General features: G+C 45.1%; 3 protein-coding genes across 3 annotated transcripts; 2 read left to right on the top strand and 1 right to left on the bottom strand.

Moving 5' to 3' along the window:
- Nucleotides 1-14,048: 14,048 nt before the first annotated feature.
- Nucleotides 14,049-27,968, bottom strand: ERH (ERH mRNA splicing and mitosis factor). Its single transcript, XM_082840175.1, has 4 exons — nucleotides 27,881-27,968; nucleotides 24,168-24,255; nucleotides 20,235-20,355; nucleotides 14,049-14,835 (listed from the first exon to the last, which is right to left on the bottom strand). Exons 1-4 carry the CDS (start codon nucleotides 27,881-27,883, stop codon nucleotides 14,733-14,735), a joined length of 315 nt encoding a protein of 104 aa, XP_082696301.1. The 5' UTR covers nucleotides 27,884-27,968; the 3' UTR covers nucleotides 14,049-14,732.
- Nucleotides 27,969-28,362: 394 nt separating this feature from the next.
- Nucleotides 28,363-76,442, top strand: SLC39A9 (solute carrier family 39 member 9). Its single transcript, XM_082854241.1, has 7 exons — nucleotides 28,363-29,146; nucleotides 48,587-48,695; nucleotides 62,476-62,670; nucleotides 68,603-68,671; nucleotides 69,772-69,857; nucleotides 70,366-70,500; nucleotides 72,438-76,442. Exons 1-7 carry the CDS (start codon nucleotides 29,051-29,053, stop codon nucleotides 72,666-72,668), a joined length of 921 nt encoding a protein of 306 aa, XP_082710367.1. The 5' UTR covers nucleotides 28,363-29,050; the 3' UTR covers nucleotides 72,669-76,442.
- An 11,494-nt stretch (nucleotides 76,443-87,936) lies between these two features.
- On the top strand, nucleotides 87,937-115,766 carry PLEKHD1 (pleckstrin homology and coiled-coil domain containing D1; the record flags this gene model as incomplete). Its single annotated transcript, XM_082833243.1, has 13 exons — nucleotides 87,937-88,085; nucleotides 100,965-101,058; nucleotides 101,357-101,446; nucleotides 101,677-101,753; nucleotides 102,608-102,699; nucleotides 103,685-103,737; nucleotides 108,880-108,974; nucleotides 111,610-111,703; nucleotides 113,424-113,602; nucleotides 114,131-114,263; nucleotides 114,664-114,808; nucleotides 115,135-115,284; nucleotides 115,597-115,766. The coding sequence occupies 13 exons, from the start codon at nucleotides 87,937-87,939 to the stop codon at nucleotides 115,764-115,766; spliced, it is 1,521 nt and encodes a 506-aa protein (XP_082689369.1).
- Nucleotides 115,767-128,306: the final 12,540 nt, after the last annotated feature.

Here is a 128,306-nt window from a genome sequence, read left to right as displayed (position 1 = left end):
CAAGGCTTTGAAAAGCTTCAGCCTGGTGGGGAGGGCCAGGATGGGAGCCGGGAGGGAGGGTTACGAGGCAGAAGCGTGGTTCCATCTGGGGTCCTCTCTCATTTGCGTCCCTAGCCTGACACGGATCAGGGCTCATGGGCCCACCCCCTGGAGCAGAGGGGCTGCGATGACTGTCCTGGGCCAGCGGCCTCTGTCTTTGGAGGCTACACACGCACGACCTTGTCACTCTCAGCAGGCCTGAGGGGGCATGACAAAGCCACACTTTGAGAAGGCCCCACAGATATTAATCAATGGCACAGAGAAAGCCCCTGTGTCATTGTCGGGAGGCCCCTTCCCAGCCCGGGGTTCGCTCTGCCTGGTGGGGCAGAAAAAGCAGCGGCTGGGGAGCCACACTGAAAGCTGCGGCCCGGCTGTTTCTCTGACTAGCTGGATAACCTACAGCGAGTCACCTCACCTTTCTGAACCTCAGTCCCCTCCCTGGTAAAACAGGGAAAACACTACCTGCTTCTTAGCGATGTAGTAAGAGCTGAACGAGGTGACATTTGTGAATGGACAGGAATAAACAAACAAAAGGGGGCATGGTGCCTAGAGGGGTGCCCAAACTCTGTGAGGGGGGAAGTATTTGTCTCGTTTGCAACTGGACCCCCAGAGCGTGACGCAGAGGATGTGCTCAATAAATGTGGATGAATGAACGAATGAATGAGTGTAGCTCAGTGGGAAGCAAACGAGTCTCCTTGGGAAGGCCTTGACTCCAACTTTAGCCCCAGCCCTGGTCCAGGGTCCCCAGGACTCCAAAAGGGGGCATGTATTCAAGATAGGTACATGTCAGGCTTGTTAACTTTGCAGACAGAGGAGTCCTGGCAGGCCCGGATCTGAGAGATGGACAAATGGATGTAATTCATGGGCAAGAATGCTGGGAGCTTCCCTGAGATTCTCCACCTCCATCCCTACCCACTGGGGGAGGGGTCTTCCTAAAGGTTCCCTGAGCGTCCATATTTCCCCCTTTTACCTTGAATCGGGGTTGTATTCTACATTCCCACTAGAATGCAAACTGCAGGAAGATAAAGACATATCCACAGCACCTGGTAAACACCTAGCACATGGTAGGTGTTCAATAAATGTTTGTTGAATGACTGAATGAGTGCAATAAAGCTTCTGTTCTCTCAGTTCTGAGAGTCTTTAGCCTTAGAAAGCAGGGTTTGGTGTGCAGGTCAATTTTTTTCTCAGCTTTCTCTTCTAAACTGGCTGTTGATTTGGGTTTTCAAGGAATCAGGTGAGGTTTGACCAGTGAAAATACTTTTTCATCAGGCACGGGAGACACCGTATTTGCAAGTTAATGCCAAATCAGTGCCTGATTAAACAGACAATGAATGTGAGAACAAGGATAATACAGCAGAGATGATGCAGCAAATACAGACGGGGATGCACCTACCTTGTTAGAAAACTGCCTTACATACTAATGAATACATTAAAGGCCAAGGCAGTGAAAATGGCAGCTTTGGGATTATCTAAGGTTTTAGTTTAAACTGGCAGCAGAGAGAAACTGATGAAGGCTTCTCTGTGGTCCAAGCCGTGGTCTTCTTGAAGTTTCTGCCCAGGGCCATGTCCCGGCTCAGGGTGTTGGAGTCTTCAGTATTTGCATACAAATTGCAAACATCTACAAAGTCTTCCCTCAAGCAATTTTTAAGTAAAATATTATTGCTTCCCTGAAGGCTATAATTCCTTGGGTTTTCTCCTCAGTATTCTTCTCACTTAGCAGTCACTCACACTGACCCAGATTTTCCACCTGAGACTGTACAGGAGAGTGGGAGGAGCCAAAGGGAGGGGAGCAAAGAAGGGAGTGGGCAGCTGGGCCACTGGGCCTGCTTTTCAGGACATGCAGAACCGGACCTAAGGGTTTTAAGTATTATTTCATTTAATTCTCAAGCCAGCTCTGTGGGGGTAGACATTATCATTATCTCCATCTGTAACGAGGAAATCAAGGTTAGCAGATGTTATGAGTCGCTCAAAGTCACACAGCTAGGAAATGGCAGGACCAGGGCTCCAAGGATGTCTGGCTTCCAGAATTGTATTCTTGAACCACACTAGCTCTGTAAATCACTTACCCTTTCCAGAGCTTTAAATATACAAAGCAGTCTGGTCAAAATTATTAACAGTGATGTGCAGAATCTACTGATTTGTCCCTAAACTGTTTTCAAATCTGAATGTGCTGAGGAGATGTCTGGAGTTATCTTTAGGGTACGGCTGGCTACATAATTTGCAGGATTTGGTGCAAAATGAAAATATGGGTCACCTAATGCATAAACTATTAAGAATTTCAAAACAATCACAGCAGCATGGGGCCCTTCTAAGCACAACACCCTGAACAAACTGCACACATTGCACACCTGAGAAGCCGGCCCTGAGTCAGGGTTCTTGGTGGAAACATGTCTGTTTTGTCTTGGAACAAGGCATTAGGTCTGGCACATGACAGACATTTAAAAACTGTTGGCTAGGGCTTCCCTGGTGGCACAGTGACTGAGAATCTGCCTGCCAATGCAGGGGACACAGGTTCGAGCCCTGGTCTGGGGAGATCCCACATGCCGCGGAGCAACTAGGCCCGTGAGCCACAACTACTGAGCCTGCGCATCTGGAGCCTGTGCTCCGTAACAAGAGAGGCCGCGACAGTGAGAGGCCCGCGCACCGTGACGAAGAGTGGACCCCGCTCGCCGCAACTAGAGAAAGCCCTCGCATAGAAACGAAGACCCAACACACCCAAAAATAAATAAATAAAATTTAAAAAAAAACAAAAAACTGTTGGCTAACTGAATGAACAATAAATACTCACCTACTACTACACACCAAGCAGTGCTCTAGGCATGGGGGATATAGCAGTGAGCAATACCTACAAGGTCCTGATATGGAGCATATATTCTAGAGGGAGAGAAAAAAAAGTAACCCACAAGATGTACCAGATTATTCTGAGATACTAATAGGTGTTATGCAGAAAGTAAATGGTGCCTATGTGACTCAGTTACTAGGAAGGTAAGGGCTAACTTCAGATGGGGCAGGAATTGGAACTGATGCAAGACCTGAGTGCTAGGAGAGGACTGTCTGGGGAAGAGCATTTGGGCAGAGGGAGTAGCGAGTGCAAGGCCTCGCGGGAGACGCCCTTGGCCAGAATGAAAGAACCGCACAGCTGGGCGGGTGCCTCCGTACTGGGGTTTCCTGTGTGGTGAGCTAGAGTCCTGAGCTCTGCTCCCCGCCTACCTGTCCATCCTCATTTTGTTCTGCTCCCCCTTGCCGTCACTGTGCCAGTCTTCTCTGAATTCCTCAAATGTATCAACCTCTTCCCCCTTAGGGCCTTTGCACAGCAGATCCTCTGCCTGTAACATGCTTCTCCCCCACTCTGGCTGGCTGGCTCCTTCTCATTTTTCAAATCTCAGCTTAATGTCAAGGCTTATTGGGGCCTCTGCCTCTGCAAGCTCCAATAACTCAAAATATTATTCTCTCTCAAAAAAAACCTAATGGTTTCCTTCATAATAGTAACCACATTAGTTGTGTGTGTGTGTGTGTGTGTGTGTGTGTTTTGCTTTCTTTTTTTTTTGCCGTGCCAAGCGGCACGCAGGATGTTAGTTCCCTGACCAGGGATCAAGCCTGTGCCCTGAAGGGGAATGGTGGAATCTTAACCACTGGACCTCCAGGGAGATCGTCATAACCACACTAGTTTTACTTTTGACTGTAAGCATCATGAAGGTATCATGGATTGGGATTATGTCTATTTCATTCATTTATGAACCCTAGTTGAGGTAATAAAATGAAGTTGACCCCCGAGGCCTACACTCTTTTATAATGGAACCAGATTAATAGGCAAGTGCAGGTGAGAGTAACTCCTTGATACCATAACTCAATTAATTAGCTAATGGATTAATTAATCAACATCTTGAGAACCTACTGATATTATTTAGAAGGAACTAGGGATTCCAATATGAAAGATTTGGTTCCTCCTTCAAAGAGCAGAGAATATCGAGGGAGGTGGACAATCACACCAACAATTCCACACAGTGGGATTAAGAACAATGACAGGGCTTCCCTGGTGTGCAGTGGTTGAGAGTCCGCCTGCCGATGCAGGGGATACGGGTTCTTGCCCCGGTCTGGGAAGATCCCACATGCCGCGGAGTGGCTGGGCCCGTGAGCCATGGCCGCTGAGCCTGCGCGTCCGCAGCCTGTGCTCCGCAACGGGAGAGGCCACAACAGTGAGAGGCCCGCGTACTGCAAAAAAAAAAAAAAAAAAAAAAAAAAAAAGAACCATGACAGAGGATGCTACTAGAGCTCAGAAGATAGAAGACTGGAGGGATCATGTGATCAGGGAAGGCTTCCTGGAGGTGGTGATAATGAGTCAAGCCTTAACCTGTGATTAGGGGTTAGAGTGTGTAGGCCTTGTGGACATGATCATAAGAGAAAGGGCTTGTGCAAAGGCAAGGCAGAGGTGACGTGGTGTACTCAAGGGACCGTAAGAAGTGTGGTGGGAGCAGGAGGAGGGTGGTGGGAGCTAAGTTTGACAGGTGGCAAGGTGCTCATCATAAAAAGCCTTGGGCATCAGGCTAAAAACTTGGACTTTAAGAGTCATAGACAGCTTTAAGAATCTTAAGCAGGAAAATGACTTTCATTATAGAAAAATCTCTCTTCCACAGCAAGAAAGAGGATAGACTAGGAGAGAGTAGTGGTAGAAGCTGTTCTTTTATCAGCAGAACGGCCCCCTCCTTTTCCTGGGAAATGCGCCTTCTCTTGTGGCTTGAATAGAGGCTTCCATTTTGTTAGAGACTGCATTAGTTATCTATCACTGTGTACCAAATTACCTCACAATTTAGTGACTGAAAACAACTCATATTTATTATCTCACAGTTTCTGTAGATCTGGGATCCAGGAACGGATTAGCTGACGGTTCTGGCTCAGGGACATCATGAGGTTGCAGTCAGGGTGTCAGCCAGGGCTGCAAGCGTCTCAAAGCTCAACCAGGCCTAGAGAATTCACTTCCAAGCTCACTCACATGGCTGCTGGCAGGCCTCTGATGATCTGCTTCCAAGCCCACTCATGAGGGCTTCTCCACAGGGCTGTCTCACAACATGGCAGCTGGCTGCCCCCCAAGTGAACAGCCCGAGAGAGAGAGAGAGAGAGAGAGAGAGAGAGAGAGAGAGAGAGAGAGAGTGCCTAAGATGGCAGCCACAGCGTTTTCATAATGTAAGTGAGAGTCCATCACTTCAGCTGTATCCTTTTTATTAGAAGAGCATCATTAATAAGTCCAGCCCTCACTTAAGAGTAGGGGTTTACTCAAGGGCACGACTCCACGAGGTGGGGCTCATGGGGGGCCATCTAAGGGGCTGTCTACCACACAGACCCCGCCTCTTCCTTAGGCTACGTGACCCAAACTGGGGCAACCTGAACATTCCCTTGCGATTTGTGCACTCAACCAGAAGAAGAAATCTTTCTAAAGTGGTGAAGCTTGAAGACTGTGGACAGCCATGGTCCCCACCAAGTAGAAGCTGGTCTGTGGGAAGAATGAAGCTGACACTGAAAGGGAAGCAGAGACTGGAAATAGGAGGCTTTCCTGATTGTCCGTGTTTCTGGTTGAATCTGACCCTGAGATTCACTTGTGCTCCGGCCATTCCCCTAGTTAGGTTATACAAGTCAATAAACGACACCTCCTCTAGTTTTGCCTAAGGTAATTCAGGTGGGTTTTTGTCATTTGTAACAAGAAAGAAGACAACTGACTAACAGATGCAGAGTCACACTGAGGCAGGCAAGTTAGGAAACTTGGAGTGAGACAGCTGAGAGCTGACTTAGGGCAGACCTAGGGCACTGGGAATGGTGATTAGGGCCCAAATAGGAGAACATATAAGAACTGAAAGCAGGGGTCACATAGGACTATCTTATTCATCATTCTATCCCCAGACGTTAACACTGTGTCTGGCACATAGTAGTGGAAATGAATGAATGAAGGCAGGGAGACGAAGGAAAAGCAAGACTTGCTGACTGATAGGATATAGAAAATGAGAAAGAGGAGAAATAAATCGTACTCTGGTCTCAGGCTTGAATGGCTGGCTTGCAGTCCTATTCAAGACAGGAAATGCTGCTTTGGATGGGGTCAAGGGGAAGGGTGATGAGTTTGGTTTTGAATTACTGGCATGTGTTTTCAAGGAGTGGCTAGTCTTAGGGAACAGAGATGTTAACCTGTCTACATGAGTTCATCTCTGTCATTGGCCTCCTTAGCTCTGACCATGTAACTGAGGGACGCAGCTACACGTACTCAAAGTCTATTTACTCGGCTAGAGAAAGACCTAATTTGGCAAATAGGCAATGACCACAACTGCCTTGGGACCTGGTGGTCCTTGATTAGGAATGGCCTAAAATTAGCATGACAAAAATCAGCTGTCCAGTGTCAGCCTAATGAGCCCTTCTGACTCCCAGCATGATTCTCCAGCGTCCCCGGTATGACAGCTTACACCCAGCCAGACTGGGGAAGATTATGCAGGCAGTCGAGAAAAGTTTGAAACTGGGTATTCAGAAAACACATTTGCCTTCCTCTAACAGGAACAATGTGTCAAATGCAAATACCCACACTCAGGCTGGGTGTAGCTGGCAGCTTTTTAAAAACTGGTGTTGGAAAGCTGTCAGAGGTGGGAAATGCCCCCTTTTAGATTGACACTCTGTGTCCACCCAGAAGCAGTCTAGGGAGATGGTTAAGCAAAGGTTGTTAAATTCCACCAGAATTTAGTTTGAAGGGCTGACTCTGTTTACATTCCTGAGCAAAGTCATTAACACGTGTCAGAAATGCAGCTTCAGTGGCTCCAAACATCCCAAGCTGCTCCTGGGCCTGCGGGAACGCCAGCCTGACACAGCATAGCTAGCTAGGCTTCCTTGTAAGCTCTTCCTGCCACGGTGGCCAAAATGTGCAGGGCAAAGCCTTCTTTTGTGACCCACATATGTCCTGCTTTAAGAATTCAGCATGCCCTCTTCTGAGCTCAGGTTTCGAGGAGGGAGCTGGGCAGGTGGAATGGAGTAGTGAACATGAGGTGCTGTAAATGGCCAAGCACTACACAGGGGTAAGGGACCAGTGCTCACTGCCAGCCTCACAAACGATCAGCATTACAGCTACCTATAGCCCACTAGCACAGTAGTGGCAAGATTGTAACTGTGCTATCAATTTTCTTTCAAGCATTTCATTATGAGAAATTTCAGGCATATAAAAAGGCAAAGAGATTAATGCCCATCTCCCAGTTTCAACAATTATTAAATTATGACTAACCTTATTTCTTCTACATCATTCCACTGGATTATTTTGAAAAAAATCATAGATATTACATCATTTTATCTGTAAATATTTCAGTACATGCTCCAAAAGATAACAATTAAAAAAAAAAAGCACAATACCATTATCAAACCTAAGGAACTTCACAACAATTCCTTAACACTGATGGAATCGTATACTAGTGAGCAAAGGGGGCTCCCACACTCCCATCTCCTTTACCCTTCATCCCTCAAGGAATAATGTGTCAAATGCAAAGGAACAAAAAAGGAAAAAGATCAAAGCAAAGCAAGATTGTGCCCACACTAGGATCATCACCAACATCTTAGCAACTCCAGTATGTTTAAAACATTTCTTGAAATAAGCTAAAAGAGAAGTTAAACAGCAGCCCTCACATTTTTATCAGACCTTTTGGCATTTCCCAGTGCTGCAAGGACAGCCCATTAGAGAACCAAGAAGTGCTGGGAGGTGAACCAGATTCTTTGGCTGGTCGGCTGCCATAGGGTCTCAGGCCTCTACTAAGGTACAGGGATAACTTCACGGTAACGTGAATTTTTTAGACTTCTTTCTGGAAGTATTGTTTTAATAACAGCATAAATATTTCTGGGGAATACATTTTGTTAAACTACACCATATATAGAGAGAGAAAAGTGCACAAAACTCTAGAAGTTTGTTTTGTAGTAACAGTTATTACTTACTGAGCTTTACATTTATCTTGAGGATTAAGTTAAACAGTAAAAATGGCACTAAAAATGGGACGTAAACAGCATGACAGCCATTAGGGCAGCTGGTCATGTAAGTGTTTACCATGTGAAATCATCTTTGTGGAAGAGCAGAGTGAGAGGGGCCTCTCCATGAGTGGCCTAGGTGGGAATCAGAACTAAGTGGGGAGATGTCTGTGCAGAGGGTAGCCAGGTGGTGGCTGTCAGAGCCCAGTGGGGCGAAGAATCTGTCCACGTGGGGAGCCTGAGTGACCGTCCTAGCCATGGGCTCTCAGGACAGCATGCTCCATGCTGATACCAACACCGGCTCAATGTTGGGTGGTCCCTTGAAGCACTGCTACAGAATCTTTTATACAAACTGCAGAATCCCCTATCTAAGATGGTCAGTTGCTGGAATTACTGGGCAATATTACAGAGATGGTCGCTGTTCATGTACAGGTCACATAGGCCTCAAATGCTCTGCTGTTTTAAGTAGTGACCATCAGCCTTTTACATGAAGGAAAGATGTAATTTCTCAAACCAAGTACTTGAATAGACCCAGAGGGCCTGGCTCAGAGAAGCCCCCAAATACTGGGGTATCAAGGCTTTCCATCTTAAATCCCTTAGCGTTGCATCAGGACCTCATGCTAAAGAGCATTTGCCTCATTAGTACCTGTACCTTCAAATCCTTTAGTAACACCCCGCTGAAGGGAGAATGAGGCTAACTCCCCTTCTGTCAGTACAACTGCCACTTCCCATTGGGATTTTTAAACTTTTTATCTATCTATCTATCTATCTAAATTTAGGCTGCGTCAGGCCTTAGTTGTGGCACACGGGATCTTTTGTTGCGGCATGCAAATGCTTAGTTGCGGCATGCGTGTGGGATCTAGTTTCCCAACCTGGGATTGAACCTGGACCCCCTGCATGGGGAGTGTAGAGTCTTACCCACTGGACCACCAGGGAAGTCCCTCCCACTGGGATTTGCTTAATCATTGGGAAGATCATTATGGTAATCCTTTCTGGAATTGCTTTGTAGGTGAAAGGAAGCGGGTGACCATGCTTCTAACAGGCTTCCGTGTTCACGGACAGTGTCAAGGACAAAGCAATCTCTGCAATCAATGGCCAGGACTTTGGAGAGAAGGGGCCCAGCATTGTCTGGTGCTCTTCAAACTGTTCATCCTGAAGCAGTACTAAAAGACTCAAAACATATTCTTTCCCTCAAAGACTAGGGGGCAATATAGTTGACCAAGCCTGGGTGGGTCTTGGAACAGAGTAGATACTCCACCACAAATGCTAGTAAGTGAAGGTAGGAGTTAGCATCACCATGGCAACCCCTCCAACCTCAGGCTTCCGAGGAAGAAACCATGATCTACCCCATATCTCTTAAATTACAATCCAGAGACCTTAAATTCAAACATCTGTTGACAAGGACACAGGGCCCATCTCAGTTACGTGATGTAATCAGTTCTCATTAGCCTTCTCTCTACTCTCCTGAAAAGCATAAAGTTACCTCTGGCACAGAAGAGGCTTTTAAACCAAGCTCTTCACAATATGCCTTAAGTTGAACATCCTGTAGAAGCGCTGAATTACAGAACAGAAAGGAGTGTGCTAGGTAAACTGACACAGGACCTCCAAATGTAGCTGAAGGGATTACTACTTTCTCCAAAGGTAAAATATCTTTCTTAGCTCAGGCTTACAAGTCAAACTATGTAGTGGAGGAGACAGGAAAGTGAATCACTAAGAAATTATCATCCTCTACGGTTTCTTTCACTGAAATTCCCCAGACCATCAACTAGCTTCTTCCAATCTCTCCATCTCCCAATTGTCCTCTTGATTTCAGTCTCTCAGCCCCTCCTTATCTCTTAGCCCATCTTTCACTTGCCTTTGTGTCTAGTCCAGAGCTCAGTTAGCCTTTTGATAGTATGCTTGTTACCTGTGATCCCTTGTCACCTTAACTCTCCCCTCCCCCACCCTAGAATTCCCTCCCATAACAATTTTATATTGTTTATTGTACTAAATTTATGCTCTTACCTACCCTCTACTAGATGGTGAGATTAATACTAAGATCATTCTTTGTTCACTTTTGTAGCTAATTATGTACTTCACAATGTTTAGTCAGATTCACTATTTACTATACATCTAATACACACCAGGCACTTTGCTATGTTATCTCCTGGAAAGCAGTGTGGTGTAGGTTATCTTGCCTCTCAACGTGTGGGCACCTGGAAGTTTGTTAAAAATGCAGAATGTCAAAGTCCACTGACCTAAATCTGCATTTTAGGTGCAGATTTAGGTGCAAGAGGTATGCAACATTCAGAATGAGAGGTAGTGCTAGCACATCAGAACCTCCCGAAAAGTTTTTCACTTCATATATTTTGAGTTCCATTATTGAGTGGCATATTTAAGATTATGTCTCTTGGTAAATTTACCCTTTTATGATTATACAACATCCCTCTTTATCCCTGGTAACATTCCTCATTATGAAGTCTGCTTTTGTCTGATACTGACATATAGGTCAGTTTCTTAAGCTTAGTGTTTGCATGGCATATTTTCCCCCCACCTTTTTACTTTTTTTTTTTTTTTTTTTGTGGTACGCGGGCCTCTCACTGTTGTGGCCTCTCCCGCTGCGAAGCACAGGCTCCGGACGCGCAGGCTCAGCGGCCATGGCACAAGGGCCCAGCCGCTCCGTGGCATGTGGGATCTTCCCGGAACGGGGCACGAACCCGCGTCCCCTGCATCGGCAGGCGGACTCTCAACCACTGCGCCACCAGGGAAGCCCCCCCCATCTTTTTACTTTTAACCTGTTTTTATACTTTTATATTTAAAGTGGGTTTAGCATATAGTTGTAGATCTAGCCTGACATTCCCAATCTTTAAATTTAAGGGTTAAGACTGTGGGACTCGAGGGACATTGTTCCAGCTAATGATTAAGAACTCTCCAGACAATAGGGGCTTCTTAGACAATGGGTGAATTTCCAGGATGTCCGGCCCCCTTCCGAGAAGGAGGGAGATAACAAAATGTAAAAAAGGTGTCTGTCAAAGACCAATCAGGCAGCTGGGGACAAGTTCCCTCTCTGGTCTGAGCCTAAGCCGGGACCAATCAGCAGGAGAACACAACCAAATCTATAATTTACATACGGGGAAGTGGGAACCTATAAAACTGACATATTCGCGCCCAGAAGGGTTCCTTCTTCGATCTCCTACGTGAGAACCAAGGAACCCCGGTGCACCGGCCTTCAATAAACCTCTTGCGTTTTGCATCGGCTTCCGACTCTTGTTGTTTCCTGGGCGAGTCGAAACTCCTAGGAGACCGCGCAGGTCTAACAAGACCATTTACATTTAATGTAATTACCAGTATGATGGGGTCTAAATCTACCATTTTGCTATTTGTTATCTATTTGACCACCTGTTGTTTCTTCTGGGGGTCCTGGAACAGAGTAGATACTCCACAACAAATGCATGTGGGTGAGAGGGAGTTAGCTTTACCATGGCAATCCCTCCAACCCCAGGCTTCCACATTATCCTGCCTTCTTTTGAACTGAGGGTTTCTTTTTTTTAAGTGATTGCAGTCAGGTTTACAGTATCTTTCACTTTTCACAGTACATCTTCAAATATTATACCACTTCATGTTGGTGTTAAAAATCTCTCAAGCATGTATTTCCATTTCGCCCTACTGTCCTTTACACAATTGTTGTTTAATTCTAGATGTTACAAACACACAGTACATCTTTAAACAGTAAATTATCTACTAGAAAACTTAAAAACGAGAAAAGTGTCTATTGTATTTGCCCACATATTTACCATTTCTGGTGCTTCTCATGTTGTTGTGTAGATCCAAGTTTGTTTTTATCTTCCTTCTGCCTGAGGAACTTCCTCTAACATTTCTTGTAGTACAAGTTTGCTAGCAACCAATTATCTCAGATTCTGTTTGTCTGAAGAATCTTTTATTTTGCCCTTTTTTTTGTATATGTCCAATGAATACAGAATTTTAGGTTGACAGTTTTTTCTCTTAGCATCAAAAAAATGTCATTCCATTCTTCTGGCTTGTATAGTTCCGGATGAGAATTCTACTGTCATTCTTACGTTTGTTCCTCTGTATGCAATCTGCGTTTTTCCTCTGGCTGCTAAGATTTTCTTTCTTTTTTTTTAACATCTTTATTGGAGTATAATTGCTTTACACTGTTGTTAGTTTGTTGTATAACAAAGTGAATCAGCTATATGTATACATATATCCCCATATCCCCTCCCTCTTGCGTCTCCCTCCCACCCTCCCTGTCCCACCCCTCTAGGTGGTCACAAAGCACCAAGCTGATCTCCCTGTGCTATGCGGCTGCTTCCCACTAGCTATCTATTTTACATTTGGTAGTGTGTATGTGTCAATGCTACTCTCTCACTTCATCCCAGCTTACCCTTCCCTCTCCCCGTGTCCTCAAGTCCATTCTCTACATCTGCATCTTTATTCTTGTCCTGTCCCTAGGTTCTTCATAACCATTTTTTTTTTAGATTCCATATTTATGTGTTAGCATACAGTATTTGTTTTTCTCTTTCTGACTTCCTTCACTCTGTATGACAGACTCTAGGTCCATCCATCCACCTCACTACAAATAACTCAATTTCGTTTCTTTTTATGGCTGAGTAATATTCCATTGTATAAATGTGCCACGTCTTCTTTATCCATTCATCTGTTGAGGGACACTTAGGTTGCTTCCATGTCCTGGTTATTGTAAATAGTGCTGCAATGAACAATGTGGTACATGACTTCTTGAATTATAGTTTTCTCAGGGTATATGCCCAGTAGTGGGATCACTGGGTCATATGGTAGTTCTATTTTTACTTTTTAAGGAACCTCCATACTGTTCTCCATAGTGGTTGTATCAATTTATATTCCGACCAACAGTGTTAGAGGGTTCCCTTTTCTCCACACCCTCTCCAGCATTTATTGTTTAGATTTTCTTTCTTTATCACTAGTTTTTAGTTATTTAATTATGATATGTGTGTGTTTTATTTATCATACTTAGGGTTAGTTGAGCTTTGTGAATCTGAGTTTAGAGTTGTCATCAAATTTGAAAATTTCTGGCATTATTTCTTCAACATTTTGTTCTCTCCACATCCTCCTTTTTCCTGAGACTCTCAATTATACATTTTAGACAATTTGTTATTATCTTACAGGTCACTGAAGCTTTTTTCCCCCGATTTCTTTCTATGCTTCAGTGTTTAAGTTTCTATTGCTCTAACTTCAAGTTCATCGCACTTTTATTCTGCAGTGTCTAATCTGTTGGGCTTTAAAAAAAATTCTTATTTATTTTTGGCTGTGTTGGGTCTTGGTTGCTGCGCGTGGGCTTTAACTAGTTGCAGCGAGCAGGGACTACTCTTTGCTGAGGTGCGCGGGCCTCTCATCGCGGTGGCTTCTCTTGTTGCAGAGCATGGGCTCTAGGTGCAAGGGCTTCAGAGTTGTGGTGCATGGGCTTAGCTGCTATGCAGCATGTGGGATCTTCCTGGACCAGGGCTCAAACCCATGTCCCCCACACTGGCAGGTGGATTCTTAACCACTGTGCCACCAGGGAAGCCCAATCTGACTTCCTTTTGGATCTATATTTTTTCCTGAGAACATTTTAGCTTTAAAAATTAGCTGATTCACAGTGAAATATTAACTAAAGCTACACATATAATTTCATTCTGCATAAAACAAGACAAAACAGTTAAAGCTCTAATGTGGAAGTGAGGGCGGGGACAAGGGAGATATGAGGCCAGTCATGAAGCCTCCGAAAAAACTGCCAATCTTATAGTGTGTAAAGATATTATTTGCTATTGGTGAAGTGTGATAATAGTAGAATCAGGGAATGTTCTCATATATGACTGGAGGTACAATATAGTGTATGTTCAAGTCACAATGTGACCACAATCTTTACAATAAAACCAAGATTATCTTGTACTTCTCTGTGGTCTTTCCCTCACCCTCATAGCTTCTATACAGGGGTGGTAATCAGCATTCAACTGCTGAAGGCTATGAGAAGGCACAAGGACCTTCCAGAAGAAGTACATCACCAAAGCTAAGGAATTAACCTGGCTGCTGCTGTAGATAAGCTATGTCCCCAGAAAGAGCTTCATAATGTTTGCATCAACAGTCCTTGGAGATACAACTGAGATTCACTTACAAGGATGGAAAATGAGGTAAATGAGGTATAGCTTCATATAAGCCACAGCAAAACAAATTCAGCACATATATAGGTTTTCTTCAAATTCACTGTGTAGCAGGCTACTGGTTTAGAAACTGATAATGCTTTGGCAAGAAAATCCAATTCAGTTGAGAGACAAAAAAAAAAAAAATCACTCAGGGGGAAAATATAACTAAAGGACATTTATTTGTTTCTCACTAAGACTTTGTCTTGAGGACATAACTAAGCCGCGTAACCACCCCCCACCCTAATTTGAAGAAGGGTTAGTACAGTGAATGTTATAAAGCAGATACGAACAGTCTGAAGGACTGGAACCAACATTAACTGACAAAAAACAACTTCCACCTAAATCATCATAAAAATGTTTAAGTAAAAAAAAAAAGGAGTGGAGAGAAGGGGGCAAAGGGGGTTTCAGATTGAACAAGATCCTATTTTATCTAATACATTCAATCCTGGCTAGAGTGTACCAAAATGGAAACAGGATTACTATAATACAAAACTTCTACTACAGCACACTGTACACACCTGTGTTCCAAGCCCACCCCCATCCCCCTAACGCTTCCAAACTCAACTATTTCCCGGCCTGTTGGGCCTGTCGACGAAGGAGCACGTAGATCTTCTCTTTAATCCAGTCTTTGTTATAAGGCTGGTATGTCTGGGTATCAGCTCGGTAACTGAGGAACAGAAAGGTAATAAGCAAAGTTACAATGGTCAATTACTGTCACGTTTTTAAAACCTGAAATCGTAACTGCCCAATGATGGCACAGATGTGCACATGTTCATACATGAACTTAATGAAAATGTAAAAGAGCGATTACATAACTGTTGAATTTTAAGCGATACGAAGTTTAGATCACCTAGTACTATCTTACAGCAGAAAAAGAAACCAAGGCCTAGAGATCTTAAGTTAAATGTGTAATGTTACACATCTACTTCTTGACAAAGTATGACCAGAAACCATGTGTTCTTTCTCCTACATAGTTACTATTTTTATCGTTCTTTTAGTGATTAAAAAACAAACATTGAACACTAATTCAAATTTGCTAAATTTACTTTGAATCAACTTAAAAAAAAAAACCTTTAACATGTTACTGCCACAAAGATTTCTTCCCTGAAAAGTATTAACAGGAGGAAATACTTTTATATACATCCAATATTTTAGGATTTGCTTTTTAATATAAACAATGCTAGAGGCTGGGAAGGGTCTGGAGTACAAGGAGTAGCATTAGCAATGAAGCTCCACTAGGATTCCAGGGTTTTGGGAGTACAAGGCATCGACTTAATAGCCAAATCACTCAAGGTATCTTTAGAGGACCCAAAAAACAGAAACATTCCAGCTGACCTACAACTGAAATCTAGCTGGTTAAGCAATAAATTCATTTTTTTGGAGTTAAAAAAAACTAAAGCTATAGTATAAAAAAAGCAGACAATAAGTAAGCAGAGATTGCACAAATACAAGGCACATCACAGTGTTTCAAAGTCATGTGCACCATCTGGTGGAAATATCGCATGGCATTCAAGAGAGGCGAAGGATACAACTTGCCTTAAAAAAAAAACAACAAAAAACCCTTAGGGATGCCCTAAAAAAATGAAATATCTAATTTATCAATTATTATTTCATTTACCCAGAAGCCTCATTTTTTAGCTTCTCAGCAAAAAATTATATACATAAATACAAATGATAGGAAATACCTATTAAGAAGTTGCCAACTGCTAGGTATTGCTTTAGGCACTCATCTGAATCAACTCACTTCATCCTGTTTACAACAGGATTGAGTGCCTAAAGCAATACCTAGCAGTTGAGTAGATAAAATTATTATCCTTTTTTTATAAAGGAGGAAACCAAGGCTCAAACAGTTCAGTAACTTATTAGCTAAGTGACTTCAGGCAAGGAGTGAAAGCTTAAACACTCCTGACCAGAGTCCTTACCGTGAACCACTAAGCTAGAAACCTATGACCCAATTTTTGAAGAAAAACAAACTCCAAAGTAGGAATGCCTTACACCATTATCATATTCTTTCCCTGAATGGCAAGGTCAGAATCTGGTTTATTAAAAATGCATAAGCTTTCTACTTTTACAAAACATTTGGCTTTTTACTAATGTCCTTTTGTTACAATGAGGAATACCCTAAAAAGTAAACCAATGTTCTTTGACTATCCTCTGTTCATACGTCCTAATTAAATAAGTGCTAATCTAGTCTACTCCAAGGTAGGGCAGAATAGACTACAATATTTATATTAACACTGGAACAGAAATAAAAAAGGAAAAGAATTTTTCAGAACTATAATATCTGGGTGGGACAGCCTTATTTAGATCATTCACCCCACCAAGATCACTTCAGAATCCATCAACTTGCATGCTATTTTCCAACGTAAGAAATAGTTAATAATGCCTTCTTTATGGAAAGCTGTATGTTGATGGCTGTTAACTGACACTTGAAAATGAGACAATTAAATGTTAAGTACATTAATAAAATCCTTAGCTGTTGGTACAGATAAATCATTTAGCCTAGTATTATGGTCAGTAAGTGCAGGTTTAGGGACTTCCCTGGCAGTCCAGTGGTTAAGACTCCACGCTCCCAATGCAGGGGGTGTGGGTTTGATCCCTGGTCAGGGAACTAAGATCCCACATGCCCTACAGCGTGGCCAAAAAAGAATAAAACTAAGTGCAGGTTTATGCAAGAACAGAAGCTGTGAATCTGAGCAGGGAAATCAGCTGAGGTCTTCACTGATATCAAGCTGTCTTCCTGATTAGGAAGGAGTACCTTCCTTATTACAATAACTAAGGATAAAAATGCCCCTCTGTCTCTAAGCAAACAAGAAAAGCCCTCATCTTCCGAAAGGCCAACAGGCTGTTATCTTAATCTTAAAAAAAGCCTATTTAAAAAAGAAAAAAAAATGAAAAAACAAAAAAACCCACCTTACAGATCATAGAACTGTGAAGAAATCTGTACTCTGATTTCAAATATATGAAATACAAATCCTTCATGAATAAATTTTACTATTAATGCATGGTCAGTTTGTTTTGGGTTTAATTATGTCAACAAAGTATCTTATTTATTCCATTCTTCCTCTACCGGTTTAAGAATAAATAATTAAAAATGTCTTGCCATTTAAACTTAATACAAGCAACGAGTACACAACAATTACAAACCAAAAATGAACTTAATTCTTGGTCTGAGGCCAATTCTTGGCCAAGTCACAATCCCTGATTAAGGAGAGGGGCAGGATGTGCTGTCATAGGAAATGCCATGGCAATAGGTGACCTCTTTGGAAGCAATTTTGGAAATCTTATTTCTCTGGAACATTCAAATAACAAAGTCATATGAGCAAAATGGTTCTAAATCCAAATTTGATTCTGAAAGTTTTCAAAGGCCAAAAGTTCAACATTAGAGATAGAAACATAAATAGCTACAGTTTACAGTTTTACAGTCAATTAAAAACTATAGATTACCATTAATCTCTCTTTTATACTATCTGAACTACTACAGCTTAGAAAGAATTATCTACAATAATTAAATAATTATTGTAATATATATAATTGTATATAATATATATAATTAAAGATGTATTTCCTCTGTTTTGCTTTAATAATGCAAGTATTAGAAATCGTATTATATATTGACGACATGTATTTTAACAACCAATATTTACTCAATACCAACTATGTGCCAAATACTATTCCAGGCACTGGGGATACAGCAGTGAACAAAAACAAAGCTCCCTGTTCTCAAATTCTAGAAAGTAAATAAACACATTACTGGTGATTTCATATCCACTAGATGATCCTGCCAACATCTGGGCCTCTCAGTTCCTTGAACTCCTCTCCTCCAATGATCTCATCCCCTGCCCTTCCTTGGCCAGATCCCTATACCTTCTCATTACCAGCAACTTCAATCTCCCAATTTCAAGCACCTCGTTCTCTGATCACTACTTCCCAATACGCCACCTTCAACAATCCTTTGACCCCACTGTGACCTGTAATTAATTGATCCTACCTGTCCCCACGCCATCCCAACCCCTACATGGTCATTCAGTCCTTTGCATTAATACTCCCTTGCATACATCCTCAACTGTTAGCAAAATCTCTGCTGATTCTCTACCTGTAGAGACTCACCTGTAACCATTCAGGTTAAGAGTGACTAGGAAAAACCTATTTATCACATGATTAATTTAACTTTAACTTCATTATCAAGTACCCTTAAACCACACATTCCCTAATCCCTTCACCCTCCTAGATAATTCCTTACCTCTTTTCACAAGCCTCCGACACCTCCTCCCTCACCCTTAATTTCAAATGGTGTCCTTCTTCCTATTTTCCTGAGGTAACTAAAACAATTAGAAAACAACTTCCCCAAGCTTCCACCATATCTGCCCATCCTTCCTACTTTACTATTAACGTACTGTCCAAGATCCTACCTAAAGCCATCAATTTTCCCCTCTCTACTATATCATCCCAACAGCCTGCAAACTTACCATTATTTCTCTCAGCTTAAAAACAAAATTAAAGGGAAAGAAAAAGTATTCCTTTCTCTAGCTATAACCCCATTTCTCTGCTCTGCTTCTGAGCTAAATTCTTCAAAAAAGTTGTCTGTGTTGGCTGCCTACAATTTCTCTCTTCTCATTAACTTAAACTCACTGGACTATATAAAGATTTTACTCCTGTCCCACTACCAAAACTGCTCTGGAAGTCACCAAAAACTTCCACACAGCTAAACCAAGAGTCAGTTCTCAGTCCTCATTAATTTGATCTACCAATAATGTGAAGTACTTTTGAGTTGGCTTCTAGGATATCACCCTCTCTGCCCCACCAAATTCATCTCCCTCCACTCTCCCCCTCACTTATTCTTCTGCAGCTTCACAGGGTTCCTTTTAACCTGATTTATTCACTGCTCAATCCCCAGTGCCTAGAACACACATGGTACATAGTTGGCACTTCATAAATATTTGTTAAATGAATATGTATGTGTCTCTTTCTGTGTGCGTCAGGCAATAAACAGATCAACTATAGTCATTACAAACCAACATAGCGTAATATATATAGCTCTATTGGCCTCAACAGTTTTCTGAGTTTTTATATTAAAATAATAAACACATTTCATTAAAGACCAGAACTGGATCACCTGAATGTTCTGAATGAGCAAAATGAAATGGCTATAAGTGAAACACAATGAAGAGATGCAGAAAACAAAACTCAAAAATTGCAAGGAAATGCTTATTTTCACCAGCAATCTTTGGTGAGACGGCAAGTCCAGGCTTGGCTCCAGTGGTGATCCAGGAAATGGCTCAGAGTAGGACCTATATGTTTTTCACCACTGAAAAATATTTTTTTCTTCTAGCAGTGTCTGGCATGTAATAAACCTTAAGGCATCTGGTGACTGAAGATCTCATTATAAGGTACTTCCATTTTCCCTTTTAAAATTAGCTGTACTTATACTCAGGCTCTTGTCCAAAAATGTTGAGGAGACTGAGTAAGTATTACAGACTCACTTGCTCCTTAGTTATAGTGGTGATAAGTAATTATCGAAATAAATTATAACAAGCATAATATGTTAGAAAAAAATTTTAATTTGACAAACCTCTGAGAATAGAAAACATAAGGGTCTATAAAAAAAAATCTCATTCTAACATGCCAAAATATACTTGATTAACACTGGGTGGAATTAAAATTAAATTCCATTTCAGTCCTATATATATTTACATTCTAAAAATAATGTCATGAAAACAGAATAATCTTAATTTTAATTCAAAGCCAACTGCTTTAGGATAAAGACTATAATGGGGGAAAAAAAACTAAGAAAAAGATTATTAAGTTTAAGGAACAAAGTTCTCAAAGTTGATGCATACTAACTGCACCAATTAGCAAAGTTCTTAAGACTTTCCTGTGCCTTTAGCTTTATGTTGACAACTTAATTTATGAGCCACATGCAGAAGAAATATTAATTAATACATAGTAAGCAAAACACAACGATCAGTGTCAGGCAGAGTGAGTTCCCAACACCATAAATCGCCTCAAACAAACAAACAAACAATAGAAAAGTACAATTTAAGAGATATGGTGGCTAATACTTACACAAGGCAGCTGAGGTCTGCCAGGTCATCAATGAAGTCAAATAACTGACTGATATCATAAGTGATAGAGGGGCTGTTGGGATTCATTCTCTTCAGATGTTCTTCATACATTTTACAAACACCTAAGAGGGAGGGGAAAACCAAGATCTTACAATTATATGAACTTTAGATATGAGTAGTGTCATATGCTAATATCATAATATTTATTTTTATCAAGTTGGGCTGGGAAAAGAACAGTAAGTTGATCACTTTTGTTTTCACTGTTGCCACTAGCAAATTTTTAAAAATTTTATAAATTCACCAGAATGTTGGTATTTTGTGCCTTAATAATAAAACTTTTTTTTTTTGGCTGCACCGCACACAGCTTGTGGCACTTAGTTCCCTGACCAGGGATCGAACCTGGGCCCCCTGCCGTGGAAGCGCAGTGTCCTAACCACTGGACCGCCGGGGAATTCCGACAGTGTGTGTCTTAGCAGGTTTTTCAACAAATAAATATGTTCTATCCTGTACATACAGGTCTTCATGTACCTCTAAATTGACTTCATAAATTTCCTAAGAAAAAGTAATATTCAACCACAGAGCTGTCAAAAGCTATCTTAGTAAGGGTTTTGTTTTTTTTTTAAGTTTTAGTTATTTTATTTATTTATTTATTTTTTGGTTGAGCCAGGTCTTAGTTGTGGCTTGCCAGCTCCTTGGTTGTGGCATGCGAACTCTTAGTTGTGGCATGCATGTGGGATCTAGTTCCCTAACCAGGGATCAAACCTGGGCCCCCTGCATTGGGAACATGGAGTCTTATCCACTGCGCCAACAGGGAAGTCCCTTAGTAAGGGTTTTTGATTGGTACTGGTACACACACTGTGATCAGAAACATCGCTCATAAGTTCCTGAATAGAAAGGGTGAAATGGAAAGGAAGTAAAAGGCTTTCACAATGAAGGAAATTTCATTGTAGCACTGACCCACAGTTACCATCATACTCAGCGATTAAAGACTGAATGCTTTCCCACTCAGATAAGAAGAACACTAGAATATCCGCTCTTGCCACTCTTATTCAACATTGTATTGGAGGTTCTAGTCAGGTTGATTTGGCAAGGAGAAGAAATAACAAGCATTCAGATTGGAAAGGAAGAAGTGTACCTATCTCTATTCACAAGTGACACGATCTTATATACAGAACATCTTAAGGAAACTACAAAGCACAAACTATTAGAACTAATAAATGAGTGCAGCAAGACTGCATGATATAAGATCAATATACAAAAATCAATATTTCTATATCCCAACAATCTGAAAATGAAATAAATAGCATCAAAAAAGAATTCTTATGAATAAATTTAATAAAAAAGATGCAAGACACACACTGAAAACTATAAAATGTCACTGAAAGTAAAGATTTAAATAAATGGAATGCTATCTCATGTTCATGGAACGGGTGACTCAGTATCAAGATGGTCATACTCCCCCAAATGATCTATAAATTTAATGCAATCCATATCAAAATCCGAGGTACCTTTGCAGAAACTGAGAAGCTGATCCTAAATTTGATACAGAAATACAGGGGTCCAGGATAGTCAACAATATTGAAAAAGAACAAAGTTGGAAGACTCACACTTCCTGATTCCAAAACTTACTACAAAACTACAGTAATCAAGACAGTGTGGTACTGCTTATGCATAAAGACAGGCACACAGATTAATGGAATAGAAGCAAGAGTCCACAAATAAACCCTCACATCTATGGTCAACTGCTTTTCGACAAGGAGACCAAGACAGTCCAATGGACAAAGAGTAGTTTTATTAACAAACGGTGCTAGGACAACTGTACATTCACATGCAGAAGAAAGAACCCGGACCATCTCACGCCGTGTATGAGATGGATGAGTGGGTGGAGCACAGGGGATATTTAGGGTAGTAAATGGTCATTACACATGTCAAAATCCACAGAATGTTCAAAGCAAACATTAACGTAAACTATAGACTTTAGTTATTAATGTATCAGTATTGATTCTACAATTGTAACAAACGTATCAAACTAATACAGGATATAAATAATAGGGAAAACGGGGAGGGGGTGGGAAGGAAGCAGGGGTATGATAGAACTGTACTTTCTAACCAATTTTCCTGTAAACCTGAAACTACTCTAAAAAAAATTAAATCTATTAATTTTAAAAAAGGGATGCGGGGAGGGAAAGCTCTGTATTCCAGAGGAATATTAACTACTATAACGAAGAAAAATAAGAAAGAAAATTATAATTTGGCAACCACCATGTGAGAACTGATTCCAGTATTTCCATTTTAACTTTTAAAATGGAAAATAAACCACCATTTCTAATTTTAAAAGAAAAGAAAAAAAAAAGAGCTATCAAGCCACAAAAAGACATGGAAGAACCTTAAATACATACTGCTAAGTGAAAAAAGCTAGTCTGAAAGGGGTACATATGGCAATGATTCCAATTCTACGACAAGGCAAAAACAATGGAGGCAGCAAGGAGACCAGTGGTTGCCAGGCAGCAGGGATGGGGTGAAGAGGGATGAACAGGTGGGGCACAGGGGATTTTTAGGACCGTGAGCCTATTTTATATGATACTCTAATGGTAGATACATGACATTCTGCATTTGGCAAAACCCACGGAACTGCATACCACAAAGAATGAACTCTAATGTAAACTATGGACTTTAATAATAATGTATCAATACTGGTTCATCAACTGTAACAAATGTAGCATACCAATGCAAGATTTATTAATAGGGGAAACTGGGGTTAGGGAGAAGTATATGGGAACTCTCTGTACTTCCTGTTCAATTTTTCTTTAAACCTAAAACTGCTCTAGAAATAAAGTGTATTCATTAAAAAGACAGTGTAGGTACAAAGTCTACCTTAATGGCAAGTAAGGATATCAGCAGAGGAAGGGACCTAAGAAAAGAACAAGAGCCTTGCTCTTCTAGAGCAGAATCTGATGGCAGGATCAGGAAAGCGTAGAAGCTGTCTCTAATTACTAGAAGTAACTTTTTTCCCCCCACAGGTCTACCCATTGTTGGTTTTAAATGAAGAGATCTTAAGTCTAACCCTGTTAGCTTCAGATAATCAACAAATTCAGGGACATGCCAGCAGCAAAAACACCGACTATAAAATCTTTATATGAAGTGAAGAATGTGCAGTTTGCTAGACAGGGCACAGGGTGGTTTACTTGATATAACGATTAAAGGTAAACATGAATCCAATTTGTGATGATCCAATCTATGTGCTCTCATCTAATGGTTTACTGAGGGCTGATACTTCCCTTCAGGGTGGTGCCAGCTAATCAAATGTACATGAAAGTATACTGATTTGGTTCCATTTGCCTTTATTCACCGAGCTAATTTTTTACTTTTTAACATTCTGATGGACCAGCTTTTAACATTTATTTGTTTAATAAGCAGACCATTAGGTTCTGTAGGCACTATTAGGTTCCTCGGGCCTGCCTTAACAACTCTATAGTGCTTGAGTTTAACCACAATATATAAGGAATACCTGTAAAATATTTACATAACACAGTAACAAAATAACATAACAAATAACAGAACATTTACATAACAATCAGAGGCTTGGGAAAGTCATTATATAATGAGCTTGATTAAAAAATGTAAAGTAATATCTGCAACAGAAAAAGACAGTATATATAATTTATATTTCAAATATTCAACAAATACAGTCCTAAGTATCTACTTTCCTTGCTCAAATTAACAATGCAAGAAATCTGGAGGAAAACACAAACTCAAGACACCTGAGAGCTGCAGCACCTACCACTCTCACCCTGGGCCAGCGTCAACAAGCTGGTGTGGACGCTAGCGTAGGAATGGGGAGTCTCTACAGCCCAGCCCCCCCGACCCCCCAACACCTCCCCACCCCCGAAAAAAACGCAAAGATTTCTACCCCTCGACTAGTGTTTAAACTTACCTTCCATGCATTCATTCACAGATTCGTAGTCAGCGTAAGTTCTGCCTTCTGGCCTCTTGGTAGGCTGTACCAGCAAAATGGTGTGAGACTGTGGAAAGAAAAGTGATTTCAATGTAAGTTTCCAACTCATATTTGAGAAATTCATAGTATGAGACAGAATCTCCATTCATGACAAATGATCACTGGTTATTAAAACACTATTAATCAGGGTGCTCCTTCTACAATACTTGTGCCTTTGCCCAAGTGTAGCACCAGAAGCTGGATTACCTTCTGTAGGGTCTCTCTTAGCCTCCCAGTCCTTAATGAGTGCTTTCTCAAACTTTTATTGCACTTACTGGCTGCAAGTACTCAGCATAAGCTACCCTGTACTGTTTTTTCTCTTTTGCACCTAACTTCCTAGCCAGATTATAAACCTGCTTAGGTGTTCTATCTCCATTGGTCACTTTCTAGCTCTAGCCCTATTAAGTCCCTAATAAAAACAGATATGGGCTGATGAAAGGAGAGAAAAAGGAAAACACTATAATGACTGCAAGCACTGCATCAATCTATGTTCTTTTTCTAACTTCAGCACAACAGTGAAGTCACATCTTATCCAGGGATTAGACTCAAACATTAAGGCGTAAGATAAATTGGCAATATAAAATTAGTATATATAGTTAACATTACCCTAGAAAATCCATTAAATTATTCACCTAGTAGATGACTCACCTTAAGGGGCTATGTATTTTTAAACTCTGGAATCACACAAAATAGCTAGAGGATCACATTGTAAGAGATGTGAATAGGCCTAAAGAACAGCAGATAGACTTTTATCTTCCATCTAACCCTCAATGGGGAGCATGTTTTTGTTAGTGGGTCTCTTTTAGGGTTTCTCAACCTTGGCACTACTACATTTGGGGCTGGAAGATTCCTTGTTGCAGAGGCTGTCCTGTGCATTGCATGATGTTCAGCAGTATCCCTGGTCTATTCCCACTAAATACCAGTAGTACCTGCACTCCCACCCTCTCCTGGCCAAGCTGTGACCACCAAAAATGCCCCCAGACACTGGTCTGTTGAGGGTACAACCCCTTCCAATTTTTTGCCAAGTGTGTAAGACTTATTAAATAAATTCAAGTATGATGTAACCTCACTGTAAACCCAATCCTAAATCAAACTATTCATATTTTTCTCTTCTCTTCTGCTGTACTATTATTTTTGGGTAAAAAACAAACAAACAAAATCTCCTAATTACAGGAACCAAACTGTTTTGAAATGATCAGAATTTTTAACCACCAACAATCTGCAACTGAAATAGCTGATGCCTAGACTTTCTGAATAATTACCCCAAAAATAGTACTTTGAACACAATATGAAAAACAAAAGAATTTATCGTACTCCTCCCTCCCCATCAAAAATGGAGTCATTCTGATTAAAAGTTTGAGGATTTGAAATAAAACAAAACTTGATGACAAGAGATGAAAACTAATTCTCACCTATAATGACCTGAACACAATCAAGGCCTTTCTTAAATAGTGAGTAAAAGCTAAATAAAGAAAGCAGCATATTAGATTACGTGTTATTTATAAGTTTTTGTAAGTCACCAGTAGTTTCAATAGGTCATATGTTGAGAAGAAAATTAATTTATAAACTACATTAGCATTCCTGCAAAAGGGCCTGCCCCATACACTAGCCATACCAGTTGCTACTATATTTTGTTCTTATTCTAATGCAAAATAAAGGATTAAGTCACTTAAAAGAGTAAAGATATGGGAATGGCTATACAGTATGCTTTTTATATCTACCCTTAAAGTGAACCTGAGCGAAGTTTACTGTTTTCAGTACTTACTGCCCAAAGACAAGGCTTAAAAATTAAGAACAAGAAATGACTAAATTTACAGAGCTGTAGTCAAAATGGTTATTATTCTTAAGTGACAGTGCCTTTCTGTCACCAGTTTAAGATCATAATACCTCTCAAACCAATTTTGGTCACTTTCTTCTTATTGGAGCCATTTTTGGAACCCTTTCGTTTTACTAAAAATCCAAATATATTTGCCCTATCAATTTTTTCCTTCTTCTGGACAGATTTGGTCCTGGCCTTCCTTACGGTACTCTTTCTCAGGGGAATGACCAGTTCCATATATATATATATATATATATATATATATATATATATATGCACACAGACACAGACACACACATACAAAACATAAGTACATATAGGCAAACATATATATATTTATATTTGCCACAATAGGGAGATAACACTGTGAAATCTAAATCAGAAAAATAAAATTTATGCAGGATTACCTTAATAAAATCCTTATTCTCTGATTACCAAGTGGCTTTGATTCACTCTAATGAATAGTTAATCTGGCTTTGTTAACTTTTTTAAAGTCTCACAAACATGAACCCTAAGAATAGTCATTCTACTGTTGCAGAAATACTACAGTACGTAACACTGGCTCTTTAGCTTCAAATGCTTCTCCCCAACTACCAAAAAAAAAAAAAAAAAAAGAAATCGAAGCTGGTATCTTCAGTAAAGCAAATGTACTTAAGACTTTTGAACCAATAATTGTTCCCTTTAAATACAAATTCCAATTTTTAATTCTACTTGACATAAGGAATTATCACTGATATTTGTTCAACGAGAATGGGTTGTTGATATTAACCGCTGTCATTTTCCCAGATTTTAATCTAAGCATTTTAATACAATACCAAATAGTGACATAAAAGGCACAGAAAGAAGGAAACTCAGAGATGAAATGACTTGCCCAAGGTCACATTGCCAGTTATAACAAAATAGGAACTGGAAACCCAGTCTTCTAATTCCTAGTCCTCTTTGGGAGATTATGTTGGGTCAAACATTGAAATTCAGAAAAGGACAACCTGAAAAAGTTCCTTGTTAACATTAGCTGCATAATCTGTTAATAACTGCAGCAACCAGAAAACGAAAATTGCAGTGTGGAAGTAACCATGACTCCTCAGAATCCCTATAAGCGTCTCCTTTTTGCGGATTACAAAATACACACACACAAGCAAAAAACAAAAAACCACAAACAACCCTTCCCACCCACTCCACTACCAACCCGGTCAGATTCTAAAGAACCTGGACCTTCAGCTGAACCCATCTTTCCTGCCTCCAGCCCCAAGAGAATATAAATAACGATAAGCACAGGATTAAGGGCTGAAAAAACAAAAAAAACCCCACACCAAACCAGGCCTCTGGAGGTCTTAGAGAAGAGTAAAAATATTACATATTTTCCCAAAAAAGCAGAGCACAGAAAAACAAAAGGGAATAGCCGAGAGAGCACGCTACAAAGCAAAGACGACCCCTCCTGGCCCACACGCTGGGTGCAGTAGACTCAATCTGTCAGCTTTGGGACAGGATTGTCAGACATCCCTCGGCCATTGTTCCCACAGGAAGCTAGAGAGTTTGGAGGGAAAGGGCACCCTCCCCATGCCTGCCTCTACCAAGCAGCAATCGGGAGAAAGCGCATCCTCCGCACCGCACGCCTTGCCCGAGCCAGCCGGCGGGCGCGCAACCGCAGGGCGGACCCTGGCTCCGGGGCCTACCGCCAGGCCCAGCGTCTCCGCGGCGGGAAGGGGAAGGGTCGACCCACACGCCGGAGGGCCGAGCAGCTGCATACTCGCGCTGGACTGGGTGGGGAGAAGAGGTAGGGGCTGGGGTCACCCTGGAGGCTGGGGGCTCGGGGAGCCGGTTAGGCCTTTCTCACCATCGCGCCAAACTCTCGCTGCCGCCGCTGCCGACTCCGCCGCCGACTCCGCTGCCGCACACGAGTTTAGCCGCAATGTATCCAACAGCCAATCCCCGCGAGAGGAGCCGCCGGAAGTCGTCAGAAGGACACCGCGAGAGAACCTTTCGGACCATAGAGACTAACATATTTCCGGCAGCTAGAGCAGATACTGACTCTGTTTCAGCCATCTTGGAAAAGGGCGACGAGACCCACGGGGAATGTATCGGAACTTGAAAAAATCATTTTTTTTTCCAAGATGCTGTCTTCCGTACTCTCGTTACTATGCATGAGGCTAAATTGATCACTGGTATAGAGAGTGATACAAGTCATCTTTCAATCGCCCCACTCAAAAATGGCGGCAGTATAAGAATCCCGGGGCATAGGTCAGTTGTAACCCGGAAGTACCCTTCTAAAGGAGGGGGTGGTAGGGCAATCCGGAAGTGGAGTAATGAAGAGGTGCCACTTGGCGGCCATGGCAGCTGTAGTATCGGTGGCTCCGGGTCAAGGCCCCGCGGAGTGGAGTAACATGGGCAGCACTGGGTATAGGGCAGAGACAGCTTTGTATCAGCTTCGCTACTGAACCCCTAAGGCCCATCGTTAGAAATCTGCAGGACTCCTTTCCTCATTCTAGACTTGGAAGAGAGTTTGCCGGGATTGGTGGGCTGGTCCCAGACCAGCCTAAGGATCACAGGCGGGGCGGCCCCGGGGAGATAGGGCCGCTGGAAGAACGAACGAGTTCGCTTGGGCTTTCGTGCTTTTCTGCTGCCGTCTGGAACGCTGTTCGTGGAGGAAGTAGGCCCATTGTGCTACCCTTATTCCGACGACTGAAGAAATCGCTCACTCTTATATTTCCCATTGACTTTTCTCATCTGTTAACCCACGGGAATCCAGTGACTGGTATCGGAAAATTTACGGGCAGGGGCCTAAAATTGCTGAAAGTTCTCTCTGGTGCTAGTATTAGCAAAAAGGGGCTGTTTCCAGGTACGTTCAAGAGAAAAGTGCCTCGTGAACACATCTGCCTGTGGGGAGGACCAAAGAACTGAAAGTCCACTTGTTATCTTTGAACAACCACACGCGTTTAAGAACCTAAGCACCCTTCGAAGCCTCGAGAATTTGTAGGCTGGTGGTGGGTGAATAAAGGAGGGCAGAATGGATGATTTCATCTCCATTAGTCTGCTGTCTCTGGCTATGTTGGTGGGATGTTACGTGGCTGGAATCATTCCTTTGGCTGTTAATTTCTCGGAGGTAAGAAGTTCTCAATTTTCTGTTAGCTGTCAGGATGGCAGCTAGGAAGTAGTGACAGTTGTAAAGGGAAGCTGCTTCCCCAGTTAATATCAAAGTTAAAGGTCTTATTAAGGAAGACTATCTTTTCGAAAGATGCATAACATGTAATAATAGAAACAAACCTTCTCTTCATCACTACAGTTCATAACGGGGGTGGGTGGATCCACTGAAGATTCTGGAATACTCTGAACTCGCTGAAATTGCATACCAAAATTTGGGACTCTGTGCATTTTACGGGAGAGAGGCACCATAATGTTCTTTTCATACCCAGAAGTTCCAAAGAATCAAGATTCCAGATTGCAATCAAAATATAAATGGAGAATGTTGTTTGTCCATATGAGTTGAAATCAATATAACTTCTCTTTTTGAGAAAATCAAGCATAGCTTTTTGGGGAAAGGTATTTTTTTGGATACCTGTAATAAGAATGAAGTAAGAAAAACACTAAATTAGATTGTTCTTAAGTCACATTTCCTTTTAAAGAAGGAGACCATTGAATGGGTTTTTGAAGTTGTTTTCAAATGTTTGTTTAGAAATGAATTTTTTGTTAATATGGTTTGACATATTGTTTATTTGATTCTTTATCATTACTTGAACAAACATTAACAGGGAAGAATGATGAAAGCATTTTTCAATGAAAGTGCAGATAGGTTCTTCAGGTTGTCATAAGGAGTTCACAACATGCATAGCGCTCAAAGATTGAGGGAGAAAAACTACTACATTCAGGATTTCTTGAGTATACCTTGGGGTTCAGCAGTAAGATAGTTTCACTGCCAGTCCTGAAAGTGCTTTCAAAGAAAAGGGGAGTGGAGAATGGCCTGAAGTATTGATATAAAGGAAAGGTATAGGTGAGGTGTGAGGTGGGCCTTGAGGAAACCTGAGGAAAGAGGAGGCATTTATTGCTGGTAAAGAAAATAACCTGTGGGTGAGAAAGAAGGCGAAACTAGGCATTATGAGTTTGAGAAATAAAGCCCACAGCCAGATAGAAGGGGGACTTGAATTGCTGCTGCTCCTTTTCCGTTTCCTTTTTTTATCCGTTCCTTTCAGCGTCTAATGATAACATTGAGCTACAATGTTTGAACGTATACATTACTTAATTTCATTGAAAAAACCCAGTGAAGTGCAGATGAGGAGACTGACACTTAGATCATGTAACTTGGACGAGTTCATCAAGTGTGTTAGAGTCACAGCTGAGTTTTCAGTCTCAGTTTTTCTGACTCAGAGCAGTTCTTAGCCACTCTGTCCCTTGTGGCAGAGGTAGCAAACTGGTAGCCCCAAATCTAGCCTACAGACTTACTTTATTAGATTAGCAGAATGTTAATTTTATTATTATTGGTTTTTGTCTTTATTCCTCAAGGTAACAGTTGGCTAGAGCTGAGTAGTGGTAGATTGTCACGGTCCTTCTTGGCTGTGAAGCCTACTTCACTCATTTGGGCTACCTGCCTGCCCAGTCCTTTGTGAACCTGCTATCTCTCCTCTGGCATAAATCATATTTTCTTATAACTACAGTAGAATTGAGTTGATATTATTAGAGCTGACATTTGTGAAGTTTAAGTTGGTTTGCATATTTAAAAACGTATTGAGATAACATTTATCAAGAATTATAATTAATTCAAATGAAGAACTGATAGAACTTTTTATTTCTATAAAATTCTTAGACCTTTTCCAGTTTCAGTATTTTCTCAAACTGTCTTGAGTGATTTTTGCAATATGCAGGTATACGCTATCTTCTTTTCTCACTGAAGGAAATATGTACATGAGTGGTGTAATTAACTAGGCTATTAATAAGGATAATTAGTATGATATGTCACTTATGGCTTTCTAAATGGATGATCGAATGGTCTTTTTCCAGATGCAGGTCTTGAAATGCTGTAAGTCATCATTCATAATATCTGTTCATTGTTACAGCAGTAACTGCATTTTGAGCTGTTAGGACAAAAATAAAAGTTATGTGTAACTTAGTTAAAGACATTTTAGAATTCAATTGGTGATTTTTATCTCCTAGGAATTAGCATTTTTTTCCTAGACAAATTATACTATTATTATAGATCAATGTATTGCGAAACTAGTGAGATGATAAACGCGTAAAAAATAAACTTCAGGGCTTCCCTGGTGGCGCAGTGGTTGAGAGTCCGCCTGCCGATGCAGGGGACACGGGTTCGTGCCGCAGTCCGGGAAGATCCCACATGCCACGGAGCGGCTAGGCCTGTGAGCCATGGCCGCTGAGCCTGCGCGTCCGGAGCCTGTGCTCCGCAACGGGAGAGGCCACAACAGTGAGAGGCCCGCGTACTGCAAAAATAAAATAAAATAAAATAAACTTCATTCATGGAGACTAGGAAGCACAGTTTATACCCTTAGAGAATAGCTCCCCTAACTCCTACATTGGCTAAACAACTTTTCTTTTTCAGGAAGTCTAGCTTTTCTTGGGGACTGGAGTTATTATAAATAAAAGGACCAATAAACCTAATTTATTTTGCGGTTCACTTTCATTTATATGAAAAGATACGCTTTTTATTCATGTTCTTAATCTGTCTGCTGCTTTGTCATTCCAAACTTTTTTCTTCAGAATTTCTCAGAGCAGGAATAAAAGATCAATAAAGCCATTAATTATGGCAGGATTAGTATTTAGAAATGAGTTGAAATCAAGTAGTCTGAAATTGCCGTAGCAGTGGTGTCTAGCTGCCATATCTGACCGTCAAGAGGTTTGTGTGGCATTGATTTTTTTGGTCACTTTCTCCACTGCCTTGCCCCCCAACCAACTTTCTTGATGCTTTTGTAACTTCCTTATGCCTAAATGACTTCTAAAACAAAGGAACAAAATCTCTGATTCTCAAATGCGTTTATAAGTGACTGATAATCACGATGCTTTCTTCTTCAGCATATGGGCAGGAGAAAAATTAAACTTGTAAAGGCAGCCCGAACATGCTTTACACAAATGAGGTTTTGTCGGATGAGAGAGTTGGACACACTAGTGTAGTACTATATTGTGTTTTAAGATTCAGTTGTTAATGAGCAGTTTTCTTTGATTCTAAATGAAAATGCTACATAAGTAGGTTGAGAGCCTGCAACTTAACATTACCTAGGATCAACCCAGCTTAGCAGGTGCTCTGATTGAGGAATGAAGTTCAGATATAAATGATGGCCAGAGTGAGATTTTATACTGATGGTCTGGGGATTGTCATTTACCTGAGCATGTCTCCTTTTTGTCACAGAGCTGGGAAAGCAAAGTATTTGCACCAGAGGTCTAGGGCAGCACTCCTCAAATTCTCTGGTGCATGCCAGTTTTTGTTTAACTTCCATTCCATTGCAGAGCAATATACTTGTGGAAATGAAATACTAAGAAAATGAAGTGGAAAAAAGGCATACAGGGCTTGCCTGGTGGCGCAGTGGTTAAGAATCTGCCTGCCAATGCAGGGGACACGGGTTCGAGCCCTGGTCCAGGAAGATCCCACACTCCCAGAGCAGCTAAGCCTGTGCACCACTACTGAGCCCACGTGCCACAACTACTAAAGTCCACACGCCTAGAGCCAGTGCTCCGTAGCAAGAGAAGCCACTGCAATGAGAAGCCCACGCATCACAGCAAAGAGTAGCCCCTGCTCGCCGCAACTAGAGAAAGCCCGCGCACAGCAACGAAGACCTAACATAGCCAAAAATAAAACAAATAATTAAAAAAAAAAAAGCATACAAGCCCAAATGCAGTATCATTAACAGACATACAATTACTCCTATAACTGTAAATATAGTGCTATAAAACTTTTTGAAGGCTTTCTCTCATTTCGTACTTTTCTTGTTACAGGCCAGTTGGGATTATAATGCCACATTTTTCATGTGTTGAAGCAGTATAGATCCATAGGTATGCAGATGAAAGTAGTGCTATTCTTACTTCAATAAAGTTTTTAAGGTAATTAGTAATGCACTAATTTCAAAAGGAACTGTCTGAGATGGGTAGTGTAGGTCAAAATCAGTGTCTGCTTGCGCAAGCTGTTCAACACCCAACTCTTCTCTTAAATGACTTTACAGAATTGTTGTGAGGATGTAAGGAAATAACATAAGCACAGGGATTAACACTGTATCTAGAACTTAATAAGAACTTTAAAAAACACTGAGGATTATCCTCAGTACTAATCGTAAAAACGTTTTTAAGATTTTCATTTTTATAACTTTGTTCTAAATTATAATTTTTAAACCTTTATTTTGGAACAGACTTCTATTAAGGGGTAAACTCCCCCCCACCCCCAAATCATGAAACTTCTCGGCAATTTGGAATCCAAAACGTCTTGCTTAGGGGTTGGCATTCCTGTTCACCATGAATGTTTCATTTGGAGAGGCCAGGGCATTTCCTTTGGTCTCCCTGCTTTATAGTATTTTTCTTCGTAGTTAACTTTCTCTTCTTCATGATACTTATTCTCATTTTAAGCTTTGTTTTGTTTTTCGTGTGTTAAAGTTTTTATTTTGTGTCTAATGATAATAACTGACTCATTCATAATAAATCTCTTTGGCTCTTGAGTTACCACCAAATCAAAGGTTTGTGTCTAAAGAACGAATTTGTTCAGTATGTTTTTTCTCTGACAATTGATTATTTTTAAAATAGATTTGACAAAGTTTCATTTTTAAGGAATTTGCATTTTCAGGTGTATTAACCTTTTATTCTTTTATGGTAATACAATAGATTTTACAGTTGTTTGGAATTTCATTTCTCAATTTTAGACTTTGAAACTTTGAATTCTCTGTAGTTTATCCATATCTGGAAAGCAATCAGTAACTTTGTCTTCCCTCAGATTATTGTCTTATATTGTTATTATCTCATAAGTATCTTTGCTTGATAAAGCTAAGTTTGAATCAAAGTCTAGATGCAATCTGATCAATATTATTTTCCTGAAAAAGTTATATGGATAAACATCATTGACATTTATCTGCATAATAATATTAATAATAGTTAATGCGTATTGAGCTCCCTCTATGTACCAGGCAATGATGTGCATTATCTTGTTTAATCCTCAGGATGAGACTATGAGATAGATACTCAGGCTTGAAGACATCACATACCTGGTAGAGGTGGGATTTGAACTAAGTCAGTTTGATTACCGGTCCAAAGCACTTGACCATTAGATGATATTTTCTTTCCTAATGAACATTGTAAAGAAGGAATGAAAATATTATGGATCTAAATCAGCACCTTTAGCTCCCCCAACTAGGAATATCTTGCATCACTAACATTTTACCTTCCAGAGTATATCTCATGCCTTGTGCTTACTCAGTGTAGCAGAATTAGAACTACTGAGGTAAACAATCTCTGAATACCATTGAAACCTATAAGAAAGACTGAATATGTCTTAGATGCCCTTTAAATTAGCACCTGCCAAATTGGAATCTGAAGCAGTTCTCATTTTAAACTATTCAAGATTAACTTCACCTCGATATCTCGATATCTTCATAGTTTAGTCATTCTAAATTGTGCTCTTCAAGAATTGACATCCTTTTTGAGGGAAGAAGACCTGAACTGGATTCAGAATGCTTCTGTATGACAGTCTTAACCTCTCCTCTCATTGAAGAATTTAGATGTGAGACTTTGTTGAATGACAGTGAAGTTTAAGAGCCTCTGTAGCTCAGTTTGGAATTCCAAGTAATAAGTAGTAATGCTAACCATGAGTACAGGTATTTCTTAAAACTTATGATGGAATTATAAAAATCTCAATTCTCCTTTAATACTAATATTCAGTGTCTAACTTCATTGCAATAGAAGCAGGTATTAGTTGGTCTGCAAATTCCTCTGCCCTGATTGTATGGATTTTTAAGGGACAGGGTCTTGGGGTTAACTACTAGATAATTACATTAAACAGTCGATTGTGAACCCTGTATTTATCTGGAGGTCAATTTTCTATTAACCAAAAAATTATACCCTAGCTTCTGCACCTTGTTGTATATGTTCCTTTCATTAATTCTTTATGCATTTGACAAAGGCAAGTTGGGGAAAGAAGGCAGGTGCTAAAAGCAAAAGATGAAACAATGAAATAGGTTTTATAGAGAAGCAGTTTAGCATGGTGCTTAAGAGTATAGATTCTGGAGCTAGACTGGTTCAGATCATGGTTCAGATCATGGCTCTGCCATTTGCTGGCTTTGTGAGCCTGGACAAATTACTTGAACTTTCGCTGCCTCTGTTGTACAAAGTGGGGATAATAGAAGTATCTACCTTTTGGGTTATTGTGAGGATTAAATGAGTTAATATATGTAAGGTGATTATAATTGAACGTGCCTGGCTTAGTAAGTACTTAGTGAATATTATTATTAATAGAGGTGAAGGAAGAGAATATTGATAGCACCTCTGTTATGCAGAACTTGTCCATCCAGAAGCCTCAGCAATCTAAAGGACCAGAAAAGTCTCTGATTAGCTAAATAGATAGCCTTAGGAGCAAGCACTTTACTTGCTGTCTACTGTTCTTGGCTCTCACTTGGCTCCTGTGTAACTTTTTGTGTAATTTTAGTAAGCTGGTGTGCCAGTTATCAATTTATTGCCTCTCAGCTCCAAATTCACTCTTCATTAGCTACGCGGCAAAAATGGATGTGGGCCCTTTAAATATTTTTCCTTTGCCAGCTGGCACAATGTTAAGCTTTGTCAGTAGAGGATACTGGAGAGAAGTTGTAGGGAGAAGGGGTTTTCCCTCTTGGTTCTGGCATGCTTGCTCAGCAGGCCTCCTAGGTGGCTTGATTCCTGTAGCACAGCCAGCCTCACCAGTGTCCAGCTTCTGCACTGCAGGTGGCTTTCAAAGCCCCAGACTCCTGCTGAACACACAGCTTCTCCAGCACCCAGCAGTCAGGAGTTCCCACTGGCAACCCCGTCTTGGGTGGCTTTACAGGAGAGTCTCTCTGGTGAGACACTTTCCCATGAACAGTTTTCCCAACACCCTAGAGTACAGATTTCCAGTGAGTTAACACCAGTGTGGCACCACAGAAACTTCTCTGCTTGTGATATTGTGATTTATAATAAGAAGTATGTATTTGCTTTTCCTGGCACAGAGTTCCTAAAACCCTTGGAATTTCCTAAATGATAAGAGCCATAAAGGTGTCTTATTATGTGAATGAGGTGACTTTTGGAAAGCCACTAGGTAACCTAAGGATGGGGGCTTGTCACCTGGAGAACCAACCACATGATTCCAAGGGTTGGAACTTAACAGTCCCACCAGGGAGGGGAAAGGGGATGGAGGTTGAATGAATCGTCAGTGGCCAGTGATTTAATCAATCATGCCTATGTAATGAAGCCTCCATAAAACCCCAAAGGATAGGGTTTGGAGATCTGGTTCGGTGAACACATGGAGGTGCTAGGAGAGTTGCATGCCCAGAGAGCATGGAAGCTCCGTGACCTTTCCCCATACCTTGCTTATGAATCTCTTATATCTGGCTGTTCTTGAGTTATATTCTTTTATAATAAACAGGTAATCTAGTAGGTAAAATGTTTTTCTGAGTTCTGTGAGCTACTCTAGCCAATTAATTGAACCCAAGGAACCTCTGACCTATAGCTAGTTGGTCAGAAGCACTGATAACAACCTGGACTTGGAACTGGCATCTGAAATGGCAGGGGGCCAGTCTTGTAGGACCTGATGCTATTTCCGGATAGTGTTAGAATTGAACTGAATTGTGGGACACCCTACTGGTGTCCAAGCATTGCTTGGTCTAGGGAAACCCCACCACCACACATATACCTTGGAATTGGTCCCAGACCTTTTACTGCTGTTCATTGAGCCCCAGCCATGCCCTCTCCAGCAGAGTTTGGATCTCAACCCCTATGAGACCTCTTCTTTGAGCAAATCTTATTTTGGTCCTGGGTAGTCACTGCTCCTTTTAGCTGCAGTTCTTATGTTCTTCAGAGTTCTTTCTTACTGGTTAATTTCTCATTATTCCAGTTCCCCCCCTTTTTTTTTTTTTTTTTGCGGTACACGGGCCTCTCACTGTTGTGGCCTCTCCCGTTGCGGAGCACAGGCTCCGGGCGCGCAGGCTCAGCGGCCATGGCTCACGGGCCTAGCCGCTCCGCGGCATGTGGGATCTTCCCAGACCGGGGCTCGAACCCGTGTCCCCTGCATCGGCAGGTGGACTCTCAACCACTGTGCCACCAGGGAAGCCCTCCAGTCCCCTTTTATAGTTACTCGTTGTATTAAATTTTTCTGGTTCAGATTACTTTATGACTTCCATTTCTTGATTGAACCCTGACTAATACAGCTAGGTAACGGGTCATAAAATCATATAAGTATTGAGGCTGAACAGTGAATCAGGCCTGGAGGAAGATAAAATGGTTCAAGTGTCATGATGTGTGGCAGCTAACCTCCACTGTCAGTGCCTGGGAGTCTAAGGGAGTCGTGAGAACCGTGGTCAACTGTGGCACAGAAGAGCATGTGCCATTTGATGACACCAGCCCTGCTGTTGTCAAATCTTCCTACTTTTCAGAAGTTGGAAATCTGGATTCTTATATGAACCTTCTAAATTTTATACTTTGGCTACTAATTCAAATATTATTGCGTCGCTGTGTGGGTCAAAAAACCTGTGTTTTGGACTTCCCTGGTGGCGCAGTGGTTAAGAATCCGCCTGCCAATGCAGGAGACATGGGTTCGAACCCTGGTCCCGGAAGATCCCACGTGCCACGGAGCAACTAAGCCCGTGTGCCACAACTACTGAGCCTGTGCTCTATGGCGCACGTGCCGCAACTACTGAGCCCATTGCTGCAACTACTGAAGCCCGTGTGCCTAGAGGCCGTGCTCTGCAAGAAGAGAAGCCACCGCAATGAGAAGCCTGCGCACTGCCATGAAGAGTAGCCCCCGCTCGCTGCAATTAGAGAAAGCCCGCATGCAGTAACAAAAACCCAACACAGCCAAAAACGAAACGAAACAAAACCAAAAAAACCCCTATGTTTTGAACTGCCAGTCTCAATCCTCTGGGCTGGACTGTCTGATTTCTAAGCTCTCTGTAAAGTAGAAAGAGCAAACTAGAACGGGTGGGGCAACAAGTAGAGGAAATAAGTCGCAGCACGACAACAAGGGGGGAGACTGAAAAACATTTCAAATTACTACAAAACCTAAGTGTTTTGTAGTAATTTGAAGTGTTACTACGTGTTTAGAACCACTTGGTAAAGGGGAAAACATCTCTACGTGCATATTAAGGGCACTGTGCTCTCTAAGCCCACCACAGTACAGTAGCTACAGTATCAACTCATGTGTCAAGTTCTGCACTGATTTTACAGTAACCTTGAAAGGGAAGAATTCTTACCCTGTTTATAGATGAGGAAACTGAGCCTCAGAGTTTACTAAGTTCAAAACCACTGTTTATATAGCCTCTAATTAAATGAACAAAAAAAAATTTTTTAAGCCTGGCTATATAATAGGGATTCTTTGTGGCAAATTTAAAAAATATGATAATGTGTAAAAAGAAAATAAAATCATCCATTATCCCACTGTCCAGTGAGAATCACCAGTAACATTTTTGTTTCTTTTCATTCTTTTTTTTCTATTTGTTTGCATTTTTAATATGGTTGATTATGTGGTATATGTATAAATTTACATTTCCCCTTCTTTTACCTGGTAATTATAAACATTTTCCTTTATTATTAAAATCATGTTCTATGCACTTTTTGGGGGCGGGGGGCATGCTGCGCGGCTTGTGGGATCCAGGGATTGAACCTGGGCCCTTGGCAGTGAAAGTGCCAAGTCCTAACCACTGGACCACCAGGGAATTCCCTATAGGCACTTTTTTTATTTGGGTGTATTGGGTCTTCGTTGCTGCGTGCAGGCTTTCTCTAGTTGCCGCAAGTGGGGGCTACTCTTAGTTGCGGTGCGCAGGCTTCTCATTGCAGTGGCTTCTCTGTTGTGGAACTCAGGATCTAGGCGCGGCGGGCTTCAGTAGTTGTGGCACGTGGGCTCAGTAGTTGTGGCTCGCGGGCTGTAGAGCACAGGCTCCATAGTTGTGGCGCATGGGCTTCGTTGCTCCACGGCATGTGGGATCTTCCCGGACCAGGGCTCGAACCCGTGTCCCCTGCCTTGGCAGGCAGATTCTTAACCACTGCGCCACCAGGGAAGTCCCCTATAGGCACTTTTTAATGTCTTCATTACGTTCAGTTATTTTACATACAAAAATTCTTATTATGCATTTAATTTGTTTTCAAGTTTTTGCTATGATAATAGTGTTGAATGAATATTTTTGTGTCTAAAGCTATGACCATATTTCAGATTATTTCCTCAGGGGTAGAATGACAGGATTAAAGAGCATAAACATCTTCAAGAAGGTTCTCAATCTATATTACCAGTTTTTTAAATGCATTTTTTCAACAAATGCAAATGACACTGTGTTCTCACAAACACTGAGTACTATCATTTTTAATTTTTAAAACTTTGCTAATTCGATAGAGAAAATGTAGTTTATTATTTTAATTTTCTTAGTTCAGTCAAACTTCTTATGTATTAATAATATAATATTTCATTGCCAGTGTTTTCCCAGGTCTTTCCCATGCATCAACGGGTTTTTGTTTGTTTTTGTAGTCACATCGAACAATCTTACGGGATTTCCTTTTATTTTTAGAAAGGACTCATACAAAAAGACAAGTTAGTCTTGTTTTCCAAGATTGAAGGAAGTGGCATCAATAAAGTATTGCTTGTTCTTACCTCTATGTCAAATGAATTAGGAAAGGGGAAGCCTATATGCCACTGGCATAATGGCAACTGTGGTAGCATTGTTCACTTGAACTTCTGTCCAAGTATCTGGGTTTTGTTTTGTGATTCTTGTGGAGGAGGGGCTTAGAAGCATTTACTGCATGCTACTGATGAGGCTGAAGATAAGTAATAATGACAACTACTCTGTGCTAAATGTGCTAACATCATACTCCTACATGATCGCGGTAGTAGTGGCAGCCCTGAAGGATATTGAACTTGCTCAGTATCACAGAGCCACTACTTAGAGGCAGGAAGCTTTTTGGCATCTTGCCTCAGTTGTAAGGACTTGAAGAATCGAGTTCATATTTGAGTTTTCTTCGTTATCTGTTACTGACACTTAGCAGCAGATAATGTAGTAGTTAAATTGACATTAGGAAGTATCTCCTTGAAGCAGGCTTATTTGTAAGAATATGGAGAAAGAAAGCCTTTGTTGCTTGAACAAGAGTTACTTTGTGCCCTATGATATTTCATCTCTTCAGTGCCTGGAGCTTTGAAGGAATCAGTCTCATAACATGAGATGCATCTTTGATTTTTTAGGAAACTATAGTTGATGCTTTCAGAACTAACATGAACATGGTATAAGGGAGATTGAAATAAACAATCTTCGGTATTAAAAGCTTTTAAAATTATCAGCATGCGTTTAGTTGAACCAAATAATTTATTGACTGTTTCTATGAGCAAGGAAAGAAAAACCATTTAACTACCTTGGTGTCTGCCAAGAAAACTAAACTGACTTCAAAGCTTTGCACTGCACTGATAGCTAATGGCATTGAATACAAACTGTTGTTTTAATTAATACTTTTGGTCAATCGTTTGGCTTAGTCAGGCTACAGATGTGAAATTGTAAAATGAGATATCATAAAATGAATGACATTGCACAGTTCATGCCTCTCTTGAGCAAATATTTCATTTCTCCACCAGAAACTATTGCTTCGGGAACTCTTTTCATCTTGGACCAACACTTGGAATTTGTAGTTCTTCATTTAAATACACCCTTTTAGTGATTTACCATAAGCAAAGGAGGGAACCATAAGCAAAATGTCAGCATTTTAACTTTGACATGTACATAGTTTTGAGATTAAATAACAAGTTGTGAAGTTGTGTGAAAGAATACAGCTGTACAAATAACATGGAGCCACATCTCAAGTGCTTGAAATAAGTAAGATTGAGTCTAAAATGATTTAGGTAGTTAACAAAATTTTTTAAGAAAAATTGAAACTATATGCCTTGACAATTATGCCTATTTTTTGACTATTGATTTTTTTTTCATCACAAGTGTTGCCTCTATAATTAGGTTGCCGTAAGAAAGTTAGTACACATTTATCAAGCTGATGAAAGTTATGTAGAATAAATAATCTTTATATCGCTTTGCTGAAGATTGAAACAGTGACTGAACAGTGATTGAAACAGTGCTGAAGATTGAAACAAGGTTTTGAGCTCCTTGGAAATAAAACAGTTGTCATTTAAGGTATTTGCATGAATGAGACAGATGACAGCATTGCCTCACATTTACTATGATGGAATTCTATTATGGTTCTTCATTATATGTACTTTAATACCCCTTGAGCCAAAGGAAAAATTCTGAATCAAATAACCACTGAAAATTCTAGATATGGTTATGCTTTTAAGGGACTTTTTCCCTTAAAAGGCCTATTTCCTAGCACAAGTATTCTAAAGAGGTTCCAGTGCATTCATATATTTGTTGATATTAAAGGCCAGTGGAGTGGCAGATACCAAGTCCCCAGTGCCTTGCATGATGCTGGGCATTTCATTCATTCTCTTAGTATATGTTTAGGGGAGAATCTGTTATGTGCCAGATACTGTTCTATAAACTGAGTATTCAGCAGGAAATTAAAAACAAAAGTTTCTGCCTTGGGCTTCCCTGGTGGTGCAGTGGTTGAGAGTCCGCCTGCCGATGCAGGGGACACGGGTTCATGCCCCGGTCCGGGAAGATCCCACATGCCGCGGAGCGGCTGGGCCCGTGAGCCATGGCCGCTGAGCCTGCGCGTCCGGAGCCTGTTGCTCCGCAATGGGAGAGGCCACAACAGTGAGAGGCCCACGTACCGCAAAAAAAAAAAAAAAAAAAAAAAAAGTTTCTGCCTTCATAGAACTTAAAGTTTTGGGGTAAGGAGTTCCAGGAACAAACATAAGTTTGTTCAATTTAGTTAACTTAGTTAAACATAGGAAGTTTAACTTCATTTGGTAAATTAAATGTGCTTTAATTTCAAAATAGACTGAAAACATAATACAGTAATTTTAGCTCACAATGCCTTTCCTCAGAGGAAATATTACAAAGCTAGATGATTTACTCAAGTTTACCTCAATGATCTCTTTTTTACAGATTCTCAAATTCTTTTTTTTCTGACTTTTTTTAATGGTATTGTAATACAGATCTCATGCTTACACTGTTGTAGGCCAGGGTTTTCCAGGCTTTTGGATTTCACAGGTCAGTAATATATTTGAAATTCAGGAGAATTGGTAAAGGATTGCCTGCTTTAATTTTGCAAGTAAGGACAATAAAATACAAAAACTATTGTCACCATCATTTCTTAAAAGAAAGGACATTTTAACATAAAAGAGTATGTAGGACATAATCTTAGAGTAAAGAATAGTCCTCTACATTGAAGAAATAAAATGTTATGAAAAGCTCATTACATTGTCCTTATTTCTCATTTTGCCACAGACCTTTAGAAAATGTCAACAGAGAACAGTTATAACTAATTGTAATTTTGGTTTTCCTCTCGATGTTGCTAAGGGATTTTTCTGACACACTATTTAAAGAGGTTGTGTGATTGGATTTTGTCTTTTTTTTTAGAGGTAAATTTTATGTAATGGATTTATGTCTCGTGCCATATGAAGGACATTGTCTTGGAATGCACAGGGCAGCAGAGTACGATGTCAAATCTAATCATGCCTCTACACTAACTAGCCTAGCTGTGTGATCTTGGACAAATCATCCCTCATTTTTGGCTTTTGATTCTCCATTTTCATAGAGCGAGGATCATGTCTTAAATTTCTTCCAGTTCTTAAACTTGGATTCCATGTTGATAACTTTGGTAGCTAGTATCACACTTTCAAAAGTATGTGTCTAAAGATTAATAAAAATTTTTACTGTCTTTCTAAAAATTTGGACCAGGCTCCCGTTCACATTCCTTCAGCTGAGAGCATTTAATTGTTCATACATGATTAACAAAGAAGTGTAATTTCATGACTATGTACTTTAAAGATTTACCATAATTTTTTTGTAATGATATTAGCTACACATGGAGATTTGACTGTTTTCTAGCTTGGGCCTTTGGGAAATTCTTATAAAATCTGTTGTGATAGATAATGTTCAGAAATCTGGTCCATGTAAATACGTGAATGGAATTATAAGTAATTTCATCTTAGAAACAATGTCTAAAAATATTAGATTATTTTAAATTACTTAAAATTTAAAAGACAGCATTTTAGGAGAATTGTTTTTTACTTTCTTTACAGATTTGAAGCTTTTGTGTTTTTTGTAGTGTCCATAGTTATCCTGGATGGCATGTATCCCTCAGTTCTCTTAAATGGTACTATTTCAGCACCTTAATTTTGTGGTATGTAAGCCTCAAAAACCTTCTGCTCCTGCTTGTAAAACTTGTCTCAATCTAGTGCTTCATGTGACTCCAGTGTAGAATATAATGAAGCACCTGGTAAGTGCCTTGTGAGTTTGTGGATTGATCCACAATTGTAAGCACCGCTGGTTTCTGCATGCAGTTATTTACATAAAATTCTGGTGAATGATTTTTAAGGACTATCTGAATGACAAATTAGATTAAGAAAAAAAGAATTTTTTTTTCGGCCGCAGCACGTAGCTTGCAGGATCTCAGTTCCCCAACCAGGGATTGAACCCAGGCCATGGCAGTGAAAGCCCAGAATCCTAACCACTAGGCCACCAGGGAATTCCCCAAGAAAACATTTTGAAAGTGGTTTTTGGTATTCTCCATAGACCTCTGACCTTGGTTTCAAAAAACTGCCATGAAGACGCCTTGTTAAAATTGAATAGTTCTGAAATGAATCCTTTCAGAGGTCCTGGCTGAGTAAATTACTCTCCAGATAATTTTATAGAGTAAAAGGTACAAATCTTAATACAGTTTGCTGAAATGTGACAAATGTATATAAATGTAACTCACATCCCAATCAAGATTTAGAACACTTCCATCATCCTAAAAAAATAACCTGGTGCCATTTTCCAGTTAGTCTTTTCTGCCACTGTGTAACCCTCCTGCCAGAAGCAGCCGCTGTTCTGATTTCTGTTGCCATAGATAGTTTGGCCTGCTTTTAAACTTCATGTAAATGGACTCAGTACATGCTCTCTTTGTGTAAGGCTTTTCAGACATTGGGGTGATGTTTTTGAGATTCACGTTGCTGTATGAAGCAGTCATTTTTTCCTTTTTGTTACTGATTAGTATTCCATTGTGTAAGTGTACCACAGTTTGTTTATCCATTCTGCTATTGCTGTACATCTGATTCAGATTCTGGCTATTATGGATAAAGCTTCTATGAGCATTCTGATACAAATTTTGGTGGGGACATATGCTTTCATTTCTCTTGGTAAATACCCCAAAGTGGAATTGCTGGTTTAACCTTATAGGAGATGACCAGTTTTCCAAAGTGGTTGTACTATTTTATGCTCTCACCAACAATGTATGAGAGTTCCAGTTGCTCTATATCCTTGCCATCATTTAGTGTTCTCAGTCTTTTTAATTTTAGCCGTTCTAGTGGGTGTGAAGAGGTATCTTACTGTAGTTTAAACTTGCACTTTCATGATGCTTAAATGATGCTGAGCACCTTTTCATGGGCTTTCTGGCCATTCATATATCTTTTGTGAAGTACCTGTTCAGTGTTTTACCCGTTTTTATTTTTTAACTTTAATTTTGTCTCTTATTGAGTTGTATTCATTCTTTATATTTCAAATACAAGTGCTTTGTCAGTGTCTTAGGTTGGGTTCCCCAGAAAACAGACTCTGAGAAGATTTGCATGCAGGAAGTTTATTGGGGAGTGCTCTTGGGAGTAACACCTGTAACTGGGTTACAGGTGTAACTTGGGTTACTGGTAACCCAAGTAATTCTTGAGGGCAGTTAGCTCTTTCTCTTTTCGGTACATACATCCCTTTCCTCTCTTCTCATCTTCCCTTAATTTGCAAATCTGGGGTATCTTTCATTTCCATTTCCCAGAGAAGAGCATAGTCAAAATGCTGACAGGACAATTTTCTTTCCTAGTAATTTATTCATCAGTTTGCATTGTGGAGTTCTGAAACCAAGGCCTTCAGATGAAATGGTATGCTCAGTCTAGTTCAGTTTTACCCTCATTTTTGTCCTTCCTTAGCAGTAAAACTTGACATTCATGATTTTTTTTAAACAAAGGTGACTTTTATGAATTGTTTAGAGAGAATGATGAAAAGACTAATTACCATGTCACCTTCTACACAGAATAGAGCTGTTTTTCCATCTTGTGTTCTCCATGCTCTGACAGTTTGTCTCAAATGAATGCTGTGATTAGCAGTACTTCAGTGAGTTTAGTAACTTGGAAAAGACAAAGACTCTTACAATAGCTCAGTATTGAGCATTAAAATAGTAACACCAGTTGTCTGGTGTCATTTTTCCAAAACGCTTTGGCCACTTTCTCCTATTGACTCCTCTATCTTCACAAGACATGTAGAAATATTATTTTACAGAAGAAAAGTTGAGGGACTTCCCCGGTGGCACAGTGGTTAGGAATCCGCCTGTCAATGCAGAGGACACGGGTTCAAGCCCTGGTCCAGGGAGATCCCACATGCTACGGAGTAGCTAAGCCTGTGCGCCACAACTACTAAGCCTGCGCTCTAGAGCCAGTGAGCCACAACTACTGAGCCCACGTGCCACAACTACTGAAGCCTGCACTCCTAGAGCCCGTGATCCCCAACAGGAGAAGCCACCGCAATGAGAAGCCCGCGCACCGCAACAAAGAGTAGTTCCTGCTCACTGCAACTAGAGAAAGCCTGCGCACAGCAACGAAGACCCAATGCAGCTGAAAAATTAATTGATTAATTAATTAATTAAAAAATAAGAAGAGTTGAGGTGCTAACTTGTTAACTAATTTGAACATGGAGTCAGTTCTGCCTCCCAAGCCAGTGCCCCAACCACTGGATGCATTCAGAACACTCTCAGTTTATAAGTAGTTAATGGCTATCCTGAATGTATGAAGGGGTGACCTGGCCTAGGTGCTAAGGGGATTTCCCTCTTGCTATAGGGCAAGTATTAGCTGGTGCTGACACTGCAAATGTAGTTCTGCCATTTTCAATAGATACACAATAGGTATAGATCCCTTCTTTGTTCCCAAACAAGTAGTGGGTAATGTTTCAACCAGCCTTTCAGCTAAAAACTCATTTTCCTATAGAGGCAGTACTTGTACATATATATTCCCACAGCTTCACAGTTGCAAGTTCAGTAGTATATCAGAACTAATACAACCATTGTTATTTTTGCTAACCTCATAAAAGAAACTAAAACAGAAAAGTTAAGTACATGATATACTATTAAATTGTTAAAACTTTGTCCTAAGCAACATAAATGCCCTCTTGTAGGTTTTTTTATTTTTATTTTATTTTTGGCTGCGTTGGGTCTTCGTTGCTGTGCACGGGCTTTCTCTAGTTGTGGCGAGCAGGGAGTATTCTTCCTTGTGGTGTGCGGACTTCTCATTGCGTGTCTTCTCTTGTTGTGGAGCACAGGCTCTAGGTGCGCGGGCCTCAGTAGCTGTGGCTCACGGGCTTAGTTGCTCCATGGCATGTGAGATCTTCCCGGACCAGGGCTAAAACCTGTGTCCCCTGCATTGGCAGGCGGATTCCCAACCACTGCGCCACCAGGGAAGTCCACCTTCCTGTAGTTTTAAGATCATTTTTCATACCGCTAAGACTTCAGGAAGCCATATAGGGTACATCACTGCTTCAAGAAATTTTGAAACTTAATCTTTTATATCTTGTATGTCGGGATACTGTCTCTTAAAGAAACCTGAGTGAAAAGAAAATACTGGGATTAAGTGGATTAAAACCATAGATCATTTATGGCATTGATTGTGATGATGGTTTCACAGATGTATACTTATTTCCAAACACATAAAGTTGTATGCAGTAAATATCTATAGCTCTAGTATGTCAATCTTAGTCAAGCGTTTTTTAAAAAGCTATAGGACATTTAAGCATCAAACTGAATACGGGGACTTCACTGGTGGTGCAGTGGTTAACAATCCGCCTGCCAATGCAGGGGACACGGGTTCGATCCCTCGTCTGGGAAGATCCCACATGCCGCGGAGCAGCTAAGCCCATGCACCACAACTACTGAGCCTGTGCTCTAGAGCCCGCGAGCCACAACTACTGAGCCTGTGTGCCACAACTACTGAAGCCCGTGCACCTAGAGCCCATGCTCTGCAGCAAGAGAAGCCACTGCAATGAGAAGCATGCGCACCACAACGAAGAGTAGCCCTCACTCGCTGCAAATAGAGAAAGCCCGTGTGCAGCAACGAAGACCCAATGCAGCCAAAAATAAATAAATTTAAACTGAATACGTTTTTTCATTGTATGAGTAATAGATGTTCATTGCAGATAAATTAAAAATGTGTTGTAGGGACTTTCCTGGTGGCACAGTGGTTAAGAATCTGCCTGCCAATGCAGGGGACATGGGTTCGATCCCTGGTCCGGGAAGATCCCACATGCCACGGAGCAACTAAGCCCATGTGCCACAACTACTGAGCTTGCGCTCTAGAGCCCGTGAGCCACAACTACTGAGCCCGCATGCTGCAACTACTGAAGCCCACATGCCTAGAGCCCATGCTCTGCAACAAGAGAAGCCACCGCAATGAGAAGCCCGCACACTGCAACAAAGAGTAGCCCCCACTTGCTGGAACTAGAGAAAGCCTGCATGCAGCAACCAAGACCCAACACAGCAAAAAAATAATAATAATAAATAAATTTAAAAACAAAATTTAAAAAATGTGTTGTAAATTATATATTACACATTATGTTTATAATCTATAAAGTAAAAAATTTGTTAATGTGTAATTTATACTTGTTCTACTTGTATGTATACCTTTTCAAAAGAATTACGAGATTATCAATGCATATTGTTGGCCACCAGCTTTTTCCTCATAACAGTACATCATGACTTTCTATATCCATGAATAGACCTGTATCATAATTTTTAATTACTGAGTCTTGTGCTACTGTGATGAAGTATTAAAGTTTATTAGCTAGTCTCCTTTCGTGGACATTTAGGTTATTTTCAGGTTTGCATTCTTAATATGTGCAGTGGTCATCTTTGCATAGTTCTTTCTTTCTTAGGATAAATTTCTAGAAGTGAAATCGCTGGATCAAAGAATTCACATTTTTGAGGCTTTAAATCTAAATTGCCAAATTGGGGTCCAGGTAGGTTGCAGCAATTCACGTTTCTTCCAGTGTTAGACAAGTATGCTCATTTCTCCCTATTGTGGGTAGTAGACAAGTTTTCCCACATCATTGCCAATCTGGTAAACTTAAAAATGGCATCTCCTTGTTTTAATTGGCATTATTATTCATGAAGCTGACGCTTTTTCATGTTCAGTGACCATTGTAGATTTTGGCCTCACAGATAAGCAACTCACAGTCTTCATTGCAGGTACTTCAGAAACTTTACCCCGTTCATTCATCAGTCTTTTCAACAGCTTATGTTTTCTTTCCAGGAGCGACTAAAGTTGGTGACTGTTTTGGGTGCTGGCCTTCTCTGTGGAACTGCCCTTGCTGTCATCGTGCCTGAAGGAGTACATGCACTTTATGAAGATTTTCTTGAGGGTGAGAAAGAGAGACAGGCCTTTGAGATACGTTATTGATGTGGAGGGCTGAAAGGAGAAGCTTAGTGGTATTTTTTTCTGAACACGGTTCATGTTCGGCATAGAATATATGCCAAAACGTATCTTTTGACGTCTTTGACAATAAACACATCAATAGCAGTTTGTGATTGAATGCCTCAATCCATGAATACCACTTAAGACTTATTTGCAATAATGCATGAATTCTGGGTTTTATAAGTATGACAGTCATTTTTTAATGTCCGTGCAAAAACTTCCAAGATCCTACATGATAATGATTGTATTTTTAGTGTTGTTTTTTTTTTTTTTTTTTGCGGTACGCGGGCCTCTCACTGCTGTGGCCTCTCCCGTTGCGGAGCACAGGCTCCAGACGCGCAGGCTCAGCGGCCATAGCTCACGGGCCCAAGCTGCTCCGCGGCATGTGGGATCTTCCCGGACCGGGGCATGAACCCGTGTCCCCTGCATCGGCAGGCGGACTCTCAACCACTGCGCCACCAGGGAAGCCCCTTTTAGTGTTTTTTAATTGAAAAAAATATATAGATAAACACATTTGGATTAAAGGACCCTTTATAGTAAGCTTTGTAGTGAGGACCTCTGTAGTAAAGGATAACTAAAAAATTAAAGAGACTTTTCCTGACAAGCAGAGAACAGTATAGCTGTATAAGAGAAAATGCTGAGCAGTGTCAGCTTGGTTCACTCATCTGTTAAATGATTTGGTCCTTCACACCAGCTAGAAGGCATACTTGATTCAAATTTGTGATTCAGCAAAATCAGATTCCTACTTGTCATGAAACTTCACAGATACCTGTGAAGGACTGAAACCACAAATGTTAAATTGGTGAACTGAATCTTCAAATGCCAAGAGTCTGTTGGACTTTAAGAATAGTATAAAGAGGTAAACACCTTCCAAATTTCTTACTAGTTATAGTATAATAAATAGTCTTTCAGGTCTCAGGAGAGGAAAAGAACAGTGTCTTTTATCCAGATTGATGATGCTCTTATGCCTAGGGTATGAATATGGGCATAATGGTAAAGAGTGGAGGACTGTGGAGATTTTATTGCAAAATAGGACAGAAGCTGAGGATTGGTCAGCCTTAGGGGGAAAAAATAATAAATCAGGAGCCTTAGAGCAGTGGTTTTCACCCTTTTCTGATCATATATTCTATTGGGAAAAAAGATACACACGTGCTATTGTACTGATTTACTCTGTACATTATAAAACTCACTCCTTAAATAGAAAATTTTGGAATATGAGGTTTAAAGTCCTTTCATATTCTAGTGGATCATCTTGAATTTTTCTGCATGTGATCATTACTATCCTGATATCCTAGGAAACATTCACACTATGATTAAATAGACAATTAAAATTTGTTTTGCTCGTCTTTGTGCTAAGAATTGTGGGTGGCAGTTATTTCCTAAACTTGTCTGATAATAAAAGTTCCTTGAGGGAGGGGTGCATTTTAAAAATGTAGTTTCCTGGCCCCCAACCTAGGCTACTGAATCAGAATTTCCAGGGAAGGGACCTGGGAATGTCTAATTTTAACAAGTTGTCAAATGATTTTTTTTTTTTTTTTTTTTTTTTTTTGCGGTACGCGGGCCTCTCACTCTTGTGGCCTCTCCCGTTGCGGAGCACAGGCTCCGGACGCGCAGGCTCAGCGGCCATGGCTCACGGGCCCAGCCACTCCACGGCACGTGGGATCCTCCCGGACCGTGGCAGGAACCCATGTCCCCTGCATCGGCAGGCGGACTCTCAACCACTGCGCCACCAGGGAAGCCCCAAATGATTCTTAATAGACAAGTTTGGGAAACACTGGGGTAGAGGAAAGAACTGCTTCAGGTTTAGTTTTTGTTTGTTTGTTTTTTAATAACAGTTTATGAGATAATTTACATACCATATTTCAGGTATATTTTTAAAGTTAAATGTAGCTACTATGTGTTGGGTTGCTTTCCTTTATTTTAATAGTTTTCCTGGTTTTGTTCTAAAATAATTTTGTGGATTCATTTGAAAATGTATGTGCTGTATAAACCTGTTTTTTCAAAAATAAGCGTTCTGGTCTCTTTAACCTTTTCACCATAGATTATTCTCCTGCCCTAAGCCATCATTAAAAAATCTTTTAAGGCACTTCCCTGGCGGTCCAGTGGTTAAGACTCCGTGCTTTCACTGAAGGGCGTGTGGGTTCTATCCCTGGTCGGGGAACTAAGATCCCACAAGCCACCGAGCCTTGCCAAAAACAAGAAAAAAAAACTTTAAAAATTATTTTCCCTGGTGGCGCAGTGGTTGAGAGTCCTCCTGCTGATGCAGGGGACACGGGTTCATGCCCTGGTCTGGGAAGATCCCACATGCCGCGGAGTGGCTGGGCCCATGAGCCGTGGCCGCTGAGCCTGCACGTCTGGAGCCTGTGCTCCGCAACGGGAGAGGCCACGACAGTGAGAGGCCTGCGTACCGCAAAAAAAAAAATTATTTTCATTTATATATTTTACATTCACTCTTTTTGGCATGAATGACTGCATTTTGCCAAATGCATAAAGTCAAAATGCAGAACAGTCCCATCACCTTCATCCCCTTTTGTAGTCAAACCTTTCCCCCAACCTTGGGCAACCTCTGATCTCTTCTCTCTCTCTATAGTTTTGCCTTTTCTGAATGTCATATACATGTAATCTTGTAGCCTTTGGGTCTGACTTTTTTCAGTTAGCATAATGAGGTTGAGAGTCATCATGCTGTTCTGTGTATCAGTGGTTTGTACCTTTTCATTTCTGAGTAGTATGCCATTGTTTGGATGAACCATAGTTTGTTTATTCCTTCACCAGTTGAAAGACATGGGTTTTTTCCAGTGTTGGTGATTATCAGTAAAGTCACTATACGCATTTGTGTACAGGTCTTTGTGCGGACATGAATTTTTATTTCTTTTGACAGGTGGAATTGCTGGGTTATATGGTAAGTGTGTGTTTACCTTCATAAGAAATTGCCAACCTTGTTTCCAAAGTGCCTGTACCATTTTGTGTTCCCCTCAGTAATGTGTGAGAGTTCCAGTTGATTCCCTTCCCAACACTTGATGTTGTCTATTTTGTTTTAGTTTTTTATTTTAGTCACTCTAATAGGTGGGTAGTGGTATCTCAATGTGGTTTTGATTTGCAATTTCCTAATGGCAAATGACGTTGAACATCTTTTCATGTGCTTGATTGCCATTGCTGTATCTTCTTTGATGGTATCCAATCATTTGTCCATATTTTAAATTGAGTTTTCTTATTATTGAGTTTGGAGAGTTCTTCATGTATTCTGGATACAAGTCCTTTACTGAGATATGTGATTTGCAAATATTTTCTCCTAGTCTGTGGCTTCATTCTCTTAACAGTATCTTTCACAGAGTAGTTTTTAATTTTGATGAAGTGAATTTATCAGTTCTTTCTTTCATGAATTGTGCTTTTGGTGTCATATTTTAAAACCTTTTGCTAAACCCAAGTTCACAAAGATTTTCTCTTTTGTTTTCCTCTAGAAGTTTTATAATTTTAGGTTTTATACTTAGGTCTATGATCCATTTTGAGTTAATTTTGAACACAATGTAAAGGTTCATTTTTTTAAAAGTAAATTTATTTATATTTTTTATTTTTGGCTGCATTGGGTCTTTGTTGCTGCACGCGGGCTTTCTCTAGTTGCGTGAGCGGGGGCTAGCTACTCTGTTGCGGTGCACGGGCTTCTCATTGCGGTGGCTTCTCTTATTGAGGAGCATGGGCTCTAGGTGCACGGGCTTCAGCAGTTGTGGCTCATGAGCTCTAGAGCGCACAGGCTCAGTAGTTGTGGCACACAGGCTTAGTTGCTCTGCAGCATGTGGGATCTTCCTGGGCCAGGGCTCGAACCCGTGTCCCCTGCATTGGCAGGCAGATTCTTAACTACTGCACCACCAGGGAAGTCCTTCATTTTTTGCATATGGATGGATGTCCAACAGTTCCAACACCGTTTGTTGAAAAGACTATCTCTATTGAATTGTCTTTGCACCTTTGTCAAAAATCAATTGACCATGTTTGTGTTGGTCTATTTCTGGATTCTCTGTTCTGTTCCATTGATCTATTTGTCTATCCTTTGCCAATACTACATTTGTCTTCTTGATGACTATATCTTTATAGCAGATTTTGAAATTAGATTGTGAAGTCCTTCTAACTTTGTTCTTATTTTTCAAAATTGTTTTGGTTAAACTAGTTCCTTTGCCTTTCTATAAAAATTCAGAGTCAGCTTGTCAGTATCTACAAAAAAAATCATGCTGGGATCCTGATTGATATCGAATTGAATCTATAGATTAATTTGGGGAGAGTTGACATTTTGAGAATATTGTGCCTTCCAATCCATGAACACAATATATCTCTCCATTTATTTAGGTCTTCTTTGATTTCTTTCATCAGTATTGTAGTTTTTAGCATACAGATCTGCAAATATTTTGTTAGATTTATACCTAAATATTTCATATTTTTGTGCAATTGTAAATGTTACTTTAAAAATGTCAATTTCCGATATTCTAGTATTTAGAAATTTGATAAGCTCCATGTAGCTTGAGCTGCTGTCAGGGCAAAGTGGCAGGAGAAAAGAGAGAACAGAATAACCTGTTTTTCCGCCATACTCTTCAGACCACTGGGGCCCTTTTCCTAGATACTGTGGCCAGAAAGATGGTGTATTTCTTGGGGTTTTAACTGCTGTTGTTACTGCCATGAAGTTCTGCAGCTGGGGCTGCCTTCAAGGCAGGGCTGGGAAAGAAAAGAGAGGGAGAGTAAAAGGAAAAAAAAGGGGAGGGCTTCCCTCCACACCAACACCTCTCAGCAGTCCCTCTTCCTGGTCCTCTGCTAGAAGGACAGGGTTTCTTTTGAAGTTTTTGCTGCCCTCTCTCCTCTTGCTATTGTTTACTCTTAATAGTCTTCAGGTAGTTGTATTTTGTGTGTTTTGTCCAGAGTTTTTGTCATAATCAGTGTGTGATTGAGACTATAGTGGGTTTACTCCACCTTGGCCAGCACCAGAAGTCCCCATTATTCTTTTTATTTTTTTTTTAATTTATTTTATTTATTTATTTTTGTCTGCGTTGGGTCTTCTTTGCCGCGTGCGGGCTTTCTCCAGTTGTGGTGAGCGGGGGCTACTCTTGGTTACGGCGCACAGGCCTCCCATTGCGGTGGCCTCTCTCCTTGCGGAGCATGGGCTCTAGGCGTGTGGGCTTCAGTAGTTGTGGCACACGGGCTCAGTCGCTCCACGGCATGTGGGATCTTCCCGCAGCAGGGCTCGAACCCGTGTCCCCTGCATTGGCAGGCGGACTCCTAACCACTGTGCCACCAGGGAAGCCCTCCCATCATTCTTTTTAAAAAGTAAAATGTTAATATTCCACTTTATTAAATTTTGAGGTAGCTCGACCATGATGTTAGTTTTAAACTAAGCTATCTCCAAATTTTCCTCATCTCTCTCTATACTGATAAGTCACATCACTTTAGTTTCTGCTACTTTATCTTTTTCTCCCTCCACCCTTTTCCACTCTTTCTTTATTGTACATCAAACCAACTTTTCTCCAAACTTTGAAAAAGGAGTTTATTTACATGTAACTACAGCCTATGGTTTAGTTCTTCTGTGAACCTTATAATTATGATAATTAACATATTTTTTCAGAGCTCAGTGTACCATGTTAACTAAGTGCTCTGACACTTTAATAAGCATTATTAAATACTAATTAATGTAAAAAGGAACCTCTCACATACTCTTCTGTGTTTATAGCTCTAAAATCACTGGCCTTAGATGATTATCAGCTTTCATGTGAGAAAACCATCTTTCTATAGAAACAGGTTTTGTTTTTTTTTTTTGCGGTACGCAGGCCTCTCACTGTTGTGCCCCCCCCCCCACCCCGTTGCGGAGCACAGGCTCCGGATGCGCAGGCTCAGCGGCCATGGCTCACAGGCCCAAGCCCGTGGGATCTTCCCAGACTGGGGCACGAACCCGTGTCCCCTGCATCGGCAGGCGGACTCTCAACCACTGCACCATCAGGGAAGCCCTAGAAACAGAAGTTTTGAGAACATAGTTTATTGAGTACTGCAGTCCTTTTTTACTATGGAGCTAATGTTTGAAACCACCATAATTCTTTGGAACATGAGAATTGATATGTTTAGGAAGGCTGGCTGTTGGTCAAAGACCTAAATGTAAATGTGATGTGCTCATAACTGGATGATCATTGAAACTGTTGTGGTCAGAAATAGTTCAGTATAGATTATCCCACTTATTTCTCCAAGAATGCCGTGTGTCAGGTTCTTTAGAGAGATACAGTTATCATTTTATGGCTTTCTCTGTGATTTTGCTCTACATTTAAAGTAGAGGGTTAAATCTGCTATTATATTTAATTAACTTTTATCCTATCATTCATTAATAAAAATGGAGCTCTTTAAGGCTCTTGCTATACTTTACTTTCAGGATTCTGAAACATGGATGATCCTGGACTAATACAACCTATCTCATCTACCTCTTATTCTGTCTGCTAAAATGTCTAGTCTCTGCTTTTTCCCTGCCCCTTCCTCTCCCTTCACCCCCAGCGTTGTTTTATTGTTCAGTATTGTATCTGACCAGATAATCAGGCCAACTATTTCATATAAGATGTTTAAAAATAAATCTCCCAAATTAATTCCATCTAATGTGCAACTGTGTTCCTAAACATTCAGTGAGCACTTAACCACATACCAGGTATTGTGTGACTATATTGCCTGATCATCACAGCAACCCTCTGAGGTGGATACTATTTTGTAGATCAGGCTTTTGAGCCACAAAGAGGTTAAATAATTTGCCCAAGGAACTCAGCCAGTAAGCGTCAGGACCAGGATTTGAAACACAGCCTGTCTTACTTGGAAGACTACATTTTTTTTTTTTTTCTTAACATCTTTATTGGAGTATAATTGCTTTATAGTGGTGTGTTAGTTTCTGTGAAGCCTACACTTTTAATGACACTCTGCTACATGGTGGACTTTGTAAGGAATTTCACATTACCAAAACACTGTTTATCTGCTAAAGGAATCTGTTTCCTACCTTGTAATGAGATTCTTGTCTTTCAGAAACACGGTAGTATTTTGATAAAAGATTCACTAACATCCCTTTAAAATGTCAGCTTTATACATTTGACTATGGTCAGTTTTCTGTTTTACATCAGAAACAGAATGCATCATTATTAAGAGCTACACCACCCTATTAACTGAAAACACGTCAAGTGTAAAGAACCATCTGTCTTTGCCAGAAAAAGATAAGTATATAGTAAAAATCTGTGAAGGTTATAAGGTGTGAGTAGAAGTTAAGAAATTTAAAACAACCAGTGAAGGCCAAAAATATAAAACTGAAAACTGGGGATCACCTCAAAAAAAACAACAAAAAAACAAATTACCTGAAGGTTTGAATCTTAGAATGCTTTGTTCTTTGTACATGTTAATCTGAAGAAGGAGTTCCAACAAATCTGTTCAAAGGGTAAATTGATTCTATTATATTAAATTTAACGTATGTGTCTGTGTCATAGAAAGGCTACATACTATACTGATGGAACTTACTGGAAGGATTCCTATATGAATATCTAGGGAAAGAATTAAGCCCATAATGATTTGCTGAACACTCTGTTAGTGGCACGAGAAATATATGTCTGATGAGCAATATCCAATGATAATACTGGGTTTATATACTCTGCAGTGGGGAATGTGACGTGGAACATGTCTCAGCTAATGAATTACCAACCAGTGCCCTGAGTAAAACAGACACAACGATAACAACCTGAAAGTTCTTTTGAGAATGAGTAACACATGTCCACAACGTAATGTATTTTAATTAAATAGCTTGGTTTTTAAAAAAATTTTATTTTATTGAAGTATAGTTGATTTACAATGTGACGTTAATTTCTGCTGTGCGGCAGAGTGATTCAGTTATACATATATATACATTCTTTTTCATATTCTTTTCCATTATAGTTTATTATAGGATATTGAATATAGTTCCCTGTGCTATACAGGAGGACCTTGTTGTTTATCCATTCTATATACAGTAGTTTGCATCTGCTAATCCCAAACTCCCAATCCATCCCTTGCCCACCCCCCTCCCCCTTGGCAACCACAAGTCTGTTCTCTATGTCTGTGAGTCTGTTTCTGTTTTGTAGATAAGTCCACTTGTGTCATATTGTAGATTCCACATGTAAGTGATATCATATGGTATTTGTCTTTCTCTTTCTGACTCACTTCACTTAGTATGATACTCTCTAGGTCATCCATGTTGCTACAAATGGCATTATTTCATTCTTTTTTATGGCTGAGTAGTATTCCATTGTATATATACACTACATCTTCTTTATCCATTCATCTGTTGATGGACATGTAGGTTGTTTCCATGTCTTGGCTACTGTAAATAGTAAATAGCTGGGTTTTGAGATCTCAGTTTTTGCTAGGTTGAGTTTCATGTCCTAGAGTAGAAGGAAGGATGGATGTGTTAATACTGAATATCTGGATCCCATTACTAATCTGTTTATGTACTAATAAGATCATGGGATTATCACTCACTTTGAAAAGTTTTTTTTGTTTTGTTTTGGCTAGTGCTTGCAAATAAAACCAATAATGCCTACCATTCATTGTTTATAATCCAGTAAATATTTCATGTTTTTATATAAAGTTAAATTCCACTTAAGTATAAGTATTCAGGTCTTTTATGGAAAGCTTCAATCAACAGCACACTTATTTCAAGCCATATATATATATATGTATGTGAACATGTATATATATATATAAAATAATGTTGCTGACATTTTACTTATTTGCCACAATTTTACATAAAATTAGGTGTTAACGCCTTCAAAATGGGAACGTCAGGAAATTATGTACTTGTATCAGTGAATGCTCAAAAAATGTTGGAACTCTTTCTTTAATTTACCTCCAGAGTATGCAGCACACTTAGATGAGAATCATCAGTGGCAGCAGAATTTTCCTTGAAAGTAGTTTAGGTTTAGAGAAATGTACAACTTATTCAATGCCAATCTGTTTGATAAGATAGGTGACCTGTTTATTCAATATTATTTTAGATCAAAAGCTGGTGATACTAGAAAATATGACAGTTTTATTGTGAGTCATAAACGTGACTCTGAATGCTGTACCAAGAGTTGCAAAATTATTTAGATAAAGAAAGCATTGTTAGGATAAGATATAGAAGGATCTTATACTCATTTAAATTTAAAAATTCTGATATAGTTATACCTTATGAAGGGAAATAATTTTGGCCACCCTTTGAAAGTTGTAATTAGGCTTGACATTTAGTTTCACAACTATGGACACCCGAAAATTAATTATCTTTAAAAATTATTATGCAACTGTTCACAAATAATAGTATGACTAACACCCTTTAATAAGGTGTTAACCCACCTTTGTACCTAAGCTCGCTTTAGCATGACCTTTCACCTAATTTAGCAGGTACATCTGTTACCTATTAAGTCTGGATTTATAAAGAAGCATGTGCATAATTACCTTAAAACATACAACTAAAAGATTGTATTTTATTTCCATTTTAAAAAATCTTTTTGCTTAGGAAGTAATTAATTGCATAACTTTTGAGATGAAATGCCACATTAAAAAAATACAGAAGTGAAGGCCATTTTTTTGCCTTCAACATCAATTTGTTGAGTATCTACTCAATTTATGGCCTTATATTGATTGTTATCCGTTCATAGATATACAATATAGCCCCTGCCTTCAAGAATTCACAGCTGATGGAAAATGAATAAATTAACAGTCAGTGACAGCAGGGTTTGGCAAACTTTTTCTGTAAAGGGCCAGATAGTAAATATTTTAGGCTTTGTGGGCCATATGGTTTCTGTTGCAGTTACTCAACTCTGCTGTCATAGCATGAAAGCAACCACAGACAGTCCATGAACAAATAAGCATGGCTGTGTTCCAGTGCAAATTTTATTTACAGAGCTAGGCATGAGCCTCTGTCCTGCAGTTTGCTGCTGTCTGAATTATGTTATAGTCATATAAAATCTATGGTAGACACGTACTACTACTCTGTGTGTACATGACTAGAGGAGGACACAGAAAATCTCAAGGAGGAAGGGACTTATGAGCTGAGTTTTGAAAGACAAGGTGTTATCCAGGAGAAGCAGCATGGAAGGCCCATGGATTCATTAACTCCTGCAGAGTCTAAGCAGAGGCAGAGACAGGAGCCCGTTTTGTTAAATATTTAGTGGGTACCTTATGAAAAGATAATCATTCAAATCCTTTCCAATAGCATCTTTCTAAATAGTGTTGAAAATTGTAGTTAGCAAAATTCTATGACTGACTTCACATGTGTAGTTTCTTTACATCTATAAATATGAAGAATTGGTTTTGTATGTTAAAACCGAAGCATACCAAAAATTGCCTTGTCTTTAGAGAAAGTCAATTGTTTTACTTCGTTTATTTATTTTACATTCTTGAGGCCATGCTAAGCTATTCTCCCAGCACACAAAGACCTACTTGAAAAGTAATGAGTTCTGCCATCTCAGTATTGGTCATCAGGGTACTGCATTTTGAGTTTATTAACTTTTTATTGAAATATTGCATACAAAAAAGTATACGTCATACATACAAGAAAGTACACATATTGGCAGTATATAGCTCAATGATTTTTCACAAACTGAACACCCTCCTTTTACCATGAGGCTACATTTTAATTGTCCAACACTACTGATCAAAATTCTTAGATTGCTTCTCTCATAAACTTAATTATTTTTCATCTCTGAGCTTTCAGTAAGTTCTCTAGCTTAAAATCCTTACTGCTAACAATAATTTTGCTTGCATGAAGGACAGGGTAGGCACATTCTGTCTGCCCACCTTTTCCTCCTAGACCTGTCTAGCGTTCAGTTCTCTTTAATTGATCACTGCAGCGTAGGCTTCTGATTTCCAGGAAATACCTTTTATTCCAAAATCATCCATTTCTTCCTCTGAAAGTCTCTCTTTACCTCCAGCAGTGCTTCCAAACTGAAGGTAGCAACTCTGGATCTTGAAATAAATTTAGTAAGTTGGACTTGTGACTGGCATTTAAGAAGAGCACAAAGGAGGGACAAGACAGATGAAGAAATAGAATAGTGCGTTGTAACCATTGTAAGGATAAGTATTATTTTTTGCAGATTTTTATTTAGTTTTTCATCTATGTTTACTAGATCATGATGTAAAATTTATTTTTTACTAGGGATCATGTCCTTAAAAGTTTAAAAAACATTGTCATAAGTCTCATGTCAGCAATTTCAAAAACTGCTTAACATTAGCACCATTAACATTAACTGCTGATACTCGTAGAACTTGTTTAAATTAATAAAATGGAAATTGGGGGGCTGGAGGAAGTTTTTTTCTGCCTGTCTCTTGGAGGAGCACTCCGTCTCATTTTAAGATGCCAATGTAACTCAAACAGAGATGTTACAAGAAAAAATATTGCAGACAGATATCCCTCATGAATGTAGATGGCACAGTGCTTTACCAAATATTAGCAAATTGAATACAGCAATATATAGACAGGATAATACATTTTGACCAATTGGAGTCTATCCTAGGAATGCAAATCAGGGGTTGGATTAATATCCAAAAACCATTTTAATTTATTATCTTAATCGAATAAAGTAGAAAAACCATTTGATCATCCTTAACAGGTACAGAAAAGCATAAACATTTGACAGAATTAAACTCCTAATTCTCAGCAAACTAGGAAAGAACTTCCTTACTGAGAAAGGGTATATTTGAAAAACCTACAGGTAAGATGCCTAACACTGGGAACAAAACATGGCTGTCTCCTCTCAACCACTTGTACTTAACATTGTACTTGGGGTCTTGGCCGGACGCAAGTCTGAAGTAAGGCCAGAAAAAGAAAGAAAAGGCGTAAAGATTGGCAAGAAGTAAAACTATCTGTTTGCAGATGACATGATCACCTATGTAAAAATGGTTAAAAATTTAAAGCCTCACAATATCAAATGTTGACAATGGAATCGAGCAACTAGTACTCTCAGACATTGCTGTTGGGTTTGTAAAATGGTACAGCCACTTCGGAAAACAGTTTGACAGGTTTTTTTATAACGTTAAACATACATACACCTGTCAGTTCTGATCCTAGGTATTTACCCAAGGGAAAAGAAAATGTGTATCCACAGAAAGACTTGTACCTGAATGCTCATAGCAGCTTTATTTATAATGGACCAAAATTGGAAATTACCTAAATGTCTATCAACAGCTGAACGGATAAACAAGTTGTGATATGTCCATACAATGGAACACTACTCAACAAAAAAGAGGACCAAACTACATGCACAGCTTAGATAAATCTCAAAATGTTATGCTGAACAAAAGAATCCTTATGCAAAAGAGGATATATTGCATAATTCCATTTATATGAAATCCTAGATCAGGGAAAACTCTGGGGACAAAAAGCTCTTCAGTGCCTGCTTGGGACCAAGAGTGACATATTGACTCCAGGGACGCACAAGACAATTTTTCTGATATTTTAAAGTACTGTTCCATATCTTGACCTTGGTGGTAGTTACTAGAGTTTTTACATTTGTGAGCTATACCTCAATAAAGTTGATTAAAAAAAAGAGAGAGATTTAGACATTTTAAAACAAGTAAATGCAATCACTATTAGGGAAAAAAATCTTAAGATTAAAAAATTACTTTGGGAAGATGAAAAAGTTTTAGAGATGGATGATGGTTGTAGAATGATGTGAGTGTACTTAAAGCCACAGAATTGTATGCTTAAAAATGGTTAAAATGGTAAGTAAATTTTATGTAATGTGTATTTTACCACATTTTTTAAAAGTTAAAAAAGTGTGTAAACAAAAAATCTTTCAAGAATTAGAAAAATACATGAGTTTTTATTATCTTAAGATGGTATGTGCTTTGTGCTTCTCAAAAATGACTTTTAAAGAATTAAGGCAGGCTCTAAAATATTGCAACAGACTTATGTAATTTCTTTGGTCAAAGATTAAAATGCTTAATCTAATTATAAGCAAGAGATGTGTTTAGTATGTTAGCCTGTATTTATGAAACACAGCAAAGATCAGGATTCTGGCCTTGAAGTGTTTATGTTTTGAGTGTCAAATACGTGAGTATAATAAACTAGCAGTATTACTTAGTCAGGTGTCATTTACTGTAATTCAGAGTATCCTGACAATCATATTTCTAGAACAGTCATCTTTCTAGAACAATCATCTTTCTAGAAGGAAATGTCTCTTTTAAACTGCTCTGCCCTTTTGGTTTCTAATTAGTGATTGTCCCCTGAGATTTTTAAAGCTAAAAGTGTTTTATACCCAGTTTGCCCTTTATTTGCAATTTTTATATCAACCTAAGTGTAAAACTAGATAAATTTGATTGTAATTATTTTCACTCTTACTGTTCTTCATTTGCCTATTTTCATCAAAATAAACCTTACTGTAGTTTCTGGTGAGATTGGTGTGAATTTCTCTAGCCCGAAAGGAAGATTTGGGGATGCTATCCCTTGGGAATATGACTGCTTTCTTGGTGATTTGCTTCCACTTTCTAGGTTTTGGGAATAATAGGCAGTTAAAAGCTCTGCATGCCAAAAGCAGAGGACCCTTGGGAATTTTTTCATCATGAACTTTAAGTTAAGGGAGTTTATGATTGGCTAGATTATAACACAGGAAGTGAATGTCTTTGCAGTAAAATCTGTAGAGCTTGAAATACAAAAGAATGGAAGCTTCTACATGAAGATGTTTTGAGGGGGAAAACACATTTTCTCTTTATGGTTCATTCTGCTCTAGGGAAACACCACCAAGCGAGTCAAACACAGAATGTGATTGCGTCAGACAAAGCAGAAATACCGGTTGCCCATGAACATGAGCACAGCCATGACCACACACAGCTCCATGCCTACATCGGTGTTTCCCTCGTACTGGGCTTTGTTTTCATGTTGCTGGTGGACCAGATTGGCAGCTCCCATGTGCATTCTACTGATGGTAAGTAGCTCCAAGGTTTTCTGGGCAGTGCAAAACATTTGCATTTTAGGTGATCACCAATGATTGAATAATTCAGTATGTATCAGTGGCCTTATTTAGTGCTAAAACTTTCTCAGGTTCTGGTGAACACTTCATTCATTTGAGAAAGCTAGTGGGTTGTGACATGTGGCACAAGGGAGTGTTTATTATATTATTACCCTGGTTATTTTAAAGCTCATTTGATGGAGGTCTAGGGCAGAAGTTCTTAACCCTTTTTGTGCCATGGAGCCTTTCAGCAGTCTAAAGCCTGTGGACTTTAGATCAAATCAAAATTCCACTGAGATGCCATTTCTCACCTGTCAGATAGGCAAAAATTCAAAACCTTGGCAGTATACTCTGTTGGCAAAGCTGTGAAGAAACAGGCACTCTCGTCTATTGCTGTGGGTGTGCATAGTGGTACAGCCCCTGTAGTGGAGAATTTACCCTTCAACCCCAAAATCGCACTTCTAGGAATCTGTTCTGATGAATCGGCTCCAATATGAAAATACATATGCACAAGACTAATCAGCACAGCATTGTTTATCATTGTAAAAACACTTCAATGTCCAGTCATGCAGATTGGTTGAGTGTAGTGTGGTGTGTCCATGTAATGGAGTTCTATGTAGCCATGAAATAGAATAAGGAATCAGATCTCTGTGAACCAATATGGAGAGATTTCCAGGAAATACTGTTAAGTGGGGAAAAAAAAAAGCAAAAATAAGTTATTATACATCATATATTATGTTTTGTGTAAAAAAGAAGGGGAAACAAGTATACGTGTATATATTTGCCTATCTTTACAAAAAGGAAACATATGAAGGATCAACTAGAAAACAAAGTTGATTACTTGTAGGAGTGAGGGCATGGGTGGGATAAGGTAGAAGGGTTTTGGGAGGGCATGACACTTCCCCGGGCATGCCTTTTTGATATAGTTTTGACTTTGGGAAATATGTTAATATTTTCCATATTCAAAATATAAAATGAAATCAACAAAGGATGGGGGAGCTAACTGAAACAGATGAACTATACTTCAAATGAATAACACAGTTACACTGAAGGGGATGCAGAAAAAACTAATTCAAGTAACTTATGAGTGTAGTATTTGACTATATACCTTTAGTGGTGAGTAGAGTTGGGGAAGAAGCGTAAACAGTACTGAACTCTTTTTAATAGGCTTTGCTTTTTGTAAATGGTGTGGGCAACAGTTCTGAAACTAGTTTAGATATGTTACAAGATTGAGCAAATGAGTAAATGTGTTGCTGTTGGTGGAACCAGAGCCCTCATTGAGGAAGAAGGGACATGCAAATAAGGAATGAGGGAAAGCAAGAAAGAACCCCTACAGGGATGGGTTGGAATCGGAGCTCTTGGAATCATGATTTCTAAAACGTATATGTGTATGTGTACATATACATGTGTGTCTATGTATACATGTATGTATGTCTTAGTTCTGTGTGCAGAGAGGGCCTAGAAGTAAAGACACCCCACTAGCAATGAGCATATCAGGGCTCTTCAGAGAAATGGCTGATTCTAGGACAGGACAGGGTAAGGATAAAATGAGCTTGGAACATCTAGTGCTCAAAGAAGATGGAAACATGTCACAGGATATAGGAACCAGCTTGAAGGGGCTTCTGTTGGCCAGATCTCAGACAGTTTGTGCACCAAGATAATTAAGAACAGCAATAAAGCGTAAATCATTGAAAAAATGGGAATCAATGGGCACATCCACATGGGAGAAAGATAAAAGGAGAAGGGAGGGCATTTGGTTCCAGCAGAAGCTAAATGCCAGTTGGTAAATGTGCAAGCAGTTGGAGTTGGACAATCATCTTTGCAACCTTCATAGTAAAAATTGGCTCAGGCCAGAATCATCAATGAATGTTAAATCTAGGGGGTATATTTTGATTTGCTTATTAGTTACAAGGGGAAAAAAAGTAACTAAATGAAGAAATCGGACAATACCTTGATCAGACGATCAAAATTAATGTTACTGGTATTCTGCTTTCAGTGTGGGCAGAATGTTCCTACCAGACCAGCCTCTGTACAGATAACTGTAAACTTTGGACAGAATTTTGAAAACCACTATCTGAAGACATTGGAGAGCGAGTGACCTAAAGGAGGCAAATTCTGGAAGGGAGTCTACACTTGGAACCTATTTTTACTACTTTTAGTTCCTATTTTTACTGCTTTTAGCAGTCAGTACCTATGGGGTAACTAACTGATAGAAGACAGTCTTTCTTGCCTAAGGAACTGAAGGACAGAGTTCAAGCTACCCAGCCCCTGGAAAGTGAGGGGAGAATCTTAGAAAGGAGAGAGACAGAGAAACTCAGCCCCAAATTCTATGTATAAACTGCCCAAGTCTCTGGCTAAGCCCTGAACCATGCTTTCTTGGGCAGACTCTAGACAGCTCAGCTAAATGTAAAAGAACTAAACTGAGATTTAGGCAGCTGCCCAGAAGACAGAGTTTGCGGTTTGAGCCAAATCCAGTTATGTAAAGCAAAGCAAAAAATCAACACTCTTTGGAGGAATATAATAGAATCCATAGTATCCACAAGATAACATTTACAATATCCAATATATAATCCAGAATTCACACCACCAGTGAGCAGCAGATGTTCATCCTGTGCCTCTAGATGTGATAGCCTGAGGAGCATCACCTATGTAGTATTCTATCCAAGAATGCATCATCTAAGAACACATCAGACAAATCCAAAAGGAAGGACCACTCTGTTATAAAACAAGAAAGACGCAGGGAAGGAAATGTATTCTTCAGAGATATCAATGTCACACAAGTCAAAGGCAGAGAAAATGTCTCAGATTAAAGGAGACTAAAGAGATAAAACTAGGTGCAACATATGATCTTAGGCTGGATCCTTCCTGGAAAAGGAAAGATGCCCTGAAAGACATTCTTGGGCAATTGACAAATTAGAATATGCAAGAGAGAGTAGAAAAAAATATCAATGTTAAATTTACTGAAGTTGATAACTTTACTGTGATTATATAAGAAAATATCCTTTATCATCAGAAATACACACTGAAGTATCTAAGTATAAAGAGTTACAATGTATGCAATTTACTCTTAAATGGTACAGAAAAAAAGATACACAAATATGTGTATTTGTGTAGTGTAGATAGAAAACAAGAGAGCATAAGCCCAAACGATAAAGCAAATGGGGCAAAATGTTGGACAATTAGTCATTCTGAGAAAAGGGTATATGATTGCTTTTTGAACTATTCTTGCAACTTTTTTTTTTTTTAACTAACCAAGTCTTATTTTAGGAAATTGATTTTGGAGTAAAAGGTTTTACTTATGTGCTTTATTCCAAACAGCAAATGAGAAGCACCCTCTGTTGGATGGAATCTGACTCCAGCTACATTACATAGTTGTCCATAGTGGCCTTTATGACATATTTCTTGCAATTCTTGTCAGTTTAAATTTAAAATGCATTTATAGGTGCATTAGTGTCCTGTAGCCCCATACAAAGAATTAAATGTAGTATGTGTTTATTTTTCCTCCTGTTTTGTCTCAGAGGTCACTGTTTTTGCTGGTTTTCATGTATCTGGTGACCTCACTTTACCTATTACCTGCAGGGTTTTATGTATTATTATCAGTAAAAGTTAATTCATTTATTACATTTATTCTGAATCAGAGTCTTTTCCTATAGATTTATAGAAATTGTGTTTTAATTTTAAACCTCTAATTTTTTAAAAAATTAATTAATTTATTTATTTTTGGGTGTGTTGGGTCTTTGTTTCTGTGCGAGGGCTTTCTCTAGTTGTGGCGAGCGGGGGCCACTCTTCATCGCGGTGCGCGGGCCTCTCACTGTCGCGGCCTCTCTTGTTGCGGAGCACAGGCTCCAGACGCGCAGGCTCAGTAGTTGTGGCTCACGGGCCCAGTTGCTCCGCAGCATGTGGGATCTTCCCAGACCAGGGCTCGAACCCGTGTCCCCTGCATTGGCAGGCAAATTCTCAACCACTGCGCCACCAGGGAAGCCCCCCTCTAATTTTTTTTAGTTGCTACTTATAATTAGACCACAAGACTGTGTAAAGAAAAGCCAAAACAAGCTTGTCACACAGTGTAATATGATCGTTCTTTCCAGTTTGGGGTGATATTGAAATATCTGTTGTCTCAGAGTGATTAGGGGCTTTAGCTTCCCTTCTTGCAGTGTTTTAATTAGAAAATAAATTTTTTTTTTTTTTTTTTTTGCGGTACGCCGGCCTCTCACTGTTGTGGCCTCTCCCGTTGCGGAGCACAGGCTCCGGACGCGCAGGCCCAGTGGCCATGGCTCACGGGCCCAGCTGCTCCACAGCACGTGGGATCTTCCTGGACCGGGGCACGAACCCGCATCCCCTGCATCGGCAGGCAGACTCTCAACCATTGTGCCACCAGGGAAGCCCTATATATTTCTTATAATACCTGTAATACAGATAAATACTTTTTTTAATCTCCAACAAGGATTTATTAAGCAACTGTTCGGTGACCAGTGCTATGCTACATTCTATAAGACAAATAAAAAAATGGAAAGAAGTATAAAATTTAATTCTGTATAGTTCACAGTCAATTGGGAGGGACATATTTAAGTGAAAACAGTTTTGTATATCTAAGGTGGAATACAGAAGAAACCTTGAAGTAGCATGTAGAGACTGTGCATAGAGCTGTACATTTCTAGGCAAGGGGAGAGTTGTTCTAAGCTGGAATTAATCTTTGATTCTTTCGCAGAGTAAGTGGTCCTAGAATTAAGGCTTTGAACAATGTCTTGGTTTTGGATTGATGAGCTGGGCAGTTTAGTACATGCCAAGAATTAGGGGTGAGGAGATTTGGGGAAAGGAGAATGAGACAGTTTTTGTTAGAGGGTGTTACAGAAACTGGTTTAACTGGACTGGACAGTAAGAAATAAGATGATACCAGTTGAGGACTTCCCTGGTGGCACAGTGGTTAAGAATCTGCCTGCCAATGCAGGAGACACGGGTTCGAGCCCTGGTCTGGGAAGATCCCACATGCCACGGAGCAACGAAGCCCGTGTGCCACAGCTACTGAGCCTGTGCTCTAGAGCCTGCGAGCCACAACTACTGAGCCTGCGAGCCACAACTACTGAAACCCGCGTGCCTAGAGCCTGTGCCCTGCAACAAAGAAAAGCCACCACAGTGAGAAGCCTGCGCACTGCAATGAAGAGTAGTCCCCGCTCTCGCAACTAGAGAAAGCCCGTGAGCAGCAACAAAGACCCAATGCAGCCAAAAATAAATAAATTTATTTTAAAAAAAAAGATGATACCAGTTGATAGAGGGCTCAAGACCTACTTAATAGAGCAGTTTGGACTGAATTTGAAAAGCAGCAGATTCTTAACTGACCCATCACAAGGGTGGTGATTCAGAAAGATGAATCCGACAAGGATGTGTAAGATGAATTAGGTTAGGGAGAAATGAGAGTAAGGGGAGACAACCAGATGGGAGCCTACTGCTAATTTAGGTTTGAGGTTATGAAAATTTAGGTTAGGATGGTGGCAACAAAATGGAGAAAGGCAAATGTGAACGACATTTTGATGTTAGAATACAGATAAAGTTGCAGGAGGCTGGGGAGGGGGAGGGGTAGGCAATGACAATGAGATTGGTCTAGAGAGGTGGTCAGACGCCACAGAGCACTTTCCTTGGAGAGGTGAAGCGTTAAGAGGTGTGAGGCTGTTTGGGGTGACATCTTGTCTGTTCAGGGAAGCCTGGGTCAAATGAAGAGTTTCTACCTGCCCACCTCTTCAGGACAGGGGAAACTTCCAAGTGTTTGAAGCAGAAGAAAAAAGACAATAGTGAGGAAAATAATAATGTTCTACTTTAAGAGCTTTCAAAGACTTCTTCCACCCACAGGTGAATGTTCTAATAGTTTCTGTTTCACGTTGCTTCATGGCTGACTTGCTTATTTTTACTTCAGATCCAGAAACAGCAAGGCCTAGCAATTCCAAAATCACCACCACGCTGGGTCTGGTCGTCCATGCTGCAGGTAGGGTCACATTGCAGTGGAACCCCTTTCTTTTCTGTCACACAGGGACCATCCACATAAAATACTCTAGGGCTGGCCTTTTGGGGAAAGGGTTGCTTAATGAAGGCCTCCAACAGAAGCATGAGCCCCGGAGTACTCAGTGTTGGGGTTGCAATAAGAATGGTTCTGTATTTCTTAATGGATGAAAATAATTTGTGGCACATGAAAAATACATGAAATTCAAGTTTCAGTGTCCATAGTAAAGTTGTATTGGAACACAGCCATGGCCACTTGTTTACGTACTATCTGTGGCTGCTTTCACACAATGGTAGAGTTGAGTAGTTGCAAGAGACCAAATGACTCACGAAGGCTAAAATTCTTCCTATCTATCCCTTTAACAAAAAGTTTGCTGACCTCTACTGTAGGATCTCATCTGCATAAGAGCCTGCTCACTTTTGTACTCAGTAGCCCTGGTGCTGGGTATCTACCCAAGTGCCAGGTGAGGCAGAGGTAGGCTGTAGAGTGTCGAAGTCTCAGCATTGCTGACAGGGCATGCCTTAGAATCATAACCAAAACTAGTCCCAGTAGTAGGGCTCTGTAAATGACAAAAGCATGTGAAAGGTGACACACTCTTATCTGGACTTTCTAGTAAAACATGCTTTTCTAACAAAAAAATTCATCTATTTCAACCACTGTTTACTCATTACGTGTAAATCATCTATGCCAAGTCGCGGTGTCTTTATTTTGGTTTTTCATCTGCAAGATGCAGAGATGCTTCCTTTGAAATTCTTTGATATTTCTGTTATTACAGTTTGATTGATTAATCAGTAGATTTTTGAGCATCATACTTTTCCAACAACAGCAATAATAACTGACAAATTGAATATTGATTAGCACCTATGCTAAGCTCTTCACATATGTTACCTCATGAAAACCCTAGGAATACATACTTTATTGAACCCATTGTAGAAATGAGAAGGCTAAGGTTCAGAAAGGTTAAGTAACCATCCCAGAGTCCAGTCCAGCTCTATCTGACTCTAAAGCCCACACAGTCACTCACCAACTATTATAGTTGTTATTTATAGTTATAGTGTTTTATGTTTCACTTTTTCCAAATTCAGCTGACGGTGTTGCTTTGGGAGCAGCAGCTTCTACTTCACAAACTAGTGTCCAGTTAATTGTGTTTGTGGCAATAATGCTACATAAGGTAAGCAGAATTTTGGTGTAAGATTTGGTATTGACTACATTTATAATTAAAAATTCTCTTTGGTCATTATGTTTTTCTGGAATGGAAAGTTTTTTTAGTTATTTTCGTAATTGCGGTTCATTTTAGAGAATTGAATAAATCTGTTCATAGCTGGGTCTTTTGCTACCATTTTCTTAACCTTATAGTGAAGGGGTTTTATTTTTTTATGGTCATATACACAAACTGTTAAGTCCTCTACAGATTTCTACATTTCATAGTAATTTTTGTTCATAAATATTCTTCCTTTCTTTATACTCTTTTCTTAACTATTACACAGACACACATACATGCACACACACACATAAATGGGATATTTTCTAGCTTAGAACATTAATTCATAAAAGTCAAAGCCCAGACTTACTAGTATGCCTGGTTTTCTTGTATGAGAATTCAGTCAAATGATATGTACTTCATAATGTAGAAGCAATCCAAACTTCCAGAGTAACAAGGGATAGTTTTTCTTTTCCAGGCACCAGCTGCGTTTGGGCTGGTTTCCTTCTTAATGCATGCAGGCCTCGAGCGGAATCGAATCAGAAAGCACTTACTGGTCTTTGCACTGGCAGCACCAGTTATGTCCATGGTGACATACTTAGGACTAAGTAAGGTAAGTCTGACTCATTCCTAGCTTATCTAGACAAGTATCTAATTCTTTGTGACCTACTAGAAGGTGTAGTCTCTTATATTGAATTTTTCAGTTAAATTACCCCCCAAACTAAAGATAAAATTCGAATTAAAAACCTGTACAAAGTGTACATCTTAATTCCAAGTCAATCCTCTTCATAAATTTGGAGCATTTTCTTATTCATTTAATTTGAAAACTTCTTCCCCATCAGTTCCAAAAATACTTGCACAAATATATGATCTTTAAAATAATACAACTTAAATCTTATCAGACATGCTAATTTTATTTGACAGATACATAATAAGTCACAACCGAATGTATTTAATGTTTCAGTAGGCACAGGAAGAGTGAGGGAGGGACAAGGTTGCAGCAGCTTTGAGAGCAGTAAGCGATGAGCAGAGATCTCTGTGTTCAGCTGAGACTCAGATTCTTCTACTCCCAGCTCCCATATCACTGCATGTTAAGTACCCAGGGCTTCGTCATTGCACTCAGTGTAGCTCCAGACCTGAAGTGGCATGTGTCGCTTGTCACCTCAGAGCCCGGGCATTCTGCTCTGTTGCTCCAGTTGGACCTTTCCACGCTTTATAATTTTGTCCACTAGGGCCGCAGTTCTTAGCAGCAGCCTTACCCATTTTACTTAAATATCAATTGGCAGGCAACAGGAGGAAAATCTTAGAACCAAACCAACTCAGGGCTAGTTCCTGGAAACCACTTTCCCCCGCTGTCTCTGAAGGCCACTGATTCTTCTGAGCGTCATTCAGTTCGTATTTGATATAGTAAAATTGGCGTTGAAGGGAACATATGAGCAATGAGATGGTTAAAGAATGGTTGAGTCCCTGTTAATCGAGGGTTAGTTGATCTGGACTGCTAACACCCGATTGTGAGCTTTATCGTCTTCTAGTCACTGAGCGATACATCGTTCCCTTTTAAATATTACCCTATTGGGACTTCCCTGGTGGCGCAGTGAGTAAGACTCCACGCTGGCAAGGCAGGGGGCCCGGGGTCGATCCCTGGTCGGGGGACTAGATCCTGCATGCATGCCGTGACTAAAAGATCTCGCATGCTGCAACCAAGACCCAGTGCAGCCTAAATAAATAAATATTACCCTATTTATTACTGCATTGATCAATATAAGTTTTTAGAACTTTTGAGAGGAAGGTATGATAATTTTGGAGGCATGGAGTTACATATTACATTTATGGCATGTTCTTAAATTTTCAATTAATTGTCTTAGTAGGTCCACTTTTTTCATTTAAAAAATTGAAATGAGGGCTTCCCTGGTGGCGCAGTGGTTGAGAGTCTGCCTGCCGATGCAGGGGACACGGTTTCGTGCCCTGGTCCGGGAGGATCCCACATGCCGCGGAGCGGCTGGGCCCGTGAGCCATGGCCGCTGGGCCTGCGCGTCCAGAGCCTGTGCTCCGCAACGGGAGAGGCCACAACAGTGAGAGGCCTGCGTACAGCAAAAAAAAAAAAAAAATTGAAATGAATTGTATAAAGATTAGCTTACGAGATATTTCTAGGCTCTGTGAGGGCAAGTACTGTGTCTCGATTCCCACTGTGTCTCAGGCACTGGCCTAGAGCCTGGTGCATATGGCATATTTGTTAATATTAGTAGAATAAATGAATGAATGTATGAACTTTGATATCTGCATTAATGCTGTTGATTCCATCTTAATAATATAGGCCAAACCTGTTCAACCAGACTTGAAGTTTGTTTGAAAAAGTAATTGTGTACATCACCAATAGTCTTAAACCCTTGTTTGGAAGCTTCCCATAAATAACAAGATCGTTCTGATCTCAGGATGTCCCCGGTGCCCCAGATAACACGAGTTATGAATATTGGGTATTTTTTTATTGGGACTTCTTCCTGCCTCTGGATTTTACTTGACTTAATTTTTCTTCTCTATCTTACTTCACAGAGCAGTAAAGAAGCCCTTTCAGAGGTCAATGCCACTGGAGTGGCCATGCTTTTCTCTGCTGGGACATTTCTTTATGTTGCCACGGTGCATGTCCTCCCTGAGGTAGGCGGAATGGGGCACAGCCACAAACCTGACCCTGCTGGAGGGAGAGGCCTCAGCCGCCTGGAGGTAGCAGCCCTGGTTCTGGGCTGCCTCATCCCGCTCGCTCTGTCGGTAGGACACCAGCACTGACTGTTGAGGGTCCAGCCTCAGGCCATGGCCGTTTTCCATCCAGTGAGAACAGCCAGCACGTGACAGCTGCTCACTTCCTCAGTCTCTTGTCTCGCCTTGCCCATCTCCACCCGTAACCCTAAAGATTCTGGAGGGAGGTGAGATGAAAACCTGGAGTAATGGAAAGCTTTTCGAGTAGAAACAACACACTACGAAGGATACAGACATTCCATGTGTTGTCTTTTCAAGGGCCCTTGGCATTTTGAGTTTTGTTGTTTCCCTTAACCCTATTCTCAGGGAAGATGGAATTTAGTTTTAAGGAAAAGTGGAGACCTTCATACTCATAATGAAATAATTATGAAAGTACAGTGTTCTGTAATTAAGCTAAATCTCTTTCTTAGTTTCGAGGCTCTGCCACTTTAATCCATTGATTTTTAACATGGTTCTCACCGTGTAAGTCTGGTGCTTTAGCATCTATGCCACATCTATGCCTTGAATGAAGGTCATAATGCCCACTGTCTTAGATGCTAAAGGTAAGTAGTTCATTTGGGGCTAGAGTCAGGAAAAGGACGGCAAGACACATTGAAAGCTGACTTTATACTTGAGAGAGAGATCCACTGAAGAGGGTATGTCTGGAGAGTCTTTTAAACACCTCCTTCTGCACTTGTCTCTTTAAAGAGAGCCTGCCATTCCATCAAATGGAGCAACAGAGGTGGACTAGCTTTTAAAGAGGTAACTAGTGTTTTATAAAGCATTTCTTTTCAAGTTCTCCTTTGTGTAGAGTAGCTGCCTGTACAGCACATTCTTTATAGAGGAGCCAGGTTCTAGTTAGGTGGGCTTTCCTTAGGCATAGGCTTTCCTTCAGGAACAGTCAGGTCCCAAAGTATCTTTGGAAATTAAAGGGGATTCAATTATAAGTGAATTCGGATAGTTACTGACATCTTTGTAGTAACCTTTTTAAAAGTAAGATTACCAAAACCTATGTTGTCCTTTTTTTGTCTCTTTAAGTATTTATCTTAGCAGACCAGCAGTCCCTCTGGCAAAATACTTGGTGCCCCTTGGGGACTGCTAGGTCAGTGTCACATAAGCACCTGTAGCAGTGAAGAAAGTCAAGATGTATCATAAATGGGAAGTGTTTGCCTGTTGATTTAAAGCTTATTAAAATCATGTCTTTTGTCTCTTCATCTTTTCCATGCTTTTCTCCTAACTTTTCCCTCCAGCCCTTCCTCGCTACAATTTGCTGCTTACTGCTGGTGGTGATGTTAATATTTGTGAGTTGAGTTCTCTCATCAGGACAACCACTTCTTGAACTGTGATGATGAAGATAGTCTCGTGTCTGTTCTTTATTCCTTTCAGTGAAGTGACCTTTGTGTCAAATGCAGCTTTATTAAGCCCTTAAAATATCACTTCCTCATATGTGAGATGACACAGTCACTAATATCCTGGTAATTTAAACAATTGAGATAGTAAAAGTGTTAAGCAAACTAGGATAATTTTTCCATATTTGCCAAAATCCCTGTAAACCTTGTGTTATCAAATAAGTATATGATATATTGTTAATTTATTTTGACTTTCTGTACCATTTCAAACCACGTTACAGAAAGGGGGAACCAAGACTGTTTTCGTCAGGGCATTGGATTTAAGAGTTTGTAAAACATTTTATAGGACACATAAGCCAGCATGCCCAGGATATCTTTATTTCCTTCCTAGATTTGTTACTGGGTCAGCAGCTGGGGAAAAAGAGCATGAGAGCCCTCTGCTGGCTGTAGACCAAAGTAGCATAAACAGGATCTGGTTCTGGATGGTGGCTGGCAGCCATTGTGTACGACATTAAAACCAACAGAAGGTACAGTATGAAAGTCTAAGTGACTTTCCTGATAACAACTCTGACTTAGGAGAGTCCTAGGGTTTCATCTGGTCCTTCAAAATAACACGGTTGCCTTGACTCTACCCGGAAATTTACTTAGTTAAGTAAATAGCTCATTTTAGTGTCTGGTTCGGTTTGGATAGCGGCACTTTCTATCATATTGTTGTGTGCAATGATCAGAAATTTGTTCTGCTGGCCAAAGCCTCTTTCAGCAGTGCCTTGCCATCACACTTAAAAGTTTGGCTACAATATCTTGCAGGGTAGGGCCTTGAACTCTGGCAAGGATCAGACCATCTAACTTCCAAATTTGCCTTCCCCTCTGGACCTCACGTTAACAAGCAAACCTTTCACGGCCTATCAGCTCTCAAGAGCTATGGGCTTTCCCAGATTTTAAAGCTGCTGCCTCGGAACCACTTATTTCCGTCCTGGTCAGCAGGCAGAAATAGCCATACTAATCTTACAGGGCTCAATGCATCTCAAGGCAGCAAGGAACCGAGCAGCGTGGCAGAGGCCTCCTTCACGGGGGGGAAGAACTTGCTCATGGTGGGCAGTGTCCCAGGAGAGGTTACACTGATGGTCACTTATTGGCACATTTCAGTTCCATTTTCCTCTTGTTTAAAACTGCCTCCTTCGATGTGGATGCCTTAATGCTCTCACACATTTGAAAACCTTGGCAATACTTAAGTTGCTGCCGTGATTACAGATGGAATTATTGGCTACCAGAGAGATGCAATTGATGATGAAAAGCATGGCCCTTCCTTCCTCATAACCAAAGTTAATCTGAATTGCAATTTGACTCCCTTTCCTCGGTAGGGATAGACTTTCTTCAGATCTCAAGTGCTCTCTTAAATGGCAAATTAAGTTGAAAAACACTACTGATGCATTCCCATCACTTGTTCGCCAGTGAATTGCTTCTCAGTTCCCATATCCCCAAAGTAGCGATGTTCCAGGTCTGATGGCTTTCCTGTGCATGCTATTGCCAGATTTCATTTTTTAGGCAAAGGTTCTGCACTGGAGTGTAGAGAGTTGGAAACAGTACCACCTACAGAGGCTATGTTGTTCTCTCTTCCGCTCATCACCTTTTTATTTCCCTATTCAAGACAGCCAAGTCTGTTCCTGTATTTTGAATCATTAGAAAAATGAGAGAGGTGGCTGTTTTGAGTGGTCAGTTCTTTGTAGAAAGGAGAAAATGTAATTGTGTTTTTTACCAGCCTATTTCTAAGTGTCATTGCCTGGTTTTTCTCTTTTTCAAGGATTAGAACTCGGAGGACATGCCAGCCTCTCAGACACATGGTAGCTAGGTACTGAACGTGGGAACTGTATGTATGTCAACAGCACAAGCCCCCAAAGAATGTTCCTGTCTATGGGGCCCCCTTGGGAGACTGAGAATAATGACCAGATTCATCCAAAACTGCTGTAGGGCAAGGTGAGAACTCTCTATAGGCGTTCCACAGGGGTACCTTCCTTACATTACAGAACTTCTGCTCAATACACAATGGTCCACATAACCCCAAGAGCACTGTTGGAGATGCTATGAAATTAAAACCAGTGATGTAGCTCCTTTGTACCTGAGACATCTAGATTCACCCAAGGAGACCTGAGGGAAATGTATGACTTGCATAAAAGGGCTAGACAACCATTAGGAATTTTCTAGATATGCCCAGCCTAACACACGGAGGTTGGCTTTGATCTGTTTTCTCATAGCATCTTCTACCAAGTTGGAAGTCTCGTGGGACAACACTGCAGTTCCCCTGGTTCAGTAGCCTGAACAGTGATTTTAAATGTCCCCTTTTCTGGATCCTTTGTAAACATGAAATCATTCCATGGATGGCTACCTTATAATTTTGTCTCTTTCCACTTTAATTGTGAATGGTTTAAAAAATGTTTTTGCTGTTTTCTGGTTTATTTTATGATATTAAATTTTTATTAGTGCATACCTTATGTGAGTGGTTCATTACTTATCCTCTCGGCAGTTTTCTTTTTCTGTTTGATGACCAGACTGGACCCACATTCGAACATCAGAAAAGGTAATGAAAAGTTTTGAGGGACAGTGGAAAGATGTGTCTATATGTACATCCTTTAGGGAAGGAGGGAAGGAAAGGAGGAGGGGAGATTAAGCACTCAATACACCATCTGCCCCAGAAGATAGCAATTTATTGACAGTTTTTTTCCATGGCCATTGTTGTTAGCAAATATTATTTATGAAGGTAGCCATTTAATCCCAGAAAAGAGAAGCAGGCCAATAGATCCCAGTCACAGTGGGTGCATTTCAAAGGGCACAGTTACTAATATGAGTGTGTAGACGCTATGAACAACTGACTCTGGAAATAGAGATTTCAATAGAAGTGCAATTTGTGAATTTTATAAGTGTTTTCTCCCTCTGTAGACTTTAGTACTAGATCTCATTTTTTAACTGATATACCGATAAACGCTCTGTATAGCAATGTATCATTTAAATGTATAGCTTATGTTTATTCATTAGATTTCATTATTACTGGTCTACTTTGTGCTGACTTTCTATATGTATCACGTGTGCTACAGCTGGTTACAAAGATTGTGCCCAGAGTGTTACATGTTGCCTGAAAACCTTTCCTCATAAATAAGAAAATAGGCCAAAAGGACATGGTATTTATGATTCCTGCCATCTCTGATGGAAGCTTTCAGGTGAAGTGCCTCATCCCTCTTTTGCCTTAAGCAGTGGTTGTGAAATCTTCAGAAGCCAGCATTACTAAGTAACAGCCCTTTCATCCTGCTGCCCTGAGATCCAAATGTATATAGATGTATGTGTATACATATACATATTTACACATGTGTCTATATACAGTTTTAGCCAAAATAGCCAGCAATCCTTATTCTGTTTAATTTCTAGTTCTTACAAGCTAGAGCTGCATCCTGCAGTGTAGTTTTTATGATGTAGGAAATGAGCCTGCTTTGTGTCCCACTCTGGTCTCCCCGTGTCGAGAGCACCCCTCCTCCAGCTCCCTCACCTCCTCCAGGTCTTGGTCCAGAGTCTCCTTCAATTAGGCCTCCTGTGACCATCATATTTAAAACTGTAATCTGCTCACCCCCGCCCCAGTGTTCTTTACCCTGCTATTTCTTTCTTTTTTTTTTTTTTTTTGCGCTACGCAGGCTTCTCACTGTTGCGGCCTCTCCCGCAGGCTCCGGACGCACAGGCTCAGCGGCCATGGCTCATGGGCCCAGCCGCCGGGGCAGGAACCCGCTTCCCCTGCATCGGCAGGCGGACTCTCAACCACTGCACCACCAGGAAAGCCCATACCCTATTTCTTTTTCTGTAGCACTGATCACCTTTTAATCTGCTTTATAATATATGTCTTTGTTTTGTCCCTCTTCCCTGCTGAAATATAAGCTCTAGGGAGCTAGGTTCTCAAAAAATATGTTGTTAAATGAATTGGACTGCCCTGAGGGGGCACTTTTTTCGTGATCTGTGCTCTCCCCTCCTTTTCCCCTACCAGCTTCTGCCCTGATTCATGGCAGAATCAGCTGCTGGCCTTATGTGTAGCTCCGCCTTTGTCTCACACTGAAGCCAGGGCTGCTTGGGAGTTAGCAAAGGGGCGGGGAGTCAGGGCAGGAGACTGAGCATATAGGTGGGCAATTAACTGGGTTCAGGTTACTAATCCAGTACTAACTAATGTTAGTAAGGTACTATGTGACTGATTTAGGGATCAGAAAACCTGGTTCTCCTTTCTGGCTTAGCTACTGATTTCTGTTGCAATGATAGCCATTGCCCATTTCTGTAAATTTTGGATAAGGACGTGAGTGAAAGCATGTGTCCCAATCTGGTTGCCTCATTCATAAAGGGATCCTGACAAATTCTAGAGCCGTCAGAGGAGGGAGCCCAGTGGGGAGGGGATGGGAAGCCAGGGCCTTGGAGGCGGTGTAGAAGGGACTGGATTGTTTACTTATGTCTGGAATGCTCTTGGGGACAGAATTTGATAACCATCACCAGATACTTCAAGGGCTGTCAGGTGCAGGAGGGTATAGATACCATATTCTCCAGTGGGTGGAACAGGAAGTAGACTGAGCCCCCCACCTCTCCTCCACTAACCCACCTCTTCATTCAGCAGGGTTAACAGCCCTTCCTATGGTCCAGGCACTCCTCAGAGCTGAGTGTACAGAAGGCAATAAGGGTCAGTTCCAGTCCTTAAAGAGCTCATGCTTCAGTGAGACATTCGAACAAGGAAACAGTTGGCAATGCTGGGAGCCAAGGCAATGCTGGGCGCTCAGAGAACACCTGGGGGCAAGGAACCCAGGGTGGGCTTCAGGGAGAACATCAGAGGGAGATAGCACCTGCGCTGAACTCAAAGGCTGAGCAGAATGAGCTAGTGAAGGTGGGAAAGAGAGGACCCACGAGGGCAGAGGCCTGGTGGCACAAGAAGATGGACTCCGCCTAGGAGGTGCCACGGCTGGAGGACAGGGGAGGTGAGAGCTGGTGTGCAAGACATGCTGGCTCCCCAGGTGACTTTGAAGCTTCCAGATTTGAAATCCTACAGGTAATTGGGCCCAGCCAGGGTCTTTGTAATTCCTGCCTCAACTGCCACTCCCGGGTGCAGTCCGGCTGGCCTCAGCTCCTGTCACAACACGATGACTTGTGGAGGTAGAAGTCTGCGCTCTGGTGCCTCTGCTGGTACCTCAAGGTGGGGCTTGGTGACTTTCCCTCCCTCATTCCTGCTTGCCTTCCCCACTTCCTGGCTGGGGCCCAAGGACTCCCTCCTTCCACTTCTGAACATTGGTGCTGGTTATATTCAGAGGACCTGACCCGGCCTGGGAGGGGTGCCCCATCTTCCTTCTCTCTTCGCTTCTCCCTCCCCAACTCTGGTTGACTTAAGGGGACTTGCCCTGGATCAGGAAGTGTCCTGCCTACCATCTTCCTTTGTTACCACTGTCTCACCAGAGCCTCCACCCTCCACCTCTTGTTTCCTCCCCGGCTCCAGCCCCTGTGTGAAATGAGTCTTCCCCTGCGCTGACGGTGGGGTGGGACTGGGAATGTGAGGAGAACCTGTGTTACCTTCTCCTCTTCTGTCTCTGCCCTTCCCCTGCTCAGTACTTTGAGAAATCAGAAAAGAACATGCTATTGGACCTAGAAGAAAGAGTCCAAGGATGACGTGATGCTGAGAGTTGGAAGGGCCCCTTTTGATATATGAAGGGGCCCTTCATATATCAAATATCATGTATGATATATATGAAGTCACAAACGTTTCAAAGTAACTTGCCCAAGGTCTTTTCACTGAGTCAAGATGGAGCTACCACTGGTACCCAAGCCCCTGGCACCTGGTCCCATGAACTGCTGGCTCTGTTCTAGAGGAGGAACCAGCATCCTGGCTCTCCCTCAGACGTTCTGGGAGTGTGTGAGATTGTGACAACAAATGGCTATGGGCTTTCTGGTCAGATTGAACACCGCCCCCCGTCCCCTAATAAAATATTATATTCAATACTTGTTCTTAGAAGCCAAATTAATGTTTACATTTGAGTCCACGCATCACCCACGAGGGGGAGCCCTTTGTACCTTCAGTGTTTCTGAGCAGCGTGCTGTCCTCAGCAATGCCGTTGGGTACCAAGAGCCCGTGTCAGTGCAGTGAAAAGGCTGGCAGGGCAGGAGATCCTTGGCCACCCCCAGAAATACATCACATTGGCAACCTTGAGTGTGAGCAGGTGTTTGGCAGAGAGGGCAGAAGCCTAGCAAGAGGCTGACCCTGCTGATGAGAACAGAGCTGTCTAGTTTGGTGCAATGGCCTCTCGGTCTCAAGACGTTTAGAATGGGGATTTGCCCGGGGCCCACAGGTACGCTCCTTTGATCCCCCATCCCCTTCGTCCTTCGGCTGCTGGCTTTGACCTTACCCGTGGTGCCATTTACCCCCCTCCCTTCCCCCTCGGGTTCCCCTGCGGGCAGCCAAGCCCTGCCCCTTAGTATAGGCATCTGAGACCTACCCTTGGTCATAGGAAATGCAGTCAAAGTGGAATACAATTCGATAAAAAGAGGTAAGTGTTTCAGTCCTCAGAAGGGGTGGCATCAGAAAGGGCTTCACAAAAGAAGAGTCATTTGAGCTGAATCTTGAAGTAGGATTTGGGGAAGTTAAGAAAGACATTCTAGACTCTAGAGAGAACAAGTGAAAAGAAGATGTGAAAGCGCGTGGTAACTCCTCAGAATATTAGAACCGGTGTGGCTGGAGCAGAGAATGTGGGATAAGGTGACAAGGGGTGACCGTGACAATAAGTTGGGACCAGATTGTGGAGGGTATTAGTCAAAGGTCAGGAGCTGGCAGCTGAAGTTGAAGGAATGGAGACCCATTCCAGGGTTTTAAACAGGAGGCTCATATGATCACCTTTGAGTCTTGAGAAGATCATGTGAGTGAGGGTGACAAGCTGAGATTCCTTCGGGGATCCTGCTGTAGGTGGAGAGTCATTTGAAAAGGCTTCTCAGGGGTACAAGTGGAAGAGGACTGACTACATGAAGCAAGCTGGGAAGCCCAGAGAAGTCCAGTGATTGTTCTCAGTTCACACAGCTAATGGCAGAACCTGGAATTAAACCCACTTTAACGCTAAAAGCAGGCGACAAGCCTGCCATCTAAAGATTGTTTCATGGCCATTCTCAGCCACCCCACAGATTCTGTTTTGTAGATGAGGGTCAGCTGAGGGCCTGAGAAGTCAGTCTCCACTCAGGTGGCAAATTGAAACAAGAAACTGGCGTCTGAACGGGCCAAGTGAAGACAAATCAGTTCACTAAGCATTTGCTGAGTGCCTACTACACGCCCTGGACCCTCTCTTCAAGGAGCTCACAGTCTGGAAGGGACATACACAGAAAAAGGGACATACACAGAAAAACTCCAAACAAGGCAGACAGACACGTGCTAGGATGGAAGGATGGGCAAAGGTCCCCAGGAACCAAGAGGAGAGTGTAGTTTCAGCTGAATTGGTTCCATACCCTGTGGAATCCCGGACAGGAGCCTGAATGATGGAATTAGCGTTGGAGGAGGAAAAGAGCTTCTATGGAAGAGATTTGATACTATAGCAAGGCCTGGCCTGGAGCCCAGATCTTTTCTGTTTCTTCTGCTTCTTGGCCCTATAGGCATACTTGTGCTGGGCCGAGCCATCAGACCGACACGGGCACCGGGACAGCTCAGGGAACCTGGAGTAGAAGTGTTCCTGGGTCCTTCACTTGGCATCAGCCTGGCTTGCTTGCCTGAGGGTGGGGTCAGGGTCAGAGAGGGCTGAGGGCTGAGGAGATGGCACTATGGGAAGAGCTACTTCTGTCCAAGTTGCTGGGAGCTTTTGAGGCCCAATCAGGATGTGACTCCAGGAAGACCCTTGTCACTGTTCCCTGTCTGAGAATGTCTTCCTGCCCATCCCTGGCCGGAGTGCGTTAAGTAAGACTCTGTGTCTGGCTCGCTCTGGCTGAAGTGTAAGATCAGAGAGCTGGATCGCTGTCAGTACTCACACATTTAACTACCATGGGCTGGTCATATACAACAGCCATGCTAATACCTGTTTCATGGAACAATGGTGACCATCACATGAGCCTGCAGATCATGGATAAAAGCAACATTATGAAAATGTATGTTCTTTTTCACAGTAAAGAAAACAATCAACAAAATGGAAAAAAAAACAAAAAAAAACTATGGAATGGGAGAAATGATTTGCAAACAATTTATCTGATAAAGGGTTAACATCCAAAATATGTAAGGAACTCATACAACTCAATAGCAAAAAAGCAACCTGATTAAAAAGTGGGCAAGGGCTTCCCTGGTGGCGCAGTGGTTGAGAGTCCGCCTGCCGATGCAGGGGACACGGGTTCGTGCCCCGGTCCGGGAAGATCCCACATGCCGCGGAGCGGCTGGGCCCGTGAGCCATGGCCACTGAGCCTGCACGTCTGGAGCCTGTGCTCTGCAACAGGAGAGGCCACAACAGTGAGAGGCCACAACAGTGAGAGGCCCGCATACCACAAAAAAAAAAAAAAAAAAAAAAAAATGGGCAAGTGACCTGAATAGACATATTTCTAAAGAAGAAATACAAATGGCCAACAGGTACATGAAAAGGTGTTCAGCATCACTAATCATCAGGGAAATGCAAATCAAAACCACAATGAGGGCTTCCCTGGTGGCGCAGTGGTTGAGAGTCCACCTGCCGATGCAGGGGACGTGGGTTCGTGCCCCGGTCCGGGAGGATCCCACATGCCGTGGAGCGGGTGGGCCTGTGAGCCATGGCTGCTGAGCCTGTGCGTCCGGAGCCTGTGCTCCGCAACGGGAGAGGCCACAACAGTGAGAGGCCCGCGTACCGCAAAAAAAAAAAAAAAAAAAAAAAACCAAAAAACACCACAATGAGATAGCACTTCACACCTGTTAGGATGGCTAGTCTCATTAAGACAAGAGATGAGTATTTGTGAGGATGTAGAGAAAAGGGAACCCTTGTATACTGTTGGTGGGAATGTAAATTGGTACAGTCACTATGGAATACAGTATGGAGGTTCCTCAAAAAATTAAAAATAGAACTACCATATGACCCAGCAATTCCACTTCTGGAATATATATCCAAAGGAAATGAAATCAGTGGATTAAAGAGCTATCTGCATTCCCATGTTCATTGCAGCATTATTTACAATAGCCACGATATGGAAACAACTGAAAGTGTCTGTTGATGGCTGAATGGAGAAAGAACATTTCACACACACACACACACACACACACACACACACACACACACAGGAATATTATTTTACCATAAAAAAAAAGGAAATTCTGCCATTTGCAGCAACGTGGATGAACCTGGAGGACATTATGCTAAGTGAAATAAGTCAGACACAGAAAGACAAATACTGTATGATTTCACTTATCTGTGGAATCTAAAAAAGTCAAATTCATAGAACCAGATAGTAGAACAGTGGTTGCCAGGGGCTGGAAGGTGGGAGAAATGGGGAGATGTTGGTCAAAGGGTAAAACTTTCAGTTATAAGATGAATAAGTCCTGGAGATATAATATACACTTAATAATACTGTATTGTATACTTGAAATTTGCCAACAGAGTAGATCTTTTTTAAAAATTTATTTTATTGATGTATAGTTGATTTACAATGTTGTGTTAATTTCTGCTGTACAGCAAAGTGATTCAGTTATACATATATGTACATTCTTTTGCATATTCTTTTCCATTATGGTTTATCACAGGATATTGAATATAGTTCCCTGTGCTATACAGTAGGACCTTGCTGTTTACACACCTACATATAATAGTTTGAATCTGCTAATCCCAAACTCCCATTCCATCCGTCTCTCATCCCCCTGCCCCCTTGGCAACGATAAGTCTGTTCTCTATGTCTGTGAGTCTGTTTCCAATAGAGTAGATCTTAAATGTTCTCACCACACACACACAAAAACAGTAACTCTGTGAGGTGATGGATGTATTAACTAACTTGATTGTGGTAAGCATTTCCCAATGCATATGTATATTAAACTATCATATTGTACATCTTTAAAAAATCATATTGTATACTAAATATATAAAAGTTTTATTTGTCAATCATATCTCAGGAAAGCTGGCGAGAAAATAAAAACTATCAGAAAATGTGTGTTCATTATTAGGAGTCTATCCCTGAACACAGCTGAGAGGCTGGAATTTTACAGTGTAAGGAGTTTTCAATTCTGCGGGAACTCGGAGGCTTAGGTGAGTTGGCAATTGAGAGAAATTACTAGAAAAAAGGGGAGAGACTGAAAGAAAGGTCCAGCACTTTCCCAGACTGCACCTCACTCGGCAGTGTGCTGCGGTGTGACAGGTATGGGCTTAGGATTCAGACCAAATCAAGTCTCTCCATCCTGCCTTTCCCTCATTCAACACGTATCTGAGGGTCTGTCATGTTCCAGGAAATGACTCGCTGGGTGACCTTAGGGAGATAACTTTTTTATTTATTTATTTTTATTTTTATTTTTTTTTTTGCGGTACGCGGACTCTCACTGTTGTGGCCTCTCCCGTTGCGGAGCACAGGCTCCGGACACGCAGGCTCAGTGGCCATGGCTCACGGGCCCAGCCGCTCCACGGCATGTGGGATCTTCCTGGACCGGGGCACGAACCCGTGTCCCCTGCGTCAGCAGGCAGACTCTCAACCATTGCTCCACCAGGGAAGCCCTAGATAACTTTTTTGAACTTCATTTTTTTCATCAGGAAAACTAAAAGTAACACACACCTCATCGGGGCTGTTTGAAAAATGAAATGAAATAGATAAGATGTAAATCATATATTCAGAACATCATCTCTATATTTGAGCCTGTAGAGCACTAGGTCCCTGAGTTTCCACCCCGACTTGCTTCCCGATAAGACTGGGCAGCCCTGGCCCACACTTGGGCTGGGGCAGTGGATTGGCACCCAGCTTGTTTTGTCTCATGCAGAAGCATCTGCCAGGCATTCAGCACTGCCACCAGCTGGAGCAGAGAGTGGAAGCAGAAACGGCGTCTCCCAAGGCTGACTTAGCATGATCTGGACTGGTTAGTTGAGGGAAGCAGAAGCCACTCAAGTACCTAGTGGACCATCAAACTCATGCTGTTTGTCTCAGGGCAGTGTTTCCACCTCTCCTTAACTACCAGTAGCTAAGGTCTCTTCAGATGTCCTGTCTGCAGAGGGAATGGGCAAAGATTGCTTTCTCTTTGCTGCTGAAGGAACTTGTGCTCTATTTCTTCCACAGAAGAAACAGAATGAAGATGGTTCTTTCCCAGGAACCATCTGGGCTCACAGCCCTTCTCCTTGGGAAGGACTCCCTTAAAAATGATTCCAGGCATCCTGCCTTTCTCCCACCTATGGCTCATCCCTAGTCCTTCATCACAAGCAGCTAAAACTGGTACTGACCTGATTAAGCAGAAGAGGAATTAATTTATTAAAAGGACATTGGCAGGGCTAAGGAACCAGGGGCTGACCTGGGGTGAAGCTTCCAGGAATGCTATCCAGAACCATGCGGCAGAAGCAGCCTGATGGGGAGGCTGTTGATGCTGCCATGTGTGTGCTGCCAGGAGCCCACCTGCCTGTGACTGTCCGTGTGGCCAGTCAAATGCTGCTGGCTGCGTTGGGCATGCAACCTTACCGCCACAGCTGACCCCCAAAGCAAGTCAGATGCCTCCGGTACTTACCCTTGAGAAACTGGTGGCGGTGCGTTCTCTTTCCTCATGTTTGTCCCCTGCAACTTAGTCCTGTCCTGGTGCCCCAACCAGTGAACTCCACACCACAAGCTTGTGACCCAAGTTTTCTAGCTTCCATCTGGAAAAAAACAAAACTCCTAAAGTGGCAAGTTTTCCAAGCATGAAAACGTGTCAAAAATAACCTTCCAAAGTGTGAAGTGTCCACTTTGTATGCTCTCCATGGGCTCTCATCATCTTCCTAGTCCTGTCTCTTCCCACCTGGTGGACTCAGGCCCTGGACCCTGTGTTAGAGCTGTGCCTGAGATGTTCTGCAGGGAAACATGAGCCCCGAGGGGCACAAGGGAATTCAGATGGGCCCCTTTGGACAGTGAGAAACAAGAGGATGTTGCCTGGGCTTGGGAACCCAAGACTTGGTTAGGGGAAGGGTGCCAGGGTGCGGAAGCCCTTTATTAAGCCCCTTCTTCACTAGACTCATAACGTGTTAGGCCTGGGAAGGCCTTGGAGGAGCATCTAGTGAGGATCACAAATTCAAATGCCTGCAACGAGAAGCCAGGCAGGTAATAATGAGTGAAGCAGGCTTAGCAAAGGACTCCAGGAGATGGCTGCTCTGTAGAGAATGCCATTTTAGACATTAACATTTTAAACTTTTAAAAAGGCGTGCCCATGTTGATAAGAGTCTGAAAGTGGTTTGCCTGGGTCGGAGTGAGGATGGGAAGTTGGCCAGCAGGAGCATAAGGGAACTTTCTGGGGCGATGGAAATGTTCTGCCTCTTGCTTTGGGTGCTGGTGGCTTGGTGTATACATTCATCAAATTAACTTCATCAAATAAATACCTGAGATCTGTGCGTTTTGTCATATTTTAATTATACCTCAAGTTTTTACTTTTGCTTGGGCAAATTAATAACGTCTATCTATAAAGTGATTTGGCACTCAGGCTACCTATTTGCAAACTTCTGCTCCAATCTGACGTCTTTATCTTACAGCTGCGGCATCAGAGCCCCTGAGCGGGTAAGTGGTTTTCCCAAGTGCCGGAAGAATCCTGACTGTCCAGAGATGGCCTGCAACTCCGCGGCCAAGAGTAGGATGACTGCCGCGTGGTCCAGCCGGCTGCCTCTCCGAGCAGACTCACTTCCCTGCCTTTGGAGCGGTGCCTGCACGCAGCGATGCTGACGGAGCCACTCCGCGGGCGGTCCCCAGAGGCAGGACAGACGTCTGCACCCGCCGGAAAGTGAGACGGTCATCTAGAGGCGCCGAGAGGAGCGGAAGTGGATGGAGCGCCAGGCCCCAGGGAGCACGGGCCAGGCGTGCAGATAAATCACGGACAGTAGCTGCACTGACCGTTCGGGATCGGCACTGAGTGCCAAATGCCGACGGAGGCAGCCAAGTTCTGGGAAAAGAAATCCGATCCGGGCGCGGCAGCGGTGGTACAAAGTGAGACCCAGCAGAGCAGGCGGGGAGGGGCTGACAGCCCCGATGGAGCCTCCTCTCGGGGCGGGCGCTCGGGCACTGGCTGAAGTCTTACCTGGTCCCCGCCCTGCCTGAGAAGGTACAGGCGTCTCCGCTCTACAGGAGAGAAAACTGAGGCTCACCGCAGCTTCACGGAGTCATGTAAGGACTGAGGTGGGATTCCAAGCCCGGTCATCTGCTCTCCCCCACCCAGAGCGAGTAGAGATCTGCAGCAGTGACTCCAAGCCCGTCACAAAGCAGACGTGTTCCCGGTTTCGATGTGGGCGCTGCAACCGAGAGGAAACCCGGGGGAGAAATGGGTACGCGGGGTGGGGGTGGGGAAGTGCTGGGGCCTAGTCTCGGGGCCGCGCGACCCGCCGGGACCTTCCGGACGCACGAAGCCCGGCCCTACCGCCGGCGCCCGCACTGATTGGCGCTCGCGGCCGGCCTCCAGCCAGCTCACCTGCCCCGCCCAGCCAATCGGGGCCACCAGAATTGGGGCTGTCTCAGGGAGGGGGGTGGGCGATGCTGCTGGCTGGAGGCTGAGCCTCCCTCCCCGCCGAGTTCCCGCCTGGCCCGGCGCAGCCCCGAGCCCTAGCCGCAGGCTGCGTGCCCCTCGCCAGTTGCCGCGGCGCTCCGGGCTCTGCGCGCTTTAACGCAGCAGCTCTCGGTCGGAGCCGCCTCGCGTCTCCGCCGGCTGCGACGCGCCCCGACGGCGCCCGGAGGCGCCTGCCGACGCCGACGCCCCGCAGCCTCCCGCCGCGCCCGCCCTCGCCCGGAGCCCCGCATCCGTGCCGGCCCCGGGGAGCGGGTGGGCCCGGCTGGGGCAGCCCCGCTGAAGCAGGATGTTCACGTCCAAATCCAACTCGGTGTCGCCCTCGCCGTCTCTGGAGCAGGCTGACTCGGACGCGCTGGACATCAGCACCAAAGTGCAGCTCTATGGTGTGCTGTGGAAGCGGCCCTTCGGGAGGCCGTCGGCCAAGTGGTCCCGACGGTGAGTGCCCCTGCCGCGCCCGGTGAGGACCTCCGGGGGAGGGAGCCAGGGCCGAAGGACCCCCTACCAAACCCTTCATTACCGTCCTACCTCTGCCTTCCTTTGTGACCTTGGCCTCGCCCCATTTCACTCTACGCTGGCTCCTCCTGGAAGATGTGGATCCTAGCCTGGGCTGGGTCATCTCTGCCCGAGGCTGGTCGAGCTGGGGTGGGACCGCTGAGTTCTCTGCAGAATGGATTTAAGTCGGGTTGGGGAGAGTGGGTGTGGGCTGAAGAGATAGTGGCCGTGGTAGGAGCCCAGCTGGGTCAGATTGGGCCATACTCTGCTGCGGAGGAGGAAGCCCTGTCTCCAGCCAAAGATAGCCTCCTGGGGGCCCCACTGGGTTCCATCATCTTCACAACTCCCCTGCTCCAGGCTTCTAGAAGTGCACTTAAGGTGGGACATGGGTGTCCTACATCCCACCCCCCACTTCCGCCTACCCCCAACTGGTACATACACTGAGAGAGCTTCTGAAAGGCACCGCCAGGAGAAGGCCCTAGAAGGCTCTGTGCCCACCCCTGGAGGAGTGATGCTAGGAGCCCCTCCAACTGTCCCTTGAAATGCATATATTTCAAGGGAGATGGGGCAGAGACTGAGGAAAGTGGGGGAAAGGATGGACTGGTCCTGTTAGAAGGATGGATCCCTTGGAAGGAGTGGTTGGGAAGGTCAGAGCAGCCTGGGTCTTTCAGCATCAGCTTCCTGGTCCCAACTCAGAGGCCACACTCCCCAGACATCAGTAGCTACTTTCCACTCATAAATGAGCCTGGAAGGTATTGGAGGAAGGGGGAGTTCACAGCCCTGAATTTGCAGGAAGCTCCCAATGCTAGTTTCAGGAGCAATGGGACACCTTCTGGACAAGCCCATCTCAGTTCTGAGGTTTTCTATGGAATGGCCTAGTGAACTCAGACCCTGATTGGCCCCTCCCTGGAGGCATGATCCTGCCCAGGAAACTAGGATTGTGTCTAGATGCCCTTTCCCAACCCACACTATGAGTCTGCCCCTGAGCAGGGGGGGCTTCATATGTTCCCAGGAACACAGTTTACGGAGACATGGTAGTGGTTGGTTCTGATGTTCTGTTTTGATGAATAATGTAATATGTCTGCAAGACCACAGAACAAACGGAGCTGTAGATGGTGTTTCACATTTTACATACCTGGTTTCGCATACTTTTGTTAGTTCTGCTGGATTTCACTCTAGGGTTTAATGGGATGTAGGCTCCTTGAGTTCCTCCAAAGTTCAGCTTATCTCTGATCCCCTGAATGGAGGCCTGGGGCAGCATGGAGTGCATCTTGTGAGGGGTTTCCAGGGCTGTGCTTTCTGAGCTGCAGTTCCCGAGCGCCAGGAGCAAGCTTGTCTCTACCAGGGCGCCCGAGTGGTGGTGGGAAGGCTGCTTATAACTTTAAGAACCATTAGCAGAGTGGCCCGTCACCACTTCTACCTCAGCTGCTCCAGGCAGCCCACACTCCTCCACTGGGTCTGGCTGCTGTCCTTGGTATTACCTCCGGACATCCAAGATGTCTCTTTCCAGGCATTTTCACCTGATTGCATCCCTAGTAAATGCTAGGGGTCTGCAACCCTCAGGTGTGGGGACCTGGCCCCCTGCAGCTACAGTTGATTCCAGGGCTGGGAGGTGTTGGGGACAAAAGCTCCAGCTAAAAGCACAGTGATGGAGCCAAGGGGGCCTTGGAGAGCTGTAGTGCCCCCACCCCAAGGAGCTCCACCAGTAACCCCTACAGCCACTCAGAAACCGTCCAATCCAAGTCAGAGCAGCGTACATGCCCTGCAAAGTCAAGCCCTTCAGCCCCCTCCCAAGGAGACTGTCACTTCTGTTCCCTTCCTTTGGGGGAATTCTGGAGTTGCCACTGTGAAAAGACTCCCCCTGCCCACTCTAGGCCTCTGTCCACGTTCACAGTTCTGGGAACACACCAGACACACACACACACACACACACACACACACACACACACACGATTTAGCCTTGGATCAGCAACAGCCAGCCAGAGAGGGTCTGGGATGCGGGAGGCATGATGCTAAGCGTAGCTCCCTTTCAACGCCCAGCAGGGGCCCCTGGGTCCCAGTTCCCCATCTGCGAAGTGCAGTCTGTGGACTCCAGCTAATTAGCAGCTGCAGGAAGGCCTGGGAAGGGGCCGCTCAGGCCCGCCACTGCAGAGCCTTGCCATTAGGGCGATCGATGCCCTGGGAGGGGGACAGCTAAGAGGAGGGGCCCTGGAAAGGCTCCCAAGCCACATAAATAACAAACGGGCAGGATGGCGGCGGCTGTGGCCAGCTGGGTTCTGTAAAACCTCTTCCGCTCAGGGTGTGTTTCGGGGCTGTGCCTCCAGCTCCTGGTGCCCCAGCAGCCCTGCCCTTCCCGGGGCGGGAAGGTGCCTTTGAGCTGAAGGGTCAGCTTTTTTTCCATGAACAACGAAAAGAGAAAGAAATCAAAAACATTCCTTAGCAGAGATAAGAGGATCTGGAAGAGGTGTCTAGAGGGCAAGGTGGCTGACTCTGTCCTCCCCCTAACCTGTGAGCAGTGGAGATGCGGGTGCTCAGAGACAAGGAGGAAGGGAGTAGAGCATCTCTGCCTTGGCTGGTGTCAGCCCCGTGGTAGGGCTGGTCCAGCAGACAGGCCAGCTCTCTCTCAGGGCTTCATACTTTCCCCGGCATTCCAGTCCCTCTCCCAAATCCCTCCCAACACCTCCCAAGGCCGGAGCCCCTGATGAGGCGGGCCCAGCCCATTCCTTCCTGCAGCAGGAGCGTCCACACTCCCGTCCCTCCTCCCCCAGCCCCCCAGGTGTAAGGTGACTAGTGGGCCCTGAGCCTAGCCCAGCAGCAGCTCACTCTTGGGGAACATCGGTGGGTCCTGCCTCAGGGAGCTGAGACTCACGGTGTCCACGGAGTGCCGGGGAAACCATGGAGACGGTGGCCTGATTTCCCAAATCTCAGGCCACAACCTGCGCAGGTGTGGAGAGGTGATCTGTGCAGTTAGTGGTCATCATACCAAAAAGACTCGGGGAGACTTTCTTCACACAGAGATTTGGGTCCGGGAGTTTCATCTTTGGCTCTGAGCGCCGCTTCCTAAAGGTGACACTGCGGTACTGAGCTGTCCCAAAGGGCTGAGGGGAAGAGCTAGCATATCACCTCCATGCACTAGGCTCTGCCTCACGCTAGTGACACTGGGATTTGGTCTCACTTTCTGGCTCATGTAGCGTTTCTCACAGCTGACTGGGAGGTGTCCCCCCAGCACAGCTGCAGCATTTCTGCTTGTTCTGTCCCAGCTGGAGGGTGCCCGCAGGCCCCTCTTTTTCTAATCAACTTGTGTTCTCCAAACTTCTTTTAGAAGGACAGCATTTGGTGGTAGGCAGTGGCTAGGTGGCAGTGCAGGGATCTCCCCAGATCCCTCTGTCCATCGCACCCTGTCCCTTCTGAGGTGGTGGTATCGAGGTTACACGGAGTCCTTAGCTTAAGGAGATGGGTACGCTCTCCGGATCGCAGCACAGCTGTAAGATGAAATTAACACCCATTATTTCAGGCTTCACTGCGGTCCTGTGCTGATTCGCCTGCACCGAAGTTAAAGGAGTTGGTTGTGCCGACAAGACACACTTCTTCCTCTCCCCGCCCTCCCAGGGAGCTGGCCGTGGAGGCTGTTGATGGCCTGTTTGAAAATGGGGGCCAGAACCCTTTCAGGCAATTCAACTTCCGTATGTCCAAGACTTGGAAATATAAAGCCGTTTCTTTTGAGAGCAGCTGTGGCCGTTGGTGGCAGGTGAACCCATGCTTAGAGGCAGGACCTCTGAGTTCCAGTCCCAGCTCTGCCGGTGACCTGCCGCATGACTCAGGCCGAGGCATGGCTGTGTCACATCTCACTGGCTGGCAGTGTCTCATCCACAGAATGGAAACGGATCAAACTGTGGCTTTTAAACTCTGTTCCATGGTGATCCTACAAGTGCCTCGACTCCACCACAGGGGGGCGGGGAGAGAAGGCGGGGCTCCAAGGCCCCTCCCATTTCACCCAGTGCCTTTGCATGGTTATCTGCTTGACCTAGTAAGCTCGTCTTCACTGTGTTGTTTGAAGAATCCTCACATGTTTTGGAGCCCCTTGGACTTGATGATCTCTTCCTAAACCCTAACGTGTCATCACCCATGTATCAATACGTCACAGGCAGGATTCCTCCTGTCCTGTCATCTCAGACCTAGAGCCAGGCAAATGGCAGAGGCCAGGATGAGCACCCCCTGAGCATACAAGGCCACCCGGAAAGAATGAAAAGGGACACGCACTGAGGGCTGTGTCATTTCTACCTTCCTTCTGTCACTTCTGAAAGGGACACTTCTGATAAGCTGTCCTTCCCTGGCTCTAGGGTTTACCTGGCTTCAAACCCCACACCCCCGTTCTCAGTGCCTGAGGGGCTCAGGGATGGGGGAGCCTGTGTGCTGGTTCTGTGCTGGACGTTTGTGCCCAGGGAAGGAGGGGCAGCCAGGCTGCGCATCCCGCCTACCCGTGAAACGTAACCCATGGGCAGCTCGCACGTCCGCTGGGCTCCGGCTGCCCTCTTGAGAGTGAGACGTCTGGCCCAAGGTCTCATCCCACAGGAAGACTTGAGGAAGTGTAAAGCCTGCGCAGGGTTTCTGCTGATCCCCGAGGGGCTCTAAGCTCTTGTTTCCTTGTTTTTGGATGAATTGGCTGCCCAGGGTAGATGCTTCTGGTTGCACTAGCAGATACGGACCCCGGCTCGTTCCTCCGTCTTCGCGCCCACCCCACCCCCGCCACACAGATTCACCAGCCTCCACACAAGGTCTTTGGGGGTCTAGTAGACTGTGCTGAGGGGAAGGTTTGGCAAAGAGCAGGGTGGAGGAGGCATTTAAATCCCAGAGGTGCAAGCACCTAGTTGAGGGTCAGCTCCCTAGTTTCTCGAGCTTTCCAGGCACCACATCTCACTAGCATCAGAGCTGGGATTGTTCACTGCTATCTCTTGACCCTGTAGGACCGGGGCTCGTGCAACTTCCCTGCATCCTCTCTCCTCTGCATTCTCCCATCACCCCTCCTCCCCACCGCCCTCCAGGATTTCCCCCAACTCCAAGTTTCTCTCACTCTGTGATGCAAAGCCCTTTCCAGCCCGTACGCCCACACTTGGCTTTTGCATCTCCAAACATTAAGGAGCTCGGGCAGAGTAGATGGGCCTTTCTTTGCCAGGACCCACCCAGCCTAGAAGGTACCTGTGGGTCTAAGTAACATTTTTTCCCTCACTTCCAGCTGGATCGACTGTGAAGCCTATGTTAGCTCTCAAGCTCTGCTTGAGCCCTTGTCAACCTTCAGAGCACTGAGGAGGGGAGTAAAGGTGGAGGCATAGCTTAGGAAGGTTCCCTAGTTCAGCTTGGATTGCACCTGTGTCCACCCTGTCACCTAAGCTAGGGCCTGGCCCTCATGTCATCCCAGACTCTGCTCTCCCCACTCTTGTCTATTCAACAAGCCCTGCTGATTCTTATCAGCAATAACCAATAACTCTGTTATAACCAATAACTCTAATCTGCGCCTTTGCCGGGGTGTGGAGCCCTCAAAGCCACCGTCACCATGTCTACAACTGCAATTTGACCTCACAAGTGCCCTGTTTGAAACCCACTGGCAGCTCCCTTCATCTGCAAGAAGCAGCCCCACCTTCTCACAAGGACCACACGCCCCACCCTGGTCTGGTCCCCACTTGTCTCTTTGACCTTGACTCACCCCCTACTCTCCCTCCTCCCACACCACTGCCCACCCTTTCGGCACCTACCTGCCAGTAATGCCAGACATATTCCGATAACCTCGAACACACTATTCGTTGCATGTGCTGTTGCTTCTGTCTGGAATGCATCTCCCCTTTCGTCTTCCTCTCAGTTTCCTAGATACTCCTACTCATTCCTCCAAACCCGCTCAGTTGTCACCTCCTCTCACTTGCCACTCCCTTGGCTGGACACCCAAACCATTTGTTGCTCACTGGTCTGTACTCTTCCGGTGTCTCACACAAACTTACCACGCCACAGGGTACCCTGGTGCTTTGTAATGATCCCAGCTCCCCACTTACCAGCTGTGTAAGCTGGGGCATGTTACTTAACCTCTCTGTTCTCCACTTACCTCATCTAGCTCACGTGAGGAATGAGTAGTTAACAAACATTCTGATGTTACTAAAACAGTGCCTGGCACAAACGAGGAGCTTGATAAGCATTGAGTAGTTCTCAAATTATTGATTTATACAACTCTCGCTCCTGCATTTGCTCCCTGAGGGCAGGAAATCATCAAGCCCCAGGGCCCAGGCTGTACCAGGGGATTCATTCATGCTGTCTGACCTGAGCCGGCCAGGAGCTTACAGTCACTTCGCAGAGAGAAGCTCTAAGAAGGCAAACAGCGATGCCAGGTCTGAAGCCATGAGGAGAGACAAGTGCAGCGATGAGGGGCAGGCATCAGAGAGCACAGCACTCGAGAACCTGAGCTCTGTCAGCATGTGACGCAACCAGGTTTGTTTGCCCGACGCACAGCAAGCCAAGCACTGAGCCACCCAGGTTTACAGCAGAGGGAAGTTTTATTCACAAGGCAGCCAAGTGAGGAGACGGGAGAATAAATCTCAAATCCGTCTCCCAGAAGGCGAGGAGCTTGGGGTATTTATGGTATAAACAAACAGGGTGGTCTGAGGCGTGGGGAGAGGTGATTGGCGGGAAGGAGGTGAGGAAAGAGGTGTTCTGCGCAGGCGTATCTGAGTTACAGTCTTCTTCATGGGACCCGTGTGCAAATTCCAGGTGAGTTTGGTATGAACCGTGGGGGCGGGGGGGGGGGGTGAATTTGGGGCTGTGACGTCAAAAGGTCACCTATGGGGCAAGCAAGTCTATTCTGTGCAGACTGGGATCTGCCGGGTTGGGTCCCTCCGGTTTCAGCAGGTTTTGTTGTGTTACAAGCAGAGGGGTTTTAAAGAAGCCGTTCCCTTATCTGCAGTTCTGTAAGACAAGCTCGAGAGTTTCTGTGAGTCACCAGTTTCTGTTATGGGTTTTGAACCCTATGGGGCACAGTTTCAGTCCTCCCCTATCTTTTGATCCAATTCCTCAGTCTTGAGGGAAGAGGCCTACTTTCTGCTGTTAAGGGGCGAAGGCCTGCAGAGGATTTGAGCAATGGAATTGTTTTGCCTTTCATTGCAAACATGGGACCAAGGCTCTGGGTCTGGGTCTTTTCTTTTTTTTTTTTTGGCGGGGGGTGGGGTGGTGGTCTGGGTCTTTATGTTGATTGGTCATCGTATGGATTAGAACTTGGGGCTTAAGCGTGCGTGGCAGAGGGCAAGTACAGAGTTTTAGCAAGAAGGAGTATAGGTCCTAGCAAGCACATAAAAAATGACTGTTTAAGTAAATCCCTCAATTATCGACCTTGTTCCTGATGGGATCCATAAGAAGATATTTCCCAAGAGATCGATCCAGGCTCTCGTGATGACCCTTGTTGGAGCCACGTTGTCTAATGTTCTCTCAGTAGGTTTTAACTTCCAATGTGGTATTAATATACACATAACAGGAGCTACCGGCCACTCCACATATACCCCTGTCTCTGCTGCAAACCTCGGCCTCTCAGCATTTGGCTTGCTGCGCGTCAGGCAAACGAACCTGGTTCAGTAACAGGCAGACAGAGCTGAGTTCCCAGTTTGCCCTTTGCTAGTTGCTGAATCTTTCTGTGCCTCAGTTTCCTCACCAGTGAAATAGAAAAACAAACACCCCCATCTCTTAGAATTGTTATGAGAGATTTAAATGAGATAATGTCAATAAAACACTTAGAAAAATGAGTGTCTTGGTACCTCATAAATGCTCCTTAGTCTAGAGGTGAAAATACTTAAATTCTTTAAAACCAGAGAGAAGAGGCAGCCAGGGTAGACACTGACCCCCCAGACACAGACTCACGCACACTCTCTGGGCTTCCCCACAGCACAGGGGGCTGGACAGGGAGGCCCTGAGGGCTAGGGCTGGAGGCAAAGCTTCGCCCAGGACTGAAGTTGGCCTGGATAGAAGGGTGGGCCTTGGACAGGAGGGAGGGGCAAATGCAGGAAAGTGCTGTGTGTTTGGAGGATGGCGAGCTGGCCAGCTGGGCTGGAGCCAAGAGCTCCCGCCAGGAGGAGCTTTTGTGAGCACAAATGGGAAAGGAGGTCAGGGGAGGCTGCGGCAGACATTGAACCTAATAATAATAAATAAAATAGTAGTAATAAAAGTAAACACTTAAGGAATATTTACCATGTGTCTCACAATGTTCGAAGTCTTTATGGGAACAAGCTCATTTCATTATCCCGACAGCCCTAAGAGATGTACGTACCATTATTATCCTCAAGTTACTCTGGGGGACCTGAGACCTAGAGAGATCAGGGGACTTGCCCTGGTCACACTGCTGGTAAGTGGCAGAGCTCTGACCCTTGGCTACCCCAGCCTTAACACCTACTGCCTTTGGCCCAGCTGTTTCCTGCCCAGGTGCTGGCATGAAGACCAGAGTAGCTCCCAAGACAGTGTGGTGTGGGTGTAGAAGCAGGGGCTGTTGTCTTTGGGTTCCAGTCCCAGCTCCACCTCTGCCCTGGCTGTGTGACCTTGCATGTGTTACTTCACCTCTAAGCCTCAGTTTCCTCATCTGTAAAATGGGAACAAAAAGCCCTACCTTCCAGGATTGTTACATGGATCCAATACTGACACGTACGTTCTGCATGGAAGCCAGTACATGAGAACAGCTAAGTAATCAGTGACTATCTCCGGCCCTTACTCAGCCAGCCCAACTCTGCAAGGCCCAGAAGGAGGCGGCCCCTGGCTTGCAGTCAGAATGAGAGGCCTGGGAGTAAGGGGACTTCGGAGAAAGGGGCAGGAAGAGGAAGTGGCCTTCTGTGCAGGGGCACTCAGGCCCTGGGCCCCCACCTGCTGAGGTGAAGCCTGAGTCATCAGCTGGAGCAGTGGGCAGGCACTGAGGCGGAGTTATAAGCAAAGCCAGCCCTTTGGGTCCTCGAAGTGTCCTTGCCAAATATGCCCTTTCTTGGGCCATCCTCTTCCTTGCCAGCCAGGGAGTCACCCTCCTCCTCCAGGTCCGTGCCGGCTCCCCTCCCTGTGACCCTCACCCCTACCCAAACCAAACCGACAGCAGCTGCAACAGGGCCAGTCTTGGCACGCATGGCGCATGGGCCCTTCACAGCCCCTGCAGCCATGGGGGCCCTGAGGCCTGCTGAAGTCTGGCTGGCGTGGAACAAAGGCTACCCTGGACATCCGTCTTCCCCTGCCTCTCTGTGCCCTCCTTCAGAGGGCAAGGGGAGGAGGGCCGTGACATCTGGGGACACATCCTGCGTGGCAGACAAGTGCGGAGGACTTTATGGGCCTTTATCCGCCGGATCCTTTCTTGCGCCTCTTGTGGCCACTAATGGATCCCTGCGCCTCCCCCCTCCCCGACACTCCCCGCCAACAATCTGTTCTCAGCCCAGCAGCCAGGCTGAACCTTTTGCAGTGTGAGTCAGATCATGTCACCCCTCTCAGAACCCTCAGTGGCCGTCCCTCTTAGAGGAAAAACCAGCCTCTAACAACTAGCAGTCTGACTTTCAGCGGGTTGTGTCACCTTTCTGCTTCATTTCTGCCCATAGAAACGCAGACACCTGCCTCATAGGATAATAGTGATTATTAAATGAATTAGCAGAGGTAACTGCTTGGAATAGGGCATGGCTTGGGATAAGTGCTAAGTGAACATTAGCTTTATCATTAATGTTATTACAGTAGCCAACAGGCTCTTACACAATCTGCTTTCTACCTGGCTCCCTCTGCTGCAGCCATGCTGCAGCCTCAGTTCCTTCCAGAGCCAGGCACACTTCCGACCCCAGGGCCTTTGCACCTGCAGTTCCTCTGCCTGGAACACTAACCTCTCCGCAAATATTACCTTCAGGCTCTTCCTGGCCATTCCGTTTAATATCAAAACCTCCCCGACTCACCCCTCACCCCATAACTTACCCTGTTTTATTTTCCTCCATAGCATTTATCGACGTCTAGTACATGGCATTTCTTTCTTACTTATTTACCATCTGCCTTCCCACTACACACACTCATTCAAGTATAAGCTCTATGGGGACAGATATTTGCATGTCTCTTGTCGACAACTCTATCCCCAACACCCAGAACATTGCCTGGCGTAGGTGGGAGTGCAGCGATTCTTTGCTGAATCAATGATTGTATCTTCATATCAGCCCCAAGAAACAGATATCTGCGCCCTCATTTTATAGAGGAGCTTTTTTTTTTTTTTTTTTATAGAGGAGCTTTGAAGGAAAGACTCAGTGAGGCTGGGAGCTTGCTTGAGGCTGTGGCTTGAGGGATGGAGATAGTTTGCCTCCAGAGCCCCGTTCTCTCCCTGCCCGTGTGTCTAGAGACCTTCTACCTGCCACCCACATCCACCCCTGACACAGTGCTTTGCTCTGAGTGAGGAGGGTGCTCCAGAAGTATCAGGAAGGCACGAAGGTATTTATCTTAGTTCAGGCAAATACCACAGACTGAGTAAACAGTCGAACTGTTAAACCCTTCTGCTAAACAACAGAAATTTATTTTCTCACTGTTCTTGGAGGCTGGAAGTCTGAGATCAGGTGCTGACATAGGCAGGTTCTGGTAAGGACCCTCTTCCTGGCTTGCAGACGGCTGCCTTCTCATTTTGTTCTCAAGTGGCAGAGTGGGAGAGCAAATGCTTCCTCCTGGAAGGCCACAGTCATGTTGGATTATGGCCCTACTTCTTGACCTCATTTAACCTTAATTACCGCCCAGAGACCCTATCTCCAGATACAGTCACATTGGGGGTTAGGGCTTCAACATATGAATCTGGGGGAACACAGTTCAGTCCACAGCAGTATTTCAGAAGCCATTGAAAAGGGAGGAGAAGGGTCCCCAGCAGGTGGCTGCCTCCTGTTTTCCTGTAGGTAATGGGACCTTGGGAATGCGTCACTCAGCCCTGTCCTGGGTCTTCTGTGAATTGGCAGAGTGATGATCACAATCTCACTTGATCCTCGCAATAACCAGACGAGGTCGGTATTATCAGCCTCATCCTACAGGTGAATACACGATGCTCAGAGAGGTGAGCTTATTGCCCAAGGCCCCGCAGCTGAGAAGCGGCAGGTCTGTGTTCTTAACTACTCTGAATTGCCCTTGCAACTCTCTGGGGACATCTCTCTCATCCCACAGGACTGAGGGACCATGGCCCGCCCTCTAGGAGCCCAGTGTCCCCTCCAGACAAGATGAGCACACAGGGTGTGGCTATGGAGCTAAGTGCCAAGCTCATGGCCAGTCAGCAAGTGCGGGAGGAACTCCGACGGCAGTGTGGGCTGGGCTGGTCACCAAGGGTGAGGCAGGTTCAACCAGTGGGCACTCCTGCGAGAGCTGCACAATCTCCTTCGCAGGATCACACAAAACATAGTAAGGCAGTAGGCAGTGAGCTCGGTGTTCGCCTCGAGCAGAGAGGCTGAGGGGCAGAAGTGGTGGGAAGGCCAAGAAGGTGGGCAGGGGTCAGGTGCTGGGGGTCCCAGGAGGTGCCTGCGGTTCCGCAGAGGGTGGTATTCGTGTGTTCTTCCTCCACTGAGGGAAGAGTTGGCATTAGCAGGATGTCACCTCTGAGGTCCACAGCTCCCCTCAGTATCTGGCTGGGCAGAGAGGGTCGGTGCAAATAAAGAACGTGGTTGGGGTGAGGCACACAGCAGAGGACAGAGCTGAGCTCCTTTCCTAGGGGAGGTGAGACGGTAGCTGTCAGCCATGCCAGCGACCCTCCCGCTGTAGCCGCGGCCTCAGGAAGGGTCCCAGGGCTGGTAGCACCTTCAGAGATTCGCCAGCAACTTTTCAAGCCCCTCCCAAGAGGGTGTGTCCAACCAGTGATGTGCTGATAAATATTTAACAACTGGCTGTCTTGGGAGGGGGGTGGGGCGCAGCACTGCTTTGGAACATTTGATGATTTTCATGATGTAAATACTCACAGTATGACTGATAGCAGCTACCAGTACGGTGTCGCTGAACACAGAGCTGGGGAGACTCATGCTGTTGGCTGTCATGAGCCCATCTGAGCGCTGTTTCTGGCTCCCCCAAGTCCCATGGCTCCAACAGTGACATTAGCAGGGGCCCTAGGAGGAAGGAGCCAGCCACTCTAGTGTCCCAGAGCCTCGGGGCTCTCAGTTCCAATTGGATCTTCCCCTGGAGGGCACCTCGTGTCTTATCCTAGTCAGCTCCAAGCGCGAGGTCTGTGAGAGTCCCTAGGCCATGCTCCAGCTGTGGGCATCAGTCAGAAAGCACCAAGGGCCCAGAGATCCTAAGTTAGACCCACATCCCAGAAGGAGGCTGTGGAGCAGCTGAGCCCAGAGGCAATGCGGGTGTCACGTGTAGGCGGCAGGCCTGGCCTCACCAGCCTGGTACCCACACCCCATTTGACTGCCAGTCTTCAGGACCACTTGTCAAAAGACCCACCTCGGGATCCTGTGTCTTCTTGCCCTCCTCCTGCCTCTCCTGGGGTAGACCCTAAGGGACCAAGGTGATGGCTCACGGGGCTGAAGGTACCTGAGGGGAAGGACCACAGATACCCCCTGTGTGGCGGCTCAGGGGCTGGAGGAGCCGGTTGTGGAAGCCACTGAAGGCCTCTTGTGCCCACTTCCACTGGTGCCAGGGTTGGGCTGCCTGCTGGTGGGTGACTGACCAGCTGAGGCATTTGCCCGGATGTGGCACATGAGTTGGTGAGGATGAGTCTGAGCTGGTGTCCCCAGGGGCTCCCCATGTCAGCGTGGGCCCCTCAAGGTCACTCTTATCGTCCCGAGAAACCTCACCCCTTCTCTCCTGTTGCCCCTCCTTCCCCACCACCTGCTATAGGTTTTTCATCATCAAAGAGAGCTTTCTTCTTTACTACTCTGAGAGTGAAAAAAAGAGCTTTGAAACCAACAAATACTTCAATATACATCCTAAGGTGAGGGGGCCTCTCCCCAGGGCCACAACGGGGGAGGGCCCAGTGGGGAAAACGGGGGCTGGTATCCTCTGAGGGTAGGGTACCATCTGTTGTCCTGCTCTGGTCAGGGAGTCTGGAAAACAAGTCCTTCTGGGGGCACAAGCCACCCTGGACCCCTCCAGTGCCCCCTCTGGGAAAGTTCTGGTCTGGCTTCCTCTTGGGCCCTGGGCAACACCTGGCTATGGCTGAGGGCTCCCAGAGGCCTTGAGTGACCTGGGCTGGGCGGGGGTGGGGGGCGCCTCTTCTGATTCTTTCTCAGGGTGTCATCCCTCTGGGGGGCTGCCTGGTGGAGGCTAAGGAAGAGCCCAGCATGCCCTACGCCATGAAAATCTCCCACCAGGATTTCCACGTGAGTAAGGCTCTCCCCTTGGCCTGGGCTCAGCAGGGGCAGAGCAGCTTCTCTGGGACCCCAGGCTCCCTAAGGGCAACCCCTCCAGTGGGCTGGCCTGGGAAGAGTGTCAGTGACTTGGGGATGTCGGGTGGGAGAGCAGAACAGGGCCTGCAGAGGCCTGGCCGTGGCCTCCATGGTCCTCAAGGTGGCCTCCTCTCAGACACAACCGTGGCTCCTCTTCCCGGCAGGGGAACATCTTGCTGGCTGCCGAGTCAGAGTTTGAGCAGACCCAGTGGCTGGAGATGCTGCAGGAGTCTGGGAAGGTGTAAGTGTGCACGGGCAGGAGGGGTCAGCCTGAGGGTCCAGAAGGGGAAAGGGTGTGGGCTGTGCCGACCCTGATCTCCCTGCCTCTCTGCTGGGATCCCGGTGGGCACTGAGCATCCTAGGACAGGGCAGGGTGAGGAGGACAGGGCTGTGGGAGCTGGTTATTGTGGGGAGAGGAGACAGACCAGATTTCGAGCATCTTTGGGGGGTCTCCTAAGTGAGCTTTGAGCAAAGTGAGTTTGCTTGTCTAGCGTCACAGGTGGCAGACGTGGGCACCGTTTGTCTCCAGCTCTCAGGACCAAACCCAGCATCGCTAGGAGGATTTGGCTGCCTCCTGACACCCGTCTTATCTCCCCAGGCCCATAATTAACCCTAGCTCAGACCAGAGCTGGTGCTTTGTACATCAGAGTCCAGATCACAGAAACCTCCAGCCCAGCGCTATCCATTTGCACACAAAGCCCTGTCCCAGCCCCTGCCTATTCATGCTGGGTCGTGCTTTTAGTTCCACAAATAATGCTGAGTGCCTGCCCCGTGCCAGGCCTTGTGCCAGGTGGTGGGCATTCAATGGTGTAGAAAGCAGTCCAGGAAGCAATCTCTTCCCTGCTCCCAAAGTTCTGTTGGCCCAGCCCACGGTGGCCCACTTTGCAGCCTGGGCCAGCCTCCGGGGACTGTAACTGATCGATGCTGGTGGCGTGCCCAGAGCCGCGGGTGCCGAGGTGAATGCGAGCTGGGATTCTGGAGGAGAAAGAATGGCGAGTACACACCATGCACGTTCTCTTTCTCCTCCACGCTTCTGTTTTAACGATTTTGTGTTTCTTCCTCTTCTCTCCTGTCCCATCTGCCCTCCCTCCCCAGGACTTGGAAGAATGCCCAGCTGGGAGAAGCCATGATCAAAAGCCTAGAGGCCCAGGGGCTGCAGCTGGCCAAGGAGAAGCAGGAGTATTTAGGTTGGCTGAGGGATGGGCTGGAAACTGAGGCTCCCTGACGGTAGCATTTCAGGGCCGGGGGCTGCAGCCCAGGGCTTGATGCAGGACTGAGAGAGCGTGTCTTGGGTGGGGCTTAGCAGGCTATGAGGAGCCAGAGACTGGCTCGGAGCCTGGAGGGCTCTATGGCGTGATACATGTCCTCTGGGCCAGCGTGACAGGAGGCAGGAGGCAGGTGGTTAGGAGCCTGGCCTCTGGACCCAGCTTTGTCATTTATCCATCAGCTGTGTGTATCTTTAGGCAGCTCAGCCTAAGTTTCAGTTTCCTCATCCTTAAAATGGAGACATTTTTGTTCCTAGCTTTTAGAGGTGGTATGAGGATCAGGTTAAATAAGAAAACGCCTGGAAGCTCTTGTGTCAGGCATGCGGTAAGGGTCCCACTAATGGAATTGACGTTATCCTGCCCAGGGCCCCAAAGGTCTGGACTTGGTCCCAGTTATGACCCCCAGCCCACTTTAAGGTTCTAGGCCCCTGTGTTCCTGACTGGCTGGTAGGCATGCTCTGTTTGAGAAAGAAGGAGGTGAGCCTGGGACGTCGGTCCTTTGCCTGGGACCCTCTCCCCTGCTTAGACAAGTGGGGCCCCAGCACTGGTTCCCTTCTGCCTGCTCCAGACACCCTCTGCCCCCAGGACCTGCCCTGCCTTACTAGCCAGACACCAGCACAGAGGTTAACCCGGGGGTGCAGAGACCCACCTGAGCTTCCAAAGATGAGCTGTCATTGTCTTATGAATGCACGAAGCAGGGACAGTGCCGGGACGGGAGTGTGGCAGCTCAGGCCAGCGTGGAGCGTCCATCCCCGGGAGCTGCCCCACCCCCTCTGGCCTGGGCACGGCAGTGCCGACCTCTTCCTCGGGAGGAGCTGGGGGTGATGGAGGTGATCGCAGGCACTGACCCCTCAGGACTGGATCTGGAGTGAGCTTTTCGTGACAGCGTGTGTCCTTGCTTTGGCAGACAAACTGATGGAAGAGACTGAAGAACTCTGCCTTCAGAGGGAGCAGAGAGAGGTAGGGGCGCATCGAGGCTGCTCCCCGCCGCCTCCCGCTCTGTGGGCCCTTTCACAGCCACAGTGTACTGACTTGTGTTCCTGGCATTAGGGAGTGGTGTAGGGGAGATGGGCACCCAGACAACTCGCTGGGAAATCAGACGGGCAGAGCAGGGAGGCCAATGAGATGACAGTGCTTGGGACTTGCTGTTGCTTCTTGGCAAGAAGTGTATTTCTCCTTGCCAGTCGCGGGGGAGGAAAATAAAAAGGGTGGGTGATCACTTTCTAGAGAAAGAGCCATTCAAAAATTTTATAAGCTGTGTCAGGAGGTAATGAGCTGCTTGTCACTGGTGATATTCACAGGAGACTGCGGTGGCCTTTCTCATCCACAGCGGGGCTTCTGGCACCATAAAGGTGATTGGGTTGGATGATATCAGAGGTTCCTTCATCCTCTAAATGTCAACATACAAGTTCTAAGGAGGCCAAGCATTGGCTGGGGGCAGGCTGTGGCGTGAAGGAGACCCTTGCCTCATTTGAAGACGGGGGCTGCTGAAGTCCATGCCGTTTGGGATCTCCATGCAGCACTGGGCCTTGCCTGTTCTGAGAAATCACGACCACCCCTGAAGGACAGGGTAGGGTAGTGGTTAGCGGTGCTGACTTGAAGTCAGGCTGCCTGTGTCTGGATTGGACCTTCACTGCTTCTGGCTGTGTGACCTTGGGCAAGTTACCTAACCTCTCTGAACATTAATAGTCTCATGTGGAAAATGGGGATAATAATAGAACCCATCTTATCAGGGATGTTTTGAGGATTCAGTGAGGTGTTACATAGAAAGTGCTTAGCACATAGTACATGCTTAATGAACATCTACATTTGTGAGTGTTACGATCATTAATTAGCCCATCCTGCACTTGAACTGCCTGGGCCCCAAGCCCCAGAGTGGCATACCCTGAGGTGCCTGCAGAGGGAGGGCCTGATTTGGTCCACTTCTCTTTGCCTGGTGCCTGTTTCTTGTCTCTCCCAGGCAAGTCCAGGGCTGGGCCCATCAGCCTGGGCTCAGTGCCTGCCTCTCTGACTTGACTCTTGCAAACTCCCCACCCTTTCCAACCACCGTCACTGGGCTCAGAAACGGGCCCGACAGTCAAGAAGCATCATGGCCCTGTAGCACCCCAAACACTCCCGGGGCCTGGCAGAGCACCTGGCCCAGGATGGGTGCATGATAAATGTTGTGGCATGACTTGATGAATGAATATTTTTGATTCTTATAATTTTACATGACATCTTGATTTTAATCCAGTAGGACAATCCACCCTCATTTTTCTTCTTCCAAAAATGTATCAGATATTCTTGCCCTATTTTTCTTCCAGCTGGACTTCAGTATCATTTTGTCAATTACAAAACAAACAAACGAACAAAAAACCCAAACCCAGACAAACAGAAAAGAAAACCTATTGAGGATTTGTATTAGGGCTGCACGGATCTGAGGATTGGCATCATGACGGCATTGAGCCTTCTCCCCCCAGCAGCGTGTGGGCTGCTGGGTCCACGCTGTCATCTGGGCTCTTCCCACATTAGGAGTTTGGCATTTTCTTCATACAGTTCTGCACATTTTGAAAAGTGAGACTTCTGGTGGGTTGTCAGCAACTTAAAAGCAGGTAATTTAGGAAGCCAGGGGATGGGATGGAGTGACAGACACAGCCGCTGGCAGAGAGAGACAGACTTATCCATCAGAGAGACTAAATCTGGGACAGCAGTCAGCCCGAGGAAAATTTAGACACTCTATCTAGGTCTTTAGCCAGGAAATGAGGCCAGCAGAGACCCACTGCTCACAGACATTGCTTAAAGCCATAGCACGCTGAAGGAAGGAGACCTGCCAGCTGTGAACGTCCTGGGTTTTGGGTACAAAATGTGAACAAGACTCACTCGGGTCCAGCTTGGGTCCACCTTGGTGAAGGCTGCTCTGGGCTGGCAGGAGGGAGAGGATGTGCTCAGGTTCTCATTCCGGTGTCAGCTGTGTGCTCTAGGTTGGGAATAGAGCTCACGGAGTCATTCTGTCAAGGGTTTTCCTTCCTTAACTTGTTCATCTATATTATGGATCCACCTGCCCCCTTCACCTTTCCCATCTCCACTGCAGGTCACAGAGGTGGTCTGGGAGTACCTTGCTTGGGCCACTTAGAAAGGCATTTGGTACAATGGCCCAGTGAGAAGCTGAAGATTCTCTGGTCTCCAAGAGGCAGTCTGGTTTAAAAGGAGACTCAGGGTCTGGTACCAGTCTATCACTGACTGTGTGACCTTGGACAGATCTGGCTCTGTGATGCTCCAGTAAGAGCGATGGCTGTGCCTGACTAGCTCCCAGGTTGCTGAGGGGCTCAGTGAAATAGAAGCCAGGGAGTGCTTTGTGGACCGGTAAGGCCTGTGCAGATACGCGCTGTGTGATGGTGCAGCTCTGACATCCTCCACTTGGCAGAAAGGGCAGGGAACTCTTGGGGTACGGGCTGAGAGTTCAAAGGGAACCATCCTGGGCTCTTCTGCCCTGGGGTCAGAAGACAATGCCGTTCCTTGGGTGCATGTCCCTCAGTTGTCCCTGGCTCCCTTATCATCACTCTTATCCCCTGGAGGAGGGCAGCCTGCCTACCTTCCCTTTTCTGGTTGAACTGTGAGAGCTCAGCCTTGCATGTGGGCAGGCACATGGGAAATCAGAAATGCCCAGGGCCAAGTCAGGCAGGGTTCCTGCCATGCGGGGTGCTCCCAGTCAGAACTCAGACTCTTGGAGCTGGAAAGGACGGCCCCTTTCAAGGTGAGGCTCTCTGCCGACCTCCCTGGTGGATACTGATCCTGATTCTGGCATGGGTAGCTTACTACCTCCGGAGGTATCCTTTGCATTATTGCTCCACTATTTGGAAGCTCTTCCTTCCGTGGAGCTGGAATTTGCCGTCTAGTGCTTTCTTTCCAACCTCATACTTTGGCAACTTAAGTCAGGTGCAAGAGTCAGAAGCAAAAAAAAAAAAGCAAAAAAAAAAAAAAGTCAGAAGCACAAGCATGATGTGGTGGAGAAAGCCTTCAGCTGCAGGGGGTCTTAGCTGACCCCAGTCATGGCAGCGGTGCCGCAAACACTCATGCCGCCTTGGGCCGCGTGAACAGAAAGTTCTGGCTGCTTCAGCTTTACAGGTTGTGTGTTCCGCTCCCATCAGCATTCTTAGGCTCTACCTGGACATCAGCTTCATTTAAGAATCACCCAGATGAAATGGAAGGTGGAAAGGAAGGGAGCAACCAGGAAGGAGATTTTCTTTCTCTTTCCTCTTTAATATAGAACTTTAACCCCTAATGGTAGAAATCGTGCTCTTTGTAGAAAATTTGGAAAACATGAAGAAGAAAACATATTTTATCCTTAACCCCACAACTGATCGGTAATTACTGTCAACTTTTTTTTTTAATTTATTTTATTTATTTAGTTTTGGCTGTGTTGGGTCTTCATTGCTGCGCATGGGCTTTCTCTAGTTGCGTCGAGCGGGGGCTGCTCTGCGTTGCGGTGCACGGGCTTCTCACTGTGGTGGCTTCTCTTGTTGCGGAGCATGGGCTCTAGGCCCACAGGCTTCAGTAGTTGTGGCTTGCGGGCTCCAGAGTGCAGGCTCAGTAGTTGTGGCTCGCAGGCTCTAGAGCGCAGGCTCAGTAGTTGTGGCTCACGGGCTCTAGAGCGCAGGCTCAGTAGTTGTGGCGCACAGGCTTTGTTGCTCCACAGCATGTGGGATCTTCCTAGACCAGGGCTCGAACCTGTGTCCCCTGCATTGACAGGAGGATTCCTAACCACTGCACCACCAGGGAAGCCCCTACTGTCAACTTTTTGGTGTTTTTCCTTGGTCTTTTTTCCTATATAATATTCTTATATATATCTTAAACATAATAGGATCACATCAGATATTCAGTTTTATGGCCTTTTTCATGATACCTTTCATTTTACCTTCATTAACACTGTACCTTCAGCAGTCTTCCATGTCATTGAACGTTCTTTGAAAACATTAGTTTTAGTGACTCTAGGGTCACTAATCGGACTCTTCCCTTTCCTTTGGGTTTTATTCCTTCTCTGATTCTCCTCAAAGCCAAGGGCAACTTCTCCCTACAGGCAGCCCCACCCCCTGGTGGGGTTTCCATTCCTTGAGAACAAAGCCCCTGGGTGAAGAATGAGGGCGTAATTTGGAGCTAGAAGATGAGAGAGAAAGTGGATCTAGAAATAATATCCTCCCACAGCGTAAAATGTGGAAGAACAAAACAGTTGTCACAAAATGCTTCTAACCACCCTTGGCTTGAAGTGCACCCCTCAATACCACCTGCCACTGAACCCCTGGGGGGCACCTGCTTGCTGGGAAAACACTTGAGCTCGCCGGCAATCCTGAAGGGACTGGTCTGGTTCCCCGGGCCAGCTTGTCCTGGGCTTTCTGGCTATACTGTTCCCTTGGGGGTGAGTCCAGGGGAGGCTGCAGCCACCTGTGCTCATTGTTTCCCAGATGCCTTGAGGAAAAGGGCTTTACTCTCTGACTTTGGGATTGGGAATAGCTTTCCTTTGCGGCTTCTAACAGGTGCCACGCCAGGGATCTTTAATGGAAATCTACACACACACACACACACACACACACACACACACACACACACACACACACACGTTTCCCTCCAGGGCTTGGGGGCCAGCCAACACGCCTTAGGGTGCGAGTGACTGGAGTTGCCCAGTGGAGCAGACATCTAGAATTATCATCACATCCTGTCGCAGGAGATAATGTTGGGATCCTTTCTAAACCCTAGCTCAGCATGCTAAGTGTGTTCTTGTTTTGTTTCATTTTTTATTCATTTATTTTTGAAATTTTTATTTTAGTATGGTTGATTTACAATGTTGTGTTAGTTTCAGGTGTACAGCAAAGTGATTCATTTCTATACACACACACACGTATGTATATATACTCTAAGTGTGTTTTAAGTGAGCCCAGTTCATCACAGATCTCGGTTTCATTGAGACTGTGTGTCACTGAATGGGACCAGGGCTCCTCAGGGCTTAATTCCAGGTCTGGTGCAGACTGCGCTGAACCGCAGAGGGTCCCCTGGGTTAGAGCGGGGCTTGCTGGCCTCAGGAGCCCTTTGCTGCCTGTGACGCTTTTCTTCCTCTCTGATTCTCTTCAGGAGCTTGAGCGCCTGAACCAGGTGCTGGAGGCCGAGAAGCAGCAGTTTGAGGAGGTGGTACAGGAGCTGAAGATGGAACAGGAGCAGATCAAGAGGTGGTGGTGGGGCTTCCCTGGTGGCGCAGTGGTTGAGAGTCCGCCTGCCGATGCAGGGGACACGGGTTCGTGCCCCGGACCGGGAACATCCCGCATGCCGCGGAGCGGCTGGGCCCGTGAGCCATGGCCGCTGAGCCTGCGCGTCCGGAGCCTGTGCTCCGCAACGGGAGAGGCCACAGCAGTGAGAGGCCCGCGTACCGCAAAAAAAAAAATAAGAGGTGGTGGTGGTGCCTGGGGGAATGGGGCGGGGGCAAGGTGCACCCAGGCTAGGACACGTAGGACCCATGTTTCCCGTTAGGCTGGAGAGGCCTCCCCCCAGGAGATCCTCACTGCTTGATGACTTGGTTTAGTTCTGTCCGCCCAATGCTCCGGGCCTTGGAGTGTGCCCAGAAAAAGCTGCAGACCCCACACCGATGAGCCACTTCTGCACCCTGGAGCATGACGCATGGGCAGGTGCAATCAGAAATCCCCATGAGCAACGACCCCCTCCTGCCTCGGGCAAACCTCCCTTACCTGGGGCAGACAGGTCAGGCTGGTCTGGAGGTGCCCTTGGCCAAAATCCTCAACATTCCCTGTCTTTCCTGCACAGTCTCTTCACATTCTGGCTAATGATGTCTGTCCCTTGGGATCTTTAGTCTGTGTATGGTTTGCAAACCCAGTTGCATATTATAATCATCTAAGAAGATTAGAATCTGCTGAAGTTAGGACCCAGACATCTATACAGTAAGTCCCCTACACATGAACGAGTTCCGTTCCAAGAGCTTGTTCCTAAGTCCAATTTGTAAGTCCAGCAGATTTAGCCTAGGTACCCAACTGACCCAATCGGCTGTATGGTACTGTACTGTAATAGGTTTATAATACTTTTCACACAAATAATACATATAAAACAAACACAGAAAATAAAGACAACTTTTTCGATCTTACAGCATAGTACCTTGAAAAGTACAGTAGTACAGTATAACTGGCATACAGGGGCTGGCATCGAGTGAACAGGCAAGAAGAGTTACTGACTCGAGGAGGGAGGGGAGGTGGGAGATGGTAGAGCTGAAGGACTGTCAGCAACAGGAGGTGGAAGGCAAGCTGCCATTTCACTCACGCCTGATGCTGATGGCACAGGTTCTGGTTCCTTGCTGGATTCAATTCTATCCAGCCTCTTGAAAAAACGATCCAGTGACGTGTGGGTAGTAGCTCTTTCCTGGGCTTGAGATAAAGATACTGCACTCTGTACTCTATACAGTACTGTACAGTAAAGCACACAAAAGCACAAGCATTTGTAGAGGATGCACGCACGTGACAATGTACGCCAGACACGTGAACTAGCTTACGTGATTGGACATGCGAATGCATGTTCACATCTTTGAAAGTTTGCAACTTGAAGGTTCGTATGTAGGGGACTTACTGTACTTTAAAAAGTTCTCCAGGTCGTTACTTTTTCTTTTCCTTTTTTTTTTTTTTTTCTGCGTTGGTTATTCATTGCTGCTCGCGGGCTTTCTCTAGTTGTGGCGAGCGGAGGCAACTCTCCATTGCGGTGCACGGGCTTCTCATTGCGGTGGCTTCTCTTGTTGAGGAGCACGGGCTTAGGTGCTCCACGGCATGTGGGGTCTTCCCGGACCGGGGATCAAACCCGTGTCCCCTGCACGGGCGCATTCTTAACCACTGCGCCACGAGGGAAGTCCCTCCAGGTCATTCTGTGTAGCCTATCCATGAACTTGGAGACAACTGCTCTGGTTACTGTTAATGGTGCTGGCTGTTGTCACCATCACCATCATTATCATCCCCAGCACCATCATCACTACTGATTATCAGTGATAGCCCAGAAAGAGTGTTCTTGAAACAGCGTTATAAAAGAAAGTCATTAGACATGTGTTTTGGGGAGGGAGAAGCTCAGAGACTCTCATCAACTCATGGCCAAGCACCTGCTCACTTCCAGAATCGTGCCAGACCCTGGAATGGAAGATAAACCCTCTCTCCCTTGAGGCTCTGGTTGGGAAAACCAGACTCACACCCAGGAAACATCAACAATGTTTACAATGATGTACAAACAGGTGCTCAAGGGCACAGCACACCCCCCTGTTTTATAGGAATTAAGATATATGTGTGATCCCTGTGGGTTTCAACAGAGGTTAGATTGTGCTGGGCCTTGAAGGGTGGTAGGAGTTGGAAAATGGGTGGGAGAAGGAAAAGGCATCACAAGCAGGAGGAAGGGAAACCAGGTGTAAAGGCCCAAGGGGACCCAGGCTTGTTAAGACAGCAGCAAGGAGTTTGTCACCCCAGAGAAGGGCCTCAGCCATGTCCCATGTCAGAGTGAGCAGACTGTAGCAAGGGCTGTCCAGGGAAGACAGGGTGAGGCTATTGTTTCTCCAGTGCTCCTCTCTGCCCTTGGGGTGGCCCTGGATTTATTCTGACAGATTCATGTACACCTGGAGCAAGTGACTTCAGCCCCACTTGTCCGGGATCTCCTCCGTTCAGCCCTGGGCTCCTACAGCTGCTGGCAGCACCCAGCCATGTGAGGGGCTGGCCTTCCAAAGAGCCCTCTGAGCTGTAGAGGGAAGCCGCATAGACTTCTGTGAAGCAGAAGCCACGAAGGGGCCTGGGGGGGGTGGGCACTGCCATACCCAGCCCTCTGTCCCTGCAGGGAGCTAGAACTGACTGCAAGATGCCTCAAGGGTGTGGAGCAAGAGAAAAAGGAGCTGAGGCGCCTCACAGAGTCCTTGCAGCAGATGCTGGAGGTGAGGGGCCACTGGCGGGCTGGCTGCCTGGAGGGAGCCATGGTCAGTTGGGCCACGTGATACAGTTTTTTCCAGCAGTGTTGCCCCAGAGAGTTATCTGCAAGGGAAACGGGGCACGAAGGGGAGCTGATCTAAAGGGTTTCTTCTCTGTGGACCATTGGGAACTCCAGCTGACACTTGAGGGCAAATTCAAGTTTGCCCTGGCCATGACTGTGGCCTTAGGAAATCCACCTTCTTTAGTGCTTATATATATATTTTATTTATTTATTTATTTATTTATTTTTTGCGGTACGCGGGCCTCTCACTGTTGTGGCCTCTCCCGTTGTGGAGCACAGGCTCTGGATGCGCAGGCTCAGCGGCCATGGCTCACGGGCCCAGCCGCTCCGCCGCATGTGGGATCTTCCCGGACCGGGGAACGAACCCACGTCCCCTGCATCGGCAGGCGGACTCTCAACCACTGCACCACCAGGGAAGCCCCAGTGCTTATATTTTTATACTCGATGGAGGATCGATTAGGGTGGGCTGCACGGCCACCCACCACTTCCTTCTTGCGGCTCATTCACTGAGCTGTTCCCCGGTGAAATTGAGCATGAGGGAAAATCCACTGCCAGATCACCTCCACTTGATACGGAAACAGCGAGGGAGGAGGAGGAGGGCGCATGTGCCAAGGACAAGGTGCCAACTCTTTAGCAGGGCGTCCAGGTGCACACTCTGGCCCCAGCCTCTGCTACCCTCCTGTCCCCTCTCCCTCTGCTGCCCCTCCACACGCGGCACAATGACATCCCCACATCCGGTTTAAACCACTGAACACAAGTGCCCCGAGGAAGCCGTGACCTCCATCCTCCACACCTTTGCCCACACTGCTCCTTCTCCCCAGAACGTGCTCTCACCTCTTCTCTGCCTAGAGAACACTTTCACCCTTCTAAAGCTCAGCTCAAATATCACTGTAGTCAAGGTTCCCTGACTCTTCGAAGGAGGAATTTGCTCTGAGCTCTGGGTCCCCCTGGCACTTTGTACATCTGTTAATGCACTTGACACATGAGGTTGTGTTTTCCAAACAGTGAGCTTCACTAGGTTGCATCTTAAGTTCTCTCCAAGCCCAGCACCTCGAGTGAGCCTGGCATGTCGTGGGAGATCCGTGATGGTTACCAGATTCATGAACTGCCTTGCGGATCGCAAGGTTTCTATTCCCCCTTGACTGACTGCGGCTTTGTGGTGCCTTTATTTGTTTATCTTTCCCTGTCTTACCACAGGAAGTCGTTCTTATGGGTAGTTTCAACTCCAGAATTTCTTAGTAGTGCAAGATCCCAGTCTGATAAGTGGGGAGAATGTCTAAGTCTGCTCGTGGACTGGTTCCTGTTGGGTGTTCTTCACACAAGCCCAGCACACTCCCTCACTTGTTCCTGGAGGAACAAGGACCCCAGAAACTCACGATGCCCTTGAGCCTTTGGTCCCCGTTGTAGTAGGTGCCCCGTCCGCGTCCACTGCCACGAGCTGGGCTCCTTCCTGACTTCCTCGGTGGAGGAGTAGCCTTGCCTCAGTGCGAGGAAGGAGATCCTCGCTGGCCTTTTACCTCAGGGAAGAATGAAGACATTTCAGGTGTCCCTCAGAGGACTGAGCGAGGAGAGCCTCACTTCCCGGAATTGAAATCCAGGTGAGGGCAGCCATGGCGGAGAACCTGACTTAGGCTCTTTCTCTTCTTCGCCTCCCTCCACGCCAGGAACTCTCCATAGAGAAGAAGAAAACCCTGGAAATGCTGGAGGAGAATGAAAACCAGCTGCAGACACTGGCCAATCAGAGCGAGGAGCCCCCTCCCAGTGGGGGTCTCCATAGCAACCTGAGGCAGATAGAGGAGAAGATGCAGCAGCTCTTGGAGGAGAAGCTCCTGGCGGAGAAGCGGTGAGGGAGCCCTGAACCCCTGAGTCCACAGAGGAGACTCTCCGTGAACTGGACACCTGGGCTCTTGGGTTCTAGTTGTCCTCGATCAAATGGGTCACTCACTTCCTTTTGGCTAGGACTCAGTTTCCCCACCAGACAAATGGGAAGCAATCCTTCACTATCCTAGACAGACTTGATAATTGTCTCTTGCAATGGTGTGACCCAGACAGACAGTCATTAGGCCTGTCTAACAGAGCTTTGTGACAGGCTGGGCAGGTCCTCTCAGCCCCATTTTACAGGTGAGGAAACTGAGCCTTGGAGGGGTTGGAGGACCTCTCCGAGCTCACAGAACTAGCGAGATGTGGACCCAGGACTCCCCTCACTGGCCACATTACCCCCATCACCACCTGGGAGACAGGACCCAGCCAGTTCTGGGGCTCACGAAGCAGGGTCTCAGGTTTCTCCAGCCAGGTCCCTACGAGGGGCCGCCCTCCCACTAGAAGCCCCATTGGTGAGTGGGCCCTGAGTGAACACCTCTCCCCGGGGCAGGATGAAGGAGAACGAGGAACGCTCGCGGGCCCTGGAGGAGGAGCGGGAGTTCTATTCCAGCCAATCCCAGGCGCTGCAGAACTCGCTGCAGGAGCTGACGGCGGAGAAGCAGCAGGCAGAGCGGGAGCTCAAGGTGCTGGGCCACTGGGAGCACGTGGTGCTCGGGGCCCTCCCCTCACATGGAGGCTTACTTCCCTCACGTGGAGACACTTCCCTCACATCTCTCCCCTCACCGGGCGACTTCCTGAATGAGCCCCGCTAATCTGACCAGCCAGGTGCAGGCAGTGCAGCCACCACGAGGGGAAGCCCCGAGCCTGACCTGCGGCGGGGCATCATTGGAGACACCTGTCCCGTGCAGGGGCTGAGTCCCGGCCATCGGGTGGAGGGCGTAAGACAAGAAGCAGGATGTGGTAATTTCCATCCCAGTCCGGAGGCGAGAAAGCCCGCTGAGCCACGGGTGATCAGGGAAGGCCTCCAAGGGATGGTAGCTGCCCCGCCAGGACCCATTTCCCTCTCCTCGCCTCTCCCCTCAGGCTGAGGTGAAGGTCCGCGTGGAACTGGAGAGGCGTCTGCGGGAGGCAGAGGGGGCCTTGCGGAGCCTGGAACAAGGGCTCAACTCCAAGGTGCGGAACAAGCAGAAGGAGGAGAGGATGCGGGCTGACGTGAGCCACCTGAAGAGTAAGCCCTGCCCCCGCCGCCGGCCCAGCCCTCGAGCTCTGCCCAGCCGTCCAGGCCCTGCGGAGCCCGGCCTTGGGCCGGAGCGCCACTCGGGGGCCTGGTGTGCACTAGGTGACCCATAGGTGTTGATGGGCATCTCCTGGGCGTGGCTGCCTTTGGTTCTTGGATCCGGGGTGGGGGGAAAGCCTGAAGTTCTGCCCCCTTTGGCAGGTGACTTAGGTCTTCAAAGGGATGGGGGTCAGCGTATTTCCCTCTCCACCCCACCAGGATCCTGGGGAGGGGAGGGGCGGGCAGGAGGGGAGGGTGCAGTGGAACTGCGGCCGCAGGGTTCTTTGAAGAGTGCATCCGGAATGCGGAGCTGGAGGCCAAGATGCCGGTCATCATGAAGAACTCTGTGTACATCCACAAGGCGGCCACTCGCCGCATCAAGAGCTGCCGCTTCCACCGGCGCCGGTCCAGCACCTCCTGGAATGACGGTGGGTGTGGCTGTCCCCCCCCCACCCCCACCCCACCCCCGCCCCGGGCCCTGGCGGGTGGGACGGTCGGGGCTGTCGGTGACTAGGCAGGAAGAGGGCAGGGCGGGGAGGGAGAGGGGCTGGCCCAGCCCCGAGTGTGGCCCGAGCCCGGCTCCCCCAACCTTGGGCTTCTCCCGGGGTCATGGGAGCCCATGGGCCGGGAGGGGCTGGAGGATGGGGTGCGAGGGAGCGGGGCTGGGGTTGGGGACAGGGCTGTGCCCCAGTGGAGGCAGGGCTGTTCACGGCCGGCCCGTGGGGCCTCCGTATCCCCAGTGAAGCCGTCCCAGTCCTTCATGACCTCCCAGCTGGAAGCCAACAACATGCAGGAGCTGAAGGAGGTGGCCAAGCGGCTCAGCCGGGACCAGCGCTTCCGCGAATCCATCTACCACATCATGGCGACCCAGCCTGGAGCCCCCTCTGCGCTTCCCCCGGTGGGAAAGTGATGGGCGCCCCTCCCCGCCGCCCAGGTCCTTCCTCACTGGGGGCAGGAGGGAGGGGGAGGCCTGACTCTCCGCGGCTCCTCTCTGCCAGCGCTCCACGTGGGGGCCGGCCTCACCCGCAAAGGACAGGGGCGCCACCTCCCTTACCCTCACCCCAGACCCTACCCTGGGGTCAGCTCAGGCCAAGCTGGGTGCCGCCTGGTTGTCATGGTGAAGCAAGGATGGGGCCTGGCGGCAGGGAGAGACTTTTCTGGCCGGGGAGCAGGATGGGCAGGGCAGGGCAGGGCCCACCACCTTCTGCCGTGCCCGCTGTACTTCTCTGTGACTCTGCCGCCCTCCCCACCTTGACCCTTGCTTCCCAGGCCTTCCCAACCCTCTTTGCTTCTGAGAGCCACAGGCATCCCTCGGTCAAGGCCCCTCTCTGACCACACCGCGGGGCAGGGAAGAAAGGGAGCTGGCACAGCCGCTTCTGGGCCGGTGGCCTGCCACCCTCGCCAGACACACCGTTCCCGGGGCCGGGCCCTGGCTGTGGGGCCACCCGCTCCCTGCCCTACTCAGGGTGACTCGCCCACCTGCAGCCTCCGCGCCCTCCGGGGAAGATGTGGCCCCGACATTCCTCCTGTGCATGTACCGAGGGCCCTGGGCGGGAGGGAGCTGTGGCCAGCAGCGAAACTGAGGTCTCTCCCAGAGGACAGGCAGCAAGTCAGCGAGTGGAAGAAGGCGGCGGGCTCCTGCATTATCCACTCCTGGCCCGGCAGGGAGGCTGCTCCCTCTGGCTGCCATGGCCCTGCTGGGCTGCGGGACCCCAGAGGTCTCCCTCTCAGCTGCCCTTCCTTCGGTCACCTTGCTGCCTCCTCTCCTGTAGAGGCTTTACCCAGTGAAACAATGTGACCACGAGCCCTGGAAGATGGGGGGCCATTGGTTGGCCCAGGGTCATCAGAGGCGAAGCTGAAACATCTGTTCGCAGCTTTTGTGGGAGACACTGCCCTCCAGGGTGCTAAGGACTGTGTGTCCCTCTCCCATGGACAGACTGTCTGGCTCCTCTCCCTCCAGGCCTTCCCTCCGAAACTGCCTGAGTCTGTTGGTCTCTCCAGAAAAGGGGTCTCCCTGGGGTCAGGGTGCTCAGGGGCACGGGTAGTATTAAAGGTGCTGATCGTCTGCTGCTTGGACAATGGAGCCCAGTCTGAGAGGTGGACAGATGGCTGCAGGGCAGGGGCCTGCAGCCTGTTCTGTGGGGAAAGGAATGTTACTGACTCAAAACATGGGCGTGTCTACGGCTGGGCCAGCCAAGGCCAGGCAGGCTGCCCTGCTCTGCGGTCAGGACTGCCTGGTGAAATGAACCTCATCAGTCCCTTCTCAGCGGTGGGTGGACTTGGATGGCCTCAGCCAGTCTCTTGCGAGCCTAGGTGGGAATAGGGGTGGAGGTGCTTCAGAATCAATGCATCTGAAAGGCATGAGTCTCAATGTCAAAGCTTTAAACGTGTAGAAACCTGCATAAACCTGAACTCATTGACCTAACGTGTCTGTAGGATGGACTTTAAAATGAGGAAGCAAAAAAAAATGAGGAAGCTTTAGAAACCAAGATTACTATTTTATTTTCTGTTTTTAAAGAATTAAATTAATAATGGTTTGTTCTTGGAGAGAGATCTTTCCGAAATTTTCAAACGCACTTCCCAGCCTGGGCAAGCTATTAACCAGAGAGGAACGTGCTTTCTAACGCACATTCACCAACCTCTAATTTCTTCCCTCCTATCTCACCCTGTACTTTCCACGCCTCAGGCAAGTCTGTGTTATCGTCAACCAACGGATCAATCCATAAGTATTTATTTGTTAAAAACTTACTCTGTACCTAGCACTGTAAATAGAAAAAGAGTAACATCCCGATGTGAAAATATGTAGGGGTGAAAATTACTTACTGGAAATATATGGACCTGATTTTTTACAGAAACAAAACCCTATTCCTCGGCCGATTAAAAGGGTTTCCTGCCGCGTCGCTTGCACTGTGGTCATTGCTAGAGAGATGTTGCCCCCTGCAGGCTGAATGTGGAATTATGGAATTGGCTGCCTGTGCTCGTTTGCACACACGTTTCCTTCCCTATGAGGAAGTACTCCCCATTGCTGCACCTCCAGGGAGTGGCTTCTTAATAACTGAAAAATCTGTGTTCCCGCCCTGAGGTCCTGGCTGTCCCCTTGTAACAAGGACTACCAGCCAGATTTTCTTCTGATTTGAGCACAGACCAAAAGGGACAGAGCTGACTGCGCCCATGGGAATAGCCTTAGGCAGGCAAAGGGTGCCTAGTTTGATGGCTTGCTAGTTTTGGTGTCCCTGTTGGAAACTGACAGTTCTACCTGCTCTGATGAGGAGAATCTTATGCTTTTGTTTTGTAATCATGTAAGGGAGGGAGAGAAATGGTGATGACTGGGTTCTCCTCCTGTTTGATCTGTTCCTTCACTGGGGAATGGATGATCTATATCGTAGCCCTTTATATGTTGTTTCCCAGCATAATTATTAATGACTCCCCCTTTTGCTAACACAAGGGTCCCAGTTTGGATGGTATTTCCATGGTCATCTTAGCTTTAGTGCTTTTCTCCCGTGAAATGTTAATGGGTGAGGCAAGAGATCTGTAAAGTGTAAAACACTTGTGTTCTGATCTGCTCTCCAGCTCCCAGTTCCTGGGAAGGATCCACTGCCTGTATTTGTCTCTGGAGGGATGTGATTCTTGCCCCCATCCACCCTATCTCACCCAGACCAGCATGACCTGGGCAGCCCGTGGGTGCTTGGGTACCATCCACATGAGATTTGGAGCCTACAATGAATGATGAAGGTGAAACTGAAACCTGCTCGAGCCCAGGGTGGGTCAGATTTGGTCTAATTGGAAGGTAGTTATTAAACCCATCAAACAAAGGAGTCCTCGGATGAAGGCCAGCAGTCCCTGGGGACCCTTGTGCTTCTGCATTAAGCCAGGATGAAGCCACTCAGACCCCCAGGATGCAGCAAGGGCTCTCCAAGATCAGAAACCCTATGGCTTTGACTCTTGGGGGGGAAAGATGCTGACTTCTCTTATCTCATCCCACACCTGGGAGCAGAGGTGAAGGGGTGTCCTTTGCAAGGCTTTGGGAGAGGGTACAGTGGTATCCTTTTGTTCTTGCCACTTAGAAATAGAGGTCTGGTGTGGTCCCAGACAACCAAAGCAACTGGGAGAAACTGGTTGTTCAAACATCCACGTGGCTGTGGACGGGTGCGGTGTAGCGCCCCAGGTTTGGTCCTCCTGACTCTTTGCATATCCCATCTCCCCTTCTCTTCCCTAGACTTGGGCTTCCACTCATTGCTACCAACTCCTCTGGCCCCAAAAATGAGCTTCCCTCTCCATCCCGCTGGGTTAAAGTTGTTCAGGGGAAGTTCAGGAAGCACTCCAAGCCCAGAAATCCTGGGGGCGGGAGGGTCTTAATAAACTCCATCCCCTTGGGATGAATTCTACCTGCAACGGCCACCAATGTTTCAATGCAGTCTGGCATTCCGTGTGTCCTTTGGCTTTCCCTCTGTGCGACCCTTGACAATCAGGCAGCGAAGCTGTTGTGAGTCAGGGCTGCTCAAAGGCCAGTGCTCGGCCACAGGGGCTCCAGGAGCTGTCCGGGCAGTTGCAGAGCCAGCCAGCGAGTTTGGGGCTCGGATTCTCTGCCTTGCTTGCCCTGGAGGATCTGACACCTACCTCTGGGCTGAGAGTTCTGCTATGAACAGACTCAACCTGCCCTGTTATCCTGGCAAAAACTAGGACCGATGGGCCTTGGAGTCACACTGACCACAGGAGAGCCTTTCCTCTTGCAGGGCAGTGACCCCATCACAAGGCGCTGAGGGGAGGTACTTGTCCCACACTCTGCCTGCTGCTCCCCAGGGGGTGGGGCTGGTTAGCCTTGTCTCACTGCTTCCTGTTCTGGAGCTTTTGATAAGCCACTGTTTTAAATGTTTTTTGTACTTATATATTTTTATTAGATAGGACATAAATCTCACGAGGCTGCTCAAAGCCCTTGCAGTTTTGAAGTTCTATGATCTGAGAACGTGCAGTCATGGAATCAACAAAGACATGGCCGCCACCGACAGCACTGACCAGGAAGATACAGTTCTCAGGGATGACGTTCCAGCTTAGGTTGAACTTGGAGCCATGCTGTTGTCAGAAGGGATGAGAGGAGGAAAGTTTAGGGTTGAGATGAGAACAGGAAGGATAACTGATTTATCACCCCAAGGAGAAGGTCAGTTGGAAGGCTGTCCTGGGAAAGGGAAGATGTCCGTTCTCATGTTCACCCTGGCGTCTGAGATCACCTGTCAGCATCACTTCTTCCCATCTTCCTTCAACAAATATTTATTATGATTCTATTGCATGAAGTCAAGCACCTACTATGTGCTTATTATCCCTATTACTTACTGTTTTTTTTTATTGTGATAAAATATACATAACATAAAAGTTTCCATTTTGGGAACTTCCTTAGTGGCGCAGTGGTTAAGAATCCACCTCCCAGTGCAGGGAACATGGGTTCGATCCCTGGTCTGGGAAGATCCCGCACGCCATGGAGCAACTAAGCCCGTGCGCCACACCTACTGAGCCTGCGCTCTAGAGCCCGCAAGCCACAACTACTGAAGCCTGCGCACCTACAGCCCGTGCTCCACAACAAGAGAAGCCACTGCGATGAGAAGCCCGCACGCAGCAACGAAGACACATGCAGCCAAAAATAAATAAATTAATTTAAAAACATGTATATATATAAAAGTTACCATTTTAACCATTTTAAGTGTATAGTTCAATGGTGTTAAGTATATTCACATTGTTGTACAACGAATCTCCAGAACTCTTCATCTTGCAAAACTGAAACTCTACACCCCTTTTTTTTTGGCTGTGCCATGGAGTATGTGGGATCTTAGTTCCCTGACCAGGGATTGAACCTGTGCCCCCCCCACAGTGGAAGCCTGGAGTCTTAATCACTGGGCCGCCAGGGAAGTCCTCTACACCCATTAAACAACTCTCCATTTCCCCTCCCCCGCAGCCTCTGGCAACCACCATTCTACTTCCTGTTTCTATGACTGTGACGACTTTAGTTACCTCGTGTAAGTTGAATCGTACAATATTTGTCTTTTTTGTGATGGCTTATTTCACTTAGCATAATGTCCTCAAGATTCATCCATGTTGTAGCATATGTAGGAATTTTCTTCCCTTTTAAGCCTGAATAATATCCTATCACTTACTTTTAAAAAGAAAAATGGTAGACATATTATTTTTCTCATAAATTGCTGTCCTGGGGTGAGGGCCCTGCCCTTCTTAAAAGGTAAGAGAGTCACAGCTGAGCGGAAGCTGGGTCCCTATGCTTCCCTTTTTCCAGGTTGCTCCTTGTGATGGCTTCATGTCAAGGGATGCTTTGGTGTTCACCTCCTCCTTGTCCCCAGCAGATGGCAGCATGCTCTGAGCTGGGCCAGCAAATTCCAGTGGGAAAGTGAACTGAGGCTCTCAAAGAAAAGGAAGGGCTTTGTGACAAGGCCGAGGTTCCGCATTATTGGTGTGAGTCTCCCAGCTGTTCTCCCCTTTAAGACACGAAACAAAAGTCTCTGCTACAGCCAACATGTATTCAGTCTATTGTGAACCATGCCCTTTCACACTGAGTTCTCTCTTTTGTCCTCACAACATCCCTCTCCTTGATTTACAGAAAAATGAACCCCAAGGTCACACAGCTTCTAAATGGAGTTTCAGGTATTTGAGTTCATGGCCAGTGTTCTTTCTAGCATATGTAATATTAATGTGGAATATTAGTATGTAAAATATTATGTGTAAAGATGTAAATTGTTACATGTAAATTATTTTCAGTGAGCTTCCTCCTTCCCTTCCTTCCTTCAACAAATATACTGAGCTCCTCTGTGTTCTAGGCCCAGAGTCTCCACACAGATATTTTCTATCAAGGTCTTAAGGGATTGATTCAGGGGCTTGGTAACTGACAGTCTCCCTAGAACTCTTCCTTTCTGAAAGTGTGGCTAGTCCAGTATAGGAGGTCCTGAGGGTCAGAGCTTCTCATCCTAAGGGCTTTGCAAAGCAGCGAGGCCTTTTCTCGCTGTCTCCAACCACTTCCAGACTGGCAGTGTCCTGACGTTCACCTTCCTTTGCCCTTCCCCCTCCCCCGCCCAGTGTCCTCCGGAACATAAGAGTCCTCTCAGGGTGGAAGTAAGCAGCCCATGGGAAGGCCCTGGGCTGGGAATCTAGAGGCCCGTGTGTTCCTGTAAAGCCAGTGATTAATCCTGAGAGAGGGGCAAGCCATCTGACCTCCCCTTGATTAAATGAGGATGTGAAATTAGACGTTCTCAAAATCCTCCTTGTGGGAGAGGGATAGATTTAGAGTTTGGGATTGACAGGTACACATTGCTATATTCAAAATAGATATCTGAGACTTCCCTGGTGGTGCAGTGGTTAAGAATCCGCCTGCCAATGCAGGGGACACGTGTTCAAGCACTGGTCCGGGAAGATCCCATATGCCGTGGAGCAGCTAAGCCTGCGAGCTACAGCTACTGAAGCCCACGTGCCTAAAGTCCGTGCTCCACAACAAGAGAAGCCACTGCAATGAGAAGCCCGCGCACCGCAACGAAGAGTAGCCCCCACTCACCGCAGCTAGAGAAAGCAGGCACGCAGCAATGAAGACCCAACGCAGCCAAAAATAAATAAATAAATTTATTAAAAAAAAAAAAGATAGCCAACAAGGACCTATTGCATAGCACAGGGAACTCTGCTCAATATTCTGTAATAACCTAAATGGGAAAAGAATTTGAAAAAGGAATAGATACTTGTATATGTATAACTGAACCACTTTGCTGTTCACCTGAAACTAACATGACATTGTTAATCAACTATACTCCTTCATAAAATAAAAAAAATTTTAAAACACCCTTCTTGAATTCTGATGACCCCACTTCTCTGCTGGAGACTGCTTTAGGTGTGGGCCAGGCTGGCCAATGAGATGAGAAGTCTGCTGGGGGACAGGTTTTCTCACTTTCAAAGAGAGTCATGGTGAAGATACAGTCCCTTTTCCTCCACTGGACATTTCATGTCTGGCTATGACACCTAGAACTAAGGCAGCCAACTTGTGACCATGGGGGTAGCTGACCTGAGGCCCAAGCCAGCGTGCCTAGGGTAACTGAGCAGAAAGATGGCAAGGAGCCTTGGTCCCTGCTGAGTTGTCACTGAGTTAACTGACACTAGATCTGCCTATTCAGGACTCCTTGTTATGTGAGCTGATGTATCTTTCCTTATAGTTTAGGTCATTTTGCTTGGGTTTTCTGTTATTTGCAAAAAAGGAGCATAATCACCTTAGCTTTATCAGACTTGTTGTGTGATCCCAAAGTCTGAAGACCTTTTTTTTTTTTTTGCGGTACGCGGGCCTCTCCCTGTTGTGGCCTCTCCCGTCGCGGAGCACAGGCTCTGGACGCGCAGGCTCAGCGGCCATGGCTCACGGGCCCAGCCGCTCGGCGGCATGTGGGATCTTCCGGACCGGGGCACGAACCCGTGTCCCCTGCATCGGCAGGCGGACTCTCAACCACTGCGCCACAAGGGAAGCCCCTGAAGACCTTTTCCTAAGAAAGTCAAGGCGTTTTTTCAGTCAGACTGGGAACTAGAATTCATCTACTCATTCATTCAACGAATATTTATTGAGAGTCTACAATCACATTCTTTAAAATTCTATGACACATGCACCCCAATTCACAATCTCTGAAACTGGGATGTATCGTAAATCGATGACAGCTTCTGATTGCTGCTGGCCGTACAGCAGTCTTGATCAGGTTGTCCTTGCCTTTGCGGGCATCAGAAGTCCCAGCGTCAAAATGTGCTGAATGCACATCAACAGTTTGGTGAAAAAAAAAAATCCCGAAATACTCATGGAGATGCACTTAACAGATAAGAATCAGATGGTTGCCGGGGAGCTGGTGAATCAGATTCGTTTGGCAGTGCTTGAGACAGAGCTGATCCACACAACGGTAAAACTGGCTTAAGAGCCCAGCACCTATGACACTGAGTTCTTTTACGGATTCTTTTGAGAAATGCTGCATCACTGACACTCTCGATGCTTCAGAAGATGGCATTGTGTGGAAAAAATGTGGTCACCGTCACTCTTAGTCAAAGAGAGAGGAGTCAGATTTGGGATGAGAAGTTCTAGAAATGCCTTAGCTCACTTATTTCACTTCTATTTCCCATTTTATTATGCACAAGAGTGATATCTGATGAAAACCTATGACTAACCAGATCTAAAAAAGCTCTTTCAATAAGTGTAAAATAAAAATTCTGGGGGGACTTCCCTGGTGGCGCAGTGGTTAAGACTCCACGCTCCTCACGCAGGGGGCCCGGGTTCGATCCCTGGTCAGGGAACTAGATCCCACATGCGTGCCGCAACTAAGAGTTTGCATGTCACAACTAAGACCCGGTGCAACCAAATAAATAAATTTAGTTGAAAAAATTCCGAGTGCAAGTATAGTGTCATAGTTTGACGACACCCTTTATTTCTTTTATTTCTTTATTTTTGGCTGCGTTGGGTCTTCGTTGCTGCGTGCGGGCGCTCTCTAGTTGCAGCAGTGAGCAGGGGCTACGCTGTTGCGGTGTGCGGGCTTCTCATTGCGGTGGCTTCTCTCGTTGTGGAGCACGGGCTCTAGGCGCGCAGGCTCAGTAGTTGTGGCGCGCAGGCTTAGTTGCTCGGCAGCACGTGGGATCTTCCCGGACCAGGGATCAAATTCCTGTTCCCTGCATTAGCAGGTGGATTCTTACCCACTGCAACACCAGGGAAGTCCCCACCCTTTATTTCTTAGTGGTACATAGAATAATGGTGTGCCCTATATCTAACGATGTCTTATGTTGGATGATATGTACTATGTGCCGAGCCCTGCTCTGGTGCTGGGGAGATGACAGGAAACAAGAGACAAAGCCTGGTTGTTTGTGCAGGTTGACTGTGGAGAGTCCTATATATGTCATTCAGGAAACTGCATAGCGGCCAATTTTTCGCTATCAACCCAAGGCTTCCAAAGTTGCCCTGGTGCCATAGTCTCCAGCCATCCCTAACGCCTTTCCATTGGGTCTGGAAATGGCTCAGAGCACCTCTGTCCTCATTTAATTGGCTGAAACTATCACATGGCTACATTCCCCTGCAGGGGAGTCTGGGAAATGTAGCCCGGCTGAGCACCAGGAAAAAGGCGAACGTGGACGCTGACGAGCAGCCAGTGGTCGGTACCCCTCACCGTAAGCGACACTGTGGAGGTCGGGGAGAGTCCCAGCAGCTCAGAGCCTCCCAAAAGGAGACAAAGCAAAACACCAACCTGCTTATCCTACCACATTCTGTCTGGGGATGCTGGTCCTGAATATCAGACCCATTATCCAATAGGAAGGTGTCCATGACTCAGAATATTAGCCCCATGGGTAACCAGCTATAAGCTGACGGGGTTAATGGAGGCTGTGGTGCTTATCCTAAACCATGGATCTTTACTTGAGCTATTTTGGGGCAGACGTTTTTCTGGAGTGTCTGTGAAGCCCCGTCACTTAGCACTGCCCATACCACCACTCTGCCTGCCCAGAGGGCTAAGAGGGGAAAGTTTCCCTTGCTCAGTGACGTATATGCTAGTGTCTCGGGACACAGGGCTCCCGTCTCCAGGAGGGAAAACAGAGCAATGGAGTCCCATGGCGGAGTTGAGGTTTCACGAATTATAAGTTGTGTGACTTGGGCAAATTACTTAACGTTTCTAGGCACTGGATTCCTCAGTTGTCAGTGTACATTCCTCACTAGTAACTGTAGCTGTAATGTCTGCCCTTACTACCTCAGAGGTTGTTCAGAGGATCCAGAGAGCTGAAGTAAGGGAGACCTTTGGGAACCGTAAACGTTTGCAAACAGGTATTGTGCTGAGGTGAGAGGGCCACCTCCGCACTTAGGAGGGACCACGTGAACGCTGCTTGGGTGAATCCTGATGGTCTTCCTCATGCTCTCTGCCTCGGATTCAGCATTTCTACGCTGCTTGTTTGAAAGTCTCTCCCTGTCCTTCACACACACAGAGGAACTTGTTCTCTTTGGTACTCAGGGTAAAGCCTCTGGGTCAGGGCTGAGGAACTGAAGCCTAATGTTAGCGGGACATCCTTGGGAAGGTGAGGAAAGCTGCGGGTCGTGCTGTCCTCTCACCCTGTGTGGCAACCGGATGCCTTCTTCGCCGGCAGCAGCCTGGCAGTGGCTGGGATGCCAGGAGCAGCCCACACGCCCAGTACCCAGTGCCGGGCCCACAGTTTTGTCACCCTGCTCAGGCCAGCGTGGCAGGTTTGGGCCCTTTCTGTCCCTCCACGTCTCTTCAGCATGAACCATTTCTGTCATTTCCTGAATCCTGTGACATATTCCTGAGTTTCCGAGCGTTCCAAGCCTTTTCTGTCTCCTCTTGTTCCATTAACAGTTCTTAGGATGAAGGGAGGTTGGGAACAAGATGAACTGTCTCCATTGTAGAGCTATGCAAATTAAGTCACAGAGAGGGAAGGGATTTCTTCAGAAGGGGGATAGAGGTGGATGGGCGGTGCCTGAGGAGAATTCACTTGGAAAGAGGGAGGGCCCATCTGGGACAATTCTGGTTCCCGTGACAGAACATATTGGCTTTGAAGGCTGGGAAGGACTCAATCAAAGCATGAGTGACAGGAGCCAGGGCTTAGGGCCTAGAACTGGAGACTCTGCCGCCGGGATGTTGGTTCTCTTTTCTGCTTATCTTTGCTTCTATTTGTGTGTTGACTTCGCTTTCCTACCGCAAACATCTGGGAGAGGGCATGGCCGCTGCCAGCCCCAGCTTGGCACCCTAGAGGAAGGGGAGCTCCTTTTTTGAGGTTCCCTGTACTCATCCCAAGGAATGAACTGGTCCTGCAATTCAGGTCATAGGCCCACCTCTCGGCTGAATCACTGTTGTAGGTGGGGAGAACTGGATCTGTGATTGGTCAGGAAATCCACCAGTACAGAGGTGAGTGGGAAGAGTATGTGCACAGGACAGATGCAGAGGAGTGGGAGGGTTGTGGGTGTGTGTGTGAACTGTAGCCAGCGGGACTGTTGCATCGCTGGGCGAGCATTGTTGAGGAGTTGATGAGCAGCAGCCGCAGCAGGACCACATCCTCTCGGGACTCCAATAGCTTCCTGGAGGCTGGGTCAGCCATGGTTGTCATGGCAACAGCCTGATGGGAGTGTTTTAAGGAAAAGACTGAGGCTGGAGTGTTTTGAATGGTATTTGCCTATAGATAAGTCCCTCTCTTGCTAAGAGCCAAAGAAAGACAGAGGCCAGCTATTTGGGTTGTCTCACTCTGAGGAGAGGGGGTTGGAGTGGGGTTTAGGTTTCCCTCCCTGTGGTTGCAAAGGAGGCTTGGCGGTAGCTCTGCCTGTTATCAGTTAACAAAGACTCGTGTTCTGCACTCAGGGAGTGATCTTTCTAGCAAGTAAATCCCATCAGGCTGCTTCTCTGCCTTAAGTCCTATAGTGGTCCCTGATCGCTGACAGAATAAAGCTCCAGTGCCTGAACCTGACATTCCTTGTCCTCAAGACCTCGTCTCCTCTGGACTCTGCTTTGCTTTCACTCTCCTCCACTCACACTCCTTGCAAATCTGTATTCCTAGATGGCTTCATGCCTTGTGCCTTTGCACATGCTGTGTGCTTGGACCGTCTTCCTGCTTCCATTGGAGAATGTTGGCTCCTTCTTTAAACAAAGTGGGTGACAGCTCCTCCCATCTGCATGACTCTCAGTCTAGGAGAGCACCAGCCAAGTGGCCGTGCTCGAGCCTTTTGAGCCTCATTTGTCCCTCTGGGTGCTGGAGGCCACGGCCACACCTGCCCAGCACATCTGCGCACGCGTCCCCCTGCCACCCCCCCGCCCCGCACCCCACCCCCCCGCCCCGGCCAGGTTGGGCTGCTTTCCCTTTAGAGACAAGCAAACCCAAGATAAATAAAAAACCCTCTCCTTGGTTCCTTGGTTTCTTTTGCACCTTCAAAAAAGGTGACTCATCCCTTCATTTGACAAGACTTGGTGAATATCCCTTATGCACTAGGGAAACAGGAGGGAAGGGGGCAGGGCACAACCTTTAAAAGAATGACTTAGCCTGAGGACATGACATAAACTGGTTAGAACCAACTAGACCCAAGATGGTGGATGATCCGACTTCCACTAGACCTTGAGCAAGCTAAATGACACACCCACAGGTGCCATGACAGTTCCAAGGCTGACTACTAAAGGTCAAAAAGTGGGCGATGGGGCTTCCCTGGTGGCGCAGTGGTTGAGAGTCTGCCTGCCGATGCAGGGTACACAGGTTCGTGCCCCGGTCCGGGAAGATCCCACATGCCGCAGAGCGGCTGGGCCCGTGAGCCATGGCCGCTGAGCCTGCGCATCCGGAGCCTGTGCTCCGCAACGGGAGAGGCCACAACAGTGAGAGGCCCGCGTACTGTAAAAAAAAAAAAAAAAAAAAAAAAGTGGGCAATGGCCCAATTCTTGGAAATCCCCGCCCCTTCCCTGAAATAGCTGGGATACTCCTC

This window comes from Leucopleurus acutus, assembly GCF_964270905.1.
Source record: "Leucopleurus acutus genome assembly, chromosome: 1".
Taxonomy (NCBI): Eukaryota; Metazoa; Chordata; class Mammalia; order Artiodactyla; family Delphinidae; genus Leucopleurus; species Leucopleurus acutus.
This window is presented reverse-complemented; position numbering and strand designations above follow the sequence as displayed.

What these genes read in the sequence shown, in the direction of transcription:
- ERH (XM_082840175.1), bottom strand. An exon ending in TGTGAATGAATGCATGGAAG is followed by an intron (nt 20,356 to 24,167) that starts GTAAGTTTAAAC and finishes CCTCCCTCTTAG; the next exon opens with GTGTTTGTAAAATGTATGAA. An exon ending in GCAGACCTCAGCTGCCTTGT is followed by an intron (nt 14,836 to 20,234) that starts GTAAGTATTAGC and finishes TCTGTTCCTCAG; the next exon opens with TTACCGAGCTGATACCCAGA.
- SLC39A9 (XM_082854241.1), top strand. Translation starts at nt 29,051, where the DNA reads ATGGATGATTTCATCTCCATTAGTCTGCTGTCTCTGGCTATGTTGGTG. An exon ending in TGGCAATAATGCTACATAAG is followed by an intron (nt 69,858 to 70,365) that starts GTAAGCAGAATT and finishes TTTCTTTTCCAG; the next exon opens with GCACCAGCTGCGTTTGGGCT. An exon ending in CATACTTAGGACTAAGTAAG is followed by an intron (nt 70,501 to 72,437) that starts GTAAGTCTGACT and finishes CTTACTTCACAG; the next exon opens with AGCAGTAAAGAAGCCCTTTC.